The 121896-nt window shown below is 38.0% G+C and overlaps 1 protein-coding gene across 7 annotated transcripts; it reads left to right on the top strand.

Annotated features, from left to right (window-relative positions):
- Positions 1-854: 854 nt before the first annotated feature.
- Positions 855-63419, top strand: TRMT11 (tRNA methyltransferase 11 homolog). 7 transcript variants are annotated; one of them, XM_059941268.1, is made up of 13 exons: positions 855-958; positions 15932-15997; positions 17615-17688; positions 20942-21023; positions 21112-21204; positions 21443-21577; positions 22561-22717; positions 30167-30247; positions 33507-33671; positions 35021-35093; positions 35238-35369; positions 43243-43363; positions 63064-63419. In XM_059941268.1, exons 1-13 carry the CDS (start codon positions 887-889, stop codon positions 63193-63195), a joined length of 1383 nt encoding a protein of 460 aa, XP_059797251.1. In that variant the 5' UTR covers positions 855-886; the 3' UTR covers positions 63196-63419. The 7 variants fall into 7 exon arrangements, with proteins under 7 accessions (XP_059797251.1, XP_059797254.1, XP_059797253.1 ...); XM_059941271.1 differs by lacking the exon at positions 855-958 and adding an exon at positions 7742-7850 and having other exon boundaries at positions 63064-63418; XM_059941270.1 differs by lacking the exon at positions 855-958 and adding an exon at positions 9946-10132 and having other exon boundaries at positions 63064-63418.
- The last annotated feature ends 58477 nt before the right edge of the window (positions 63420-121896 follow it).

Below are 121896 nucleotides of genomic sequence, written 5' to 3'. Positions count from 1 at the left end.
GTCTCAACACTGTAGTGACCTGTTATAACCAGAACTCAAAATTCTCCTTTCCAATTCCTGGTCCTTCCCAGGAATACCTCTGGTTTTTTAATAAGCAGCAGCCTATACCAGAGGCTCCAATGCTTACACAATAGTAATCTCACAAGAGGAGCCAGGTCTCTAAGAGATCTGCCTTGGTGGGCAGATGGAGCTTTGGATCTTTCCAGAAGACAGACTTTGAACCTCTTTGCCCCTTCCAATACAAGTTTTTGAAAAAACTGCAGATGCAAACTAGTATATATAGATTGGATAAACAGCAAGGTCCTACTTAAGAGCACAGGGAACTATATTCAATATCCTGTAATAAACCATAATGGAAAAGAATATGAAAAAGAATATATATATGTATAACTGAATCACTTTGCCGTACCTCAGAAACTAACACAACATTGTAAATCAACTATACTTCAATAAGTATAGCTAAGTCCAGCTAAGTCAGTCCCCAAAGCCTGGAGTGGTTAGAGAAGTCTGCAGGGAAAAAAACAGAAATTTCAGTTCAGTTTCGAAGACCTAGAATTTCAGGAGTTGTAGGGGAAGTTAAAAGTACATTCCAGGTGGAGGATCATTGGAACTACACTGTCTCCTCGCAACCTGCTCTTGAACACAACACAGCTTCTCACACCAGCTCCTGGTACACCGGGACCTCAAACAGAACGCACCCGGCAGCGAAGGAAACTTCTCCCGGAGCTGCGGGGCTCAAACCCCGCAAGCCGGGAACCTCCGGACAGCACCGACTCTCCCCACTTCCGCTTCTGGCTCCGCAGGCTCCGCCTTAGCGGAAGCGGTCTGTAGGGGAAGAAAAGAGTGAGACACCTTCGGTGGCGCAGGCGCGCCGTGGGCTGATGCGATGGCGCTGCCGGGAGCCGTGAACAGGTATCTTCTGCTCATGGCACAGGAGCACCTGGAGTTCCGCCTGCCGGTAAGCGCCGCAGTGACCTCCACCTCTTTCTTCTGGAGAGGACGGCGGGGTGGAGGTTGGTGTGCGGGCGGAAGCGACCCACGCAGTCCGAGCCCGCGGGCATTGGGGGTCTGTGCTTGTCGGGGGGATCACGCGTCCCCCCAGTCCCTCGGCCCCTGGGATTGGTCTGAGCTCTGCGTAGGGTGTGAGAGAGAAGTCCGAGACAGCCTCTCAGCCTTGCTAAGCATTTTCATTCATTCTTCAGCCCATGTGCCAGATAGCGGAGTCAGGCAGGTGAATATGACCGGTCCTCTCCCTCCTGGAGCTCTTCATCTAGAGAATAGAGACAGCAGACAGAAGTACTCAGGGTAGTGTTTTAAGTGTCGAATATGCGGGTCAGGTTTCGTGGGGGTTGGCATAGTGGTGGTGATGGTGGGTGGTAGGGTTAGATGATGGAAAAGTTGGGGAAATTGTTTTATTTATTCATTCAAGAAACATTTTCAGAGTACCTGTAATCGAATATTCTGGACGCTGGGGATATAACGATGACAAAGTTTCTGTCTTCAAGGAGTTTACTGTTTAGGCTAAGGGGTGAGCAGATGCATAAACATAGCACTATGAAATAACGTTGGTAAGTGCAGTGATAGATAGGTAGGGAAATAGCAGCATATAGAAGGGAAATATGATCCACCTGAGGGGCGGGTGATGTTGGCCATTAAGATGGCTTCCAGGACGGCATGACACTTGAACTGTAACCTAAAAGAAGAGTAGGAGTTAGCCAGGCCAAGGAGAGACATAAGTAAATTAGAATTACAAGCTATTCATTATTACTGGATTACCAAATATGTAGCAAAGAATGACAAGAAGAGAGCAGGAGAGGAGGGTAGGGTTCAGAAAATGCAAAGCCTTAAATACTCTGGATCTTAGAAGGGGACTTTATTGAAGAATTTTAAGGAAGTGACAGAATCAGATTTTTTTTTAAAGAAATCACTTTGGCTGCAGTACGGAGGATGGATTTGAGAGGAATAAACAGTTAGGAGTTGAGTCTGTTGGAAAAGTCTTGTTAATAAATTAAGAAGGCCTGAACTAGAGCAGGGGGTAAGAGGATGGAATAGACTGGGGAAATATTTAGGTGATCAAATCATCAGGGCTTGATGATTGATTGAAGGTGGGGGCAAGCGGGACCAATCAAGGATGATTCCTGGGATGGATATAAGGGTGTTTCCACTTAAAATAGACAGCACAGGCAGCTGTATGATTTAAATTTTGGTTATGCTGAATTTGTTATGCTTGTGTAACATCAAATGGAGATGACCAGGAGACAGTGAATATGAGTATGCACAGATGTTAATAGAGCTGCATGTACTGGTAATTAATGTTTGGGAGTCTTCTGTATATGAACTCTAGGAGAGAAAATGAAATTATTCAGAGAAAGCATAGCTTCAAAAGAGTGGTGGGCCAAATGCAGGTACTTGGAAGCATTGATATTAAGGGGAATTGGGAAAAGGAGGTCATGAAGAAGATAGGCAAGTGTCAGAATAGGAAGTATGTGAGACCATAAAAATCAAAAGGGTAAAGTTTTAGGATTTTGCTAGAGTGGTTGTGTAGTTTTAGGTGAAGAAGCCAGATTGCTTGGTTTAGTGGTCACTGGAAAATGAGGAAGGGGAGATAGAATGCTCTTAACATAGAAGGGAAAGTAAGAGATTGGTTAACAGTTTGAGGGGGCCCTAGAATCAAGGGAGGATCCCTATCCCTCTTGGAGAAATTGGCATGTTTGTAGGCTGAAGGGAAGGGGAAAATGGATATAAGGACACAGTGGGAGGTGTTGGCCTTTCAGTAGAAGGGGAGCGTGGGCAGAGGAGGCTTAAGATGGGTGCGGATAGTTGCCTGAGGGCCTGTTTTCTAGGTAATGAATGAGTCAAGGTTATTTCTTGAAAGATGGGGGACCAAGCGATTGAATGGAGAAATTGAGAAAAATAGTAAAATCTGAAATAATCATTGAGAGCAAAGAGGGAGCTGATGAGCTACAACAGTTGAGTAGAGAAGAACTCAGGTGTTAGAGCGAGGCTGAAAACCCAGCTGAGGGTGAAGAGCATGTATTTGTAATTGTGCCAAGATTCTGTGATTTTCTTCAGTTGTGTTCAACTCACTGGCCTTAGGAGTTTTGAAGGAAGATTGTGGCATTGATTCGGGACTAATGTGTTGCTGGGCAGGTGCGTTGATAAGATGGGGTGCAAGGACATAGAGTTTCATAGAAGAAGTAATATTTTAATTAGATCTTAATTGATAAGGGAGATATTCTGGGGATGAAGAGGACCAGAAAGTCTATTTCAGTGAGAAACGAAAGCAAGTGTAGAGGCACAAAGGGATGGTTGATTATGGTGGTTTGTGTGTGAGATGTGAGGGGAAGGAGGATGAAGTAATGGGCACTGAGGCTAGAGAGGTGGGTAGGATCCAGATTTTGGAGTGTTATGAAACCACTGGAAGGAATTTGGATTTTGTTTTAGATTTAATGGAGAGCCATTGACTTTTTTTTTCCTTTTTAAGCCAGAAAGTGACAAACATTTTTTCTTTTTAAATTACTAAGTGACTAGCGATCATTTGTGTTTGTTTTTTTTTAAATTAATTAATTTATTTATTTATATTTATTTTTGGCTGTGTTGGGTCTTCGTTTCTGTGCGAGGGCTTTCTCTAGTTGTGGTGAGCAGGGGCCACTCTTCATCGCGGTGCACAGGCCTCTCACTGTCGCGGCCTCTCTTGCTGTGGAGCACAGGCTCCAGACGCGCAGGCTCAGTACTTGTGGCTCACGGGCCCAGTTGCTCCGCGGCATGTGGGATCTTCCCAGACCAGGGCTCGAACCCGTGTCCCCTGCATTGGCAGGCAGATTCTCAACCACTGCGCTTGTGTTTTACAAAGATAGCTCTGGAGTACAAGAGAAAGGATACCACTTAGAGGATACTGGGGTGGAATTAGAGAGAAACCAAGGAGGGTGAGTGCCTATAGTCAGATAATGCAGGGAGAATGGAGTGGTTAGGCTGCAGTCTTAAAAATAGCATCCCTAGTCTTCGCTGGTTTTACCTGTTTTTTCTTTCTTAAATTCTTCTTAGTATCTTTCCCCTGTGCCAGTTTAATCTTCCAAAAGCTCAGCCCTCTTTTCTTTCTCCATTGTCCCAAGGCTGAAACTCTAGTCTGGCATTCAAGGCCTGCAGTTGCATGGTTTTCTCCTCTGTACCCTTCCACCCCCTCCTCCCAGAAACAGTGCAGCCAAAATATAGACTTCCCCATTATTCCCTGAATGATGCCCTCTTGTTTGGGTCTTTCCTATCCCACTCTTCATTTTACCTATTTTATATAGTCAATATTCATTTAGATTTGCCCACATATTTGTTTATTTTAGGTTTATATTTTTTACTTGATTCTTTTTCAAATATGCTATTTCCTTTTTTTTAATCCTCTACCAAAATTCTAAATTTTGTCTTTTATCCCCTTCAGTATAGAAAGCACAGTTATGTTAAAGTATGTAATTGAAAAAAGGGGTCCTGTGGGTCTGTTTCTTTTATGTATTGTTTCTCTTGGTTCTTTTTCATATGTGTGCTGGATGTTTGTTGAATATATGCCAGATATATTTGAAAATTTATTTGAAAAAATAATTGAGGGCTAGGATGATGTAAATCCTCTTGAAGACTATAGGAGCATTAACACACTAGGATCACTTGAACTCGTTTTCAGCCATTAAGTTCTGTTTCTGTTCTGATTTGCACATACTGCTAGTGTGTGTAGCTTTTGGGGATGCCAATCTAAACTGGGTAGTTTATCAAACTTCCTTTCCTTCTCATTGTTGGCCCTATACTCTTTTTGTTCCTCTAGCTCCATTAAGCTGTCAAAAGGGCTGTCCACCCTCACAGCTGCTTTTGGAATTGGTAAATGTCCCAGGGAGAGAGTGGCTACACCTTGAGATTTCTGTCCTCTCCTGGATCTTGGCTTGGTAATTCTTATAATCTCTTTTTATTATTATTATTATTATTTGTTTATTTTTGGCTGTGTTGGTTCTTTGTTTCTGTGCGAGGGCTTTCTCCAGTTGTGGCGAGCGGGGACCACTTTTCATCGCGGTGCGCGGGCCTCTCACTGTCGCGGCCTCTCTTTGCGGAGCACGGCTCCAGATGCGCAGGCTCAGTAGTTGTGGCGCACGGGCTTAGTTGCTCCGCGGCATGTGGGATCTTCCCGGACCAGGGCTCGAACCCGTGTCCCCTGCATTGGCAGGCAGACTCTCAACCACTGCGCCACCAGGGAAGCCGCCCTCTTGTAATCTCTTGATGCCTTCAAGCAGAAGTCAGGTTTTTTTTTAAATTCTTTTCAGCAGGAGACTTAATCTGAATCACCTAGTTTGCCATCATGGGAAGTGAAAGTCCTCTCTCTGTACAGATTCTCCCTGTGTTTCAGGGCTTAAGTGAGTTTCCATTGAAACTTTTCTTCTAAAACTGAAGTAATCTTTTCTTCCTTTGTACTCTGGTACAATATTTCTTTGCTTCTTTAAGGGCACTCACTGTTGTACACCTCACTTTTCAGTTACTGGATTAAATGTTAGTTCTAGTAGAGCTTAAGCTCCCTCAGGATAAATATATATTTATCTTTACATAGCTTAGTGCCTTGCATATATTAGTTGTTTAATAAATATTGAATTGAGTGAAATAGGATCTCTTCAGGGAAGGCAATCAAAAGGACAGTCTACACTTTTGGACCCATCTACTGTATGAGAACTGCTAGGCAGGAAAGCTATAATGAGTAGCTGCCTTTACGATTTAAAATGAAAGATTGAGTGCAAATGTGGTCTGGTTTTACCTCTATGCAGTTAATCAGGGCCAGTTTTAGTTGGCAGCTGCCTTATTATACTAAAAGTAAAGTTCAGAGCCCTGGGTTTTATTGCTGGTTCTGAAGCAAAGTAAATGGATGAAAGTGGCTAAAGAACTGAAAAGCTCATGTGAATTAATGCATCAGGTATGCATCAGATCGTGCCATATTTTTATATCCAATGTCTAATATAAATTCTTCTGTTCCTGATGTAAAAAGATTCTCAACTGGAAAGTGAATTTGCCATATGATGAATAAAAATCTTGTGTTTTGATTTTTCCAAGTAGGTTGATGTTGTAGTTTAATATGTGTTTTGCTTTTAAATTTGAAACTTGGATTATCATTTACTTTCACTTTTAAATCATTGCTTAGATTTTAGGTAATGGTGCTAATCCTATGCCATAAAATTTCCAATAATCCTCACTTTTTAAAAAAACCTCTTAGAACCTTTGTGCTTTAACCTGTTGCTAATTTCTAACAATGTATTCCAAGAGCAGCAAACTTTCCTGTTTTAAATGTAAAGCTGATTTCATAATATGGTTTAATACAGAATGAACAATAATCATTCTAGGTCAAGAGACAATTTATAACTTCATTTTTTTCTTTTAAGTATTATAACTTTGTCAGTCTCGCTTGATTTCTTGACTCACTGGACTTCAAGGATAGTGTTGGTCATCATCAGCTTGATTCCTTTAATAACAGCCTAGGTTCTTTGCTCCATTCTTTACAGACCTTACCTCGTGAGGTAGCTGATTCCTGTTTTATAGGTTGGGGAACTGAGGGTCAAAGGAGTTAAGCTTCTTGTAAAAAAAAAAAAAAAATCACACAGCTGCTATTTGGAAGAACTGAAGAACAAATTGTGGTCTGACTCTGAGGTCCAGTGATGCCTCCTATTCAAATTTGTGTCACCCATGTTGCAAAATGACTTTTGGACTACCTTCAGTGATTTACTGATAGTCTGTGCTAGTTCTTGGTCTGTCCATGTGATTCAACTGATTTCAGCACCTTCTAATGCCAGGGATTAAAAAAATGATTTGTTGCATAGACAAAAGGGAAAACAGAGAAGGTACTAGTTGTTCAAAGCTCCCATTCTTCTTGGTCATGAGGGAGAGGACTTTCATGGTCTGGGTGTACATTCTCTCATGGTGGCTGTGGCTCATGGTGGGCTTGGTGTTAAACGTTCCTTACCCCAGTTGGGATGAAAGGGGATTGTAGGCACCCCGCAGTGGGGACACTTATCTCTCATTAGGTTTACTCCTCTGTAAGACCTATACAGAGGAGTGGGATTCTACCTGCTTTATGTTATTTGGGGAGGCAAAATTTGTTAGTAGTATAAATCATAAAGTTTGTATAATCATCCTGTGTTTATCAGTACACAGTGATTCCTTCATAGACTATATGTACTATCTGAACAGATTTCAGTTTGCATACCTGATGTTTTAAAGTAGCTTTTGTATTCTCTTTCTAGTTCTGTAATTTTATCCGGAAAGGAGGTTAACATACCATAACTTGTACATAATGAATCCACAGTGATGCTCCCTAGTTCATCACTTTTCTTTTTTTTAATTTAACATATATTTATTCATCTAATTAACTGGACAAGACAGCAGAGTTAATCTCTAAAGGGACTCCTGACATTTGGTAAAATTCTATTATTCATCTTTTAGTCTTTTAATCATAAATTAATACATTACTAATGATTTTAGTTTCTAGAAAAAGAATGGTTCCAAATACAGCTTGTAAACAAATATAGTAAAAATAATTTTCTGTGCTAGTAATCAAAAAATTAAAATAACAAGTTGAAAGTACTATTTTTTAATCTACTTAATTAACAAAAACAGTACAACATCCAACTGAGCAGTAGTGAAGGCAAATTGATACTCTGACCTTATAATTTAGAACAGTCCTTTAAGAAAGTATTTTGGGAGTGGCTTCAAGATGACGGAGGAGTAGACGTGGAGATCACCTTCCTTCCCACAAATACATCAAAATTACATCTACATGTGGAACAACTCCTACAGAACACCTACTGAATGCTGGCAGAAGACCTCAGGCTTCCCCAAAGGCAAGAAACTCCCCACATACCTGGGTAGAGCAAAAGAAAAAAGAAAAAACAGAGAGAAAAGAATAGGGACGGGACCTGCCCCTCTGGGAGGGAGCTGTGAAGGAGGAAAAGTTTCCACACACTAGGAAGCCCCTTCACTGGCAGAGATGGGGGTGGTGAGGGGGAAGCTTCGGAGCCACAGAAGAGAGTGCAGCAACAGGGGTGCAGAGGGTAAAGCGGAGAGATTCCCACACAGAGGGTTGGTGCCGACTAGCACTCACCAGCCCGAGAGGCTTGTCAGCTCACCCCCGGGGTGGGTGGGGGCTGGGAGTTGAGGTTCAGGCTTCGGAGGTCAGACCCCAGGGAGAGGACTGGGGTTGGCTGCCTGAACACACAGCCTGAAGGGGGCTAGTGTGCCACAGCTACCCGGAAGGGAGTCCGGGAAAGAGTGTGGACCTGCTTAAGAGGCAAGAGACCATTGTTTTGGGGTGCGCGAGGAGAGGGGATTCAGAGCACTGCCTAAATGAGCTCCAGAGACGGGCGCGAGCCACGGCTATCAGTGCGGACACGAGAGATGGGCATGAAACACTAAGGCTGCTGCTGCAGCCACCAAGAAGCCTGTGTACAAGCAGGCCTCCCCTCCCGGGAGCTTGTGCAGCCCGCCACTGCCAGGGTCCCATAATCCAGGGACAACTTCCCTGTGAGAACACACGGCACTCCTCAGGCTGGTGCAACGTCATGCTGGCCTCTGCTGCCGCAGGCTCACCCCGCATTCTGTACCCCTCCCTCCCCCCGGCCTGAGTGAGCCAGAGCCCCCAAATCAGCTGCTCCTTTAACCCTGTCCTGTCTGGGCGGAGAACAGATGCCCTCAGGCGACCTACATGCAGACACGGGCCAAATCTAAAGCTGAACCCCAGGAGCTGTGCAAACAAAGAGGAGAAAGGGAAATCTCTCCCAGCAGACTCAGAAGCAGCGGATTAAATCTCCACAATCAATTTGATGTACCCTGCATCTCTGGAATACCTGAATAGACAACGAATCATGCCAAAATTGAGGCGGTGGACTTTGGGAGCAACTGTAGACTTGGGGTTTGCTTTCTGCATCTAATTTGTTTCTGGTTTTATGTTTATCTTAGTTTAGTATTTAGAGCTTATTATCATTGGTAGATTTGTTTATTGATTTGGTTGTTCTCTTCCTTTTTAAATTTTTTATATATATATATTTTTTTCCTTTTTCTCTTTTTGTGAGTGTGTATGTGTATGATTCTTTGTGTGATTTTGACTGTATAGCTTGGCTTTTGCCATTTGTCCTAGGGTTCTGAATGTCTTTTTTTTTTACTGTAGTTTTTAGTGCTTGTTATCATTGGTGGATTTCTTTTTGGTTTGGTTGCTCTCTTCTTTCTTTCTTTTTTTTAAAATTTTATTTATTTATTTATTTATTTAATTTATGGCTGTGTTGGGTCTTCGTTTCTGTGTGAGAGCTTTCTCTAGTTGCGGCAAGTGGGGGCCACTCTTCATCGCGGTGCGCGGGCCTCTCACTATCGTGGCCTCTCCCGTTGCGGAGCACAGGCTCCAGACGCGCAGGCTCAGCAATTGTGGCTCACGGGCTTAGTCACTCTGCGGCATGTGGGATCTTCCCAGACCAGGGCTCGAACCCGTGTCCCCTGCATTGGCAGGCAGATTCTCAACCACTGCGCCACCAGGGAAGCCCTCTTTCTTTTTTTTTTTATTGCTCTTTTATTTTTAATAATTTTTTTCTATTTTAATAACTTTATTTTTTCCTTTCTTTCTTTCTTTTTTTTTCTCCCTTTTCTTCTGAGCCGTGTGGCTGACAGAGTCTTGGTGCTCTGGCCGGGTGTCAGTCCTGAGCCTCGGAAGTGGGAGAGCCAAGTTAGGGACATTGGACCACCAGAGATGTCCCGGCCCCACGTAATATCAAACAGCAGAAGCTCTCCCAGAGATGGCCATCTCAACGCTGAGACCCAGCTCCACTGAACGACCAGCAAGCTACAGTGCTGGACACCCTATGCCAAAAAACTAGCAAGACAAGAACACAAACCCACCTTTAGCAGAGAGGCTGCCTAAAATCATAATAAGTTCACAGACACCTGAAAACACACCACTGGACGTGGTCCCACCCACCAGAAAGAAAAGATCCAGCCTCATCCACCAGAACACAGGCACCACTTCCCTCCACCAGGAAGCCTACACAACCTTCTGAACCAACCTTACCCACTGGGAGCAGACACCAAAAACAACGGGAATTACGAACCTGCAGCTTGTGAAAAGGAGACCCCAAACACAGTAAGTTAAGCAAAATGAGAAGACAAAGAAACACACAGCAGATGAAGGAGCAAGGTAAAAACCCACCAGACCAAACAAATGAAGAGGAAATAGGCAGTCTACCTGAAAAAGAATTCAGAGTAATAATAGTAAAGATGATCCAAAATCTTGGAAATAGAATGGAGAAAATACAAGAAACGTTTAACAAGGACCTAGAAGAACTAAAGAGCAAACAAACAATGATGAACAACACAATAAATAAAATTAGAAGTTCTCTAGAAGGAATCAACAGCAGAATAACTGAGGCAGAAGAACGGGTAAGTGACCTGGAATATAAAACAGTGGAAATAACTACCACAGAGCAGAATAAAGAAAAAAGAATGAAAAGAATTGAGGACAGTCTCAGAAACCTCTGAGACAACATTAAACGCACCAACATTCGAATTATAGGGGTCCCAGAAGAAGAAGAGACAAAAAAATGGACTGAGAAAGTATTTGAAGAGATTATAGTTGAAAACTTCCCTAATATGGGTAAGGAAATAGTCAAGTCCAGGTAGCACAGAGTCCCATACAGGATAAACCCAAGGAGAAACACTCCAAGACACATATTAATCAAACTATCAAAAATTAAATACAAAGAAAAAATATTAAAAGCAGCAAGGGAAAAGCAACAATAAACATACAAGGGAATCCCCATAAGGTTAACAGCTGATCTTTCAGCGGAAACTCTGCAAGCCGGAAGGGAGTTGCAGGACATATTTAAAGTGATGAAAGGGAAAAACCTACAACCAAGATTACTCTACCCAGCAAGGATCTCATTCAGATTCGATGGAGAAATTAAAACTTTTACAGACAAGCAAAAGCTAAGAGAATTCAGCACCACCAAACCAGCTTTACAACAAATGCTAAAGGAACTTCTCTAGGCTGGAAACACAACAGGAGGAAAAGACTTACAATAACAAACCCAAAACAATTAAGAAAATGGTAATAGAAACATATATATTGATAACTACCTTAAATGTAAATGGATTAAATGCTCCAACCAAAAGACATAGACTGGCTGAATGGTTACAAAAACAAGACCTGTACATATGCTGTCTACAAGAGACCCACTTCAGACGTAGGGACACATACAGACTGAAAGTGAGGGGATAGAAAAAGATATTCCATGGGAATGGAAATCAAAAGAAAGCTGGAGTAGCAATTCTCATATCAGACAAAATAGACTTTAAAATAAAGAATGTTACAAGAGACAAAGAAGGACACTACGTAATGATCAAGGGATCAATCCAAGAAGAAGATATAACAATTGTAAATATTTATGCACTCAACATAGGAGCACCTCAATACATAAGGCAAATGCTAAGAGCCATAAAAGAGGAAATCGACAGTAACACAATCACAGAAGGGGACTTTAACACTCCACTTTCACCAATGGACAGATCATCCAAAATGAAAATAAATAAGGAAACAAAAGCTTGAAATGATACATTAAACAAGATGGACTTAATTGATATTTATAGGACATTCCATCTAAAAAACAGCAGATAACACTTTCTTCTCAAGTGCTCATGGAACATTCTCCAGGATAGATCATATGTTGGGTCACAAATCAAGCCTTGGTAAATTTAAGAAAATTGAAATCGTATCAAGTATCTTTTCTGACCACAGCGCTATGAGACTAGATATCAATTACAGGAAAAATCTGTAAAATATACTAACACATGGAGGCTAAACAATACACTACTAAGTAACCAAGAGATTACTGAAGAAATCAAAGAAGAAATCAAAAAATACCTAGAAACAAATGACAATGAAAACACGATGACCCAAAACCTATGGGATGAAGCAAAAGCAGTTCTAAGAGGGAAGTTTATAGCAATACAATCCTACCTCAAGTAACAAGAAACATCTCAAATAAACAACCTAACCTTACACCTAAAGCAATTAGAGAAAGAAGAACAAGAAAACCCCAAAGTTAGCAGAAGGAACGAAATCATAAATATCAGACCAGAAATAGATGAAAAAGAAATGAAGGAAATGATAGCAAAGATAATTAATCCTAAAAGCTGGTTCTTTGAGAAGATAAACAAAATTACTAAACCATTAGCCAGACTCATCAAGAGAAAAAGGGAGAAGACTCAAATCAACAGAATTAGAAATGAAAAAGGAGAAGTAACAACTGACACTACAGAAATTCAAAGGATCATGAGAGATTACTACAGGCAACTATATGGCAATAAAATGGACAACCTGGAAGAAATGGACAAACTCTTAGAAAAGCACAACCTTCTGAAATTGAACCAGGAAGAAATAGAAAATATAAACAGACCAATCACAAACACTGAAATTGAAACTGTGATTAAAAACCTTCCAACAAACAAAAGCCCAGGACCAGATGGCTTCACAGGTGAATTCTATCAAATATTTAGAGAAGAGCTAATACCTATCCTTCTCAAACTCTTCCAAAATATAGCAGAGGGAGGAACACTCCCAAACTCATTCTACGAGGCCACCATCACCCTGATACCAAAACCAGACAGAGATGCCACAAAAAAAGAAAACTACAGGCCAATATCACTGATGGACATAGATGCAAAAACCCTCAACAAAAATACCAGCAAACAGAATCCAACAGCACATTAAAAGGGTCATACACCATGATCAAGTGGGGTTTATCCCAGGAATGCAAGGATTCTTCAATATATGCAAATCAATCAATGTGATACACCATATTAACAAATTGAAGAATAAAAACTATATGATCATCTCAATAGATGCAGAAAAAGCTTTCGAGAAAATTCAACACCCATTTATGATAAAACCCTCCAGAAAGCAGGCAAAGAGGGAACTTACCTCAACATAATAAAGGCCACATATGACAAACCCACAGCCAACATCGTTCTCAATGGTGAAAAACTGAAATTATTTCCACTAAGATCAGGAACAAGGCAAAGTTGCCCACTCTCACCACTATTATTCAACATAGTTTTGGAAGTTTTAGCCACAGCAGTCAGAGAAGAAAAAGAAATAAAAGGAATCCAAATCAGAAAAGAAGAAGTAAAGCTGTCACTGTTTGCAGATGACATGATAGTATACATAGAGAATCCTAAAGATGCTACCAGAAAACTATTAGAGCTAATCAATGAATTTGGTAAAGTAGCAGGATACAAAATTAATGCACAGAAATCTCTTGCATTCCTATACACTATTGATGAAAAATCTGAAAGAGAAATTAAGGGAACACTCCCATTTACCACTGCAACAAAAAGAATAAAATACCTAGGAATAAACCAACCTAAGGAGACAAAAGACTTGTATGCAGAAAACTATAAGACACTGATGAAAGAAATTAAAGATGATACAAACAGATGGAGAGATATACCATGTTCTTGGATTGGAAGAATCAACATTTTGAAAATGACTATACTACCCACAGCAATCTACAGATTCAATGCACTCCCTATCAAACTACCAATGGCATTTTTCACAGAACTAGAACAAAAAATTTCACAATGTGTATGGAAACACAAAAGACCCCAAATAGCCAAGGCAATCTTGAGAAAGAAAAATGGAGCTGGAGGAATCAGGCTCCCTGACTTCAGACTATACTGCAAAGCTACAGTAATCCAGACAATATGGTACTGGCACAAAAACAGAAATATAGATCAATGGAACAGGATAGAAAGCCCAGAGATGAATAAACCCACGCACATATGGTCATCTTATCTTTGATAAAGGAGGCAAGAATATACAATGGAGAAAAGACAGCCTCTTCAATAAGTGGTGCTGGAGAGCTACATGTAAAAGAATGAAATTAGAATGCTCCCTAACAGCATACACAAAAATAAACTCAAAATGGATTAAAGACCTAAATGTAAGGCCAGGCACTATACAACTCTTAGAAGATAACATAGGCAGAGCACTCCATGACGTAGATCACAGCAAGATCCTTTTTGACCCACCTCCTAGAGAAATGGAAATAAAAACAAAAATAAACAAATGGGATCTAATGAAACTTAAAAGCTTCTGCACAGCAAAGGAAACCATAAACAAGACAAGAAGACAACCCTCAGAATGGGAGAAAATATTTGCAAACGAAGCAACTGACAAAGGATTAATCTCCAAAATATACAAGCAGCTCATGCAGCTCAACATCAAAAAAGCAAACAACCCAATCCAAAAATGGGCAGAAGACCTAAATAGACATTTCTCCAAAGAAAATATACAGATTGCCAACAAACACATGAAAGGATGCTCAACATCAGTAATCAGTAGCAAAATGCAAATCAAAAGTACCATGAGGTATCACCCCACACCGGTCAAAATGGCCATCATCAAAAAATCTACAAACAATAAATGCTTTAGAGGGTTTGGAGAAAAGGGAACCCTCTTGCACTGTTGGTGGGAATGTAAATTGATTCAGCCACTATGGAGAACAGTATGGAGGTTCCTTAAAAAACTAAAAATAGAACTACCATACAACCCAGCAATCCCACTACTGGGCATATACCTTGAGAAAACCATAATCCAAAAAGGATCATGTACCACAGCGTTCATTGCAGCTCTATTTACAATAGCGAGGACATGGAAGCAACCTAAGTGTCCATCGACAGATGAATGGATAAAGAAGATGTGACACAATGGAATATTACTCAGCCATAAAAAGAAAGAAAATTGAGTTACTTGTGACATGGATGGACCTAGAGTCTGTCATACAGAGTGAAGTAAGTCAGAAAGAGAAAAAAATACCGTATGCTAACACATATATATGGAATCTAAAAAAAAAAAAAAAGCTTCTGAAGAACCTAGGGGCAGGACAGGAATAAAGACGCAGATGTAGAGAATGGAATTGAGGACATGGGGAGGGGGAGGGGTATGCTGGGACGAAGTGAGAGAGTGGCGTGGACATATATAGACTACCAAATGTAAAATAGATAGCTAGTGGGAAGCAGCTGCATAGCACAGGGAGATCAGCTCTGTGCTTTGTGTCCACCTAGAGGGGTGGGATAGGGAGGGTGGGAGGGAGATGCAAGAAGGAGGGGATATGGGGATATATGTATATGTATAGGTGATTCACTTTGTTACACAGCAGAAACTAACACACCATTGTAAAGCAATTACACTCCAATAAAGATGTTAAAAAAAAAAAAAGTGTTTTTGGCCACATATAAAATTTTTCACATCTCTGAGTATAGTAATGCTACCTTAAAGAAACAATCTCAAATGGAAAAAGCCATATATTTGTGAAAATAAGTATTTACCTTTGTTTTAAACTGATAAAATTGAAAACACCTAAATGTCCAACATAAAGTATATTGTTTCCTACTGAAAAATTTGTAATCCTGATGCCAAGGAAGAAAATGTTTATGATGTTAATATTCAAAGGGAAGACACAGGAATTCTAAACATCATTACAAACATGTTTTTTCTTTTCTGAACATCCTCAAATCATCTAATTTATTTGTATTGATCCATTGTCAGATTTACTAATCTATTGTTTTTATAATCTGCTTTTTCCTTTTAAAAATCAGGGCATTTTCTCAAAGTTTTTTGGCAACGCTTTTTTTTTTTTTTTTTTTTCTAAAATTTCTTAGAAATTACTTACCATGATGGTGACTGTAAAATTTTTTTAGAACCCAGAGTTGTAATTTGTCTGGTATTGACATTTAAATACATTAGGTAGATAATCCGCTCTTTGTGTGTGTGTGTGTGTGTGTGTGTGTGCATGTATGTGTGTGTGTGTGTTATAACTGCATCTTAATAGATTTTAAGTTCCCTGTGTTAAAATGTATTCTCTCTCTGATATTTTCAATATAGGAAATAAAGTCTCTGCTTTCACTTTTTGGAGGTCAGTTCACCAGTAGTCAGGAAACTTATGGAAAGGTAAGTTGAATTTGTATTTTTCATTAGACCATATGTAGTATCCTTATAAATAGAACCTTGGATTTGAAGAGAAGAACTGAAAATCTTAAATTTATATTTTTATGGTTACTTGTGTCTGTTTTTAGGGCATTGAATAAAAAGGATATTTTGGAGAAATTTTGGTTTTGGAAAGTTAGATTTATTTCCAGTATTCACTTATTTTATTAGTTTTAAAATTGTAGTTCAACAGTTATCCCATAATTTATATGTGTCGCTTCATTGGGAAAAGGGCTGTCTTCTATTGATGAGGTATAATTAGAATTTAGAATTTAGCTGAATTTCAGGCTTATATTGGTACTCATTTTAAAATTTGTAATTGTGCATGTGTGAGATTGTGAGTTTATTTATATATTTTGTATTTGACAGTTTATCAGTGTATTAGTGGAGTTTGGAAAATAGAAAAAGGAAAAATCATTCACAATTCTTCTTCCTTGACGTGACTTATAATTTGGGGATACTGCTTTCTAGTCTTTTTTCATATACGTTTTTTCCCCTCAGTGGTAATGCTACCAGTGAACTTCTGCACCTCTTTTTCATTTGATAGCATTAATATAGGCACATATTTCTGCATAGCTTTCATTATTAACAGGGCTGTGTAATATTTTCCATCGATTAGCTCTACTGTAATTTATCTAATGATTTCATTTCATTCAGGTTGCTTTAAAATTTTTCCTAATAAAAATAATACTAAGATGACCATCTTTTTTCCTGTTTGGATTATTTTGAATTTTTCTGTAGGGTAGTGTAAATATTGGAATAAAGGCTGGGTGTGGCAGGGAGGACTTTTCACAAAAGATGAGAGAACTTAAGTTGAAAGTCCCCTGGTGTTGGACTTGTACTCCTGAATGAATTTCACTTATTGAGGGAGGAGGAAAAGAGGGAGAGTATGGATATAATTGGGTGAGGGTGTTAAACTGAGGTTAGGATCCTGCTACATTTTGCTGCATTCTGGCAAGTGGTTATCTGGGTAGAGCACAGAAATGCCTATAATCTTGGGTATTAAAACCCGCTGATGCACTTGGAACTTTTTTCCTTAGATAAAATAATAAAAATAAATGATAATTTAATAATATACTGTATAATTTTCCATCATAGTTATTGCAGAGACAATAACTATGTTTCCCACCCCCTCGGGTGGCCACAACTACCTAGAAAAAAAGGGATCATTCAAAGAAATACATTACTTAGTAGTTAAAAATAAAATAGCTGTGTTATAAGAAATAATTAGCAACAATAAAAAATTCTGAAATTATACTTTGGGGTAAAATATTCATTAATTCTTGATCAAACTATATAAGAGCAAATACAAAATTAACCTGAAGTTTAAATATCCTTAAATTTGCTGATGTTTTCATTTATACAGTCATTTATAAAAGTGTTCTGATATTGTACTGTATTATCTTAACAGGTTACCTATTAAAATAATTCCTTTTTTTTTTACTATTGGAGCAATTTTTATTTTGGTTAGTGTCAAATCAGATATTCTTACATAAAAGTAGCAGATAGGAATCTCTCCTTATTGACTTCTTAAACGAAAGCATATGAGGCCATAAAACCATATATTGTTATTTCTTTCAGTCTCCTTTTTGGATTCTTAGCATCCCCTCTGAAGATATTGCCAGAAACTTAATGAAACGGACAGTGTGTGCCAAGTAAGAAAAACTTATGGTGTCCTCCTGCATGAGTGTAAACCAGACTTCTCGTAACTACTCTGTCCTACTTTTTGCTTATGTTGGCAGAAGGTAGAAAGGGTTGATTGTTGGGGGAGCTCAGCTTAGCTTGTAGTTACATGTATTTCCCACTGGGTGGTGGTAGGAGAACAGAGGAGAGTTATCTGCTGAAACTGAGGGTGAGAGAATTTCAGTGGTGAAATGCAGAAACACTTGATTTAGAATAATTTTTTTAAACTTCTACATTAAGCAAGCATATGGTATAAGATGTAAATGCTATGTTATTACATAGGATAAATGCCACATTTAATTATAACCAAAGTATTGAAAACCTAAAAATGTTTTTCTTATAGATGGTTTTTAGTTAGATGAACAGATTGGTGAAGTGTAAGATGACAAAAAATGAGGACTACCATAAAGTATGTTTTCTGTTTTATTTGTTAGAGGAACTCTGATTATCATATCTTGATATGGATTAATATAATGATGTCATCCTCATTTATCCTGCCTGAGTGTTTTCTAGCTTTTATCATTAGTATCTGTTCTTTTTTCATTTCTTTTCTTTCTTTCATTTTTTTTTATTGTTGGAAAATTCTATCTTTGGGTTTGAAAATTAAACTGCATTTTTAGCTACCATTTTGAAAACTGAACAACTTATGTTATCCTTGAGTTGCTTTTTTTTTTTTACATGCCCCCCTGCCCCCAAACATTTCTGAAAACTTCTTTTTGCTTAGATATTACAATATTTAATAATGCAGTGCAAATAAGAACTTACATATATCTAGTTTTGTTAGCATAGTTAGCAATACTTTATAGCATAGTATATAATTGCTGTATTATTGAATAGACTACAACCCCCATATTAAATTTATCTTATTGAAAACTAGCTGCAGTGCTGAATCTAATCTCATAAATTGAGGCTTGTTGATGGGTCTTACTTAGTCAATAAAAATGACTAGAAAGCGGAAACAGAACTAAGAAACTTATCCTTTGAATAATTATTACTTTACATTAGCGTATTAAAATTTATGGCTCTAAGAAGTGTTTGAATTCCAAAGATAAAGCTTATAGGTTTAAAATAGCTACTTGAGAACCAGAACTTGTATACTTCCTTCAAAACTCATATCTTCTGATGAATGTATTTGAGTAATGGTACAATAAATAGTTGTGTAATAGTTGTATAACATTATGAAATAATGTCCCTGGCTGCTTTTTAGTCTCTGTATATTTTGCATAGCTATGGTTATACCTTAAGTGATAACTAAGTAACAACAGTATTACTGCAGAGGCCTTCTCTCTATAAATTTAATAGAAATGGGGGAATTCATTTTCAGAGGATAAAATTTACAGTTCTAATTGTAGCATTAATTGTTCTGGAACTAATAGACTTTTAGAACTGTGCATTCAAAACTAACTTAAATTCAAATTTTTTTGTGGTAGAATAGGGATTGAAAGTTGATTTTATTTGACTTATTTTTAACATGGACTATTCTGAACATATCACAAGCAGTGATATATAACAAACACCTAGGTACCTACCTTGTTAGATCTCAACATTTTGAGATATTTGCCACAGCTTTTTTTTTTTTTTAAAGAAATAAAACCATGACAGAAACCATTGGTGCTCCTTGTGTATCTTTCCCCATTCTATTACCCTTCTTCCCTCAAAGCATAGTTTCTTAAAGCATTTCTATTTGTCAGAAGGTTTCATTATTACTGCTATAATCAGTGAACTATTTTAGGTCATATTGATGTTATATTAGTAACTTGACATCCATGCTTATTTATATAGCACCCATGAGATGTGGCAATTCATATAAGTTTTATAATCTCTAAAATAGGGATCATAATAGTGCAGTCATATATATGAAAACCATTTACTCTGAAATCTAAATCACAAAAGGTGTTACTCCAGTGTTCCAATTATAACTGAAGCTTATGATGTTATATATCTAATATTTTTATTTTGCCATTTAAATATAAATTTATTAATGTTATATAAATTCTTTCTGAAAAAGAGGGTAGGGAGTATTGTTTCATTTTTACTGATTCTAGGTTATCACTACAAGCATTAGTTCCTATAAATTACTGTGTAATGGTTCATTAGGGATAATTATGATTTATGGAATTGTCTGTGCCTTTCCTGAATGGCCTGGAGTTCCTGTCTTTTTGCATATTTATATCTGAGAAGCAGTGTATGGATTCTGGAGTCAGATGGATTGGGTTTAAATCTTAGCTTCACCAATTGCTGTATGACCTGAGAGAGTTATTTAATCTTTCTGTGCCTCAGTTTCCTCATTGGTTAAATGGATGATGATACTGGCAGCTCCCTAATAGGATTCCTGTGAGGAATATGTGAATTAATATTAAATGGCCTTGGAACAGTCCCTGGTACTTTGAGTTATATTGTTAGCTCTTACTTAGCTAAGTAAGGGTAGTATTACTGTAGAGGCCCTTTTTCTATAATTCATTACAAGGGAAGGGAGGAATTCATTTTCAGAAGATAGTATACTCAGTCCTAACAGCAGCATTACTTACAATCATAAAGTAGTTGAATTCAGATGGACAAAATTGTGCTAATATATAGATCAAGTTCCATTATAACTAATTCTAAGAATTGTTTGATTGATTACAATGAAATTTTGCTTAATTTTTTATGTTCCTTGAAATTGATAGACGCTTGAGATTTTTTCATAGTAAGAATTTTGTTTTTGTAATAGTCATAAAAGTAATTATTACTAAATGTTATTAAATAATGGCTAAATATTAATGGTAACATTTTTATCTGGTCATTTTTCCTTTTGTTTTATTCAGAAGACAATGGAAATGATTGAATTTCCTGCACCTTTATTACTGTTTCACTAAAATCACAAGTCATTTTATGGAATCATTTGTGTTCTAGTTAAAAAATGCTGAAGTGATAGCACAACATTGTAAATCAACTATACTCCAATAAAAATTTTTTTAAAATGATGAAATGATTATGATGAAAACTTCAAAAAATCTTGACTTATAAATTCTCCTTCTTCTGTGTAAAGTTCAACTTCTGTGTTAATTTAGACTTAAGCTATATTTGTTTCCAGGATGCATATTTCTCATTTATAGCTTAGAAAACATAGGCAATAATTGTTTTAGTGGAGCAAGCGTAAAGAACCAGTGAAATAATTGTTACATATTACTATATGAGCCCTTTTTTTTTTTTTACTGAGGTTAATGTCAATCATTTATTTCCTAGGTCTATATTTGAACTATGGGGTCATGGAAAGTCTCCAGAGGAGCTGTATAGTTCTTTGAAAAACTACCCTGTGGATAAGATGGTGCGTAGTGAAATGTGGTTTTCTGTAAGCATATCTGTAGATACTGTAGAATTACTAAGCTTAAAGAATTTATATGCTCTTATTTTAGGTTCCATTTCTGCATTCAGATTCTACATATAAAATAAAGATTCACACATTTAATAAAACGTTGACACAAGAAGAAAAAGTCAAACGGATAGATGTAAGTGAATTTAGCAAAAACCAAAAACCTATGAGATTAATGTAATATAGCCACTGTTGATATATAATATCCGCAATGTCTACTAAGTGCTTCTTTTGTACCACATAATGTGCTAAGTACTTTTCATGTTTTGTCTTATTTAGTGCTGATACCAGACTTACAAGATTGGTTTTATTATATAAGCACTATGTTTTCTTTTAAATTTTTATAGGACATTAGAATTACTTTTATTTTTTAGGCACTTGAATTTCTGCCATTTGAAGGAAAAGTGAATTTAAAGAAGCCACAACATATATTCTCTATTTTGGAGGATTATGGTTTGGACCCAAACTGCATCCCTGAGAATCCACATAATATCTATTTTGGTAGATGGGTAAGCAAGTGTTCTTTTTACCTATTCTATGAAACAGAAACAAAATCAGAGACATAGAGAATAGACTGGTGGTTGCCAAGGGGGAGAGGGGTGGGAGAGGGTAGGAGTGGGAGTTTGGGATTAGCAGATGCAAACTGGTATATATAGAATGGATAAACAACAAGGTCCTACTGTATAGCACAGGGAACTATATTCAATATCCTGTGATAAACTATAATGGAAAAGAATATGAAAAAGAATGTATATATATGTATAACTGAATCACTTCGCTGTACAGCGGTAATTAACATTGTAATTCAACTATACTTCAATAAAAATTGCAAAAAAAGAAAAAATGCTAAGTGGTAGGCCTTTGGATTTGACTCTTTATATGTAAAACTTTAAAGGAGCTGAAGAGTCAGAACTACTGTATGAATTAAAATCAGTGGAAAATATGTGGTTGTGTGTTTTGTTTGTTTTTCCAGAGATTCTGATGAAATGCAAGAGGATTGTTAGATATGGGGCCCAGGTAGCCTTAAGACTCACTGGAAAGTGTGAACTGCTTTTTTAATAAAGCAGAGAAAAGGCAGAGTGCTGTGATAGCAGGATTCTCATTTGTGGAGCTCTCTGATCTAGGTTTCCATTCTGAAGAGAAATGAAATTACTGCAGAGCAGTTCTGCCCACTTCTCTGAGGCAGGAAGCTGTGGCTTATGTTACAGAATATTGTTATTTAGGAGAAAAAAAGAGGTGGCTAGAGCTCACCACCAAGCCCTGGAATAATTGCATTCAAATTCAATTCAAATTTGCTTTGAAAAGCAAAAGTAAATGGGAACACACTAAGAAATAAAGGTATTTGTCCATAACTGCCTAAATCACATATTTATGTGAAGCAGTGGTAAATGGAAAGACGTTCTCATTATCAAGATACTGTGGGTTTATTGTGAATAATTATCTTAAATCTGTTCTGTACATTTACACAAATTGAAAATTATCTCTAATCTAGATTGCAGATGGGCAGAGAGAGCTTATTGAGTCATACAGTGTCAAAAAGAGACACTTTATTGGAAATACAAGCATGGATGCTGGTTTATCATTCATCATGGCCAACCACGGAAAAGTGAAAGAAAATGATATTGTATTTGATCCATTTGTTGGAACAGGTATTTTTATTTAATTATTAAACTAGTATAGAGATATTGCTTGTTTATATTAGTTAAGGTCATAGTAATATTTTTGCTAAAAGATAAAATAATCTTTTATTTATCATTAGATAAGAGACAACCACATATTTGTATAGTAGCCAATATTTAACACTTTTGCCACGTCCAAAGAGGATGCTGAAAGAATTTTGTGGGGTTTTTTTCCCCAAGTAAACCACTAAGGGAAGTATACCATACATTGTAGAAATGTTGTAAAGCTATATAGTTTATTTAAGTAGGAAAACTCTTACTATACTTCAATTAAAAAAAAAAAAGGAAAACTCTTGGGGGGAAGAAAGACTTGAGTGGCAAAATTTTAAAAAGTGTTCATCTTTTAAAATTGATAATTATATACTTACATGGAAAAAAATAATGTGCCTTTGGTTTGTGGAGGTTCATATGTGAAGTTTGAAAATAAGAAAAGTGACTAAGTATCAATGGACTAGAGCTTGGCTGCTGAGGCTATGACCTGGGTTCTGTATGCACTTGATTGGATGTCCTCATAATTAACTTTGTGTGGAAGTCCTAAAAGTCCAAGTTTATTTCATCTGACTCTGAAGACGTTTTCCTGCTTCAACCCATTTTTTTCCATCTTGCCTATACTTAGGGAGTACTCACATTTAGGTTCATCTGGCTAGATTCATTATGATTCAGATCGTTTAGGAACAAATTATGCATGGTTGGAGTTCCTTCCTGTAGTGGTCTTTCCCCATCAGAAACTCATCAGTAACTTTGTAAGCAGTGATGATGCAGTAGCTACTATTTGTTGAATAGTAAACATGTCAGGTACTAGCTATGCACTCTAATGTTACTATCTAATTTAATTCTTACAACTACTGAAATTGAGATACTTAAAAAAATCTTCCTGAGATTATGGCACAGACAGAGGTTAAGTGACTTGGTCAAGGTTACACAGTGTAGAAATCTCATGAGATTCAAACTTAAGCAGTCTAACTCCAGAGCTCGTGCTCTTTACTATCATAATGCTGCCTCTCTCAGCCTTAGGATCTGCCAGCCAGCTATGGTACCATCAACTAACTTGAGGAATACAATCCCATGTCATTAGGAGCACATAGAATCAAGGTCAAGAGATTCTAACTGGTGGGATTATTTCCTGTGTTGTTGAATTAATCTTAGTGAGTCTCTCTTCTGCTATTCCACCATTGTCTTCATATATCCCACCCCCAACATACTATTATACCTATTCCTTTCTTTCCTATCCTCATTATCCTAAGTGCCTCCCCAACTTTTTGAACTTTACAGGAAATAATGCCAAACTTATAGAAAAGTTACAAGATTAAAAATAGAAGAAAGAACACATACATATCCTTGACCCAGAGTAGACTGTTGTTAAAATTTGGCATCATTTGCTTTATCATTTATTTTCTCATTATGTTTATATACAAGGTATTTTTTTTCTGTATCATTTGAAAGTAAGTTGCATCCATTACATCTCTTTACCTCTCAAAGACTTGAATATGTTTCTTAAGAATAAGGATATTCTCTTACATAACCACAGTATAGTTTCCAGTGTTAGTAAATATACTATTAATACAGTACTTTAGTGTTTGTATTCCATTTTTGGTAATTGACCCACTGATGTCCCTTTATACCATCTTTTTTCCTTTCCAGGTATTGTATTTTGTTGTTAACATTTCTTTGATCCCTTGATGTGGAGTATATCCAAAATCTTACTTTTTTTTTTTTTTTTTTTTTTTTTTTTTTATAAATTTATTTATTTATTTTTGGCTGTGTTGGGTCTTCGTTTCTGTGCGAGGGCTTTCTCTAGTTGCGGTGAGCGGGGGCCACTCTTCATCGCGGTGCGCGGGCCTCTCACTATCGGGGCCTCTCTTGTTGGGGAGCACAGGCTCCAGACGCACAGGCTCAGTAGTTGTGGCTCACGGGCCCAGTTGCTCCGTGGCATGTGGGATCTTCCCAGACCAGGGCTCGAACCCGTGTCCCCTGCATTGGCAGGCAGATTCTCAACCACTGCGCCACCAGGGAAGCCCAAAATCTTACTTTTTCTTTTATAAAACTTACAATTTTGAAGAATACTATCCCTCCTCTCTTTATTTTTTATCCAGAATGTTCCTTATTTTGGGTCAACCAAACATATACATATTTTAGAAATTGTGAGTTTTCACATATACTACAAACTCTGGTCTAACCCTACAGATTTCTTTTTTTTTTTTCACTTAACAGTATTTCTTAGAAATCACTTCCTTTAGTTCATAGAGATTATCTTCGTTCTTTTTTATAGTTGTACTCCATGGGTTTATGTACTGTAATTTATTCAAACAATCACCTAAACTTGGATATAGGTAGTTTCCCATATTTCACAGTTACAAATAATGCTTGCAGTGAATAATCTGTACATATATACTTTCATAGTGTTGGAAGTATAGCTCCAGGGTAAATTACTAGAATTAGGATTGCTGGGTTGAAGAATGTAAGCGTATGTAGTTTTGTTAAATGTGGCCAAATTACTCTCCATTATACCATTTTGCCTTCTCGCCAGCGATATACGAGCCCCTGTTCCCTCACAGCCTCACAGCAGAGTATATTGTCAGGCTTTTGAAATTTGCCAGTCTGTTGGGTGAAAACGTTATCTCAGTGAAGTGTTCATTTGTGTTTCTCTTACGAGTGAGATCTAATCACTTTTTCTATTTTAAGGTCTAGTTTTATAACCTTTTTGGAATTATCTTCAAGTCTTTTGCCTATTTTTCTGTAGACTTTTTGATTCCCCCCCCATTTTTAAAAATACTTTATATTTTAGTCACTCTCCCCCTTTTTTCCTGTTTTATGTATATAAATATGTAAAATATTTTCTCCCAGTTTGCCCTTTATGTTCTGACTTTGCATGTAATTGTTTTTTTGCCAGGCAAAAACCTTCCCCCTGTATCGAAGTTATAGAGGAATTCAGCTCTGTTTTCTTCTGGTACTTTAGTAGTTTTGATTATTTTCCTTTTAGATCTCGAATGCATTTGGAGTTTATTTTCTTATATGCCGTGAGGAATGGATTTAATTTATCTTTTTCCAAATGGTAACCCTCTATTAATTCTTAATCTTGTTCTTGGACTTCTAAAACCTTTTCCTGTGAAGTGATTCTTTGAGATACATACATGTACGTGTTTAGTATGCACACATACTCATAGACCAGACCATAAAGTTTAAAAATAGTTACCAGTATGGGTAAAATTTCCTTCCCTTGATGTAGACGAGGCTGGGCATATTATGAAATGCTAACTTCCATAGCAATCAAGGTGTTGACTACTTTCAGTGTGGTAAGGGGTGAGCAGACCTGCCCCTAATTTGCTTTAAGGCTGCTCCTTAGGGTGGGTAGCATATCTTGGTCATTTGACCGTTTATACTCTATAGGACAATTAATGGAAAATTAATTGCAATATGTAGGACAGTTAATGGAAAATTGCAAGAGGAAGATCTTTGCAAAGATGCTGCTAAAATACATTTCATAATCTGTGTTTGTTGTTTAAGCATAGCTTTAAGACTTTAGCTAGTTTTTGGTGCTTTTGTTTTATAACTGGTAATGGCTAATAATTGAGAATAGGCACAGTTCTTAAGCAGTTTGTCCTCTTTCCTGGACCTTTTGTCTCTTCGATGGGTAGTACCTTCTGAAGGATTGGAGAAATAAGTAGCCCTGTGCCCTCCTCCATGGTCGTAGTTTTTCATAAAGTATTGGATGATATTTTTTTCCTTTTTCCTTTTTTAGTATTTTTGTTTTAATTCAAATGTATGATATCCCTTTTCCATTCTAAAGGTACAAAATTGATGTTTATTAGTTTCCTGAAGGCTTTACCCACAGACTACTTATGGCTTGTGATATTCTCAAGGTTATAGAGTAGGTTAGAAAGCTTCTGGGAAATTGAAAGGAGAGATATAATCTTTTCCTGCCTAAATACCTTTCCTTTTTCTTTTAGACAGTCTGTTCTCTTGTCTAGAATGACATTATGAGTTACAGAAACACACTTTCATTTCCATTTTAGCAAATACATTGATTCTCATTATAGTAACATTTATTTTAAGTTGTACATCTCCATTTTCTCAAGGGGGAAGATATATATCATGGGTCAGCTGTCAGTAATTAGGAAGTACTGCTGTTCTAATATGAACATTGCTAAAGGAATGATCAGCATGCATAAGTTGAATACCTGTAATGGCACAGGCCTGCCTGTGATGTGATACGAGACTCGTGAATTGTATACAACTCTTATTAACTGAGTGTGCAGCCTTACTTAACTTAATTTGTTTAATAACAAATTTTACTTCTGTGTATCTAATTAGTAGGCTAATGAATATTTACTTCAATTGCTGCTGACCCTAAAGGAGGCTGTATAGTATAGTGTACCATAAGAGCAAAGAGAGTAAGTTTTAAATCCTTACTCTGTCACTTACTATGTGACTTTGAGCAAGATGCTTTACTTGTCTGGGCCTCAATTCCATCATTTGTGAAATGGTAATAAGTAATATATTGTGAGGTTAAATGAGGTAATATATGTATATGTAATTCTTAGGAAATTGTATGATGGATGGAAGACAGTCAACTAACCATACTCTTTATCATTTTTTAATTATTTTGTTAAGCACTTAGATACCTTTTTGGTGAAAGATGTTAGATATAGCTAATATTGAATGGTGATGATGAACAATTTGGCCATGAATTCATTTTCTAGTTCCTTCTTTGGCTGATTTCCAAGATATTCATAATTTGCAACTATTGGCAAATTATGGCAGCAGGCAAGGTAATTGAAGGTTAAAATTGTAAACTTCTAATTCTATGTCCATAGTGAAAATAATTGGCACAAGTGTGTGCCGATGTCTGTAGGTGCAGTGACATAGCTCTGCAGCCCTAGCTCTGATTGCTTTTCCCTTTCCCCTCTCTCAAATGAGTCTACTCCTTTAGTAGTTGAGAATACACCCAGGAGACTATTGTGTACTCCTTGCCTGTTCTACCTTCAAATGGCTCATAGGTTTAAGGAAAGGAGTAAAACTTTGAAATTTTGTCATTGCAGATGATAGACATGGGAGCAAGGTGTTGAGAAACCCACTGTCCTACCTCTGGGAGGAGACTATGAGGAGGAAAAGAGAAAGTTAGGAGAGAGATAATGGATCTCTGTAGGTCTTTGTGAAAATCTCTGCTTCCCATTTTATCCACAACTCTTTGTAGACCCCTTTTCCTGAGTCGCATAGTTTGGTAGAATTTCTGTTTTCTGGCAATATCCTTTTGCTTAAGCTGCTAGCTTAATTTATGAGTTGTTTTTGTTTGTTTGTTTGTTTGGTTTTTTTAAGGATTACATAGGTGACATAGTATTACAATTTTTCTTCCTTTTCTTTTGGCAAAACCAAAGCCCAGTTCTCGTTTTCACATTTTTATAAGGCTTTCCACTTAAATCTCTACAGATGAAACTCATAAATTTGTTTCTATATCATAAAAGTTCAGTTACTGTGTCCTTTTACCTGTAAGATATTACCCTAACCTTAAACTGGTTACTATTTAGGTAATAAAACATTAAAATACTGATTTGGTAGTCTAGATCACATATGTGGTATTTTTACACTTGATAGCTAATAAGAAATCGGGTGAGTCATGTTATCTGCCCCCTCAACACTTCACCCCCTCTTTTTTTTTTATCACCGCTTCTTCCACCAAAAAGCTTCCAAGGAAACTCCAACTGAGGTATAACTAAACGTGAAAATGCTTCAATTTAATTGAAAAAAAACAACTAAATGATTAACAGTGATTACCCAGTGACCAGTTCAGAGAAGCTAATTTATAGTGATTTTATTTGAAACTTGAAAAGCTTTTAAAGGGCACAAAGTTAACTAACAGATGTAGTCTAACAGATTATTCATCTCCTTTCAGCAGTGTACTCTAAATTGGGTCTTCTCAAAACTCACTCTAACCAAATGGATAAGGTTCTGTTTAAGGAACACAGGAAAGCTTTTCTGTTCCCCTTGACAACTAGTTCTTCTAGGTGAGTATCTGCCTTAATTGGCAGAATTGTAGTAATTCCTCGTAATTTGGGTGAAGTGATTTTTGTATTTCAAGTCATTACTAAATATAGTACCTTTCCTAAATATGGACTCTTCCATTTATAGGCTAAGAACTATGAGGTCTTACTTAACCTTACCTCCTCAAACAAATGCTTTTTGTAGTTAGTATGAGGGAACCTAGGTTTTGGTTTCTGCTGTACTTTTAGTCTTCCATTTCTCTTATTCATGGCTCCATTAGGTAGTAGTCAGTTATAATATTTTTCATTGAGCAAAATATTTATAAGTACGTGTTACCAAACTATGTTTTAAATGGCTATGGAAGGAACACATTAATTTATAGACCTTGACCCTCTGGAGGCACTACCCATCTTAATTTTAGAGATTACATTTCAAAAGGATATAATGGAAAGAGCCCTAGTTATTTCCCCATATCCAAGTTTGTGCACAGGCTTAGAATATTTTTCTGTATATTTCTGATTTCAGTTTGGCTGACAGATCGTTCTGCAGTATAGCTATTAGGACTTACCCAAGTACTAAGAACATTTTTAATTTGGATAATTAAAAAAGTGAAGTTCATTGAAAAGAACAATTATTAAGATATTTAACTTTGTGAATTTTTATTCTTAAACAATTTAAAAATATTATACCTTTTAGTTTAAAGGATTTCATTAATTTTTAATCTTTATAAGGATGTTCCTTCATATGTGAACTGGTCACACCTACCAAATTACTTAGTCTAGTCAAATTGTGTTAGGACATTTGTTCTTTCTTTGTTCACAGCACTAAGTAAACATATTACCTATTTTTGTGTATGTCTGGTAACAGTTATTCAGAAATTTGTATCTACAGTTTAAAATCAGATAATTACCTCACTGATAATAGGAGTAACTATTTGTTGTCCTCATATTTTAATTTTTGTAAGAATTAATCTCTTATATATTAATTATGCCCTCTTTAAATTATTTGAAACTCTGACTTCAGTGAGAATGAAGCCCAATTGTCAGACTTATTTATTGCCAGCTCTTTGTGTAGCAGCCTTGTATGTTCATTGTAAGAAAGGAGCAAGATGCTTTTGTATAGACTTCTCAAAATAAGATGAAAATGTCTAAATACACATTATTTTGACCAAAAAAAGGATAATTTCCCCAAAGTAGTGCTGTTTAAAGTAATAATGCCAGGGCATATATTAATTCCCTGCTTTGTGACCAGTGTGATGAGCACAGCTTAGGGGTTTGTTTTTTCAGTTCTGAAACCTACTAAATATGGCCAGAACCAATGTCATTCTAGGGTACTCTGCCTACAGCTGGTTTGTAAGAATTTGGATCAGATTAAATAGGGGAAGAAATAAGAGTCTGGGACTTGCTGGTTAACAGATCACAATTGTGTGATTTTTTTCAGGTGGCCTTCTGATAGCATCTGCTCATTTTGGTGCATATGTATATGGGACAGACATAGACTACAACACCATTCATGGCTTGGGTGAGTAGTGGTTCTAGACAGGGTTACAGTCTTTGCTCTTGTACCAAATGTGCCTTTAAGATACTTAAATCGTTATATATGGCATTATATGTCTATTTTTAATGTTAAAGAGTTGTGATGTAGTTTTAGTTATTCTTACAACAATAAGACTTCATTGGGTATCTGCTTTTTATGAAGTGATCCAGTGTGAGCAAAATGACCCCCCGGGGAAACACAAAGATGAGTAGGAAAAATCCCTCCTCTCAGAGCTATTTTTGGTCTTAGATTTTTAAAAAGTAGGCAATCAATAAGGTTGTAAAACTTTCGGGTTGGGAAGGAAGTGGGAGAGGGACTAGTCATTTTTAATTAGCATATTCATGTTAGTAAAACATAGAGTTTCTACTTAAAAATTATCACCGTTCTTTTATTCAGCAGTCATATGTGTATACTCTAATTAATTTCTAGTCCTTGAGTACCATACATGTTTTTAATTTCATAACTGACCAAAACATCACTGTGACCAGTTAAGGTGACAGTAATAGTAAAGATTCTGCATTAGACTGAGAGTAATTTGAGATAAGCATCTGCTTGCTTTTGAGGCAGTTTTGGAAAATACTTTAAAATCTAGAAGCTTTGCTAATGAAGTGTGATTGGATGAAATTGAATCAAACTGAAAATATTTCTTCATAGCTGAATAGTATTAAAAATGTAAAGTTTCTTTGATTTTGAAATTGTATTTATGCTGGTATTTCATTGTTGTGACTAGAATCAGCCTATAAAACATGCTTTTCCTTTTACTCACCCAGTGTAAATTATTATATAGGTGAGAATTTATTAGACTTTATTTTCTTTTGCTTAAGTAATTTGATATATTGTATTTGATGAACTGTCTTTTTTCCTACCTTGCTATAAGGAATTTAGTACTATAAGGAGAATGAGTAACATTTTATAAAGTTCGCCTAAATGGGCTAACCAGAAAAAGATAGTCTTTGTCTGCAGTATGTTAGAGTAGACAAAGTGCTAAGAAGAATTATTCCTGTTTGCTTTTGGTAGAAGCAGTATGTTTGCTTTAAGGATATTGTCCTATATAATTCATTTGAATTTTTATTTATTAGAGTTATGTTTAAAAGTTATGTGATAACCTTTCAGTCTACTTGGGTAGAATTCTGACTGAGGTAGAGTTTCCTCAGAGCTTATCCAAGATGCTGTTAGATATGCCCTCTGTTTCCTATGCTTCTAATCTCTTACTATACTCTCAAATACTTCCAAGTTTCTTCTATTTTAAAAATACAAAACTTTTTCTATCAATCCTATAGGGACCCTCCTAGCTACTACTTTGTTTTCCTCTTCCTTTTACCAAAGTGTTTCTTTTTCTTTTTTTTAAGAGATTGAATTTTTAAATTTTTATTTATTTATTTATTTATTTATTTATTTATTTATGGCTGTGTTGCATCTTCGTTGCTGCGTGCAGGCTTTCTCTAGATGTGGCGAGCGGGGGCTGCTCTTCGTTATGGGGCATGGGCTTCTCATTGCAGTGGCTTCTCTGTGGTGGAGCACGGGCTCTAGGCGCACGGGCTTCACTAGTTGTGGCACTTGGGCTCAGTAGTTGTGGCTTGCAGGCTCTAGGGCGCAGGCTCAGTAGTTGTGGTGCACGGGCTTCGTTGCTCCCTGGCATGTGGGATCTTCCTGGACCAGGGCTCGAACCCATGTCCCCTGCATTGGCAGACGGATTCTTAATCACTGCACCACCAGCGAAGTCCCCAAAGTGCTTCTTTCGTTTTTTTAAAATAAATTTATTTATTTATTTATTTTTAGCTGTGTTGGGTCTTCGTTGCTGCATGTTGGCTTTCTCTCTAGCTGTGGCGAGCGGGGGCTACTCCCTGTTGCGGTGCGTGGTCTTCTCACTGCAGTGGCTTCTCTTGTTGCGGAGCACGGGCTCTAGGCGCCAGGGCTTCAGTAGTTGCGGCTCACGGGATCTAGAGGGCAGGCTCAGTAGTTGTGGCACATGGGCTTAGTTTCTCCACAGCATGTGAGATCTTCCTGGACCAGGGCTCAAACCGTGTCCCTTGCATTGGCAGGCGGATTCTTAACCACTGTGCCACCAGGGAAGTCCCCCAAAGTACTTCTTAAAAAGACTAGTTTATTTGCTATTCCTCTTCTTCATCTCTAACTGCCTTCTGCCTGTTATTTTTCAGCTTGCATGCCTACTGAAAAATCTTACTAAGGCCACAGATCTACAGTATTTGGCAGTGTTGACCTTCATAATGCATCCCTTGGTTTCCTAGACAGTGGCTTCATTGGGTGGTACTTTGATTTCTTTGTTTCCACCTCAGTCTCCTGAAGGCCCTGCAGTTTTCTTCAGTGTCTGTTTATATGTTGCTTTTCTCCAGGCATCTCTCGTTGACCCCTTTTATCATATTGTGCAAAGTCATGTCATTCTTCTTCTTTTGATTTTTAAGTTTTGTTTTTATTGTGAAGTAGATCATAATACAGAAGAGTTTATTAAAATAACAAGAGTAATTATCGAACACTTATGTAATTACCACCTAGGTTAATCAGAAATATCATTCATTCTTATAGATTTAACTTAAGTTTATATACTGATATCTCTCAAGTATATATATTCTGGCCTCTAACTACCTGCTGAATATCTCTTTCTGAAGCTTCTGTAGGTACCTCAAGGTATATATCAAGATTGATGTATCTCAAATGAATCTCATCTTTCTTCCTAGGTTTTCTTTTCCTCTTGGTTTCTCAGATCTTAACTGATGGTATCATCATCCACTCATGTCTCCTAAACTAAAACTTCTGAACTTCTTCCTTGAGCCCCCCACTTTAACTTTTCATCTCTTGTGTTCTCGTTTTACCTCCTCTGTCCATGGTCACAGCTCCTGCATTTCCCAAGTTAGCTCTCTTCATTTCTGTTCCATTTATCTAATTCCTCAGTATTTCTACACTGCTAGAGGAAAGGGACCATGTTCTGTTTAACTCTATATCTTTATTAGTATGCTTTGAATGCATTAATTATTGAATGAGTGTTTTAAGGCAGTTTTATGTGAAAGGATAGTTAGACATCAGTACAGTTTACTTTTCAAAATATTTTTTACAATAAGTTAAAATAAAAGTAATTGTTCTTTGTATAAATAAAATTAAGATTTTAAATGAAAGCAAGTTTTATTTGATTAAATATAGGTTTAGATAAGTTAAACGTTACTTTTAGCTAAATGACGAGATGAGAATGTTGTTTGTTAGTTCTGTCTTCCTTTTTCTTTCCCTTCAGGAAAGGCTAGTAGGAAAAACCAGAAATGGAGAGGACCAGATGAAAACATTAGGGCAAATCTTCGTCAGTATGGTTTAGAGAAGTATTACCTTGATGTCCTGGTTTCAGATGCATCTAAACCTTCTTGGAGGAAGGGCACATATTTTGATGCAGTCATCACTGATCGTAAGTTTATTTTTATACAAAAGTAGGAGTAGGATTAGGTTCCTAAAGTCATTTACATTTAAAGTACAAAATTTATCAGTACAACGAAAAAAGCCAACTTGTATTAGTGTTCCCCTCACCCCTGACTTCTTCACATAGTTAGAAGGAAAAAATTATGAATGTAGGGCAGGACACCAATTTAGCTCAGTAGTTTTGATTTTTTAAACTATATGTATTAACTTGTCATCCCTTTTTCTGTTTGGCTTATTTTTTAAGACATAAATTTGTTTTTATATTAGTTTTATATTTGACCGTAATTGGTTATTAGTATAGCAACTGGAGCCAAAATGTCATTTGCAATTATGGTATCAGATTTGAAGAAGAAAGTTTCAGATATCTCCCATTTCTCTATGTGTAAGCTTTTATGTTTTTTTTTTTGTTGTGCCCGTTGTAACTGGCATCTCCTTTATAGAGTTACAAGAAATTTGGGTGTGACCCACTGTGCTTGTGAACCCACTGAGCTTCAAGAATGTGCATGAGAACTTGTTTTCTCATGCCATGTGAGTTCTTGGGCTTTTCAGGCATCCTATCTAAGAATAAATCTGCCTTTTCTATAGTATTTGGCAGTAAATCTGTATATAGTGGCATATAGTATCTCAACCCTTCCATCTCAGACCTTTTCAGTTCTTTGGTAACTTAGATATTTTCAAATCTAACAAAAGAAAAATTAGCAAGTATGAATATCAGTATGAATATACTTTTGAAAATTGAGTGACTTTTTATTAATAATCTGCTTTATTATTTGCTCTCACTCTCTATGTGTATTTATAAAAATACGTAATTTTTTTCCTGATCAATTGAGAGTAAGTTGTATACATCATGGCCCTTCACCCTACCCATACTTCAGTGTATATTTCCTAAGAATAGGGATAGTCTCTTAGATAGCCAAAGTACAGTTACCAATTTCAGTGGATCGCTAATTCTTTAATCTGTAGTTTCTCATCCAGTTTTGTCAATTGACCCAGTAATATCCTTTATAGCATGTTTTTCCCTGAAGTGCAGTATCCAGCCTAGTGTCAGGTATTGCCTTTAGTAGTCATATCTTTTAACCCCCTTTAATTTGTAACATTTTCACGACCTTTCTCTGTCTTTTATGACATTGACATTTTGAAGAATACAGTCACCTGCTTGCCTGCCCTCCCAGTGTTTTAAATAGAATGTCCCTCTTGTTATTCATTCTCAGCTGGAATATTGCATAGGTGATGTGTCCTTCTCAGGGTGTCACATCTGGAGGCACATGATGTCCATCTGCCTCGCAGTGGTGATTAGGTGACTTTTGACTATCCGTGTTACCTCTGTTTTCTGTCTAGCTCCATATGGTATTAGAGAGTCTACAAGAAGAACAGGTTCACAGAAGGAAATACCAAAGGGGATAGAAAAATGGTAAGTAAAAGTTAAATATGGTATGTTACTACTTTGGGAAGAAGCATATTGCTTTTTTTTAATTAGCTTAGTTTAATAGTCTTAAAGTTTTTCACTGGTTTTTAAGTTTTTCACTGATTTTGAAATTTCGTTTTCTTTGTCTAGTCCAGAAAGCCACGTTCCTGTTTCCTTGAGTTATCATCTGAGTGATATGTTTTTTGACCTGTTAAACTTTGCAGCTGAGACCCTCGTATTAGGTGGAAGACTAGTCTATTGGTTACCAGTGTACACACCAGAGTATGTAATATTAAATAATTTTACTTTTAATTATTTAAAATATTAAATAATTTTACTTTTTCTTATGGTATTTGTATATCTAGCATACTTTTTTTCCCTGTCTCTAATCATATTCAGAGTAAATATCTTTGTGTTTAATGTGTATGATGGCCTTCATTTACCAACACGCTGCATAAAACAGGCCCCTTCTTCTTATTGATTGAATTGCTTTGAACTTTTTATTTTACATCAGGGGTTGGCAAACTACAGCCTGTGAGCCTGATATGGTTTTCAGCCTGTTTTTGTAAGGCACTTGAGCTAAGACTGGTTTTTACCTATTTAAAGGGTTGTTAGAAAAGAAAAAAACAACAAAGAAGAATATGTGTCAGAAACACATGTGGTCCACAAAGGCTAAAATATTTACTATCTGGCCTGTAAGAGCAAAAGTTTGCCCCTGTTGTATATCATACTTAGCTCGGGGCCTGTGTGTTCAATAGCTCTTTAGCCAGGCCATAAACTTAGATAAATTTTAACAACTTAGCTGAGTGATTCATCTATCAACTGCTAGTTAGCTTGAATATATATTGGCTCTTATGATCACCGTAAGTGCAGTAAAATCTTTTTTAAAAGCTAAGACCAAACAAACTAAGAGCTATGCATATATTTAAAACCCTGATTATGTTCAACATTATTGGTTTGGGTTTTATTATTCAGTAATTATTAATTATAAACAGAGCTGTGTACACCAACAATGAAAGACAAGATGTGTTGGCAAAACAGGATCTTTAGATTTGAAAGGCAGTGTCAAGCTGAAAATTTGGCTATTTGTTCAATATGCTATAGATATCTTTTTTTAGAAATTATTTTAATTTCTATATTTACTATACATAATTGTACAAAAAGCATTTTAGACCAGTGTTATCTTGTTTGTCTTTTCATAATGGTGGATGGTCCCTCAGCAGTTGGAAGCTATGCTTTTTTGTTGTTTCTTTTATAAATGTTTCATTGGGAGCTACCATGACCTAACTTTATTTTATTATTATTATTATTTTTAAATAAATTTATTTATTTATTTTTTGGCTGCATTGGGTCTTCGTTGCTGCGTGCGGGCTTTTCTCTAGTTGCAGCGAGCAGGGGCTACTCTTCGTTGCGGAGTGCAGGCTTGTCATTGAGGTGGCTTCTTTTGTTGCAGAGCGCAGGCTCTAGGCACACAGGCTTCAGTAGTTGTGGCTCATGGGCTCTAGAGCACAGGCTCAGTAGTTGTGGCGCAGAGGCTTAGTTATTCCACGGCATGTGGGATCTTCCCGGACCAGGGCTCGAACCCATGTCCCCTGCATCGACAGGCGGATTCTTTTTTTTTTTTTTTTTTTAATTTTATAGCTACTTTATTTATTTATTTATTTATTTTTGGCTGTGTTGGGTCTTCGGTTCGTGTGAGGGCTTTCTCCAGTTGCGGCAAGCGGGGGCCACTCTTCATCGCGGTGCGGGGACCGCTCTTCATCGCAGTGCGCGGGCCTTTCACTATCGCGGCCCCTCCCGTTGCGGGGCACAGGCTCCAGACGCGCAAGCTCAGTAGTTGTGGCTCACGGGCCCAGCTGCTCCGTGGCATGTGGGATCTTCCCAGACCAGGGCTCGAACCCGTGTTCCCTGCATTAGCAGGCAGATTCTCAACCACTGCGCCACCAGGGAAGCCCAACAGGCAGATTCTTAACCACTGCACCATCAGGGAAGCCATGACCTAACTTTAGTTTTGCATCTTGTTTATCAGCTAATAAGACTGTACACATTCATACCCATACCCCTTAACACAGGGCTTATGTTCTGTTAAGAAATAAATTATTTCTTAATTCTGGAAATAAGAGAAATTAATTCCAAGGAGTGAAATGACTTGTCTAAAGTTAAAAGCTAGCTAGTTTATTGTTTTCGTTATTCCTAGTGCTGTTCACATAATTCAACATCTTGCCAAGATCTCAGGTGTCTGGTATGTGAAGTGATAGATGGTGTTTTATTAATATTTTCAGAGAAGAGCATATTTATTTTTATTCTAAAGTGGTTTCTGCCTTAGACAAGCTGAACTCCAGCAGCAAACTAACTTGTCTTTTTGTTTTAATTCAAGTTTTCAGAGCTGGAATTTTTAAAAATTTACTTGAAATATATTTCGAATTTACAGACAAGTTTCAAATGCAAAAAACTCCCATCTCTCCCCCATCCAAATTTTCCAACTATTAACATACACCTCCTCTACCCCCCTTTCCTCACCCATTACATTAATCACATGCCCATTATCATTAATCTTTTTTGGAACTATTTGAGAAGTTGCAGATATGATGCCCCATCACCCCTGCATATTTCATTGCATTTCTCAGAAGCAAGAGCATTGTTGTCAAATCACCATCAACCCCTGAAGTCTGGAAATCAGCATTGATAGTGCTGCTGTCCAGATCATGGACCCCAGTCAGATATTACTGATTGCATTCTATCTAGGAAAATGTATTGCATTGACCCATCATGTCGTTCTCCTCCAGTCTAGAATATTTCCTCAATCTTTCCTTATCTTTTGTGTCCTTAACAGTTTTATAGAGTACGGGGCTTATATTGTGAAGGTTGACCCCTAACCCGGTCCATCTGATGTTTCTTCCTTGACCAGACTCAGGCGATGCTCTTGGTAGAAATACCACAAAAATGATACTGTGCTCTTAGTGCACTGCATTGTGGGGCACACAGAGCCAACCTCTACTGGATGTCTTAAACTTGATCATCTGGTCATGTTGTTCTCTGTCAGGTTTCTCTGCTGTGAGTTATCATGTTCTTCTCAATTACTATTTCCCAGGGGGAGGTATCACAAGATTACACCAATATCTTGTTCTTCATCAGGTGACTACTCACATTGACAACTCTATTGTTGACAACCACCATAATGATGACTTTTCTATTCCATCATTCCTTCTGCATTTTAAGTTGGCATTCTTCTATAAGGATTAGTTTTCCCTTCCCTCCCATTAATTTATTAATTTATATTGGTATGGAGTCATAGATTCCTATATTATTCATTGGGTTATAATTTATTACTATCATTATTTTGTTGTTCAAATTGTCCCAGATTTATGATCAGCAGGAGTCCGTCTGAGGTGGCTCCTCTGTCCTTTTGAAATATCCTCATTAGTTTTTGTGTGTTTCTTATATTCTGGCATTTCTGATTTTCTACCATTTTGTAGTTTATTATTTAATTATAATTGAAATTAAATGTGGTTATGAATATCTTGTGTAATTCTTTTATTTATTTCTTTTTTATAAAAAGTCAAACTGGAGGCACTTTCAACTATTTTAGTATTTCTGAAGACCTTAAAAAATGGCCACTGGATATTTCTTCAGTGACTTCTCTTTTAATAATTTTCGACAAGGGGAAATTTCCAAGTCCATATAACCAAAGGGATTTTTTAGAAGTAAAAAAGGGAAGCATGTTTTTGTCACTTTTTTTTTTTTTTTTTACCTTAGATGTTTTATCAAAGGACAAATTTCATCCAGGCTAGGACACACATGGAAAGACTACTATGGCATTTACTTCCCTGACTTATTTGTCAGGTCTTCTGATGTTCACAACTAGACTTCTTTTGTGCCTTCTCCTCCCCTTAACTCAAAGTGATCTTATTAATGAACTTAGTTTGTCTTGAGTTTATATTAGGGAATGAACTATTTACACTTTTGCAGTAAACATAATCCAAAGTATTTACTCTTTTTAAAATAACACAGTATTAGATGAACTTAAAACTAAAGTCATCTGCAAAAGTTTGAAATAATGTTCTTGCTTCTGAATTAAACAATTTAGAATTAGTTTGGTTATGTTGTATTGCAAGTATAGCTTTTTATTAGACTAGGAATAAAGAATTCATTTAAAAATTGTACCTTAGCACAGCTTAATTTGAAAACTTTTGTATTTTTGGTATAGTGAATGTAGGCTTTTAGTCCTACTATTGAATTAATTTACTCAGCCAAATCCTGTTATATGATTGAAGTTTAAAAATAAGACTTGCACATTATAATCAAGTTAAGGTATTATTCATTAAACCCAGAACATTTTTATTTTTTTTAAAACCCAAGACATTTTGAAAGGTATAAGACGATAAAAACAAAATACTACCTAACAGCTTAGTTATTTGTGAAGAATTGTCAGAACTGATGATTGAAAAAGGATTTTCTCACTATTTGGTAATTTAAATTGTGGTGAAGAAACTGCTACTCAACAAACTTCTGCTTCCTCTAGTGCAGATTCTCCCCACTCTAGTATATTGTATTTTGGGCCAGCATCAAGACACTCTGTATATGTTATGTCCTTCAACCTTTATTTATTCTGTACCCATTGCTTGATATACTGTTTCTTCTTTCCTCAGCCCTAAAATTCTAGTCATCTTTCAAGGCCTGGCTTAATTGTTACCACCTCTGTGACACTTTCTGAAACCTTCTAAGCAGAATTCATCAATCCTTCATATGTGCTCTCCTAGTAGTTTACTTATTACTCATAGAGACTTACCACATAAAATTATTCTTGACTTTTGGTATTTGTGAGTTTATTATTCACAATTTCAACTATTTGCAAATGACCCTGAAGATCTGTGTAACATTGATTTGGGCAGGGCATACATTCAACTCGTCTATTTGATATTATAGGAGTTGCTAAGCTGTTGAGTGAGTGTAGCTTTTTGCCCAGGTTCCACATATCCCTATGTGTTGTTTTCTAATTGTCATTTATACACAGATAATGCTCTTGAAGTGATTAGAAAATGTGTTTCTTTGTGAAGGATGTCCTTTACTAGAAATCCAACTGCTAGTGCTTGTGATAAAAATGATGACAAAGTGAAGAAGTCTAATAAAGTACTCCAAAGTAAGATTTGGGGATAAATTTTAATTGTGATAAAATGAATTTTGTGGTGGCTCAGAGCCACACAAAACAGAACATGTTGTTTTTCATCTTTCATACAGGAAACAGAAAAGTGATTCTTTAAATTGTTTTCAGTAAGTGCTCCAATCAGCACAAAATCTGTTTCTCAAATGCGAAGTGAAACTCTAATGACATTTGGGAAGAGTTAGCTTGAGTCATGAAGATTCACAGGAAAATAAATGACTGTCAAAATTGATTGATGGAAAAGCTAGGGACCTATACACTTTTTTTTTTTTTTTTGCTTTTTTAAAAAAGCTTGAAATATAATTTGTATACCATGAAAGTCACCCTTTTAAAGTGTACAACTCTATGGTTTTTAATATAACCTCAAAGTTATGCAACCATCACCACTGTCTAATTCTAGAACATTTTTTTAAATAAGTTTATTTTATTTATTTATTTATTTATTTATTTATTTATTTATTTTTGGCTGTGTCGGGTCTTCGTTGCTGCACGTGGGCTTTCTCTAGTTGCAGCAAGTGGGGGCTACTCTTCGTTGCGGTGCGCAGGCTTCTTTGTTGCGGAGCATGGGCTCTAGGCGTGCGGGCTTCAGTAGTTGTGGTGCACGGGCTCAGTAGTTGTGGCTCATGGGCTCTAGAGCGCAGGCTCAGTAATTGTGGTGCACGGGCTTAGTTGCTCCGCGGCATGTGGGATCTTCCCGGACCAGGGCTTGAACCCGTGTCCCCTGCATTGGCAGGTGGATTCGTAACCACTGCGCCATCAGGGAAGCCCTCTAGAACATTTTTATCATCCCAAAAAGAAACCCTGTATGCATAAGCAGTCACTACTGCTCTTGTCCCTAGCAACCACTTATCTATCTCTGTGGATTTACCTATTCTGGCTGATTTAGATTTTAAATAGACGCTTAGATTATAGGGGAATAGTACTAAAAACAAGGAATTAAGATACCATACTATCATAATAGTCTAGGCATAGTACAGATTTATAGCTTCTACTTAACAGATTGCAAACAGTCCATTAGTATGAAATATGTTAGTAAATATATAGTAAATAATTTTTAACTGCTGTTTTTTATTTTTTAGTGTGATATTTTGGGAGTACACTGTTAAATTGTTTGGCTCATTCATATAATAGAGTAGTGGTTAAAAACAAGTTTGTTAATGATAATGATGACCTAAATGATGTCCTTTCATGCTTAAACTCAAAGATCAAGTCAAAAAATAATCTAGAACGTGTAAATGTTTTTCTGCTGTTAAGCCAAATGCCAGTGACTTAGTTTCACCAGTTTAGCATTATTCATGTCATAAATATTAATTAAAATTGTATTGGTTTTGTACTTTGATTTAATTTATAAATTTGTTTTGGGTTTTATAGTTATATAAATTATATAAGCATGAGGAATTTATGTTTGTATACATTTAAGAAACATTTTAATAAAAATACCTTGTCAATAAAAGGTATATAAATAAAATTTAATAAAAATACCTTTTCCTTTGCCAAGAAATAAGATTTATTTTCTTTAAAAAAGGGTACATTACTAAATTTGACAATTTCAGACATTTATAAACCCTGATGTTTGCAAGCCTAAGGTCAAAACTATATCTTCTCTTTGTTACCATTACTTAAGTCTGTCAACTATGGTATAGAATGTATTCTTTCATATCATAAATGCTTTGTATGAAGACTCCAAATTTGACATCAACTTAATGTTATAGGAGCACAACATTTCTGACTGTATAGTGAACATTAGAGAATTATTAGGTGAGATGAAATCTGAAATGGCCATTATTTGTTGGAAAGCCCTAAGGAGGGAGGCAGAGAATGACTTCAAGAGAATTCCTTCCACTGATAATGAAGTGAAGTGCATTATGAATGTTGCTAGGTAAGTGGGTGCTGAAAGTTTTGAGCATGTGGTCAAGGTAATGAGGGAGAGCTTGTTGAAGGTCACAGGGACCTAGAGAAATCAGTGAACGAGTGGTGGGGAAGACGGTGTTGATGCATTAGAATTGGCTGGTCGGATGGTGGTCCTTTACAGGAAGCACTGATCACCACCTTTCCCGTTTTGGATCAGAGCTTTAAGATTTCCCGTATAAGAAATGTTTGCAGGCTGTTTATCTAGAAACATATGAAGGTTTGCAAAGGAAAAATAAAAACTGGCAGTCACAGTGTTCTTAAAGGTGCCCCTACCTAGTGAGCCCTCTCTCCTGCTGTTCTTCTGAATTCTGCTCCATAACTGTTTTCCCCACATTTGTTACCTGTTTCTTCTACCAAGATTAGTGCCAACAACCTATCAGACATGAAGTTCTGAACTACTGCACCCTGACTGTCCTGCTTTCTAGGTGTCGTCATCTTCATTCACTAAGTACATGTGCTGTAGAGCAGCAGGCACCACTGCTCTTTATCATAACTTTGGTTTTATTTCATGGCAGCGGATTGATGTCATCTGTAGTGTTTAGTTTAGTGGTAGTTTATCTGAATAATCTTATATAACAAGGTTAATAGAGGTCTCAAGATGTCATAAAAAATTTTGCAGGGACATTTCATTTTAAAGGGGTATATGCTGTAGTGGACTTTACTTTGGGAATTTATAAAAATCCCCAGTTGAATCAGTCCCTCATGAATGTTAGGGGGTTGTTGTGGAATGTATTTCTGTCTGTCTTATGTGCTCTTGTGGGATCCTTTAGGTTAGAATTGTCATCTTGTATTTTTGTGGTTTAAATGCTTGGCATTCTTCAATAAAACATACTTGTGTTCTCTCTCATCCTCATTATACAGGTAAAAAAATTAAACTACTTTCTTTGGATGTGGTAATGTTAAATACTTTGCTTTTTAAAAATGCAGATTGTTTATGGATTATATGGACAATTAACGTATGTGAAATAAAATGGTATAGCATGTAGTGGGAGGACGTCCCATACCACCCTGGATAACCCCCATGGTGATCCTTTGCGGGGCGCACATGTGAGTGTTCCTAACAGTCAGCTGTTCTTTCTTCAGATACACTGAAGAGATGGTACCCTGGCACCCTTGCTTGAAACTCATCAGCAACTGTGAGCAGAAGCTTTCCAGTCACACATCAAGGCGCTTGATAACGATGGAAAAGGTGAAGGAATTTGAGGTAAATTATCCTAGTATTTTTCAGATAAATTCTGGAAGAATTAGAAGTAGATTTTTCTAGTTTTCCTCTAATGAAGTTTGGAAATGTTAGTCCTTGATTTTTTTAAAAATTATTGACGAGTTCAGGAAGAGGCAAAAGTTGAACAGGTTTGTGGCCTTTGGTGGAGTTTAGAGGGTAGGAATAGAATATAGAAGTTGAAGACTAGAAATAAAAGTTGACCTTTACTTTTCAGGCTTATTTGACATCCTTGGGCTAACGCAGTTATAAAACAGAGCACTCTTAATTAAACAACCATTGTCTAATTAGCAATGTACTAGTTACCGTTTCTCTCCAAAAGCAGAACCTACTTGATTGCAGACTATACTAAAGAGAAAATGTCACTTTGTATAAAGGAGAAAGTGGGCTTCCCTGGTGGCGCAGTGGTTGAGAATCTGCCTGCCAATGCAGGGGACACGGGTTCGAGCCCTGGTCTGGGAAGATCCCACATGCCACGGAGCAACTGGGCCCGTGAGCCACAATTACTGAGCCTGCGCATCTGGAGCCTGTGCTCCGCAACAAGAGAGGCCGCGATGGTGAGAGGCCCGCGCACCGCGATGAAGAGTGGTCCCCACTTGCCGCAACTAGAGAAAGCCCTCACACAGAAACGAAGACCCAACACAGCCAAAAATAAATAAATAAATAAATAAAAGAACGTGAATTTCTTTAAAAAAAAAAAAGGAGAAAGTAATTTGCCCCCATCTGTTAGGGTCCGACACGTGTTCTCTCTCTCTTTTTCTTTCTCTTTCTCCCCCACACATAATTCATTTAAGCTTGAGAAGAAAGAACAAAACATCTGTTACTTCATATCCAGATCAGAATTGATATGAATAATACCTCATAATGGAGCTTAATTAAATCTACAGAATGCTCCTTGGGCTGTACTTATCTTGATTGACAACCAAAGCTCTTCCATATTCACTAGAAATTTGAGTAAGCCCCATCTTTGTTTTGGATTTGTAGGGCAAGGGGAAAAGAACAGGATGTTACTGCCTGAGGATTTTGTCTTACTCATCCTTACTCTGCATTTGATTTTTTTCATCTACTTCACAGCTTATGGGTTCTTTCACAATAATAAAAACTAATGCTTGTACAGTCCCTTTTGCATATATTATTTTACATATTTCTTGTTTTTGTCCTTTTAATTTCCATTTCCTGTCTGTCTCTAATTTAGACCCTTATTACCATATACCTGGTTTATGCTGATAATCTCCTAAATTACCTTTCTCCTTCCATTTTTCACACCTCTAGTTCTTACATGTTAAATAAATCTTCCTAAAACACTGCATTCATTAAGTCACTTCTTGATGCAAAAATTTTAGTGACTCATTTTTATAACAGAGTAAGGTTCAGAATCTTCAATGTGACAAAATTTCCTCAATAATTGGGCTCCAGTATCAGGGCATTTCTGAAGGCTAAGCTATGTGTATATATACATATACGTATGTGTGTGTGTGGGTGTGTATAAAGTTGATTGGTGTCCACTCTTACGTATATGTGTATGTATGTATTTGTGTACACACATACATACGTATGTAAAGGTATATGTGATGTAATTAAAATGAGTGTCTGATAGTCATTTTAAACAAATACTAGACGTTTATATGCAAATAGCAGATATTCTTGGAGTGGCATCTTGTACTCAGTATACTTATGTCATAATTATTCAGCATGTTCCTAAAACTTTTAGATTTACATTTAAAGAAGAAATATATTAAACAGTTATTTTACTTTATAGTACACCTTGCTTTTCTTCAAATTATATTGCTGGACTTTGCTGCTCACATTTTATACCAGACAGGTCACTTAATGTTTTTTGGAAGTCAAATCTCATTCCAAGGATGACAGTTTACCATTAAACGTTTAAAACATAAGCAGTTTTCAGAAATTCCAAAAGAGGAGTTTTCAGATTGTTTGACACAGTGACAACCTTCCAAAGCGATCATTTAAAATGGCCACCATTTATTTGGATATGTGGTAAGCCCTCCCTATCCGAGGGTTCCACATCCACAGATTCAGCCAAACTGTGCATCCTAAATGTGGTACACGATCCACAGTTGGTTGAAACTGAGCATGCGGAACCCGTGGATGCCGAGACCCGACTCTCAGACTTGAGCATCTGCCAATTTTGGTATCCACAGTGGGTCCTGGAACCAATCTCCTGTGGATGCCAAGGGAGGACTGTACCATAGAAGCCCTCTTAACTAACCTCATTTCTAACTCAGTTGATTAACCAGTACTGGCTATTCCTGCTCTAAAACACAATGCATGATGCCTAGAATAGGTCAGATACTTTGAGCTAGTGAGTTACTTGGTCTCTACTATATCTGTACACTTCTGTACTTACAGATGAATTTTCTATTGTGAGTCACTTGTGTTTTTCCTGTGAGCTGTTTATGCCAGTTATATTTGCTATGGCATTTATATAATCTAATTAAATACTAGTTAGACCAGTGAAATATGAATGGAAGAATAAAGTTGTCATTTCTGTAGAAACAAATATGAATGCTTTAGAAAGATAGGACAAAGTGAATTGCTAAAAAATTTAGAGTCTTGTATTGGAAATGGTTGAGATAACTATAGCAGGTTGGAAAAAAGTTACTGCAATCCAGGTTTCTGTACTGAGGTTGCTTTGTAAGAGTCTAAGTTCTTGCTTCATTTTACAGAAGCCAAAACTGGGCATCTTTGCAGGTCTTAATTCTGTATCAAAAGATTGATAACGCAGCATGTGGAATCTTAGTTCCCCGACCAGGGATTGAACCCATGCCCCCTGCAGTGGAAGCGTAGTCTTAACCACTGGACCACCAGGGAAGTCCCTGAATATACAATTTTTTAAGTTGAAATAAGATGTTTAATATATTAACAAAGCATTTTAATTTTTTCCTGCTTTTACTGACTTTTTAAATTAACTGTAGTCTACTCAGCCTGCCATAACAGAATACTGCAGACAGAGTGGCTTAAATAAAAGAACTTGATTTTCTCACAGTTCTGGAGGCTGGAAGTCCAAAGCCAGCAGGTTTAGTTTCTGATGAGACCTCTCTTCCTAGCTTGTAGACAGCCGTCTTCTCTTTGTGTCCTCTGTACATACACACTGCTGATGTTTCTTCCTCTTATAAAGACATCGGTGCTATTGGATTGCCACCCCACAGTGATGTCCTCATTTAACTTCATTCACCTCCTTTAAGGCCCTATGTCCAAGTACAGAAATATTGGGGGTTAGGACTTCAACATACGAATTTTGAGGCACACAATTCAGTCCATAACACTGATTATCAGTATCTGTCACATTGAATAAAAGCCTTCTGTTGTATGTTAGAGTATGCTTTTTACATACTCTCCCAGTCACTTCTCATGTCTTTTATATTTTGAGGGAAGTAGTAAGACATTTGATAATTCAGATAGTAACGTTACAGCTCTTAGAAATCACAGCACTTAGTGTACTTATTTGAGTTAGTAATAATAATAGCTAACATTTATGTGCCAGCCACATGAGTAATACGTATAAAAAACAAATATTACCTATAGATTTTGTAGTTTTAGTCTTGAAATGAGAAAGTAAAGTGAGTGACATTAGCATTCTTAATGAGGTATAATTGACATATTTCTCATCTGTACATCATGGTTCAATGTTTGTATGCATTATGAAATGATCACCACAGTAAGTCTAGTTAACATCCATCACCATACATAGTTACAAATTTTTTTTTCTCATGATGAGGACTTTCAAGATCTACTCTCTTAGCAACTTTCAGATACGCAATGCACTATTATTAACTAGTTACCATGCTGTACATTACATCCTCATGGCTTATTTATTTTATAGGTGGAAGTTTGTACTTTTTGGCCCCCTCCACTGTCTCCCACCTCTAACCCCCGGACAACTATCAATCTGTTCTCTGTCTTAATAAGCTTCATTTTTTTGTTTGTTTTGTTTTTTAGAATCTACATATAAGTGAGATCATATGGCGTTTGTCTTTTTCTGTCTTATTTCACTTTGCTTAGCACCCTCAGGGTCCATCCATGTTGTTGCAAATGGAAAGATTTCATTCTTTTTTTATGGCTGAGGAGTATTCTATTATACATATCACGTCTGCTTTATCCATTCATCCATCGATGAACATACAACTTGCTCCCATATCTCGGCTGTTGTAAATAATGCTGCACTGAATGTGGGGGTGTATGTATCTTTTCAGATTAGGGTTTTCATTTTCATAAGGTAAATGCCCAGAAGTGGAATTGCTGGGTCATATGTTAGTTCTGTTTTTAATTTGAGGGGTCTTCATATTGTTTTCCATCGTGGCTGCACCAATTTACCTTCCTTCCAAAAATGCACACAGGTTCCCTTTCCTTTTTATCCTCACAAACATTTGTTATTTCCTTTGGATAACAGCCATTTTTTTTTTTTTTACAGATTTTTTTTAACACTATTTTTATTTATTTATTTTATTCATTTATGGCTGTATTGGGTCTTCGTTTCTGTGCGAGGGCTTTCTCCAGTTGTGGCAAGTGGGGGCCACTCTTCATTGCAGTGCACGGGGCCTCTCATTATCGCGGCCTCTCTTGTTGTGGAGCACAGGCTCCAGACGCGCAGGCTCAGTCATTGTGGCTCATGGGCCCAGTTGCTCCGCGGCATGCGGGATCTTCCCAGACCAGGGCTTGAACCCGTGTCCCCTGCATTGGCAGGCAGATTCTCAACCACTGCGCCACCAGGGAAGCCCAACAGCCATTTTAATAGGTGTGAGATGATATCTCATTGTGGTTTTGATTTGCATTTCCGTGATTAGTGATGTTGAGCATCTTTTCAAGTGCCTGTTGACCATCTGTATGTTGTCTTTGGAAAAATGTCTATTCAGATCCTCTGCCCTTTTTTTTATTTTAATTTTTTGCTTTTGAGTTGTATGAGTTCTTTGTATATTTTGGGTATTAACCCTTATCAGATACATGATTTGCAAATGTTTTCTCCCATTCGGTAGGTTGCCTTTTCATTTTGTTGATGGTTTTCTTTGCTGTGCAGAAAGCTTTTAGTTTGATGTAGTCTCACTTGTTTATTTTTGCTTTTGTTGCCTTATTTTTAAAGTCATATCCAAAAGATCATCACCAAGATTGATGTCAAGAAACCACCTGTGTTTTCTTCAAGTCTCTAATCCATTTTAGTTAATTTCTGTGTATGATGTAAGAGGATAGAGTTTCATTCTTTTGCATGTGGCTGTCCAGTCTTCCCAGCACTCTTTATTGAAGAGACTGTCCTTTCCCCATTGTATATTCTTGGCTCTTTTGTCATAAATTAATTAATTGAACATAAAAGTGTGGATTTACTTCTGGGTTCTCTATTCTCATCCATTGATCTATGTGTCTGTTTTTAGGCTAAAACCATACTGCTGTAATTGATATAGCTTTGTAATATAGTTTGAAATCAAGGAGCATAATACCTCCAGCTTTGTTCTTCTTTCTCAAGATTGCTTCAGCTATTTGGGCTTTTTTGCAGTTCCATACACATTTTTATCATAAATGGATGTTGAATTTTGTCAAATGCTTTCTCTGCATCTGTTGAGATGATCATATAATTTTATTCTTCCTTTTGTTAATGTGTTGTATCACGTTTTATTGACTTGTATTGAACTCTTCTGGCATCCCTGGAATAAATTCCACTTGATCATGGTGTATGATTCTTTTAATGTATCGTTGAGTTTGGTTTGCTAATATTTTGTTGAGGAGTTGTATATCTATATCCATCAAGTATATTAGTCTGTAATTTCTTTTCTTGTGGTATCCTTGTCTGGTTGTGGGTAATGCTGGCCTCGTAGAATGAGTTTGGAAGTGTTCCCTCTTCCTGTATATTTTGGAAGAGTTTGAAAAAGATGGTATTAATTCTTCTTTGAATGTTTTGTAGAATTCACAAATGAAGACATCTGGTCCTCTGCTTTTGTTTGTTGGGAAGTTTTTGATTACTGATTCAATTTCTATTAGCAATTGGTCTATTCAGATTTTCTATTTCTTCATGACCCAATCTTAGAAGGTTGTGTGTTTCTAGGAATTTCTTCTAGGTTGTGTAATTTGTTGGCATATAAGTGTTGATAGTAGTCTCTTATGAGCCTTTGTATTTCTGTGGTATCAGTTTAAAGTTTCTTCTTTCAGTTCTGATTTTACTTATTTGAGTCTTTTTTTTTTTTTTTCCAAGTGAGTCTAGCTAAAGGCTTGTCAGCTTTATTTATCTTTTCAAAGAACCAGCTCTTAGTTTCATTCATCTTTTCTATTATGTTTTTAGTCTCTATTTCACTTATTTCTTCTCTGATCTTTATTTCCTTCCTTCTACTGTGAGCTTTGTTTGTTCTTCTTTTTCTAGTTTGTTGAGGTATAAAGTTAGGTTGTTTATTTAATGTTTATTTTAATACATTTAAAAAACAAATATTACCTATAAATTTTGCAGTTTTAAGTCTTGATATTAGAAAGTACAGTGAATGACATCAGCAATCTTTATTTTGTGGCCTCCATAAAAAGTACTTGCACCATATGATGATTATGAGGGCTTGAAGCACTGTTCCAAAGAATTGGAAGGAGAAAAATCTAGAGAAAAGGCTTTAATAATTAATGGAGCCCCATAATAAACCAGTCATTTCTGTTTTAGTGACAAATTTAAGACCCATTGTGGACAATTTCACATTTGCTTTTCCCTGAGTTTAATTTGTTTAAGAAAGTCTAGTATATTTTTTTTGGTAGATTTATAATATTTCCCTAAGCAAATTTGATACACAGAAGAAGAAATAGAGAATGATCTAAGAATGCTTCTGAGAATGCTTTTTCCTATCTAAAAATGATAAATAAGGGCACTCACCTTAGATATTTTTAAACCTATAAAGGCAGTGTTAATTTTTGTTTGGTTGCTTTTTATCATTTTACTTTTGTCCTTTCAAATTAATTTATAAAACAAGGAAAGCCTGTTGCTCAAGTAATATTTTGAAATGGCCTTCACTTTATAAGATCAAATTTAATCAGTGAGTTTTAACTTGTATGGAGTTTATTATAACTGAAATTACTTTGTCATGTTAAATTAGTCGTGTTTGGCTTTTAATTAATTACTTCATTTCTACCTTCTGTTTGTATGGAGAGGAGTGTATGTAATTGCAGCAAGATCCCAGTCCTTTATAATGAAAGTGATGACATAAAATTGTCAAACAGTTCTCATGCACATCTAACAAATTATTCTCGACCTTGTTCAGTGTTGTTGATTTTGGCAGTGGAAGACTATTAATTTTAGATTTTTACACTTTTGTATACTGTGTCTCTTCATTTTTGATTTGTTACTTGTTAGGTTTAACTTCAGTATAACTTTTGACCCACTAGATGTGTTGTTATAAAGTGTTCTCCCTCCCCCTCCCTTTTAAAATGTAAACATAAGTTATAAATGTAAAAAATATCTGAAGAATATAGATATTTCATAAAGCTTTGTATCTTTACATTATTGGCTATAGTTTTCAGACTTACTGAACATTAGTAGTAAAGGAGAAAATTCTTGCTAACCATGTTAAAATTACGAAGATGCCTGATTAAGAAAAGCTAGTTTTCTGTCATTATTCCCTGTTGATATAGTCTGAAAGCTAAGTGAATGACAAATAACACTGTTTTAATGCTTTATTTTTTACAGCGGTTTCACATCCATTTAACCTTATTATTTTGCCTCTGTTAGAGATGAGGAAGTGGCCAAGGCCTAGCCCAGTCCACTTAAATAGGAAGTGGCCAATTTGAGACCAGAACTCCTCTTTGTCCCTGAAATTCTCTATCCTTTTTTCTAGATCATGTTGCCTCTTTACCAAAACACAATTCTACCTTTAGAATATGCTAAGATTAAAAGGCAAATGTTCTTGAGTAGCATGTTACAAGTTTCTTTTAAAGCCAGTTTTTTCTCATCACTCATGGGGCCATGGCAGAATGTGATTTGTTTTTACTAGATCTTATTTTTCCTGTTGACACAACATGTAGTCAATGCTGCTATATATAGTTGTGGTCACAGTGGTTACTCCTATAAAACATTTTTCTCATATAAAATTCTTAGGAGAAAAATGCTGATCTCTAGAGTTGTCCAGAATAGTTCAGAAATCAAGTGTAGTAGTTTGTCTTCAGTGAAGTGCCCAAAATAATACTCTCTCAGTGTTTTATACCAATGTACTTGGATAGACAAACGGGTACCCAAAGCAGCCATTTTCAAGACTTCATTGAAATTTTTTTTTTAAACATTCATGCAACTTTTATATGCTATAGTACTTGGTTAAATATAAGAAAATTATCTTAAATTGTCATTGCACTAAATGGGCCATCATGTGCCCTATTTGTTTTGTAGCTTATTTACTTGACATCCTGCCTTACACTGCTGGTGGTTTGAGAAGTACTGAAGTATAGATAAATTTAATTTTAGATACCATATGGACATTAATTTAGACTAAAGTTATAATATTGTGTAAATCAGTTGTTATTTTTTTTTATAGCTAGCCAGTATAGTTCACATGATTTAAAGTAGAGAATATTGGGAGGTCATAGTAGCAGGTGATGAAAGTTAATGTAATTTTTTATTTTGGACCAAATGAAAGAGTCCAGTAACATGAAGCCTATGAATGCTTCATTAATCAGAATGGAAGGTGGCCAAAACTGAAAGACTTGACTAAAGGACTGAAAGATTTTAAAGCTGTGGAGGGAGAAAAGAACCATTAACATTAAAACAACAACAACAGTGTTTTAAATGAGGAAGAGAGAGAAGAGAAACTGAGGTCACTTGTTTGAGAAAATGACTTATGAATGGCTTGAAGTGGAAGAAATTAGTCTTTGTATAAGTAGTTTCCATATTAGAATGATAGTAGTGTTGCTAATCATAAACTGTGGTGTTTTGCTGACATAATGCTTGTGCCTGTTTCCATCATGCATTATCCTTTCCCAGGATCGATGTTGTCAATTTTTTTTCCTTTGGCAGCCATTTGAATTAAAGGTGGTCTCTTCCTGTTGACCTTTCTTTCTGAAATACTTTGTTTTTTGCCTGTCTCTTGCCAGGATGGTTGGGTATTTTCCTTTTGATTAGAGCTATGAAAGATTAGAGATTAGGTATGAAGTATTTCAATCTTATAACATGCCTGGTGGGAAATAGATGCTACTTCATTTATCAGTGAGAAAAATAAGACAGGGTGACACTAAGTCAGAACATGATAGTTGGATAAGAACTGAGTCTAGGTCGTAGTATAATACAGTATTCATTACCATCAAAATGTGTGTCTGTGTGTGTGTCTCTGTGTGTGTGTGAGAGAGAGAGAGGGCAAGGGAGAGAGATGGAGAAAAAGAGGGTCTTTTAAATTATTTTGCTTTAGAAATCAGAAGGAAGCTATTTGCATTATTTATAAATTATATTTCAACTTGAGATATTTTAAAAAGGCTTATAAAAACAGAAAGAAGCCTGATGCTGCATATCATATTGTATTAAATCAGTTTTAAGGATCATGCCATCTACTTAGTTCTGAATGAATTACTTTTGCTGTTAATGGTACTTTTCCTTGAATTTAAATTTTACAGAGTCATCACTTGACTTTTTCTTTTATACTTCTGCAACTAAATGACTTTGCCAAACTGGATTTTTTGTTAAATTAATGCTATCATAATAGTTTTAAATTACTATTTCTGGTAAACCAAGAAAAAGCAAAAGTCTATCCCCTACTAGCTCCAAGAAGGAATCATTTAAGATACCTGGATCCTTCTACTTATGATGCTCTTTGGATATGACTCCTTTATTTGCAGGAAAAAAACAGTTTTCTGAAGGCAGAGAGAGCATCCATCTTAATGTTCCAGCTCTAATGCTCATATTTTCAAACCATGGCAGTAAAACAGTCTTTAACCACTGTTACAGAATCTTAGGCAGAGGTCAGTTGCAAAATATAAAGTATGATCTAGGAGTCCAAGGCATGAATAGTTTAGGGAAATGGGAAGTTTATGTTCATAGTCAGCATAATCCTCTGGAGCTTTTTTTATAATTCTCAAATGACACATTTTCTATTTTTTGTATTTTTATTTATTTATCATATGGTTATTTAATTTAGAACTATCTTTCTAGTGTTTTTCAAATTCAGACACAAGCTAGTGTCTTCTTCTCACTCCATGACCCACCAAGAACCCAACCCTGAGATTTTAATGTGTATTTTTTTGCCCAAAACCTAAGGGTACAGTTTAATGAATAATTGTAAGGTAAACAACTCTGTAACCACCACCAAGGTCAGAATTATAGAGTATTGGAGCACCCCCTTTTGTGGCTATTTTTGATCATAAACACCTCTTCCTGCAGGTACAACCACTAATCTGACTTTTATGGTAATCACTTCCTTACTTTCCTTTGTAATATTATCACGCTCGAATTTATCCCTAAGCAAAATAATTTTGTTTGGTTTTGATGTTTACATATATAAATGCATGTGTATTTTAATTAATTTTTCTTTTAATGGATTGTTGATGATTTTAAGAAGTCACCTAGGAGATGAATTGTCTCCAAATTAAAGCAAGAGTATGTATGTTCATGTCTATGCATGATTTGGTCTGTTACTCATCCTCTGCTGCTTAGGGTAAGTAAGGTTCTTCTTAACTTTAATTGACTTTTAGATATAGTAACTAATAAGTTGTCATTACATTGTTATCCCCTGTGTTGGCCTGTATTTTAATGTTTGAGGTTAAGTTTTGAATTTTATGGAGTTATAGGTTTTAGTGGCGAGTATGTAGAAAGTATTCATAGTTCTGTATCAACATGATAGCACAAATATCCATGATGGTTTTTTTTAGTTAGAAAGAAATTATGTGTTGAGTGCCAGATGTCAAAGTTCAATCATTAGATGTCACTCATTTTCAGAACTCTAGATATAAAGATTTTTATATATATTAAAATATTTTAACAAAATTTAGGTAAGTTAATATCTTACAGAGTAATTAAACTTTTTACAAGTACAGGTTATATGTAAATACCTAGTTTAGGGGGGAAGATTTCCAACCCTTACCTTGCTCCCATTAAGAATAGTGCTAGAGGTTTTTTTTCCTTAATAGTATTGGATGCCAGACTTTTGACCTGCTTGTCCTTGGTTTGGAAATGGCCTAGTGCTGTTTATAGTTGTATAACTTTAGCACAAGTGGTTTCTATAGCTACTGTCCAGTACCAGATGTAGAACACTGGGAAGCTTTGATAAGGGGAGCAGGATTTTTAAACAAAAGCAGGACATGGATAATTACCCTGAAGCTGAACTGAGGTCCATTATGTTCAGTACTGTCATTTACATTTCATTTTCACTCTCTGCTGATTATAAGAAGGAAAATCTACTCACTGTCTTCCTCTTCCATCTCTTTGCCTTCTTCCTCTCACCTTATTAAAGAATGTGTATTATACCTTTAATCTGTTTCATGAATCCTCGACAGAATTAGGTGAGCATCACCAGTCTGATGGCTTTTACTTACGATGACAGCATCATTGGTTTCCACTTATCATAGAATAAGTTTCGTAAGCCATTTGTATTCAAGTGTTTGCAGTGAAACTGCTGTTTTGTATAAACTGCTGCCACTTTGAGAATATAAATGACTTAAGGTTAATACTAGTGAGGTAGAAGAAATCATTATCTCATTATCAGGAGCTGTCAGTAAGTGAAAGGACAACTTAAACCTGACCTATAATTAAAATAGAAGCCATTTGGTTTTCTTCCAGATGGTTTTCAACTTCATCCCCAAAGTGACACCTTTTCTAGGGGAAAGCTCTTGTTTTTAAACAGTAATTTTTATAAATTGATGATTATTCTTAGGTATATTGTTGGGGGATTCTTTGAAAGTAACTCTTTTGGCAGTAAAGGAATACCGTGAGAGAGAATTTTGGCTTCAGTTAGAATGTGGGTTGGGAGTGATGGGACAGACTGTAGAGTTAAGCAAGGGGATCCGGTTTGTAGTAGAGGGGGGCTGGGGGCAAGGAAGTTGAGAAAATTCATACCTGATGACTCCTTTTTTTTTCTCTGTAAAGAAGGATGTAAGTTTTTGTTGAGAGTGAATGGGAAAGGTAGGATGAGAAATGAGAAGGAAAACTGTCTTTTACTGATTTTTACATTCATGTAGTTTTCATATTTTTGTATGTTTTCTTTTTCTGATTTGACTGCATGTTCCCTGAGGGGAAAGCCATGGCTTTCATCACTCACCATGTGTTTATGGGACCATTTGTGTCATGTGTTGAGACAGAACAGACTGATAAAACAGAGTCCTTATCCTTAGAGAACTTGCATGTGGGAGAAACGATGACCCAACCCATTCCAGCATAACGTGTTTGGTTCTGTAGTGATCAGTGCACGTTGCTCTGTGAACACCAGAGAGCGCCTACCTGAGGAGATGGTGCTTGAGTCAAGAGGCCAGCATTTTCAGCAAAGGTACAGAGACATGAGCGGGGTTATGGTGCATTCAGGGAACCCTAGACATTTAAGCATGACTGAAATACTATGTGGGGAGGAGTGGCTTGAGAAGTGGAAAACCAAAGGCCTGCCTAGTGTTGAAGGTCTTTACATACCAAAGAGTTTCAAGTTTATCCTATGGGTGATGGCAAGCCCTGAGGAATGTGAGTTAGGAGAGTGGCAGAAGTTCTTGTTTTAGGAAGGTCACCCGGGCTTTAACATGCAGGCAAGTTTTTATTATGGAAAGATGCCAGTGATGCCAGCCTGGAGGCTTCTGGCATGGTCATGTGAAGATGATGAGGCTGTCAACTAAGAAAGGTAGAAACTGGAGATTGTGGGCGAGACAGTGGAATTGAGAGCTACCGGCGGGGGGGCGGCGGGGGGGAGTAGATGTGGCAGGACCTAATGACTAATTGAGTAATTGGGGCAAGAGAGACAGGAGTTAAGGATAACTTTTAGAAATCTGGCTTGGGGTAGCTGAGTAGGTGCATGTATTTTTATCCTCCTCCCTACTTCCCAAAGGACATGGTGCAGTGCCGCTTTCCTGGACTACTGCAGTAGTCTTCCAGCTGGTCTCCCTGCCTCTGGAATTTCTCCTACCATTACATTTCCTCTACGGTAGCCAGAATATCTTTCAGAATGTAAATAGATAACGAAACTCCCCTGCGCAAAAGTCATCAATAACTTTCTGTGAAATTTAGACTAAAATTCAAAATCCTTCGCATAACCTTCGAGGCCGGCCTGATCTTAGACTTCTGTCCTGTCTCTCCAGTTTCATTTTGTGCCACCTTCCCTTTAGTTTTGCAAGCCTTCGCCACACTAGCCTGCTTTCAGTTCCCAGAATGTACTTACTTACCTCTTTCTAGTCTGAGTCTTTTCACATTGTGTTTCCTCCCTCATTGTGTTCGCTAGAACACAATGTGTTCCCTAGAATGCTTTCTTCTCGTCTCTTTCTACGAGTAAATTTGATTCATCCTTTAGGTCTCAGATAAATGTCACTTCCTTAGGGAAGCCTTTCTTATCCATTCTCTTCTCCCCCATCTAACTAGGTGTCTCCTTATATTCTTATAGTACCCTTTTCTTCCCAGTGTTTAATCATAGTTTGTAAATATATGTTTGGGTATACATTGTTTAATGTCTGTTCCCGCTAGTATATAACTGTGAATTCACAGAGCTTGACTGTTTTGCTTACCACTCAGTAAATATTTATGGAATGAATAGTAATTGTTCAGTGATTGTTCTGGGCCCCTCTAGAATAAAAACAATCAAATTCAACGGCATTTAAATCATCCATTTGAAAGAAGAGTAGGAATAGATAGTTATGGCTAGCTAAAAGTTTTCTGTTTCAAAATACACTGAATTTTATCATTACCCTGATATCACTCTTCAAAAGTCAGTGGTACAGAAACATTTTAATCCCATCATACCTAGGCCTCATTTCTCATGAGAAGCAAACCAAAAAAGCAGCTGAATCGCCATACTGTGGAAAATCATAACACCTTCCTTCTGTTTAAGGAGGAGATGATAACAAAGAATGGCAGATTTCTGGGAGAAGGCAGTAATTAGAAGGATAGTTTTACCTAAATGGAGTTGTCAACTTTAGTTTCTTTAAAGTCTGAGCAGTTTTATGATGTTCAGGACGCTCTTACATATATGTATTCTCCCAGTGTAATCCAGAGTGTCATTAGTTCCATTCAAAGTGTCAGCTTCAGATGTAACTACACAACATACAGTTTTTTTTCTTTTCTTGAGAATTTGTTCCCCTTTAGATTAACATTTATTAAATTACAAGTGTCTGAAGTACTTTCCTTTTAATGTCTCCTGTGTTCTTTTTGATGCTCTACTTTTGATGTAGAGTTATTTGTAAAAATAAAGATTAACTTGAATAAGGTCTAGTTTATGTACTTTTCCTTTATTTTTCTCGAGAATAATTTGCAAATGGACATAAATGACAATGATACACTTTATAGTCACTAAGGTAAATATGTATTTGTATATTTCCACACTATTCTTCTAAAAATGAAATGGTGTGAATAAATGCCAGTGCCCTCTGAAGGAAAATGGCCATCACGTTGTTGCTCTGTAACTCTAGACGTTTACAACAATCAGGACTTAGAGACAGCGAGGGAGATAGAGTGCTCCTGACTGTCGGATGCATGATGGTCAGCTCTGCTTTAAACTATCTTTATCCATTGCAGGAAATACTATAAAGAAGGATTTATCTGCTTCAGCCAGCAGAGGGCACTGTACACATAAAAGTACACTACCAATTGTAAAGCTTCCTTTGATTTTTTTGGCAAGTGTGTTAAAATTCCTCGAGTGGTTTATGTTTAGAATTAGCAGTACTGATAGGACAGGAAATTGGCTGGGTGGGACAGTGGTTAAAGGGGTTCTGTCTAAAAGTTTAGATCTGAAATATGTGCTACCAAATATGTTGCTGTTCCGTGAAGAACGTCCTCTAAATGTCAAACTCCATTTTGAACGACCCACTAATCTACCATGTGGGAAGTTAACTCTTTAACCATTGTTTTGATGTAATTTCTACTTTAAAAAAAAAAAAGTGTGACGGAAAAAGCATGAGCTTTGAAGGCTGATCTAGTCTACAATTCTGGAAATACTGCTTACTAGATGTGTGACTTGTGGCAGATTATTTAAACTCTTTTAGTCTCTTTCCATATCTGTAAAATTTAGATAATAATCTGCTGTGAAAAGATGCAGAAAATTAAATAATTCACTTATGTAAAACACATAGTTGCAAATACGTATCAGTTGCTTTCTTGAATCAGAACTTGTATGTTTCTCGTCATATTTACAATTGCTGTTTGTCTTACAAAGTTAAGTGATAGGTCCGAAAGCTGTGTATTTCCATTATGTAGCCATCTGTAGCTAGCACAGATTTTCCTACAGAAGTTCTTGATTTCTGGTTATAAAAATGATAAACAGTAGATAGTGTAATCAACAATCTTAATATTTTATTCATATTTCCTTAAGTACTGCCATGTGCCAAAACTTAACCAGTAGTTATGAAATTTGGGAAAGGTGGTCTGTAAGCTTTCATTGCCATAGTTTTCTTTCTTGGCATTTCCTAATTCTTTGTGTATTTTTATTTTCCATGAAGTATTTCTTGCTTACTAAAGATTGGCAGAACTCAGGTTTTATGATACATAGATGATATCATGACTGATAGTGATAGACAGATTTGGAAGTGTTAGAGAAACCAGAAATCAAACACTGGGGCAAGACTGAATTAGTGAGGGACATCAAGGGTTGTGTTGCTTGAGGATACTCTTCTCCTCTTAAGTAAACCCTTGGCCTTTGAGATACTGAGTTGAAAAAAAAAACAATCTGCAGATATTCTTGGTTGAGATGGGCAGGGAATGTGAATAGAGAAGAGTTATCAAAAGGTGATGAAAAATATGTAGAGTTGAATATCATCATCTCAAGTGTGAGCCCTGGCAAACTAAACTAAAGATAGGATGAAAGAGAGAAGGAAAAGAGAGAAAAAAATAGCGAGTTTGCCATTTTATTCAGCATCAAGGTAACATAAGTTCTGAATGCTGCAAATGGTATTTTTCATAAGGACCAGAGTATATGTTAAATGTGTATTGTTCATAGGTAATGATATTTACATATATGATATGTATGTGATAATATGTGGACCATAAATGTACTGAATGTTTTATGTGGAACATTTTATGAACCATGTCTTTTCCACTTAGATGAAAATGGTAGCCAGAGTCTCTGGAGTGTCTGGCTTATCCCGAAGCAGGACTTAACGCTGCTAGTAATAGAACGTCTCTTGCCAGGTCCCTGGCTGCACAAGGGATTTGGAGCTTTTGGGTTCTCCAGGAGTTTTTGTTATGAATGTCTTATTTCACAGTTAGGGGGCAATCAATCTTATAGAAGGAGGCGTTCCAGTATAGGACCCAAACACATACCTCACATTGATTCTTCTCTACTCCCTGGGAGATAAATAGGATTTCCCCCAGCCCCCAGAGGTTGCATTTCGAAGGTTAATAGTCTTTCCCCACTTTTCCCGTAGCATGTATTTCTGTGTCACTGGGTCTCTGTAGCACTGAATATATGGTCTGTTAGGGGCTTATTTTGCTTTTACTACTATATGTTCTGAGGGAATCTTTAAGTCTAAACTAGTTAGATAAAGAATGCCATAGGGAAAAAAAAAAAAAAGAATGCCATAGGTAGTATATGTTTTCTTGATCAACATTAATTGGCATAGGTTTTAATCATTACTTTTGGGTTTTCCAGGTTTCTGCTGTTCATTCTCAGTCACTGCCTCTGGTCTTTATAGTCTCTTCTTCCTCCTCAGTTTGTCCTATGTATATCCTTTAAGTCAAAGACAAGCTATTTGGTTAAGCTCCCACTTTGGTCTATGAGGATACCTACCTTCCATTGTGCTTCGGCTTTTCTCTCCTGCTTCCCCCAGTGAGCTGCATAATTGGCAGTTTAGGTGGGTTAGGCACACAAGTAACTGAGCCCGAGTCAGTCCCTGGCTCATGCTGGTCTTCAGCTGTCTTACCATGTCTCTACCTTTTAAGCTAGCACTCTGGGATCACACATTTCTGTCCTGTCATACCACTGCAGCCCCAGGACATTCACTGAAGTAGTCTGCAGTGCATTTTGAGATGTAGAGGTGCTCTTGCATGGCTTAGAGGAGTCACAGGGAGAAGAGAGGACAGAGGGCAAAGCTGGGAAGGATCTCACTGCCTGACAGTGTTCTGATCCCTCTTGTACAGAAGAGGAAAGTGAGAAGACATTCAGCAAACGGATGTGCAATTGAATCTCACTCCCAAATGTTAAGGGAAAAGCCTCAGAATTGGGGAAAGTTTGAACTCATTTGGATTTTAGCCAGAATGCTGGAATATTAGGTTTGCATTCTAATAAGTTGCATTTGATCCCATTATGGAGAATAGAGAGGGAGCCACAAAGGCAAGGCAACTGGCAGTTTAGAAAAAAAGCAAGGAGAGATGAGGAAGGCTTAAACTATAGTACTGGAGTTATGGATGAAGAGGAGGAGTGGATGTGAGAAATACAGGGTGCAGAATCTAAGATTTTAGATTAATGTGAGAAGAAAAGGGAGAGCGATTTGACCCAGGTTTCTGATTTTGATGACTGGGTGGGGAATGCAGAGCTGTGAGAAGTACTGTAGCAGGAGAGATGTCGCTTCTGGACATAGCTTTACACATAACCAAGTAAAGGTATTTCTGCCAGGATTAAGCTAATGTAGTTCAGAAAGTAGGCAAGTTTTCTAGTGATCTTATTTGATATAAGGACAGAATGTAGAACGCCTGGAAGAGCAGATGATGGCAAGTCCCTTCCTTTCCTATGACTCTTCAGTCAGACTTCTGATAAAAGTTGGCATGCACAAGGCAAGGCTAAATGCTGGACCATTGCCCTGTGTTGCTGCTCTCCCAGGTCCGGCCTGGAGACGTGGGCGTTGAGTCCTCCTGTCCAGTCGACAGTACTGCTAGGGTTATGGTATCCCTCAGGCATCCTGTGGCCCTTATATCTCCTTCTAGTATGAAAATTTTGTGTCATTGAAATAATCCTCTTAGTTGCTAGAACTAAGTTAATAGCATTTCTGATCCAGGTCTCTTCCTTTCTGGGAAGCCTTTGTTCATCACATGTTTATTCCCAGAGATACTCCTGCTTCTTGAGTTGAGGAAAGAGTTAGCTCTTTTGGGGAAAAAAACCTCATTATGTTATAGTCAAAGGGTGTAGTCCCTGGGTCTGGTAGACCTGTGTTCAAATCCTAGCTCTGTCACTTACCAGCTGTATTATCTTGGGCCTGTACTCTTAAATAACTCCTCATCTGTAGATGGTAATAATAGTGTACTTATCTCTTAGAGCTGATGAGTTTATATTAGCTAGTGCATGTAAAGCATTTAGGATGGTTTTTGGCCGATAATAAATACCCCATAAATACGACCTTTCATTTGGTATTCTTTAACTTTTTATCTTTTGGGGATTATATAGCCTGAAGTTAGTAACCATTGGCATGCTTTCACGTGCTTGCAAGAATTTGGAACTGTAGTATACTTAGTGCCATAAAATTTAAATAGCCACTTTTTTTCTTTTTAAATGAATCAGGAAATCTGGGCATGTTTAATAATTTCTTTTTTTGTGTAATTAAAAAAAAACATTCTGGGGCAAAATAGTTTTGGAATAAACAAATCAACCAACATAATTTTATTTTGGCTAAACCTGGGCTTTTATTAATATTAGATATGAGGGAGAGAATGAAAGTATTCATCTCATACAGGAATGAGGAAAAATACAAAAATATTTTGAGGATTGTTATATTGCAGATGTATTTATAGATATCATTTTGATACTGAAACCAGGATAAATAATTAGGGTTCATATTTTCTAATTATGTCTCCTGCCTATTCTCAAAATCACATTAATCCCTGTACATTTGAATATGAATTTACAGAAACGCACGGGAAATGAGATTTTATTTCTAATTAGATTTTTTTTCCACAGCTTAAGGTGGCTAGTGAAATTGGCTGAGAAGCTGATGTCTCAGTGTTGTCTGTCAGTCTTCTTATCCTCAGTTTTCTAAGCTGAAACATGATATTTTATCCCAGGTTAATATTTCCAGTTTCCAATGTCAGTCTAAGCACTAGTCCTCACCTGTCTCTGAAGTCTAAAAGTGTGAAAATCGCTTGTTTATCCTGTGTCTTCATCTACTGAGGTTACTTAAAGTTGCCAGGAATAGTTTATTTCATTAACTGAACGTGCATGTACCCCCAGACAGTTTTACTGATCTGTATGACATCATACAAATGTAATAATTTGTTATTGTACACCATTGGAGTAGAAGCTTCCTTGCTTGATAATTCTTATAGTCAAAGACGGTTTCAGTTTGTGCTGAACTAGGAATCGGAAGATGCAGGTGGTTGTCCCAACTCGAGTTGCCCGGATGATTCTCTTTGCATTCCCTGGGTCTCTGTGTTCCCAGTAAAAGTTTTTGTCTTCTCTGTGCAGAGGACTGTTGTGTGGATCAGATGAGGTGAAGTAAGTGAAAACACTTTGGATACCCAAGCATGATACAGATATAAAGTGGTGGTGTATTTCTTGTTCATGTAATAAAGGAAAACAAATGTGTACCAGAGAGTGAGATTTTCCTTAAAGTAAATGACTGCTTTGGTTGCTGGCTAACGAAAGAAATAACTCAAACACCTTTATTTTCTGTATTTTCCAACCAATCAGAACCGGGACCAGTATTCACATCTGCTGAGTGATCACTTTCTGCCGTACCAAGGTCATAATTCCTTCCGTGAGAAATATTTCAGTGGGGTAACAAAAAGAATTGCCAAGGAAGAAAAATCTAACCAGGAGTGAAAATTAGGATTTTGACAATGGAGAAAGAATAAGGATTTGATAGAAAAGACATCTGGATGTGAACTTTCATGTATGATACAGGAAATGTACTGTTTTAAATAATTTTATATAACAAAATAAATGCTATAAAGTCAACTGAACAATTCTTTTAACGTTAGCTTTGTTTTATAGACTATTTTGTTGGATGTGGTCTTTTGAACTTTATATTTATGCTTTCAAGTATTATGGAAATTGAAAACAGTTATATTTTTGGTAATTAATTTACAAATGGTGTTGACTTTTTAAACAGATATCTGCTGGATATGTTATAGGCATTAATAGTGTTTGAGAATTTATTCATTAGGTAGGCTTGTTTAATTTTGTTTTTGATTGTAATTGTTTTACACTGTCACTAATAAAGCTTACTGAGGATTCCTAAAATCGTGTAGTATACGGAGGGGATGTGATGAAGGAAATGAATTTTTATTTATAAATCCCAGACAAGTAAGTAATCACAATGATAATGGTGATGATGAGAAAGGCTAGGACCTGACAACCTAAAAAGATTCCAAACTCCTTGAGGCCTGTCCACATCTGAAGCTCGTCTGTACCTTGGATTTGCTTCTGCATTCCTAAACCTTGACTGTCGGTCAAGTTAACTACCCACAATTTTTGGTTTAGAAAGTAACTGATAGTTAAAAGCAGTAACAACAACACAAATCCTTGATGGTTCCCTAATGGTATTAAGTCTAATCAGAGCTCTTTGAAATAGAAGCTGTATTTTCTTGAAGGAGAAACTTTGCTGAGTCCACATTGTGTCCATCATGAAAATATCTTGTTTGAGAACCACTCTACCCATTAATTCAGGATGCTAATAGCTTTCCTGCTCTCGGTGATCAGTGTACCTCAGCAGGACGACAGTAAACGAATCCTCTCTCTTTAACCAGAGCCTATTTTTATTTATACTATTATTATTATTTTAGTGTTACTGCTGGCTTTTATGGACTCACAACTTGAACGTGCATAGCTTAGGACCTCCAGAAGACCAGTGCTGCCCAAGCCAAGAGAGAGAGCAGGCCATCCGCTTAGTTCTGCCTCCTTTTCTTGTCCTGCAGCTCTGAATTTCAGCAGCAGATCTCAAACATTTCAGTGATTGTTTTGTTTGGGTTTCTGGATGTGATTTGTGGTACACTGGGGAAAATTCAAAAGTATTCAAGGATGATTTATTTTCAGTATTTCTGTTGTAAACTGACTTATTTAAAATTTTTTGAGGTTATATGGGGGGTGAGTTTGAAACTTTGTAGCTGACTAAATTTGGAATGAGATTTTAGCCTTGCCCCATTTTTTGGTTGTCACAAAAATTAGTCCAAATTAGTTCCAAATTAGATCTGGAAAAGTTGCAACATTAATTTTAGTCACTTTGTTCTTAAAAATTATCCAACATTAAAAAAAAATATTTCAAATTATTTCTTATTACCATTAGTGGAGGCCTTCTAATCTTTAATTCTTCATTGTTGTGAGGTTTATTTTCATATATATCAATAAGTTCAGTCTCCCATTCCTGAAATGTCACTGGACTCAGAGTGTGCATTTGTGCAGTTGTTTTAAGGTTGGTACTCAGAAGTGAAAAAGAAACCTGATCACTTTCAACCGATTTTGATTTTAGTGCAGGTAACACGTCCTCTTATTTTAAAAAAAGAGACTTTATTTTCTGGCATCAGGATCTTACTACTTCTGCATAAGTTGGAGAAGATCATTTCTGGGATTGCTTTAGTTTTATGTGTATTCCTCATGCACTTACCAGCAGGAATATCACCTAGCAAAATGCCTACATCTTAGGTAGTCCTGTAGTATGAATTTACAGTGTAATCTGTGAGTGAACCCTAGGTGGTCTGTGGGCTGGCCTATTTAATGTTTATAATATGACAGACTATAATTTTGTTTCTGGCATATATTAAAACATCCGTAAAATACAGACGGTTACAGATGTAACTGTCTTAGTGGTGTTTCATCATAAGTAACCTCCTTCCCATCCATTCTGGTGGATTTTTTTCTTTTTTCTTTTTTTTTGCTGTGATAGCTGGGAAGGAATAGTGGAATAGGAGGTCTTTGGGGTATTTAGCCAAAGTGGCCAACAGATTTAAAAAAGTTTAAAATCTACAAATTTCTAGCCACTTCCTGCCCAAGGTGACCCAGGTCTAGGCCTGTTCGCCACTAACTTCCTTATGACTAATTCTTTAAGTACAGAGATTGAGCAATGAAACATTTTTAAACTGTTTAAACTCTGGGAGGTTAAGTCAGTGTTACCATTATTTCCTTATGGCGGAAACTCACTTAAAATTTGATATACCCTACATATTTAAGAAGAATGGTGATTACAACTAAAGAACTTTATTTCAAGTTTGGTAGGGAAAAGTAGAGTATGAGTTAACATACCAAATGCATCGTAGTGAATGTGTTTACATTATTGGATGAAAAATGTGCTTTAAAAGTTTGGGACAGAAACAACTTTTAAGGTAATATGTTTTATACTCTTATAATTAGACAATCAGGGATGACTTTTTTTTTTTAACATCAGGAAATTAGATGTTAAGTTTGTGTTATCTAGATGCCAAAATAAGCAAATCTGACTCTTGAATCAAAGGCCTTAGTCCTTTTGGGTTAAGAGAACTAACCCATGCTGGAAATATTATCAAGTATTGCTAATCCAAAGAGATATGTAATAAAACATTATGTGTTGAAAATCAAAGGTGACATTTTTGGGGGGAAATGATCTTTCTACACCATTCTAATCTCCCTCGTAAAACCACAGTGGAACTAAGCTGATGTTCATGGTTCTAATACTAAAGAAGGCACTGGCCCTGCATAAATTCATTAATGGAATATAGGGGTAGAAATGGAGGTTGGTGTTGCTGAGAATATTGATGACCTTATTGTTGATTTGCCTGTTTGACCAAAAGGGAGTAAATTATACCAGAATAAGGACTTTGGCTCTTTTTACAAGAGCATGGGTTTTCTCCATTATAAAGTTATTTAGAAAACTAAACACTTGTAAGAATCTTTCTTTCTTAGAAGGATTGTATTCATAGAATAAGCGAAGTCTACTTTGATTTCCAACTCACCCACTCCCATTTTTCTCAGATATTTATCAAGTAATGTGGTTTGTAATACAAACCAAAAAAAAGAAAAGTGCCTTAATCCAGAACATACACATGGACACAATAACACTAGGCTGATGATGTTTGTACTTTACTAAAACATTGAGATCGTCTCTAAAACAGAGTGGTTTAAGAACATAAGGTCTAGAGTGTAAAGAATTGTAATGGAATGATAAACATATCTGTGATTCTATCTAGCCATAGAATCATGGAGACAGCACATTCCTGGATGTCCTTTGGGCAAACCTGACTCTATTCCCTTAATAGAGGTCTGCCTCAGGATGTTCATATGTTTCACTATGTGGGATAAGCAAGTTGACATTTAGACATAACTGAGGCCAACCTGGAATTTGGCTCTTATCCCTTGCTTTATAAGCCATTGTAGACAGGCTCTTAGGGGGATGGAGGCTAAATTCTCATGGCAGTCTCTTAAGAAGCCTGGGCCATGGAACAAAATAGCCTTAAAAGATGAATGTTAAGATAAGCCAGCTTCACTTTATGTAACTGCTAGCCCTATTTCTTGGGATATTAGGACGTGCTTAGTATATTTTTGTTCTAGAATTTGAATGTTCTTACTAAGATAATTATATCGCCATGATGCCAAACTGAATCACCTAAAAAGGAATCTGCTTTGACCTCTATGACTTTAAAATCTCTCCTTTAATCAAGTCTTCCTGACTTTCTCCTGAGGGCTTATCAGAAGAACTCTATTTTGTCTAACATCCAGCAGTGGAGCTTAGCTGGGCTTATGTGTGAAGTTAGTCAGATTTTTAAAATGGCTGAGGAGAAAATTAAAATTGGAAATGAAATGGTACTTGGGTTGGGCTTTGATGGGCTGCCCACGTATTGTATCTAATGTGTTGTACATTTGTGAAGTGGATCAGGATGGTCAGAGCTGGTATTGGTGAGCTTTAAAAATCTGTAAAACCTCTTTAATATCTGTTTATTTATAAATCATGGACTGGAGTATCTCACCACAAGTCTGAGTGCTTCCAGCACAAACAGCAAAACTTCTTTTTGCATTATTTTTCTATAGTTTTTACCTCTTGGGAGACAGTTCTCCATAGATGCCTTGCGTTTCTGTATACCTTACTAAAGGGGGCACTGACCCCCGGCATCGTAGACTGTCTTTTGGTGGAGTGTGAGCACCCCTGAAAGATAAAGATCGTGTCTCCACCTCCCCTGCCTCCTCCCTCTTCTGACTATTATTCTAGCTAATAGTCTGCTAACTATTAGCTGACTACTGGGGTCTTTTCAAAACTGAACACCTGAGCCATCCAACCTGATACTTCCAAAGTGGAGTGGATCAAACAAACTCACAACTACCAAGACAGAAGGGCCCAACAAGCCTCACTTGTCCAATGGAATTGGTATACTCAAGAATGCAGCTGGCTTAGCCCTTGTTGCATCTTGGATTTAGATGAAAAGGTGGCAGCTATCCGCTGCCAAAGTTAAACTTTGGGGAAAGTTTTACCCCCCATTCCACTGCCTGAAACAAAGGGAGTGGCTCAATGGTGTCCTTGATTCATAAAGGTTACATTTAGGGTGGGTTAAAAATACTTTTAGGTTACAATTAGGAGTTTCCTCTAAATGCCTTCTGCCTCGTTCACTGATGGATTGGCCAAACTGAAACCCAGTGGTGTCCAATGGACTGCTGTGGCTGCTCGAACTCAGCGCCAGGTACACAGACCTGAAAATGGAAGTGGTTGGCCTGGTCCATGGGCAGAAAAAGCTACTCTCATAACTCCAGCCAATACCCTCTTTGCTGAGCCTTGTTACATTTTTACTGACTTTTAGGCTGTTGCTAGTGACTACGGTTTGTTCTGTCACTTGGGAAACTACAGATTAGCTGATTAAAGATACCCTTCCTTAGGGGCTACAAATAATGGAAACAGACTGTGGCTGCTGACAGAGCTGTCTGGGTCATTCTCTGGTGAGACCAACTAGAATAAAGCTGTTGGTTGGGCTGGCACCACCCAGATTGCCATCATTGTTCCCTGGATCCATCATTGTCCCACACATGGTAGCACATCCACCATTATGTAGACAGGACACAAAGTAAAGGACTATGTTTCTGATGCGGAGTTACCATTTGGTGCCAGACTTGTGACTCCTGCCAAAGGTAGACCTGATTGCCTTGTGGTGAAGGAGACCACATTGCATGGAGTATTGTCCAGCCTGCTTCTGGCCGATTGATTATTTTAGATCTTTGCCCCACTCTCAGAGCTGTTGGCACTTTCTCGGGTTACAGTGTTGTTCTTCAGTTGACTCCAGCCACGTCACTTTGGCCCTTGAGACTAATTTGTGTCACATGTTTGGCTTTCTGGACCATTTGGTATGACAGTGGTATTATACCTTTCATTGCAAAAGCCACTCAACCATGGGCTGATAGTCAAGGTATGTGATAGACTTTCCATGCTCCCTACCATCCACAGGCATCTGGAATTTTTGAGCTTTGGAAATTTTCTCTACGTTGTTCTGTGTTTTCTCTGGCAGTCATTTACCAAGCCTTCTCAGAAAGGCTTAGTACATTGCTCCAGAGTGAGCTCTGACTAGTGCAGTGTTTTGTCCTTTGTCAGACACCGATATCTTTTAATTGGTGGGTTTCAACTCAGAGACAATTGTTGATTAATAGCTTGAGTCTCAGGCTGGGAAAGTTTCCAAAACCAGCACCAAAGAGGGAGCTGTGACAGTCCAGTCCAAAAGGACTCCTCTACCTAGTATGCTTTATTCTTGATGTTGAAGCCGGGAAATCAATATTTCAGCTGATTTATTATCTTTAATTTTCTTCTCTTTATATTTTCCTCTAGATCCCAAAAAATGTAAACAAAAATTGTTTTCTATTTTATTTTAGTGGTAACTGCTTTTCCCTGTAGCAGTTATATGTGCTACTCTATTTTCCCTATTATACGTGTTCTAAGGCTTGCCTGCTGGTGATTGGTTGATGCCAAGGCATAGAAAGAGCATGGTGTGTAGGGGAGCTACATGTGGTTTAGAATCACTGAAGGGTGATGTGTGACCTGGGAATCAACAAAGTAAGGCTAGAGATTATGGCAGGAGGGGTTTCTACCTTGCCTCCCTCTGCTCTGGGGGAGGAAGGGAAGCTACCTCAGGATTTTTAGTGGGAAGGAGATATTATCAGGCTTGGTCTATCACCATCACTCCAGTGGTAGTAGTTCGGAGTGAAGGGAGATACACTAGAAGCTGGGATGTTTGTCAGAAGGTTGTTGCAGTCATCCATCCAGGTTAGAGATGTAAGGATCTCAACTAGAGCAGTGGTAGTAAAGATTGAATGGAGAATATTAAGAAGATGAAATGAGCATGTCCTGGTGATTGACTGGGCACAGGGATGAGTAATGGATGATGTCCAGGGTTCCTACTGGGTGACTGCATGGTTGGCATGACACAAACTGATATAGAAAATAGTGGAAAGAGGATGTGTTTGGGATCGGACAGACATCCTGAACTTGAGAAGCCTATCGAACAGGCACAGAGACCTGCACAGCAGGCTGTTGAGTATTCAAGGCCGAAGCTGGATAGTGATTGCAAACGTGAGGAGCAGAAGATCCCTGCATGAGACAAAGAACTACTGAGTGAAGATACCCCATACAGCGCTAAGGTTCGTTCTGTTGCATTGTCCCCCTGCATGATATGTATGTTTAACAAAGAGAATTGGCACGACCCAATACCCATGAGACTGGATCAGGCAATTCCAAAGTTATTACAAGAAATTTATATTCGAGTTACTAATGAGATGAAATTACTACGTTGTGCTACTAGAAGCTGCAGAGAGCAACACGGGCTTTGGGGTGATGTGCTTCTGTACGACTGGATGGGTGCATGCACTCCATTTGTTGTATACATTAGTGAGCCTCATCGTAGAATTAGAACTTTGAAAACTGATAGGCTGTTGTTAGTTGCCTGTAAGACAAACCTGCTAAAGAAACACAGGCCACTGCTGTTTGAACTCTGGATGTAGAAAAAGAAAAACTCAAGAGTTTTTTTCCTCTTATCCTTTAAAATTAAAAATACTTCCCCTTTCTCTTTTTTAACTAACTATGTAATAACTTTTGGGTAGCAACATAAAAATTAAAGGGTAGGCCAGAATGGGGAAATTTTTAATTAAACTGGGGATTTTGTTTGTTTCTTCGTTATTAAAAAAAGTTGGGCCAAAATCCCAATTTCCCTCTACTCCCTTTTTATATATACTTATGCATTTGGCAGAGTTCATGACAAAACCTCTTCCCAGCTGAGGATGGACCAAAAGCCTTTTCTGAAGCTCCTACTAATTTGGATTAAACTAACTGGTCGAAAGCTTCACACAAATTCTGCCAGGAAATGTCATAAGATCCCTTGACATTTAATTCTACAAACAGTCTTATCTTTTGGAGCAAAATAGAGAAAAAAATTTATTTTTTGATTTATGCCTTTGTTAGTTTGTTTTCTTTCTTAGTTTTCGAAAAACAGATCAAGAACCTGAAAACAACAGAACTTTGTTTTTGACTCCAGTCTGGCTTCTAAACCCGAAGAGAGGAACTTGCATGATGCTAAGTGGGTTCCTGAGGAAAGAAGGGCAAGATGAGTGCTGTGTAATGAGCAACGCTTCTCGGAGAAGACGTGACACGTTTCCACGAGCTGTGAATGGTCCAGGAGACTCAGTCCTGCAGCAGGTGATGTCACCTAGTGCACCAGAACCAAGGGTTAGACCTCGAAGCCTATCAAGTTGATCTCTGTATACTTTGTTGCCATTCTTAGCAATGAAAAAGACACAGCCCCTGTCCTCAATAAGCTTATAGTCGTGGGGCTACAAGTGGTAGTAAACAAGGAGGTAAGTAGTCAATTCAAATAGTCGCCAGTCTTACCAGAGGGTTAGTCCATGGTGAATGTAAGAGGAGCATTTAACTACTTCGAATAGTGTAGGGTGTATTAACCATGTGTTTCTGATATTTTGACATGTGGGACCTTGCTGATCTTGGAGAGACTACTCCTTCCAGGGCCAGCCAATTCCTAGAGGCGGTAAAGGACTTGCCTGCTAGTGTGTCTCTCATATGCAGACTAAGCAGCTCAGAGCCCATATACCCCTACGTCCTCTCTCAGCCCCTTACACTCTGGGCCACTATTCCCATGTCATAATCACTCAAGGGCCAGATACAGACAATTAGGGACAGACCCTACACCCCAGAGCCCACTGAAACTATTCAAACTAGCCAATCCCAAGCCTGCTTACCCTACTTCACAGTTTGTTCCTGTGGGAACCCCAGCAAAGGCCCTTGCCCACCTTTTCCCCTCACTCCCCTCTGCCTTCTGACCAACCCGTGTGCCCCTGCATGGCAAGACATGCTCTCTTTTGGGAACTTTGAGGAACAAACTATCTTTTCAATGGCAATCATATTCTAATCTGTTGGTCTCAGCTTACTTGAATAATCATAAAATCTACATTTTAAAATATAAGGGGTGGGAGAGGATAACATCTAAGTAGACTCCTGAAGAAGAAGCAGTGCAAGTTGCCAGCTGACGTCAGGTTGTGTGAGGGCGAGAGGGGGATTCCAGGCAGAGGGAAAAGCACATTTGGATAACAATTCAAGTCGTTCGGATACTTGGAGTTAAACTAAAAGTGTTGGGTGAAGAGAAGAAATGAAGCTGGAGAGGAAATGAGGGCCAGATCATAAAGGACTTACATGCCTTTCTACAGAGTCTGGGCTTGAACGACTGGGAGAAGTTCCTTCCCTACCATGATCGTTCCCTTTATACTGTTGTCAAGGCTCTTTAGGAAGTTTTAGCTTCTTGCAAAATGGCACCCTGTGGCTGAGATGCTTGACTTCCTTGACAAAAGTCCTATGGTGGTGGAGTTTGTGGCTTTGCCACTGCTCTAGGGTCTGTTCCTTTCTTGGTTCTGGGTCTCAGTTAATGACCGCTTAGTGGGGCAAGCCACATACTTAAGGCGGCCTGAAGCAAAGCATTACTACCTGGGAGCCTCAGTTTCTTCATCTTAGGCTCCCAGTTACACTGTGTGAAAGATTTCCCAGCTAAATGCAGCAGAAACCTCCCTGACCCTGACTGACAGACCCTTGCTTCAGAGCCAAGAAACAGTCTTGAGTTGGCCTCCTGCATTGAGGGAGATGCTTTTTATTGGTTTCACTCTTCACGCGGTGCTGATGGTGTAAGCCTGCAGAAGAGCAAGCTGACGAAAATAAAGACTCTTGAGTTGCCGGCTCTTGTTTGTCCTTATTTCCAAGGACAAACACAAACCCTGTCTCCGGGAGCTGCTTCTTCACTCCAAGACAAATGAGCTGTTGAAGTGTCATGATTTTGAAATCCTAGCAATAGACATAAAGGATATTTTATTGATCAGCCTCAAGGAATCTTTCATAAATAAAAAACGGTTTGTGATTCAGACACTGTTCCTTGTTTCAGAGCTTTGCCTTGGGGTCCGTTGTTCTGATGTCTAAGACCTGGAGTGTTCCCTGAAGGAAAATGGTTCGGAACCCCGAGCACTTGTCTTTCCCATCTCCTTGAAGTAGCCTACCCAGTGCATACAGTGTTTTGTTTTGTTTTTTTTTTGAGTCACCGAATTCTGATGACCCTTTAAAAACCCGTCGATAACGAGGATGAGAGGGAGGGCATTTGTTTGTCATCCTTCTTTCCTCTCCAGTCCCCTCCATCATTCCCTTCTTGCTTCTCCTTCAACATTTACTGAATGCCTGATGTATACCAACCATCTTGGACAAAAAGATGATAAAAAGCCTGTTTCTTGGGCTGAGAAGCTATATACATAGTCTTTGGTTAAGCTAATTTTTGTTGCACTGTTAAAAATCATATTCTGAGTTCCAAACTCTGGTACTTTAAAAAAAAACAAGCAAAAATATCAAACACAAAGCTAGACTGTGCCACTTTCAATATAATACTGTTCTCTTGCTGAGGAACTAGTGAGGTTAGGAATGGTGGGGAGATAGGCTGGGAGATAGAGTCAGTCTTAAAAGAATTGAAAATTTTTCTCCTTTAGTGTATATTTCTTTTTTTGGGCTGCACCGTGGGGCATGTGGGACCTTAGTTCCCCGATCAAGGATCAAACCCATACCGCCTGCATTGGGAGCGCGGAGTCTTAACCACTGGACTGCCAGGGAAGTCCCTTAGTGTATATTTCTTTTTATCCCTTAACCATTTTCTTTAAATGTTCATGTTTCCGCCTATAAAGCTCTACAATTATCTTTTGCATGCTTCCTCTGTGTTCTATAAAGTTCCACAGTCCTTTAAACATTTTTTTTAATTTGGTGAATAGGCAATAAGTTTACATGGCTTAAAATTCAAAACAGTTTAAAAGGATATACCCGGTGAAAAGTTTCCCTCTCCCCTCTTTCCCTCCCCGTGGGTGCCTCAGCCACCCAGCTCCCTGCCCTGGAGACAACCACTGTCACAGATGGCTTAGCTCAATGTCAAACAACATAGGATAGTCCAAATGTGAAGCCATCATTGCAACACACATGTGGAACATGGGAAGAACAAAGTGTGACCGACCCTTTCCAGTTGGGCCCCAACAAGCGTCTTCCTGCCCGGTGTCGTTTGAGCTAATAGAAAGAGACCGAGTTCGGTTCAGAAGCAAAGGACAGTTTTATTCTTTGATCAGAGACTGGAGAGGTGAGAGCTCGCGCTCTAGAGTCTACACCCTCCCTGACAGGCCGTGATCAGGGCTGCTTTAGAGGGTTCTCCTGGCCGGGGGAGGGGCTGGAGCAGAGCTCTCACGGGTCAGGCCCTGGCGCAGGCGCCGCTGTGCTGCTGGGGCTCCGGGTCACGGGGCGGGGTCGGGGGATGGGGTGGGCGGGGAGGGCAGCGTCTCTGCACACGCCCGCCGCCATCTTGAATTGCGGTGTCGAGCGCAGCGCTTCTGCGCAAGGTCGCCGAATGAGGTGTCTGCAAAGCCTTTTGTCACCGGGACCTCTGGTCTGAAGGGCCGGGGCAAGGCCTCTGCACGCGGCACCCTGTGAGCAAGTGAAACTAGACCAAGCACAAAGGAAAAGGAAAAACAAAAGGTTAGACTTTATTACCTGGATTCTATTTTTATTTCCCAGGAATTGTTGATGGGCTTTGCCGGTAACAAAAGAACCAGAAGTGAGAGGGTCCTTCCCAGCACCATCAGGACAGCTCTGACTTAATCTGTGTCTACTTCTCACTGTTAACCTAAAAATAATAATAATGTTTCCTTAGCTATCTCCCTTGGAATGAGAGTCTATTGAGATGATGTGTATAAATGCGTTTTAAAAGATTGTTCTGTAAGGGAAGAGAAAACCCAGAGCCTAAAGCTAAACCCATCAGGCATATTTGTCATGGGAAAGAGTCAAATCCTCCAGGCTATCGTCCAAGAAAGTCTTTCACTTGATTTCAAAACTTCCAATGAGGAGACGTGTAGGGGCTATTGGGCTCAGTAGGGAAAGGTAAAGGATGGATTTATTTCCTGTCAATTTTCAGATTCTTTCTTGAGTCCTCCCATGACCTAGTGGAGGCAGTGCCCTTTCTTAGGTGCATAACTAACCAAAGAATGCGACTCCTTTTGTAGCTGCCTGATCGGCCACCTTTGGGATCAGCTGAGGCTTATTTCCTGGGCTGCTTAATTCCTTTCTGGTTCGTGGAGTGGTTTCCAATCGAGAAAAGATCTGGTCAGGGTTACTTTGAAAAACATGTGGGTTTGGGAGAAAAGATAGATTGCTGGAGGACTGTTTCTTCAGGGTGGATGTCACCATCCTCCCTGAGGCAAGGCGTGCCCTTTACTTGGGAGGAAGTTGTACTTCTGGAAGGAATGCGGACCCGGTGTGCCGTTGAATATGCATGTGTGAAGGGGACTTGGCCTGAGAGCCCGGGCTGGAGCCCTTGTTTATCCGCAGAAGATAAGAAGCAGGGACGGAGATAAGGCGGGCTTTGATGTGTGTGTGCCTGCACCTGGCCCCGGAAAGGCTGTGTCTAGTGCAGATAGCAGCTTGGGTAGGCAGCCCACTGAGTCTTGTGTAGTGACAAATAGCCCTGCAGTTATGTGGACGAGACCGGTGTCCTCTGGTCAGTGAATTCTGGTGCCATTTTATCAAAGGATCCCTCATCTTATGCCCTTCATAGACTTTTTTTTTAAAAGAGAATTATTAATATGTACATACTCAATAAATGATAAACTTGTTTTGAGCATTAATTTTCCTTTACAAAGCAGCCTAAGCAAAGCCCCTGGATGCCTGGGAGAGTGTCCGAGGTTGCAAGACTTTACTGCCCCCTATCTCCCTCTTTACCCTTCTCCGTCCCTCTGTGGCGGGAAATAAAGTTTATTCCACAGGTAACTGTCTGATGGTGTCTGTGGTTTATGTCTTGACTTTCGGGTGCTGGGAATTAAGTCTTATGTGTTAAGTTTTCTTTGAAGTTATTTATCTTCCATATATTAGGGAAAAGTCAGATACTTTTCAAGGAGAGTCTTTTGGTGAATCATTTTGGGATATCTGGGTGGACATACTGTTTCTATTCCTTGCTCTGTTAGGGGATCTCTGGAGAAGTTTAGAGTCCCCACTGATTGGAAGGGATTGGTGGCTTTTTTGGTCAGTGTTGAATATAAATCAGAGCTCTGAACACTGTAATTCTAGGAGAAATCATAGTGACCAGTGAACAAAACAAGCTTGGTTAAAGTTGCTTTAAATGCACAGACACCAGGAGTTTTGTAATGGGTTTGGTGATAATTAAAATAGTTAAAATGCTTCTGTGCAGGGAGCAATTAGTCTTCAGGAAAAACACAGAGAATGTGTCATTTACACCACTGTCTTCAGGCAATCAAACCTGCCATCTGTATGTGAGATGGTTTTAGCTTTTTCACAGCAATGGAACTCAAGGCACATAGGTCAAGCCCTAGTGGCCTAAGAGATTACCTCCTTATGGCCCTGGTTGTCTTCAAAGTCTTTCTACTAGAGCATCTTTGCTAAAGGGCAGGTGAGGATTGAGAGGCTTAGCTGGGCAGCTCCATCTCCCCAGTAGTATTTCAAAAGGATATGGCCAATGCAGATGATGGAGCTGGCTGGATTTTTGTTATCGTGCCTCAGATGGGTCTAGGAGCCTACCTTGGGTATTGAGGTTATTCCCTTCTATGCCTCTGGATGTATTGAGTCCTTGCATCTCTGCTGTCTATCAGCACCACTCTATCTCCCTGTTGATGGCCAAAGATGTGGCAGGTAACAGCTCTACTATAAACAGGGTTAGCTACTAGATTTCTAAGTTTCTCTTCACTTTTAAGATTCTGGGCCCAGAAAGATCCCAGAGGTGGTACAAGCCAATCATACATCACACAATTCAGGGTGTTCCTCCCTATTCTCTCAATGTATTTTGGACCAGGGATTGTGTGACTAAAATGAGTGTCTGTGACAGCTTTTATAAACAGACCAAAAACATGAGTAGTAGGAGAAACAGGGGATAGAAGGTAGAGGCCAAGCATGAGGAAATTCAGTGAGCTGCAATGCTAATGATAATAATTACTCGAATATACCAAATATTTAATAGGCTGACATTGTAATAAGTGCTTTTTATGGAATATTTCATCTTCATGGCCATTCTATGCCATTTTACAGATGAGGAAACTGAAATTCATGGAGACTAAATGAAGTAAGTGGTTTAATGGTGAATAATGTTAGATTTGAACCTGCATTTGACTGATGACGTCTGTACTTTTGACCATTATGGTCTACCAATAGCTATTAACTCTTTTCTCCTATGGACTGTAGGTTTCTCCAGGATAAGGCCTCTGGCCCATTTATTTTGGTGTTCTCAATACATAATTATATTGTCTGGTTGTATGGAATTAAATCCTGTTCTCAAGAAACTTTTCTCCATTGACATAGAACTGCACATTGTCATGTCCAGAGACAGCTCTGAGAATATATTCAGAAAATTTATCTGGAGGAAAGGAAGGAAAAAAATCATGGTCAATGGAAATGTGAGTGAGAACTGTTTCTGCTGGCCATGATGTTTTCACGAGCCCTCTGCTCACCAGCATTCTAGTGAGAATGAATGGACAAGGACCATCAAGACTCAGAGAAAAATTATATAAACCCTATGGATTTACTTCAAATGCATTGTCACTTTTTACTTTTTGTGAGCAGGTTGTTATTTTCTTCCTTTCTTCATGCTGTAGACCCAACCTAGACCTGGTTGCAAGATTTTTATCATATTTCTTAAATTCAAAACCTTAGGTCAAGAACTCAAATTTTAAAATTGAGGAATTGTTTTCCCCTTAGGGTTAGCTCCTCTGTTACCTACAAGCTCTAAAAATAATGCTTCGCCTCAGAACCTGACATCCGCTGTCTCTGTTTTACTTTTATCTTATCACTGGCTCTCCAGCTCAAGCTGTCCACTGAGGGAAGTGAAATGCCAGAGGGGGTGTGTGTGGTGCCCTCACTCTCCTTCAGGCAAGTAAGGCCAAGTGTGCTACAAGAACACTGTTGACTCTGTCTCTACAGAGAGAATAGACCATTCACTCCATGTTCTGTCACTCAGTGCATCTGTGACAAGGTACAGATAAAAGCACCTCACAACATCCGGAGGGTCTGGGTTGGCCCTGCTCACAGGATGTGGCCAGTCACTGCCAGAGGTGAGGACAAGGCCTGGGCTCTGTCCAGCAAGCACACAATAGATTTGTTTCAAAGTTTCCCTTTTTTCTTTTGATCCAGAAATGAATCCCCCAACTCTGATGACAGACAATGCCCCATTTTAAGGGCTGATATAAGTCAGTATATTAGATTTCTGAGTTGAGCAGCATTTTGAGAATGCAACGTAAACCACTGTGGTCTGCTTTTAGATCAGAGGACAAATGGATTGTAGTTTCTGTGCTCAGGGAAAGGGAATCACTTGGTGTCTTAGTCTGTTTGGGCTCCTATAACAGGATAACATAGACTGGGTAGCTTATAAACAACAGAAATTTATTTCTCACAGTTCTGGAGGCTGAGAAGTTCAAGATCAAAGTGCCAGCAGATTCGGTGTCTGGTGAGAGCCCACTTCCTGTTCATAGATTGTTATATTCTCGCTGTGTCCTCACACGGCAGAAGGGGCAAGGGAGCTCTCTAGGGTCTCTTTCATAAGGGCACTAATCTCATTCGTGAGGCTCCATCCTCGTGACCTAAGCACCTCCCCAAAGCCCCACCTCCTAGTACCCTCACATTTAGGATTAGGATTTCAAAGAATGAATTTGGAAGGGACACAAACATTCAGTCCATTGCACTTATATAAATGAAATCCATAAGACTCACATTCATGGGTAGTTTCAATCTTCTTCCTCACCATATCTTTCTAAAAGTTGCCAAAAGGTAAGTAGCCTCTTGTTACTTGGAAGTGCTGGTGAGTAGTGCAGGGGCTTAATGAAGGACCGCATGATGTGAGAGGAGAATCACGGCCACGGCCATGGGGGAGCCGCAAGGTAGGGGGAGGCTCAGCCCTCTGGTGCTTTGCTGTTATCACCCCAGAGCTTGTTAGAAATGCCTGATCACAGGCCCCACGCCAGACCTGCCAAATCAGAATCTGCATCTTAACAAAATCCCCAAGTGATTTATATGGACATTAAAATTTGATAAGCACTGCTCCAAACTCAAAACAAGTTTCCATTAATACCACATATGTAACAACTATTGTCTAATAGCAGAGAAGAAAGATGACTAAAGTCATTAACATAGTTCGTAAACTTTTGTTATCAAGGTTAATTATTTGTTTATTTAAACTAAAATGGCCTACTCTCTCCAAAACCATTTATTATACATCAGTAAATCACAGGCTTCTTTTCTTTTCCCTACATGCTTCACAATCCTCAGAATGAACCAAGGATCAGTCAGTTCTTTCAGTTGCTGATGCCTGTAACCAGTTCAGTCTGATACTCGAATTTGTTGGTGTCCTTCTTTGCCACCAATAGCCAGTGTGTAGTCATTACACTGTTAGAAGATAATGGCTGTTGTGAACAGCTGTTGGTCTTGCCTGCCCAGAGGCCCATTTCCCTTTTATTTCATAATAACGTCTTCCTCATCAGAGGCCTCCAGATTGGTGGGGCTGTCAATCAAGGTCCTCTCCCCTCCAGTGACCAAGAGAGTTGGTGTGTGACCAAAGCAGGGCCAATCAGGCACTCTCTGATTGTGAGACTGAAGCTCATTTATTCTATCATAAGAGCTGAGAGGACCATTGCTGCCTAGATCCCGGAGTTTCTGGATTACCATCCTGTCTGAGGCTTGACTGTTCAACTTTTTCTTCTGTTGCTATTCCATGTTCTTACAATATAGTCCATTTTTATTTGCCTAAGATAGCCAGAGTTCCTTTCTGTTGATACAAACCAAAGAACTCTGGCTGAGCAAAGGAGTCTAAATATGTTTCATGTTGTGGAAAACCAATTTTGTTTTTAATGAGGAGGGATGGCGCTTATGAATCACCACAACTTTCCACTTTGTTTCATTGACTGGGTTGTGTTCTGTAGCCAGGTGTAAAAGATTTTAAGGTTGTTTAAATGTTATTTATAACTTTTATCCTGTACCTTGTTGTAGTTTTTTATATATATGTATGTCTTTGCAAAGGCTAATATTGATCAGTAATCACCAGGATACAGGTAGGTGATACTTCCATGGCAACTTCAACCTTAACCTCAGTGTGTTTGTTAGTTTTTAAACTTATGACTTTGGTTTTCATGTGCTCTTAGTACATCCTAAGTGAGTTCAAAATTAACCCCAGGGAAAGAAAGAACACATGTATAGCTTATCAATCTATTGTACAGAAAACAATACTGTTAGTATAGGCCATCCACTTAACGACCGTCAAAGGATGTTACTTAGTGGACAGATTTTGGTTTTATCTATTCATAGAGCTGCATAAAAACTCACACAGTTTTCCCACAGATGTATTTCTTAATTGTATTAGTGAACACAAAGGACTGAAGGTGATACAAATTAATCAAATGAATAAATGATACTGCTATATAAACATTCAATTGAATCAAGCCCAGAGGATAGCTAACATGTAGTTACTTATTTTTTAAATGCCTTTGGAAGAAAATAGAAATGGATCCTGGTGAAACATTGGTTGTTTTAATGTCCTAAATAAATAATCAATACTCTTCAGCCATTTAAAAAATATTGTAGATTAATATTTGTTGGACATGTGTTATCCATGATAGATAAATGAAAAAAGGGTATGTACCATGTGATTGCATTTTATCATCTGTTATTTGTAATGATGTTACATATACACAGAAATATTGCAGTCTCTTACAGTGGTTATCTCTGCATAGTTTTATTTTATCTTATTTTATTGATTTGTTTTATTTCCTTCCAATTATGTGTTTTTCTGATTTTTCTATAAAAACATGTTTTGCTTTTATAACATGAAAACAAGAAAAGCTTATTTTTAGTTAAAAATAAATGAGAGACTCAGTGAACTTTGTGTGTAAATTAATATGGGGAGATATGTCAAGGATTAGATATCTAGACTAAACCTTATTATACAATGTAGAAATTATATACAAAAATACTAAATTTTCCTGAGAATGTGGAAAGTCTTATTAGCTTTTATTTTTAATTAACCGCATTCAGTGGAACTTAAATTAAGAAAATATTTCTGCAACAGTTCTGATTTTGTAAAAACATCCTGCAATTGGGGATTAAAAAAAAGAATAAATTAAACTTGTGTTAGAACAGAGGTTTCTGTTTTCTAGACCAGAGCTTCTCAAATCCTAATGTGAATCCCCTAGGGATCTTGTGAAAATGCAGATGGTCTGTGGTGAGGCCTGAGATTCTGTATTTCCATCCTGCTTCCAGGTGGAGCCCGATGCTGCTGGTCTGTGGCCACACTTTGAGTGGCAAGGGTCTCTAGACCGAAGTTGTCATTCTTAATGACATTGGAAGTCATTCCAAGCCAAGGAAAAATAAACAATCACTGAGCAAAAGCTTTTAGAGTCCAGGCCAGAAAGCTGGGAGGATTTGAGCCTTCTGGGTCTGGGACTTGAAGGTTTCATCAGAGTGGAACTGAGGTCAGAGTTCTAGGAGTAGGAGTGAGGGATGAGATGGTGGATCAGAACATGGGGAGGTGGGTCGAGGGGGGACCGTGCAAGGAGGGAGACCATCCTACTGATGTTGCTGAACCCTAGTTTGTGTGCCGGATGCACAGTAAGGCCAAACAAACCAAAACATCGGGGTTTGGAGCAGATAAATTTTTATTTCAGGGCCAAAGAAGGAGAATGGTGATTTGTGCTCAAAAGGCCTGAACTCCCCACTGATTTTGAGGGAAGAGTTTTTATAGGCAAAATTTGGGAAGAGGAAGGCAGTGTGTGTGACCTTGCTCTGATTGGACGGTAGTGAGGTAACAGGGTGGTGTTGCAGGAACCAGACTTCTGGGTCCACGCGCTTATGCTCAGCCTGAAGCTATCATCCTCCACCTGGATAGGAGCCTTACTTCCTGTAGAAGAACTCAGAAATATCGCTCCCCTAATTAGTAATTATTTGAATCTGCCCTTTAGAACTCAGGGAGGGTTTAGGAGGCCGAAGCCTTTTCCCTACTAACAAGAAATGGGGAACATGGAAAGGCTTTTGTTCCCAGGAGAGCCCCACAGGGTCCTGCTTGGTTTCACTGACATGGCTCTTCCTGCAATATTATTTGATATAACATTCCTGAAGATGCCACTGATGGTCTCCTTCAGCCAGTGGATTAGAAAGAGCTAGAGGTTGGCCACATTTGGAGAGGATACTTTGGGAGAAGTGGCAGCTTGTAAGCATGGGAGGAGGGGAGGGAGGAGGTGATGGTGACGGCTGATGTTGGTGCTGACTCCTGAGCAAAGGTGGGCCTGCAGTGGAGGGACAGAGGGACCAGGCAACAATTTGGGACCCTTGACCTGTGGGGTATCTGAGGACAGCCCAAGGCACCTCTAAATGTCTGCCTATGTGCCAGCTGACACCCTGGGTTAAACCAGAGCTCTGCGGACCCCTTTTAAGAACATGGGAACGGTTCCAGAAGGATTAGTATCTTCTCTTCTCAGAATGGGAATTAGAGTACATTAACTACACTGCTGCCAGAGTCACCCAGAGCCGTGGGCTCCTGGATTGAGGTTGTGTAGGGGAAATAGAGGCAAGAGCTATTAGACTGCATTTCCCAATCAGCTTGCCTCCTGAAGCTGAAAGGCAGTGTTATAAGAAAAAATTAATTTGCCTCCACTATACAAAGAAAGTCACAAAGATTGGAGACAATCTTTTAAAACTTTGTGTTTAATAAACTGTGACAATTTCTGACAAGATAATAATGGTCAGTAAACCATAAGGGGCAAATTCTATTTTGAGAGCAAACACCAGGTCAAAAACATGGCTTCTGCAGGCCAAAGAATCATGTAAGTTAGGAGGCCCAGTGGTTTTCATTCTGTCTCTTAATTGTTTGTTTCAAAGCCTTGTTTTATGTTTGCTTACTACCTTTGATGCAGAGCAGGGATAGTTACAAAGGATAATTAACTTGATACTAGAACAGAACTTGCATTTACTTTGGAGGTGAAGACTGATCCCCTGGGCGGGGGTGGGGCCCCTGCTTTGAGTCTAGGAGCATCTAGATTCAGCTGAGACCCTCATCTGCGGATAAGTACAGAGTCACCACTTACACTCACTAGGGGACAGAGATGACAGAAGGAGAAAGTGAAAGGGTAGAAACTAGTTCCCAAAGCTAGAAACCACTGACCATAGTTCACTCACAAAAAGACGTGAACTATTTGCCTATGAAAAGGAGCTCTAAAAACCCAAATAATTGAATCTGAAGCTTCTTTTTTTTTACTGTTAAGTAAATAGCTTGACAAGACCACCTACTATAAAGGGAATCTATTAACTAGAGTACTGTAAAGGAGAGATGATACTTGGTCCAGTCATCTGTTTCTTCTGTCATGATGTCCACTGAGCCTGGGCCTGGAGAAGCTACAGGGCTCCTGTAAGATGCAGGCAGGACTGAGCTGAATCCCACCAGCCTGAGTCCTCAAGTAGCCCTGCTACCCAGCAGTGTAAAGGATGCCCCCTTTGTGTTTTATCCACTGACAGTGACCTTCTCGTGGTACATTGGAAGACTCCAAACCAGAAAACAAAATAATCTCTCCTTTAATTCTGGACAACCACTGGCTAAATTGTGATTAAGTAGGCTTGGTTTAATTCCTGATGCCTCTGTTCACTACTATCAGCACCTTACTTAGTCCTCTCTGGGCTTCAGTGTTCTTTTTTTTTTTTTTTTTTTATGTTTGCTGTGGTTTTGTCATATATGGCCTTTATTATGTTGAGGTAGGTTCCCTCTATGCCCACTTTCTGGAGAGTTTTTATCAGAAATGGGTGTTGAATTTTGTCAAAAGCTTTTTCTGCATCTATTGAGATGATCATATGGTTTTTATTCTTCAATTTGTTAATATGGTGTATCACATTGATTGATTTGCGTATATTGAAGAATCCTTGCATCCCTGGGATAAATCCCACTTGATCGTGGTGTATGATCCTTTTAATGTGTTGTTGGATTCTGTTTGCTAGTATTTTGTTGAGGATTTTTGCATCTATATTCATCAGTGATATTGGTCTGTAATTTTCTTTTTTTGTAGTGTCTTTGTCTGGTTTTGGTATCAGGGTGATGGTGGCCTCATAGAATGAGTTTGGGAGTGTTCCTTCCTCTGCAATTTTTTGGAAGAGTTTGAGAAGGATGGGTGTTAGCTCTTCTCTAAATGTTTGATAGAATTCACCTGTGAAGCCATCTGGTCCTGGACTTTTGTTTGTTGGAAGATTTTTAATCACAGTTTCAATTTCATTACTTGTGATTGGTCTGTTCATATTTTCTATTTCTTCCTGGTTCAGTCTTGGAAGGTTATACCTTTCTAAGAATTTGTCCATTTCTTCCAGGTTGTCCATTTTATTGGCATAAAGTTGCTTGTAGTAGTCTCTTAGGATGCTTTGTATTTCTGCAGTGTCTGTTGTAACTTCTCCTTTTTCATTTCTGATTTTATTGATTTGAGTCCTTTCCCTCTTTTTCTTGATGAGTCTGGCTAATGGCTTATCAATTTTGTTTATCTTCTCAAAGAACCAACTTTTAGTTTTATTGATCTTTGCTATTGTTTTCTTTGTTTCTATTTCATTTATTTCTGCTCTGATCTTTATGATTTCTTTCCTTCTGCTAACTTTGGGTTTTGTTTGTTCTTCTTTCTCTAGTTTCTTTAGGTGTAAGGTTAGATTGTTTACTTGAGCTTTTTCTTGTTTCTTTAGGTAGGCTTGTATAGCTATAAACTTCCCTCTTAGAACTGCTTTTGCTGCATCCCATAGGTTTTGGGTCGTCGTGTTTTCATTGTCATTTGTCTCTAGGTATTTTTTGATTTCCTCTTTGATTTCTTCAGTGATCTCTTGGTTATTTAGTAACGTATTGTTTAGCCTCCATGTGTTTGTCCTTTTTACGTTTTTTTCCCTGTAATTCATTTCTAATCTCATAGCGTTGTGGTCAGAAAAGATGCTTGATATGATTTCAATTTTCTTAAATTTACTGAGGCTTGATTTGTGACCCAAGATGTGATCTATCTTGGAGAATGTTCCGTGCGCACTTGAGAAGAACGTGTAATCTGCTGTTTTTGGATGGAATGTCCGATATATATCAATGAAATCTATCTGGTCTATTGTGTCATTTAAAGCTTCTGTTTCCTTATTTATTTTCATTTTGGATGATCTGTCCATTGGTGTAAGTGAGGTGTTAAAGTCCCCCACTATTATTGTGTTACTGTCGATTTCCTCTTTTATAGCTGTTAGCAGTTGCCTTATGTATTGAGGTGCTCCTATGTTGGGTGCATATATATTTATAATTGTTATATCTTCTTCTTGGATTGATCCCTGGATCATTATGTAGTGTCCTTCCTTGTCTCTTGTAACATTCTTTATTTTAAAGTCTATTTTATCTGATATGAGTATAGCTACTCCAGCTTTCTTTTGATTTCCATTTGCATGGAATATCTTTTTCCATCCCCTCACTTTCAGTCTGTATGTGTCCCTAGGTCTAAAGTGGGTCTCTTGTAGACAGCATATATATGGGTCTTGTTTTTGTATCCATTCAGCCAGTCTATGTCTTTTGGTTGGGGCATTTAATCCATTCACGTTTAAGGTAATAATCGATATGTATGTTCCTATGACCATTTTCTTAATTGTTTTGGGTTTGTTTTTGTAGGTCCTTTTCTTCTCTTGTGTTTCCCACTTAGAGAAGTTCCTTTAGCATTTGTTGTAGAGCTGGTTTGGTGGTGCTGAATTCTCATAGCTTTTGCTTGTCTGTAAAGCTTTTGATTTCTCCATCAAATCTAAATGAGATCCTTGCTGGGTAGAGTAATCTTGGTTGTAGGTTCTTCCCTTTCATCACTTTAAGTATATCATGCCACTCCCTTCTGGCTTGCAGAGTTTCTGCTGAGAAATCAGCTGTTAACCTTATGGGAGTTCCCTTGTATGTTATTTGTCGTTTTTCCCTTGCTGCTTTCAATAATTTTTCTTTGTCTTTAATTCTTGCCACTTTGATTACTATGTGTCTCGGCGTGTTTCTCCTTGGGTTTATCCTGCATGGGACTCTCTGCGCTTCCTGGACTTGGGTGGCTATTTCCTTTCCCAGGTTAGGGAAGTTTTCGACTATAATCTCTTCAAATATTTTCTCTGGTCCTTTCTCTCTCTCTTCTCCTTCTGGGACCCCTATAATGCGAATGTTGTTGCGTTTAATGTTGTCCCAGAGGTCTCTTAGGCTGTCTTCATTTCTTTTCATTCTTTTTTCTTTAGTCTGTTCCGCAGCAGTGAATTCCATCATTCTGTCTTCCAGGTCACTTATCCGTTCTTCTGCCTCAGTTATTCTGCTATTGATTCCTTCTAGTGTAGTTTTCATTTCAGTTATTGTATTGGTCATCTCTGTTTGTTTGTTCTTTAATTCTTCTAGGTCTTTGTTAATCATTTCTTGCATCTTCTCAATCTTTGCCTCCATTCTTATTCCAAGGTCCTGGATCATCTTCACTATCATTATTCCGAATTCTTTTTCTGGAAGGTTGCCTATCTCCACTTCATTTAGTTGTTTTTCTGGGGTTTTTTCTTGTTCCTTCATCTGGTACATAGCCCTCTGCCTTTTCATCTTCTCTATCTTTCTGTAACTGTCGGCTTCAGTGTTCTTAACTGTGAAATGGGAATAATCATAGTACCTATCTCATAGGGCTGTTGTGAGGATTATAAATTTAACACATGTAAAGTGCTTAGGAGAGTGCCCACACACAGTAAGTACTCAAAAGATAATACTTTATCATCAAAATTGTATTATTATTACTCTTTAGCTCTGCAATCAAAGGCAGATTGTCCTGTTTCTCTGAAGCTGTTCCTTATGTGTACAATGAGGATAGTAGTACCTATTTCATGAGCTTATTGTGGGTAAAAAAGGATGGATGCTGAGGCAGATGCTCAGACTATGGGCAGGTGGAACTCAGATGGTATTGGGCAGAGTTGCCTGCACATTTACGTTTACACAGGAGTGGAGACTCCTTAGAGAAATGGACTAGGATTCAGACCTCCTCCCTTATTGGATGGCTCCAGGGACCAAGATTAAGGCCAGACTGTAAAAGTAGGTGAGCAAGGAAGCCCTCTGGAAGAAACACATTTTGCAGGCCAGTATCAAGGCTGGCCTCTGCCGGCTGGCCAGGGTGAGCCAGGGGTGCCCTGGGGGCCAGAATTCATCCTCTCCTGCCTTGTAGTGAGTGAATCACAGGCCCATGCTGTTTGGCGTGACTCTCTGTGGACTGAATATACTCCTCAATCGGAATACTACATTCTCTTGCCTAGAGATGATGGAAACCCCGGGTGAATTGTCAGACCTACCCTGAGGGTGAGACAAAGGGCAAACTACATGGTGCAGTAGAGGTGAGGCTTGAAGTGCCCTCTACCTGAACAGCCAGAACATTGGCTCCACTAGCCAAGGTGAAAACAAGGTGCATTACTTAATGGCTGGAATGTTGGGGGGCCTGAGCAACTCCCTTCAAAACTTTATTTTTAAAATAATTGCTGTTTTGTAAAATATACATAGTAAAATGTGTACAACGTAAGTATATTGTTAAATAATTATCACAAAGTAAACGCACATGACTCATGTAACCATCACTTAAATCAAGAAATAGAATATTGCCCAAACAGGAAGCCATCCATGTGCCACTTTCCCAACACAGTTGCCCTGGTGCCTGTTAAATGGAATCAATACCCTGACTTTCAGGTAAGCGCTTCATTGCTTACCTTAGAGATTTACCACCTAAGAGTGCATCTTCAAACACCATGGTTTGGTAGCTTGTTTTGCTCAACACTTTTGTAAGATTCATGTATATTGTTGCATCTAACCAAAGTTTGTTCATGTTCTTTGCTGTGTGAATATACTATAGTTTACAGTATTTATCAATTCTAGCAATGATGGACATTTGGGTTATTTACAGATTTTGGCATTCATGAATAATGCGGCTGCCAACATTTTTTTATGTGTCTGCTGATAGACGCATACATTCGTTTAGTCGGGTTTATACCTTGGAGTTGACTTGCTAGGTTATACTGTATGCGTATTTTCAACTTTAACAGGTTATGCCAGATTATTTTCCAAAGTGGTTGTACCAATATACCTTCCCACCAGAAGTGATTAAGAACTTAATTGCCCCACATTCTCACCAATACAATCTTTTTAATTTTAGTCATTTTGGTAAGTGTGTGCTAAGTGTGCTGTGTTTCAACAATTTTTTTTAATAATAGTTTTATTGAAATAGAATTCACATACCACACAATTCACTCATTTCTTGAATGGACAGTTCAATGATTTTTAGTATATTCACAGAATTGTGTAACCATTACTTATTGTTTGTAATTTTTATTTTCCTGATTTCTAGTAGATGATCACCTCTTCACATGTTTATAGATCGTTTGGATTTCATCTGTGATGTGTCTAAGTCTCTGCCTCATTTTTGGCGGTGTGTTGTCCATCTTTTTTTAATTGTTTCATGGGAGTTATTAAAAAATTCTGAGTCTGAACCTTTCTTCAATTTGTGGCTTTTTACTTGTTTAACATTACTATCTGATAAACAGCTGTTTTCATTTTTGTTACATATAAATTCAACAATTTTTTTCTTCATTGTGAGAACTTTATGTGTCCTGTTTTAGAAATACTGTATTTTCCTAAGTCAGGTCATGAAGTTAGCCTCCTATATTATCTTCTAGAAAATCTGTTGTTTTGCCTTTCACATTTAGAGCTCTGATTCACTCAGAAATAATTTTAGTGTATGGTGTGAGTTAAGGAGATCAAATTTTATTTTCTTTCTGTTAAAATATCCAGTTTTCCTAGCACTGTTTATTTAAAACATCATCCATTCCCCACTGCTCTGCAGGGCAACATTTGACATAAACCAAGTATCCATTTATGCACAGGTCTGTTTAAGGCTTTTTCTATTCCATAGATAGAATTGTGCATGTTTGGGCCAGTACCTCACTGTCTCAATCACTGTAACTTTAGAATATGATTTGATATTTGATATCTGGAAAAGCAGGTCATCTTCTCTTTTCTTTTTTGTTTTTATTCAAAACAGCATTTTGACTATTTCTAACTCTTTGCATTTTCCTATGAATTTAAAAATCATCTCATCAAGTCCCACAAAAGCGTCTGTTAGAATTTTGACTGAAAGACTTTCTTCATTCCCTCTTTTTTTCATTTTTGTGGGTTTTTTTTTCCAGTTTCACAAAGTGGATCCCAAAAGAATTGTTTCTTCTCACTTTGTGAGTGACCATATTCCAGGCACTACAGCTATGATGGTGGTGACTGCGGTCTGGCATTGGCTTTTGTAGGAACCAACCTCCAGACCAGCAGTTGTGGAGTTATCCAGAATTGAGGGCTGTTGGAGTTCCTGACCTATGGGAAGAGCCAGGACTCATTTAGGAGATGAGTCAGCATATCTGGGGATTCTTGGACACATGAGAAGAGGACCACAGGAAAAGGAGAGAGTCTGCCAGTTTGGGAAGGGAGAACCTGGAGTCACTGTAATTTAAGGTATCAAGGTGTGTGCCTGGAAGCTGGTGAAATCCAATCATTCTGATTCCTTGATAACTGAAAGAGTGAAGGGCCTCTGTCAGCACCAAACAATGCCAAGTCACAGAAGATGTTCAGTAAATGAGTTACCTTCCTCCCTTCTCTTGCTTTGCCCCAACTACCTGAAAGGCTGTGCTTGACTGAACACATAGCAGGACTAGGATACAAATGTTAGGCAGCCGTAAACCAATGGCTTGGTAGTTTGTGATCAGATATAGGAAATTCCTTTGAGCAGATGTGTTGTCTGTGATGCCAAAGAGAGAAAGCTGTGAGCAACCACTAAAATGCCAAACTTTTACTGACTGTACCTTTACTGTTTCTGGGAGAATTCCAGGAGAATTGGAATTCTGGGAAAACATCCCTAAAGCAATAATCATTTGGGTTTCTCTGATTTCTACATAGTTTCTTTTTCTTAAAAGAAGCAAACTTCTTAAGAAACAATAAAACTTCAACATTGAATTGTACCTAAGCGATCTTGCTGTTTTAGTTGCTTTGGACCTGTCTGAGCCCTGCAATTGGAGACAGCTGGCAAGCTGCGAAGCTGCATGTTATCCCAGCTCCCCTTTGTTAACAGCTTCATGCTGGGAGCTCTCCATCTGCTGCTGCCAGCAGGGTGTCTCTGTTTCCGGAACCTGTCATCTAGGACCTGCCAGCATTCAAAGGCATCGTCTTCTCTGGTTATTGGAAACTTCTAAGGAACAGTTTTTCTTTTGTTTTTGAAGGCCGTAACTGTGGACATGAGGGAGAGATTGACAATAGTGATACCTTTGGTTTCTGTAAATGAAGCAGGTTTCTTCCTAGTTTCATTGAAACAGAAAAGGATCTGTCATAAATGCCCTGTTAAAGTTACCTCTGTTTTTGAAGAGTCAAATAGAGGAGTTAAGGTATGGCTACTTCCCAATGGATCGCTCTGGGAGGGCTTGGGGGCAATTAGGGAGTCCTACAAAAGTAGAACCACATGGATCAAAATACAAGCAAACACAACAGATGACACAATAAATAGTAGCCATGGGTCCCTTTCCTTTTCTGAATTCTGGATGGAAACTCAGTCAGGAGAGGGGGTCTAATCTCTGGAGACAGTGATGGAGATGTGCTGCCCATCAGAGAACGAAGGAACTTTCACTTCTCTTGCTTTCTGTCTAGGATTCCCATATCAGAATCAAGAGACATGTTGGCTTCCATAGCAGTTTCCAGTTTGCTGCTTGTGGTTAGGGTCCAGAGAACTTTGGAAGCTGCAAGGCTTATCCTTGCTGCACAGACACCCTCTTCCCTTGTTTTTTGGCCCAATATCACGTACCTGGTATTCTCACATGTTCTCTTTCTCCAAAATTTGAATAAAATTGACTTTCAGATCTTATATTCATCCTAAGGGAGAGATGTTTGCAAAACCAGATGGACTCGTGAGATCAAAAACCAAAAATAAAGGAATGAAGCTCTGAAGGTAGAATTCCAGGAATCATCCAATTGGTGGGAAAGTTTGTATGGTTTTTCTCTCCTTCCTCCCTTTCCCCCTTTCTTTTCCACGCCTCCCTTTTTTCCTACAGGAATCATAGACCTAGTGCTTTTCTTCCAGGAACTTAACATTCTAGTTGGTTACATCATCACGCATAAACCAAATTTGAACAATAATGGCAATATAACAGCACCACTTATTCAGCATTTATATAAACAATGTGCTAAGCATCTTATATGTTTTACTACATTTAATTCTTACAACAGTTCTGTGATGTTAGTAGTATTATTTCCCACATTTTTACAGATGGGGAAGCTGAGGCCGAGAGAGGCTAAGCTTGCCTAATAACCATACACCTACTAAGTGGAGGATCCAAACTGGTCTGACTTCCAACTACTTTGATAATTCAGCCCTACACTCTGACTTATAGGCTACAATAATTCGGTCTGTAAAAGAAGGAAATAAAATGCCAGTGAGTGAAGCTTTGTGGAGTTGATGGGACTTGAGTTGGTGAAGAATATATGGAGGAAGTAGGCAAGTGAGTGTCATTTATGGCCTTATTATGCCCTCAATTCTGATCAGTTCTTTCCCTTCAGAAAAAATAGTCATTCTCATTGACAGACATGAGTGTTTGGAGTGTAGTAGTTTTCCACTTTAAGTAAAAACTGGTTATCATTAATCAATGCGTGCAGCCCTGTTTCCTCTGGGGGGCTTCCTTTGGATGCCCATAAATTTTTCTAATTAGCTGTAAAAATCATGTAAAGTAGACGTCATGGTTTTTTTTTTTTTTTTTTTGGTTGTGCTGGGTCTTAATTGCAGCAGGCAGGCTCTTTAGTTGCAGCTTGCCTGCTCCTTAGTTGTGGCACGTGTGCTCCTTAGTTATGGCTGGTGGGCCCTTAGTTGCGTCATGCAGGCTCCTTAGTTGCGGCAGATGGGCTCCTTAGTTGTGGCATGCAAACTCTCAGTTGTGGCATGCATGTGGGATCTAGTTCCCTGAACAGGGATCGAACCCAGGCCCACTGCGTTGGGAGCTCGGAGTCTTAACCACTGCGCCACCAGGGAAGTCCCAATGTCATGTTTTAATCATAAGCCACTTGGGCCATTGGTATTCGTGTGATAACTTGAATTCTTATTTTCCTTTACCAAATTGCTTTGAATTTATGACATTTTTAGTAGATCTTCTGTAAGTCCACAGACCTCAGGATTGCAAAAGCTATGCATTGTTTTCAGTAACTCAATCACAGAAAAGCAAAGCAAAAAAAAAGCAAAAGAAAACATTGACACATTGTCAGTAGTTTATTTTCCCATATGTTGGTGGGCTATTAAAGATCTTTGAAATCTCTGCAGATAATTCAATGCAGGCCTGGTTCTAAGAATAAAAGCTGGCATACTGATCAGTGAAGGAGAATTTTTTTTCTCAGAAGCTAAAATGAACTCTTCCAAGAGTTGGGGAGAAGAATATGGGATTAGAAGTCACATTACAATTGGCCTTTAGTGTTAAGATGTAACATCAGATCAGGTTCAGAACATAATGGCCACAGCTGGAAAAATCAAGTGTCAGCTAAAGTTTTTTCCACATCTTGGCATATCAGTGGTTCTCAAATTTCAGCATGTATCAGAATCATTTGGAGGGTTTGTCACAGCACAGATTGCTGGGCCCCAGGCCAGAGTTTCTGACTCAGTAGGTCTTTGATGGGGCCTGAGATTTGCACTGCTGATGTTCTCAGGTGATGCTGATGCTGCTGGGGCAGGTACCAAATTTCAAGGGTCTAATTTACAGTCCCAGCTCCGTGCTATCCAGCTGTGTGATCTGAACACTTCTTAGTGTCTTGTGTCTTTTTCCTTGAATCACTTGCACCTAGTCTAGTGCCGGTTTAGGAACCACTGTAAAAACCACTGTGATATATCTAATAGCATCTGCTGGGATCCCAGCTGATAAAAATATTTATTTCATTGTTCCTGGGGAGTTCTAAGGATTAACTAATGCTGTTCTTCAGTATAAGGTCATGTAGCAATGTTGAACTTAGCGCATGAAGCCTGATAATTACTTTCAGCACTTATATTCTGAAAAGAAAACACTATTATTTCTGAAAGTCACATACTTGTGTTCTTGTCTTTTTTTTTTTTTAAATTTTATTTATTTATTTATTTTATGGCTGTGTTGGGTCTTCGTTTCTGTGCGAGGGCTTTCTCTAGTTGCGGCGAGCGGGGGCCACTCTTCATCGCGGTGCGTGGGCCTCTCACTATCGCGGCCTCTCTTGTTGCGGAGCACAGGCTCCAGACGCGCAGGCTCAGTAGTTGTGGCTCACGGGCCTAGTTGCTCCGCAGCATGTGGGATCTTCCCAGACCAGGGCTCGAACCCGTGTCCCCTGCATTGGCGGGCAGATTCTCAACCACTGCGCCACCAGGGAAGCCCTGTGTTCTTGTCTTTGTGTATGCCACAGCACCTAATAGAATGTGTTAAGTTTAATAGGTGTTCAATAAATGCTATTAAGTTGAAACATTGGATTTTAAATTTAAACTAGGTGCCAAGAACTCATCTGTTAAATTATAGCCTTTGTGTAGATAGAAATAATCTGAATTTTGTACACTTTATATGTGAATTAGAATTTATACAGAATTGGGAGAAGAAATTATCTGTCTTCCTCAATCTTTATAAAAGTTGAATGTAATGATTGAGCATTTGGGGCTCAGATCATAGAGGATCCTATTTGAGGGGTATTAGTGTTCCCCTTACCAGGATTTCTAGGAGTAACCTTCTGGCTCTGTGCCTCTTTGGGAGGCTTTTCCCTGTAGCCATTGATGGCTGGATCCTGAACATTGTTGGAAATGCAGATTTGTGTCATAGTAGAAACGCTGTGTGCCCCAGTTGAGTACCACCTCAGAAGGATTTTTGCTCACTCTGAACCCAGGAGAATGAGCACTCTCCCTGAGTCTTCACTCGTGAGGACTCAACGAGAGATTACTGAAACCACTCTCTTATAAAATATAGTCTGAATCACTGCACCTTGCCACCAAATACACGTGGATAATTCCATTTTCTATTTTTAAATGTTAGGGCAAGTTCCTTCATTTCTCTAGTTAATAAATGAAGTCCTCTAATGAGACATTATGTGCGACCCACTCTTGTTATCCATTCTCAAATGGAAACATGAATTGCAAAGTTACAACATAAACCCACTTTGGAAATAGTTCCTTGCCTCATACTCAATTCATGTGACATGAATATAAAATAATTCCTATTCTATTATCCTGTATACAGTTAGTGAGTATCAAAAAGTTGACTGGTTAAGTAATAAACTGATACTTTTTAATTATGAGTATGTTATTATATTCTTTTTTAGTGTCTTAGGGAGATATTTTTCTTGGATATAAATATCAGGAATATCAGTGTTTTTCCTGAACAACTGGTTTCTTTTAAACAATGTGAAATTGTTGCTAACCAAGTTTCCATGCTCACAGTAGCTATTAGACAGTTTGGGCCCTATTTGTGACTAGTCAATCAGGTAACTTACAGGATATGTGCTTTTGCCTGTGTGTGTGTGTGTGTGTGTGTGTGTGTGTGTGTATGTGTGTGTGTGTGCGTGTGTTTCCTATTCCTTTCTCATGTACTTTATAAAAAAGACTATAATTGTAAAACTGTTCTTGTTTATCTTAGACTAATTGGAAAATATGGAAAAGCAAAAACAACAAATCCAGAATATTTTATAGTCTTTTTCTATACATATATACAAATTTCTATTCTAATAAATTGGCACATTAGTATGTAACTGTGTTATAAGCCACTTTTTTCTTTATACAGCACGTCTCTCATCGCTTACTCTTAATGTATGCTATCCTTCTGTGTTTATATATCTTTTAAACTACCTAAAATCCTTCCAGAACAAGGAAGGGTAAATGTGAATTAATCACACTTAAAAAAACAAACCTGTATCTGGTGACTAGATACAGATTGATAAGGAATGATCGTGATCAAACGAAAGGTGAAAAATACAATGAAATCCCCTGTAGTTTCCCTAAGCAATGATGTTTGTGATGGAGAAATGAATAAAATATATATCCTTCATATATAGGCCACCCTTCATATCAAAATACATTACCGACCTATCCACAAGAAAATATGGTCTCTAAGTGGTGTTTTCATAAGGGTGGCAGATCTGTACCACACTTAGGTCTTGACACAGCTGGGACAAAGGTCCACTCCACAGTCAGAGGTCCCACAGTTGGGGATCAGCAGAAAGCTCACTGGTCCGCACAGTGTTGAGGCCCAGTTTCATTCTTATTAGTTGCATGCTAACCCGTGGAGCCAATCAGCTTAGCCTGCGGAATTTCCACCTGCCCTCTGGCTAGCTCTCTTGGGGATCCTAACAGTCCTTGCAGGGGTAACAATGCCATATCTCAGCTTCCTGGGATCAATTTGTGCACAACGAGTTTTCAAACCAAGGATTCATGCAACATGCTGTGAATTGTCCTTCCAAGAGAAAAGGCACAACTTGTGCCTTAAAATCATCTTTTGTAAAGATGCCCATGGTTGCAAATGTATTCCTGAATATTCCAAGGCTGATTACATTAATAAGTAAAACCAGCCAATGCTTCTTCCTCTCTCTACTTCTCTGCCTGTGCTCTTTGCCTCAGTGCCCTAAATTTGCATTTTTACCAGGCTAGTCCCGAGGACAAGCTGAGGTATCTCTTCTGCCAGAAGGTCTTGTCTACGCTTCTGCTGCATGTACTCCTGTGCATATGGCTTACACAGCACTTAGCACTTATTACACCATAATTGCTCATAATCCTGTGCCCCACTGGCACAGACTACTTATTATAGCAGCACACTATTTGTTGAATGGATAAATGATGTGTAGGTTTTTCTCAGCAAAATGGACTTCTTGGGGGTGGGGATAAGTATATATAAGCTAAAATAGTTTGAATAGTACCTATAGCTAAAAGAAATTATCAGAAGGGCCATTGCAATGGAGAGAAAAGGCATTAGGGTCTAGCGGTTATCCCATTTTTTTTTTACTATTAGATCCCTGGAACAATGTCTGTTTTTCTACACTGCATCCAAAATAACAACTTCTTAATTTCTTATTTCAGTGAAACCCAGATAAATAGGAACTTAAATAGGCAGAATCCTTAATTAACTGGATCCTACCTGAACCAGAATTTGGGGAAAAATACAAAGAGCAAGTAATTAAAGAATTATTTTCAAGACAGGCTGCCAGAAAAAGTCTGAAGGTCAGTGCTCATTCAATCCATTTCTTCATTTATTGAAGTAAATACAAATAATCAATTTTCATGGTGATGTTATATCATCAAAATTTTCTTAATTTTTGGAAAATAATGGCTGATAAGAGGAATAATACATTTTAGAAAGGTTCTCAATAAAAACTCAAAAAATCATTTAAATGTAAACAGAACATCGTATTTTGGGAATCAAGTTTCCTAAGTTAAGTGCTAAATGCCAATTAAATGCTCTGTATAAAGAAAACACTGTCAATAAATTAATCATGGAGACATATGCAGGACACCTTAAAACAATTGCTTTTAACTCTCTTATTAAAGGAAACTTTCAAGTTTCCATTTTCAAGAAGTCAGAGAGTAAATGACTATGTGAGATCCATAAGTAAGGCTTTATTTAAATGGTACCTCTCATCTCTCTACTGCTAGGAAATAGTAATATATTAGGTAATTAACCCTAGGTGCTGCAACATGCAAATTTCCAAATCTCAGTAACTTAATGCGATAAAGTTTGTTTCTTGCTCACACGGAGTCCAGTTTGGGTCGGGGAGAGCTTCTCCGTCTGGTCCCATCCCATCTGGACCACAGAGTCTCCAAGGTCACTCTTGCAAAGACGGAGGAAGATGGAGAAGACACATGAGTCTTAGTTGTCTCAGCCTAGATTTCATTCATCCCCTTTTTCTGCCTGCTTAATATGCTACTAAAGTTGATGAGGTAGGAGTAGGAGGTGGGGAAAAACTGAGGAAAAGAAGACACAGGTTGTAGATATTTATTATCTCATCTGGTAGCAGAACCCACGTTTCCTTATGAGAACGAGCTGTCTTCCAATTTTGGTTCATATAGCTCTGGCTTGACCTTTCCTTTCCCTCCAGGGCTGAGCATGTGCCCTACACCTGACCAAGCAGAGACAGCATGAGACAGGAGAGCCCTTCTTTCAGGCCTCCCTAGCTTTAAGTGCTCTATACGCCTATAATGCCAATAACTGTGCCAATACAGTGCCATCATTGGATGTGTCTGCTTGAAAATGAAGCCAAAGAAACTGTAGAGCAAGAGCAAAGAGACAGGATTTGGATGACATTGATAGAACCCCTGGAACGAGCAGTGCCAATTCATGCCTTGGCTTTACCAGTTATGTAAGCCACGTATTCCCTTAGTTTGAGCTAGGATGAGTTGGGTTTCTGTAACTTGCAACTAAAAGAGAAGAGCTAGTTATTATCACTCTACAAAACTCCAAAATAGCATCCTTATACCCCTTTGTCTTTAAACCCAAATAACTAGCAGTTGCCTAAGAAAGTACTGATAATTATAACCCATACATTTATATCACAGAAGTGTTGCTTTTGTAATATAGATAACCATATAAATGAAGAGTGACTAATTGTCCTGTATGTGTTTCTTCTAATCCTAGTTCAACTATTAGTTGTTATAATTACTAGCTGGCTGATTACTATCTGAGTCAAAATGGATTTAATTCTGTTAGTTAATTATTTCCACTTGTGACAAGTCAAATATTTAAATCAGCTTTAAGAATATTAAGGGAGAAACTCCCCTCCATCCCTATCACCGCCACAAAAATCAGACTGTTAGTTAATAGAATGTTTTGCAAATATCTAAAGTAAATCTGAGTAATGTTTTCTCTGGCCATAATACCACAAAGGTATAGATCCCATAGCCAGAACCAAACTTTGCAGACTGTGTCGGGGGATTTGGCCCAGGTGTCTGTCCTATTTAACCCAACACTTCTGCAGAAAAGTCTGAAAGAAGATACGCAGTAACTTTCTGGTGACCCAAACTATTGTAACCTCAGTCTCTAAATCACATGACATTTGCTTACTTTCTTTCCAATAGGCTGATTAATTATTTATCTTTATTTAGTGTTCTCAGTCAGGAGCCAAAAGAAGTTGAAGCAGCTGGGGCCAATTTTTAAATTTAAAACTAACAGAGCAATTTGGCTGTCTGATGTGGAACCGAAGAGTGACTTTCCTTTAACATTGTCATCACCACAGTGTCCAACATACTCTGTTTCAGATGTGCAACATCTGGGCTTTGAAGAGTATGATTAGGAAATCAAACAAGACACGTGGACAACCAAAATGAGATAAGAGGCTCCAACAGATCACTTTCCTTTCTTATGTAGTTTCTTTCATCTGATCTGTTAAAGTTTGCTGGAAACCTCTACCTGGAAAACAGAATTCCTCCTCTTTTACAAGCAAGGCAGCAAATGTAAAGAAAGTTTTATTGTCCAAGATAGTTAAATGAACTGAATAAGAATCCACATGAAAAAATCCCCTAAATCCCTCCCCATAGATTTTCCTCAGGTAATAAGTTGAATTAAACCAAAATCCTCTTATTGGCTGGACAGAAAGTGTTACTGGCCCTAGAGGGGTGAGTGGGAGGAATCAAGTTTCCTCTTAGAAGACATTTCTTTTCTTCCCAGATTGGGGCTGTTTTTCCTTCAACGTATATAAAGTAAACATTATTTTCTTCCCTATGTTAGAGTGGAGACTTAACTCAGCTGAAAACTTCAAATGACAATACTTGATCTATAGCAACTTCAACTGGGAAAGGCTAATGTTAAACTTTAAGTGGGATTCTCTAGGGGTAGAGAGAGTGTTAATCATTTGACTATTAGCCTGTTCTTCATTACAACTCTGCTTCTTATGTGGTTAACATAATCTCCTCATGTCTAAAAAATCCTGAAGTTACATAAACCAAGTCTGGGTTGAATCTAGTCGTCTCAGTTGAGTATTAGCATATATATGGACATATGGGATGGAGCACACATCCTTTGAGTATTTGTTGAGGATACCCTTCATGCTCACATGGTACTAAGTGGATGGGGGCAGTGGATCAAGTCCCTACCTTATCGTAATCTAGTTGCTGAGATAATACTAGCACAGATTAATGGTTACTAGTAAAAGGCAGCATACCACTAAAACTGTGTTATGTGATATAGACTAAAACTCTTTAGGAGCTCAGAAAACAAACTATGGTCATGATATATTGACAGTGAGAGTGAGGGATTGTTCTGGGATTTAAGAAAGGTTTAATCACAGACCGTGCACCTCACCCCCTATGTGTGCCTGAACAATATACACCCTTAGTCACAAGGTAGACTGGTTTGGGAATATGGGAAGCCTCATGCTAATGTGTCATCCCCACCAAGGAAACAGCATTTGTATCCTACTTATTGTGGCTTCGTTGCGTACATTTTATGCTCATTGGAGAGAATATTTATGCATAGTCTATCCTATTCTTTCTTATTCTTATAAAAGAGATCTTGGAAAGGTAAGATAGTCACTTTCCTGAGGGAAGTATAGGACTCAGTGATGGAGGGCACTTTGGGATTGGGAGAATTGCCTGTGAAATCAAATTTAGGTAAAAAGATATCCCAGCAGCCATATGTAAATTGTTCCCTCATGTAGAAACAATAGTGTGCACCGGATAATTCAATAGAAAACATTAGTCATTTATCATCCTTAATTATCAGTCATCTCTAACTGCATCTGGTTTGCATTTTTTATTAGAAACTTTTTTTTTTTGAGTTGGATCCGGGCATTTTTTTCTTCCGTTCATGATTTCATTTTGTTATTCTTTTAAAAATTCCATCACTAATTCCCATGATGTGAGGAGGGTTCTATTTCATAAGGCACAATAAATCAAGCAGCTCCTCTGTCGTAATGTCGTCCTTACTGTGCATTTGTCATAGGCCCTGGATCGCTGAGTTTACTTAAGGTTAGAGAGTCAAGCTGCTTTGAGGACAAACTCGGCCAGCACTGAGGGGTATGCACGTAGCCCTGCCAGAGGAGCCAAAGGTATACAACTTCAGTCAGCTTGAGGGGGAACAGCTGCTTCAGAAAAGACAAGTGGCAAAAACTGACCCGGGGACATCTGGAAGTTTGCATGCTTTTGTCCTGCTACTCTGGACAGTGTATGGTGGCTGAGGTGCACTTTTGTGTGTAGAATTGATGCATAATATTCTTCTCTTATAGAGTAATGGTAATAGCTAATATTCCTCAAATTTTTTCTATATACTCTGCATCATGAAATGTATTACTTTTATACATTATCACATTTAATCCTTACAACTACCATTTGAGGGAGGTAAATATTATTTACATCTTTCAGATGAGCAAACTATGACCCTAAAAAGGTATAGTTGCTTGTTAATTTTTTGACTGGGGAGTTCCTGGACCATAAAGGTAGAATAAATCAGAATCTCAGACCTGCATGAGGTAGCCAAAGAGAGAATCATTTTTACTGTGAAAATCCCAGGACACGATAGGACAGTTCCTTCTTTTTTCTCCCCATGATATGGGGTTTCTTTTTACTGAAGGTGTAGGCAGCAGGGACATAGTAATCATCAGAGTGCATTGGACTGCAGAGATCTTTGGTGATGGCTAATTGATCATGGTGTCCCTAGGAATGAAATAGGAATGAGCAGTATACTAGAGTATTGCTTGATCTATATAATAGAAAAACTCTAGTTCGGGTAGCCAAAAGCCTGACTGAGTTGCCACAGTGGAGAGTAAAGGCCACTCACCAAGTTTTCTAACCTAATCCAGTTCACAGATTCAGAGTCCCTTGATTGAAGGAAAGGCCAGGCCCCCTTGAGCAAGGACACCTCATTATTGCTTCTAGTAAATACCATAGACTTCCTGCAAGTCTTTTCCCAAAGGGACCTGCAGCCATTTGATAGAATGAAGGTGCATTGTGGAAAAGGAAAAAGAAATACCTAGGTCTTTCAGGAATTACTAGATACTGGCTCTTAATTATGTTAATTCCTATGACCTAAACTACCCACCATAGCCCACCAGTTAAAATAGGGGTTTTCAGTGGTCAGGAGACAGATGAAATCTGAGCCCAAGCTTAACTCACTGTGAGCTCAGTTGTTCAATTGACCAATTTTGTGGTTATTTCCCCTGAACGTATAGTTGTAGAAATTGGAATGTATAATTGGCAGCAGTCAGAATCCCTGCTTAGGCTCTCTGACCCATGGAAAAAGGGTCATTACAATAGGAGGAGAAAAGTAGAAGCCCCTGGAATTTCCCACCCCTACAACTATAGTAAACCAAAAGCAATATCACATCCCTGGGGGAAATTGCAGAGATTAGTGCCACTATCAAAGGCTTGAAAGGTGCATAGTGCCCATTCTCGTGCCCATTTAACTCACCTGTTTAGCCTATGCAGACATTGACTGGATCTTGGAGAATGACTGTGAATCATAAATTTAAACAGGTGGTAACTCCAACTGCAGCTGCTGTCCCAAAATGTCTAGAACAAATAAACACAGGCCCTGGAGCTTGGAATATAGCTATTGACCTGAATAATACCTTTCCCTCCAAACTATTTTGCAAGGATCACCAGAGGCAGTTTGCTTTTATCTGGCACAGCCAGCAGTGGACCTTCACACTCTTGAGTCAGGGCTATGTCAATTCTGCTCTCTGCTGTAAGATAGTTTGCAGAGAAATAGATTGTCATGACATTGAACAAAACGTTACACTGGTGTTCTACATAATATCATGTTGATTGTATCTAAGGAGCAGAAAGTAGAAATCAGATGCCTTAGTAAAAAAAATGTGTAAACGAGAGAGTGGGACGTAAATCCCACAAAAATTCAGAGGCCCAACATTTCAGTGAAATTTCTGGGGGCTTAATGGTCTAGAGTAAGGTGAAAGATAAGTTGCTGCACCTTGCACCATCCGCCATGAAAAAAAGAGGTACAGTGCTTGGTGTGTGGTTTCTGAAAAAAAAAATTGAGGTCCCATATACCACATTTGAGCATGCTCCTAGCTATGTGCAGAGTTACGCCGTAAGGCTGCCAGTTTTGAATGTGAACCAGAGCACGAGAAGGCTCTGCAGCGATTCCAGCCTCAGGGCCTGCTCCACCACCTGAGCCTTGTGATCCAGGAGATCCAGTGACGATGTGTACATAGCACATAGGGATGCTGTATGGAGTTCTGGCAGGTAGGTCTCTAGGCTTTTGATGCAGATCTGTGCCTTCCTCTACAAGTAATTATTCTTTTGAAAAAGCTACTGATTTGCTACTGCACCATGTAAAGACTGAAAGTTCAACCACGGGACACCAAATGAGTATGTGGCTTGAGCTTCCCATCATGAACTGGATGTTGTCTGACCCACGAAGTTGGGTGTGTACAGCGCAGTCTATCATCATGTGAAAATGATATATAAGAAACCAAGCTCGGGCAGGTCTAGAAGGTACTGGTAAGTTGCTCTAGCATGTTGTTCAGACTCTCAAAATTGAGTCCTCATCCTCGATTCACGCCTGTGACCTCCAGTGGAGTTCTTTAAAGCCAGCTGAACAAAGAAGAAAAATCTTGAGCATAGTTTACAGACGGTTCTGCATGTTATGCCAATACCACCGAAGTTGGACAGCTGCATCATTATACCCCTACTTAGGGGTGACTCTGACATATAAATATGTCAGCAGGTTTCTGTTTCTCTGAAACCTGGATAATACAATAGATGATATTATTGTGATATATTATATTGTAATATATTGTCAATATGTTATTGGGTATTTATTGTATTTTCAATATTAGGAATTGTAACATCAATTGTATATTGTTAATATAAATGTAATAATGTAATATCAGTTAACCATTCGCTCTGTGTTCTTTTCTTTGAAGACTTGGTTACCACACTGTGGAATCTTGCACCAAATTATGATCATGTTTATTTTTTATAATTTGCTTTTCATTTTGAAACTTGGTCTTTAGGCATGTCCTGTATTCTCTGACATTCTTTAACTACTATCAATTTTGATCTACTTTATATCAGGTTTCCCAGTGTTCTAGAAATGAACCAAGAGACTCTTATTTCATTTTATTTTTTAACATTTTGGAATTTCATATCCTCATATTTAAATTATTCTCTAGGTTTCAATTCAGAGATCACTGTTTTCAATGCATAATGCAGAAGCAGGTGAAAGATTCACTCTCATCCACTGATCTTGTTTTTAACCATGATTTCTGCTGATCATTCTTTTTGGAAGCCTCAGCTTATTTAGAGAGCTTCACTTATCTGATATGCTTTCAGACCTTGACAAACTGATATCCCATCATCATCTCTCTCTATGAGGCTCTCCGAGGCACATTATTGAGTTTATCAGTGGTAGTTTCTAGCCCTTCCTTGTTCCTGGAGTACTCTTCCTTTTCCCTGATCCCAGTTTACCTGAGTCTGAGCATGAATATGCTCACAGAGATTTTGCTCTGAGAGATTTCTATGACCCTTTGCACTAGATTTGATCCCTTAAATGAGGTCCTCCACTGTTTACTTCCATTGTCCTCGGTACCATTTTCCAAATTTTCAGCAGATTTTCATCATTGGTTAAACGTCTGTCTTTTTCACTAGCCTATACTTTCCACTAGAGCAGGAATCTGACTTGGTTCCTGACACATAGTACTGATTAACATATGCCAGGAAGTGGTTTAGTTAGTCATTAGTTATTCATGCATTAGTGTATTAGTTATTCATGCAATAGGTAGTTACCCATTCTTATTTCATAGGAGACCAGGCCCATTTACCATTTTCCTTCAGTCTCTTGCCATTTCAATTTCCTTTATTTTCTAAGCATATCAAACATTAGAAAAATTTTGATATGTGAGGTAGCATAACATATTTAATATGAGGAAGGCTGCTCCTTGTGGCCCTGAATGTGTCTCCATGTCTTCTTTGTACTCATGAAGGCCTATAGCATCAGTAAGCTACAATAGGCCAATCCTTGACACAGTGGATTTCTTCAGTCAGTTGACATCCTGGCTGTGTTCAAGGTGATGCCTGCCTGTTGTCCCTTTTCTGGTCTCAGAGGTTAAACAAATGGTTTCAGAGGTCTATGGTTTTCACAATTGGAGGAAAATGTCCTTAGATTACTCACATGAGAAGGGTACATTTTCTAGTCTCTAATTCCTGTGGTGATTTATTGAAAAGTAATGGATTCAAATTAAGAAATACTCAATACAAATATCATCCAAATAGAATCACAAATGAAATTTTTCCCATTTTATTCATTGAATCATGAGTGAATTACTTAAATTCCCATTATTACTTAAACACATTTGCTTAGCTTAGTTCTGGGCAAAATTTCCTTAAGCCACAATGAGTGTAAGAGAGGAATGTTTAGTTAGTGGTGCCACAGTGGGCAGTTGCTCAAGCTGGAAACCTAGACATCATCCTTGACTGCCTTTTTTCCATTCCCATATCTATCCTCATCGAATCATTCCATGTATTCTGTCAATTCTATCTTCTACTGCCTCTCAAATTCATCCCTTTTTCTACGTATGAATTTCTACTCTTTTGGTTCATAGTCTCTTTATTTCTCACTCAGATCACTGCATCTGTTTCATCTGTTCTTCTCCTTGTCCTCAGTCTGTTCTCCAAATCACAGACATATTAAGCCAGATCATGCATCTTCCTACTTAAACTTCTTCAGTGATTCCTCATTGTCTGTAGAGTTAAGTTCATGCTTTTTTGGTACCACATACTTCCATACTTGGTTCTTGTTCATCTCTTCAGTTTTATCTTGGGTTACTTCTTCCATGCTTTGAGCTTCATGATCTCTTGTGATGTTAGGCCGTTGTACAAACCGCTTCCTCTGCCTGAGGTGACTTTTCTCTCTTATTTGTGCAGCTAAAACCCTTTGCTTTTACTACAGTTGAGGCACCACTCAGGGATGGGATTATCCTCCCTCTGGGCTTCCCTGTGCTTACCTAAGCATAGCTCCCTGTGCTTACCTTTGTCATGCCATTATTCACATTGTGTTTGCACTCTCTATTTTTCTGTCTCCTCCCGACCCCAAAAAGAATCATAAGTTTTCTGGAGGCAGGAGCTGAGCCTTATTTGTGCCTAACCTGGTGCCTGATGCAGAGAGGGTGTCTCAGTAAACATTTGTTGAGTAAATAAATTAATGAATAAAAGGAATAGAGTGTACATCCAAAAATTTCCTATTCTATATTAGTTCACAAACCTAGTTGTTAGTAGTTTTCCAATTATAAACCATCACAAGCTCAATGCAAGAACTCGCTTTTGTTCTAACTGAATACACTGTTCTTCAAAGACACAAATGACATTAAATATTTTGTAAACGGACCCACTGAAGTGCAAGAAGGAATATTATATTGGAAAATATTAAACAGATCATTTCCCAACCACAAATTGCAAATTAAAGAAGAAAAATCCTCAACCAATATTAAAACCTTTAAAGTAAATACTGCTAGCATTTTAAAGGCAGGACACAACCAAATCCAGTGAGCAAGACTGTAGACTGAAGACAAATGGTAAACTAAAGAACATTAGCCAAGAAAATAAAATGTCAGGAAACCCACTTGGGAGTGAGTGAAAATGGAATAAACTCAAGAGTGTTAAAAATGTCTTGATTTCTACAGGGTTGTTCCATTGTTTTTGGTTTTGCTTTTCCCTATGAACTGATCTCAGAGACTTTTTCTTTGCAGAAAGAGGCCATGGCTGTCATTTTATCATGGTGTGTGTCTGTTCATATCCTACACGGGCACCAAACTGTGAAGAAAGGAGAGCCTTGTTGGAGGCCAAGGGCAGGCTGGGTATGCCTTTAAACTAGACAATGATAAATAAGCCCAGCTAGAAAGATGACTTGAAAACTGGATTCTTCCCAATGTACATCCCCCAAAAGAAATGCTGAACAACTTCTCCTTTTCTCTCTGCTTTTACAATTCTTACCTTTTAAAGATCTATGTCAGTTTCCCCCAGTGTCCTTGAAGCGTTCCCTAGAAATTTAGCCACTTTGGTCATTTCTCCTGACCTTCCTGAGACTCTAGAATCAGACCATTCAATTACTCATATTATTATGTTATAGCTATCACTAATTATGTTTTTGTGTGTGAATGTTGCCTTCCCAATCAGATTATTTCCTCTGCCAAGAACAGTGTCACTGACTTTAAAAAAATATTCCTGACAGTTATTAGCACAATGTACAGTGCACATAGCAAGCACTCAGTAAACATTGCCATTAAACTGAATTAAATTAAACAAAAGACATTTTATGACATTATTTTTCCCTTGCAAAATTATTAACGGAACCAAAAATCAGAACATGACCATCTTCAAGTGTCCCTGTATATAACAAATAGTTTCTTTTCTCTCTTTCTTGTTTTCAGTATTATAAGAGGGCATTATGCCACACCAGTGGTTTTAAATCTTGGATGCACATTTGAATTGAGTGGGGAATTTTTGAGATGCAGACACCAAGGCTGCTATCTAGACCAATTCAACCAGAAGGCACAAGGGAGCATAAAGGGATCCCCAGGTGATTTTAATACAGCCAGATTAAAAAACACTGTGCAATTGCATCAGTTGAAGAGTCAGTCAATTGACAGTGCTAATTATTAAGGTGTTCTTGGAAACTGCTCTTGTGAGCTTCTACTGGTTGCCTTTTTTAAGTGTGCCATGCTGTTCATGAGTTTTTAGGCTTCTCAAATATCTCAATATCCCCTTCTTTGGTGTATAGGTACTTTTTCTTTCACTCATCTATTTATAATAAACAATACAAGCAACGTTTAACTAAAGAGTAATTTGGTACAACCAAAATTCAAAAGTTTAGGGAGTTTAGTGAGAACAGAAGTTTAGGTTGGTTCTATACACTTAGAAGAAAAAAGAGAATTGACTTACTTTGCTAGAAAAACCAAACCCCAAACCATTTTCATCTGAAACCCACATCCTTTTAAATATCTAAAATAGCTGTTTTCTCAAAAATGAGAATTAGTTCACAATTACTTGGATGCTTACATAAACTCCTAATCTTGCTTGCAGTTACAGACCAGTATTGTATTGTCTTGTTTTGTTCTTAGTTTTAAATCATTTATTGAAATCTTACTACATGCCAGACTCTCTGCAATGCTCTTTACATATAATCTCATTTAATTATCAGACTATCCATTTGAGGCGTGTGTTGGTATAACACAAGGAAACGGAGGCTCAAAAAGGTAAGAAACTTAGGGTCACATACTTACTGAGAAACAAAGGCAAGATTCAAACCCAGGTGGGAACAGGTCCAGAGTTCTTAATCTTTGCACTGTGCTTCAGGAATAACTTCTACCATATGGTGCTTCTGAGCAAAGAATTGAATTAAATGCTTAACCTGAAATCCAAGGGTGATGGAAAAGAAATAAAGGAGGAGGAGTTTCTTCCTATTGAAGTTCAACTGTAAGTCATTTGTGAATTTATATCTACTGTAATTGTGTTTGTAACTTTCCCCTAGAATGTGTTTTGGATGATCTTGTAAAATTTCAAAGAAAATTCATGGGATTTTTTTTCTCAGTATTAAAAGATGGGGAAAAACCACAATGTGGCTTTAATGTATGGTTTATTTATAAGGAAATTACAGAATATATTAACACAACTGTTCTGTATTTAAATCCAATGACAGTTCAACTACTGGTTCTTGAACATGCTGTGCTGTTTCTTGCCTCTGTGAATGTGCACATGCTGTTTGCACTACCAGGCCCTATGCCCTGCTATCCTTGGTCATGTCTACTTGTCAAATTCCAGCTAATCCTCCAAGATGCTCAAGCATCTTTCCCCTTGTTGAACTCTTTTCACTACTACCTGCCAGGGAACTAAATAACATTTTTTCTTTGTTTCCCTAATTCAGCCTAGACCTCATGACTTTCTCTGTTAGTTTCTACAGTTCTCATGACAGCCCTTTCTCACTTGTCTCTCCTGGGAAACTTCTTTGAGGCAGAACTGTTTCTTGATTGTCTATCCACAGTGCCTAGCACAGGGTATGTGCTCAGGAGATGGATGGTTGAATTTTTGAATGAATTGCGATTTAGACAAATTGGAATTGACCAAAAAGACCATGCTGTGCAAGGAGAGCAAAGCTTCCATCCATTTCTGATTAGAATTCTGTTCTGCTTGAAAACCTGTTGCCTCCCCAAAAAAATTTTTTAAGGGAAATATAGGTATACATATACAAATAAACACATTTACTGTTGATCAAAGATAAAGCCTTCTCTGAAAGCAATTAGTTGATTTACAGTGCCATTGGTAGCAATGCTTATGTACGTGGGTGTGTATGAATGTAAGTCTTTATCTCATGTCATCTGTTTATCTCTTGATATTTAATTTAATTTAGTAAACCAAGACATCCTTATATCACTGTTTGCTCTAGTACATAAGACTGGTTCATCCTGACATTCATCTGTGCAATTTCTGTGACTAAAATAACAACTTTGAGAGAGACTCCATATATGTGGGGTGTGGGTGTTAGTTTGTTAATATGGGAAACAGCATCTGAATCCATCTTCTTCAAAGTTTTCCTTTGAAACAGATGTGCTCTCTCACACTGAGGAGAGATATTTGGGGCAATGTCTCTTGGGTACACTGGGTCAGGTCCCATCTGCCTGGCACTGTGAGGGTCCTCAACCTCAAAGGGCATGGTAATCTAGTGTGGCAACTTGATTGTTTACATAGAAGCCTAAGGAGCACTGGTTACCTTCTTTGGGGTTGAAATGTTAAAACTCAAACAGTTATCTCAGTCTACAGAATATTGTGCATTTTGATGACACATTAATTGCTTTCCATCAGTATATTCTGGCCTTAAAATGACTGTATGGAAATTCATTCAATATCTTGAGATTTTTTCAGTTTGCTCAAATTCTGGCTTCTTAACTTATTAATTCGTATTCCATGTTTTTAAATTACTCAGAAGAGAGAAGTTAAAAATAACTCATCACTGTGTTTACAAGTCCTAAGAAGCATTTAAGTTATATACAATCATATGATCTCAAAATTTAAGAAGCTGTGCAAGAAACAAATAGCCAGTTAAGGTAGTTATTCAGATGATTCAAGTTTAGTCTTATAAAAACTTTATTTGGTGTGATTAATCATAATTACTTGCTCATAGTGGTTGAATTCTCTGTGCAGATTTAGTTTTCATTTTCATTTAAGTACCACACCTGGTTTTCTAACTGTTAGAGGAAATGAAGCACACAGTGAATACAATCTGAGGCCTTTTGCTCTTCGCTGTGGCTGGTCCATATGTTTGTTTATTTCTTTATTTTTGTTATGAAATTTTTAAAATTTAATTTTTTTTTATACAGCAGGTTCTTATTAGTCATCCATTTTATACACATCAGTGTATACATGTCAATCCCAATCTCCCAATTCATCACACCACCATCCCCCTTCCCGCCACTTTCCCCCCTTGGTGTCCATACGTTTTTTCTCTACTTCTGTGTCTCAGTTTCTGCCCTGCAAACGGGTTCATCTGTACCATTTTGTTATGATATTTTGAGTCTGTGGTGACTGTGAAATTCTGCATTTGTCTTGGTGATTTCTAGAAGTTTCAGGGACTTTGACCAATTCAGTGTTTCTACTTCCAAAGATTTATTTGTTAGCTGATCAACTGGATACCGGAATTCTCACAAATAAGTAAAAATGACACATTCTTAATTTGTGACTCAAAGTATGTGAGCTCTGCCAATCTTGGTGGAGCCAAATGATACAGTTCTAGAAACTGTACAAGAGTTCTAAGTTTACCCCAATGTACTCTGGACCCCTCACTCAAATCTCATATGCGCTAGAGTTTGTGTGAAAAGGAATCTTACATTTTAATCTGCTCCATAAGCTGTTTCTTACTTATGAAATACTTTCCACATTGCTTATTTAATTGAGGTGGAAAGAGGGAGATATGTTCCCAGAAAGGTGTTAAATTATCTTTTTAAAAGTCCAAGTATAATTTTGAGAGTTTTATGAGTTATCCTCACATTTGTTTGATCACAAATCTGAGTTATGTGGGTAAGATAAAAACACATAACAAATTAGTGATTTTTCCTAACATGTCAACTCCATCACATTGCCTACTTTGAACTTCAGACACCTGAGAGGAAGATGTAAACGCCATTGGCTCTGGTTTTCTACACTATAAGATTTCTTTCCTTGTTGCACACTCTCTGTATGTTATATATTTGGAATGTCAAGATAAATTAACTATAAAGATAATTCCAATGTAAGTATGTAGGATGAGAAGTTTGGAGACCAGTAGAAAGGACTTATAACTCCTTTCTTCTGAGTGTAACTGGGTTCCAGACACACTAGGGGTAATGCTGCTTCAGGCTTCAGTACACTGGCCAAGATTGTTTCATTTGGTACCCTAGTACAGAAAATAGGACATATTTTTTTTTCCCCCTAGTACTGGATGATCAGTTGGGTGCTGCAACTTTCTCAAGAACTTAGAAACAGAAAATAAGAGGAACTCTGTTAGAGAGTTAAATTACAGAATTTACACAGGTTAGTGGGAGAGTACAGTTAATCAGGTACTTGAGTAGCTTGAGGCCTACAAAACATATATATCTCCTACAACTAAGTTAATTTAGCAAGTTCATAGGACATAAAGTCAATATATAAAAATAAATTACATTTCTAAATACTAGCAATGAATAATTGCAAATTTTCTGAGTTAGTAGACTTATCCAGGATGCTTCATCTAGCTCTAGAGTTTTTTCCAAAGTGTGATGTAAGCAGCAGGAGCACTGAATGCTTTCTGGAACTGTTTTTGAGCTGACTTTCGGGGTGGTATGTTCTTGAACAGTTTTTCCTTGATTCATGGTTATTTAAGTGGTGGAATGGAAAAAGTGATGGTATACATGGGACATCACTAAGCAAACTAGTAGAGCTGTCTGTTGAGTTTTCTTTGACTACTATGTTTTTGTGAAGTATGCCTGGGGAGGTGGTATTCTCATATTCATAGTCATTTAATTTTGTTTGTGCTTCTCAGAGTAATAAACTCTCATGTGTCATTTTGAGCATGGTTGTATCCTTTAATCCTGTGTGGAGGTAGAAACTCTGTCAAAGAAGAGCATACATCTAGTAGGATGGAGAGGGATGTTCCTTTAGAAGGGAAATTTTCTCATTTAAAATTATTGCAATGTTATATATTTTATATATTTATATGTCAGTGTTGACATAGTCTCAAGGAGCTTTAAAATTACTGCCCTGGTTGCCGGGATTCAATACTTGTGATTTTGTCATGGAGAAATAGAAAACCCTTGGTCTGTTGTGTCTTCCAAAGGCTTTATGCCCAAACCTTGGGACACAGTAGACATGTCATAGGAAAGGTTATTCCCTGGCTGATGGGCATGGAGAACGCCAGGGATCTCATAGGCCTGACCTGGGTTTGAATATAGAATGAAAAAAGACGATGGTTCTTTTTTGTGCCTTTTAATTACTATGTGTGAGCTGAATGTTCAAGAACAGGCTTGGGGTGAACACTGTAGGTCACATTAACTGTGGTCTATTTTCTACTTAATTAATAACAAGTACATTATGTAGAGTCTTTTCAAAGAACTCTCACGTATGTTTATTCCACCAACACATTCTGCCTTATTTTACCCTCACAATGAATTTGTGAGGCAGGTGGAGATCTGCCTTTTGAGGTAGCTAAAGAAGCTTGGATTGAGAATCAGATCTAGATTCTAGTAATTAATTTTATGGCCTAAATCTCCTCATGTTTAAGATACTTCAAAAACTCTCATTATAATATTTCCACTCTCTAAAGATAAACTCATAAAACACAGAGAGTTAAGTTATTTCTTCAAGATCATGCTTTTCCATGCGGTTTGGGCTGTCTCTGAGCTTATAGCATTCACCTATAGAATTTAAAAACAGCATGCTAGGAATGTCGATACTAGCAGTGTTGGTAAACAGATACTAGTGGTAATCAATGTGTAATGGATGAGACTGGCCCTCCTATGTGATTATTTAAGCATGAAGCCTTCACTGAGAAGTACAGACCTGGAAAGTAATCTCTTCAGTTGTATTGCCTACTGAAGACTGATGAAGAGTTGCGTTATTTGCAGTAATCTATCAAGGTTTTAAACATACTGTAAGGGAGAGGAAGCTGTGGTCACCCTGGTCCTTGTGTGAGGTAATGGTCTAGAATGGAGTTGACTGCATAATGCTAGAATGGCTGGATGACCTCCTGTTCATTAAGAATATTTAATTCCCTTGCTTTTTTTCTTTGTTTGCCATATAACTTTTCAATGCCAACTTGGCTTTTCATGTAGAGTCACTTATTCAGTCAGCAAAAAATTTTTTGAGTCTGCCAAATGCTAGGTCCATATATTCAGAGTTGAGCAATGTGGTCTCTGTCCTTGTCCTTGTTCATGACCTATTTGAGGTGGGGGAGGGGGTAATAAATCAAACGTAAAAAATAATTATTTTAGCATGGGATACCTGCTATAACAGAGATATGAACAGATTGTAATGGGAGCAATTAACTCTTCTGGGCCCAGGTTTAAGTGGGAAAGAAGGAATAAGAAAAATTTTCACATGGGAGGTAATACTTAATCCAAGTCTTACAGTATGAGAAGGGGAGAAGAACTTTCTAAATAGAACCATTTGTTAAGGGATGGAGGCATGAGAAAGCATGGCTTATTAAGGAAAGAATGACAGATTTCGTGTGATTGGAGCTTGGTTTTTGGGGGGTTATGGCCAGGTGTGGGAGAAAAGAAGAGATAAAACTGGAGTCAAGGTGACATCAGACATCGAGTGACTGATTCCCAGGCCAAGGTTTTTCTGCATCAAATGATGAGCCAACAAAGGGAGAAGAGTTTGCTATATTTAACCAGTAGGGGAATTCTGGTTGTCTTGGAAATTAACTCTTGACTACAGAGTAGAGTATTTTGGTTTTTAGTGTAGTTTTTCTCTTGGTCCAGTACACCCATAGAATTCCAGGTTCATTGGCAAGTAACCTGATCAGTGCAAATAGGTAAAGTAGTGTTCTAGTTTACAATTCAGTCTGTTCTAAGTCTTGATACTTTCAGTCTCCTTTGGGCCTGATCAGTTCTGGGTAATTCCACAAAACTGTATTTTTTGGATCTGCACAATGGAATACCCTCCTGGTGATCCCTTTGTGATGTTTCCTATGTCCTTAATCAGCTTATCTCCAACTCTCAATTGGTAGCAGATTGAGGTTAGACTCTAGAACCTCTTAATCCTAACTAATTATTTATAGACGTCATGCTGTCTCTAATTTCAAAAGCCCATGTGAATTAGATTTCAGTCTCTTTCTCATGAGAATCAAATACTTTAGCTAGCATGGTGATCATGACCATGAGGGCATTGTTGCTGTTTGTTGCCTTGTCTTTAAACCTCTGTAAATGGAAATGGGATTTATTAAACTTTGTATTTCCCCCCCTCACCCCCCATCATGCCTAGTCTTGTGCATGTAGTAGGAGCTCAGTAACTATTCACCAAATGATGACTTCACAATCATATTTCTTCTATAAATAATTTTTGGGTTGCATCTGGAATCTGTCTCTTGCTATTTTGCGTTACCTATTAATATGAAATTGATTTAAATTGATCCAACTCTCTTGGAGAATTTCCTTAAGAAGAGGCTTGTTATATCAGAGCTATGAAAGGCTAAAATTTGGAGAACAGAACACAAGGCAGTGAGTCACTGCTACAGATACAAGCTTGGGGTTTATAACCACAGTCAATGGCTGGAACCATTTGTAATTACAGGGAATGTTATTTGTTTCATCAGACTATTCCGACTTGCAGGCTTTTCTTCCTCTCAAACAGCTTAACTTTTATTTGACATTAATGTATCAAAACTAAAGATGACTAGATACATAAATGAGTGGGTTTATGTTTTCCCCAAACTGTGTGATTTGACGGTGATGGCTATGAAACAGAGGAACCTTCTGATGGTATTGTTAGAAGAAAAGTTATTAAATTCAGAGTTCTAATAGAGTATCTAGATTGGAAAATAACTTTCTCTCTTGGGAAGGTAATCTTCCTGACTCACCCTCTGTTTGTTAGCACTGACGGTGTCTCATTAGCTGCTAAAAAGCAGCAGCAATAAATAATGTTTACATCACGGGACCTCCATTCTGTATTAAAAAGACCATATAGTAATAAATGATAATTATTTTAAATACTACTCAAGGGAAAGCAAAATTCCAGAGAATACGTTTTTAATGTGCCAAGCTGATGAATAAAAGGAGCATTTTACATCATTTTAACTTTCCTTTCCTTAGGGCAATAGTATATTATGGTACTTGTCTGAGAAATATGACATAATCTTTATTTTATTGCATGCATATTGAGTGTGAAACATTCCCATATTTTTAATGGTTTCTGAAGCATGGTTCATGAATTTTTTTGTAATATCCTGGGTGTTCTCAAACTTTTTAATCAATTGAAATTTTAAAAAAATCTGAACTTGAGCCAAGATTTCTTCATCTCATCTTCTTTTGCCTCTAGAGATTTAGTTGGCTTATGAAGACTAAAATTTGTTTAAGCTCTTTATTTCTGAACACTTTAATTTCTTTACATTTCAATATGTGTGTGTTCTTGGGGCAAGGGCTGAGGAGTGTGGGCAGTAAGGAGAGGAAGTGGAGGGAAGCACTTAAAAATGCCTCTTATCCTTTTAAAGAAACATCTCCAAGCTCTCTTTGTTTATTCTTATGGTAAGTGGTTTTACAAAGTGCTGGGTAGGATAATTTCCCTGAAATTTTCCCTGGATTTTAATGACCTGAGAATTATTCAGAATTTCTTCCAGAACACTAAATGGAAGGGCATGTGGTCTAGTCTGGAGTTTCTGCACTGTTTTTCTGGACAGATCACACCTCTAGACTCAGCAGGCCACCCCAGAGGAGATGTCCTTCCTTCCTCTCATTGAAGAACCCTTCTGCCTCCCCTGCCCTCTAGGCTATTATTTGGGGTAATTACGTATTGCATTTGGTGTCCACTCACTCTTGTCTCTGCTCCCCTCCATGTCCTCTTTGCTGCTGCCCTCATTTCCCTAGTCAGGTGCGGCACAGCCTCTGCACAGGTGTTCCTTACTGCACTATGGAAACTTTCTCTATAAGGCCTCCTCTCAGTCTTGCCCACTCTGAACTTCCCATTACGTACGACTTGTCTTCTCTTTGTCTTGGGTGCTATTTAAATTTAAAAGAATTATTCAATTATTCATATATATTCCTCTTAGATATACTTGCCTTTTAATTAAGAGTACGCGTCAGATGCATTATTGGAATGCAAAGAAATGAATGGTGGTTACTTTGGGTTCCATAAAAGTCTGAGCTTTTTATAAGTGTGCCTGTATCACTCCATATAGGCCACAGGTGCCATACAACCCGTTTGCATTCCTGCCTCAACCTGCTTCTCTCTTCTGCAGCAATTCTATCTTTCCACCAACATAGTTGCAATCATCTCCTTTCTTTAGCCTTCCTGTAGAGATCTGAGAAACAAGATTGAGAGAGAGGAGGGGGCAGGGCAGGACAAGCTGGAGAACAGTATAGTTAGTAGAAGCCCAGTAAGGAATATTAATATGTACCAGTCCCTCACTTTAGTGATCAGTTTCCCTCTTGATCAAATGGGCCTACATAAACAGATGCCTACACTGTTTTGCTCTTTCATGTTTCAGCAGCTTAAGAAATGTCCAAAAAGGGGATTTTTTTTTTTAAAGGGATGGGTAAAAAATTTATGGGTTTAAACTACTAATTAATTTAGAAAGTGTAGGTGTTCAACATTCATTAACTCTACAAGTATGTATTGAGTACCAGTTATGTGCCAGACACAGCTGGCAGATAATTAAATTAGGCAGCTGCTCACGTAGCATTAAATCTACCGAGGAGTTGCTTCCCAACCTCCCTCTTCTGGGAGTTACTTCTCACTGCTAGGAACTTGGTAGCACCCTTAAATTATCTGTAGTCAATGCGCATCATTTTGTTGCCTTTTAAGAATATATTGCATTTGTGTATTCTGCTTCGAATGTGTTGTGTTTTGAATTCAGGAGGGCAAATTTCCCCATATTTCAGTAAAGCCCTACTCTTTGGTGTAATATTAATACCATACCTCTTAGCCTTTACTTTCACATTCTCTATATCCAGTCACACCACCTGTTCAGCAAAATTCTCTGTCTAGATGTCTTGTTCCACATATCTCTGTCAAAATGAAAATAAATTTTATTCATTACTCAAAATTTGTCCACATGCTTGTGAGTTGATATAAGAACTAATAGACTATACATAATTGACTTTCTATGTGTTGCTAAACGAGACTTAATGCTGAGTGAGATCTGCCAGGTAATTCTGATCAACTTCGTGCATGGGAAGTTGGATCCCTGTACTTTTCCTGATAATAATAGCAGTTAAAATTTATTGACGTCAACTAGGCTGGGCTTATGTGCAGTATCTCATTTAACCTATGCTAGTCCTGTGAGGATGGGTCCATTTTCTTCCCAATTTTACATTTGATGAAATGAAAACTTAGGTTAAGTCATAATGATAGCAAGTCAAATTTAGTGGATGTATTTGGGAGTGTTAGAAAAATCAGATTCTTCTTTAACATCTGAGATGTAATAAAGGTAAAGTAAGATAATTTTTTTCTCAATATATTTTGAGAAGGAAAAAGAAAACGAAATACTTTAAGGATTTTGAAATCCTTCCCACATCTTTGCAACACTGAGTGCAAAAACAAGGAGGGCAGGGTTTCGATCTTAGTTAAAAAAAATCTGTAGATATTATTAAATCTCTCTTCATTTTGATATATTGTATAAGTCTGATTATTACACAATGCCAAGTATTAGGCCATTTTTCATTTCTCCAATGAAAAGATAATAAAATCAGTTTTGTGGCCAATTTGAACACATAGCTCTTTTAGGGATAGATAAAATAGATAATTTGTGCCTATAATAATGATTGATTAATTAGTTGTTCATGCATATTTGAAATAAAATAATATATTGATTTTAGAGTCAATATGTTGATATGAAATAATACATGAACTAGTATATTGATTTAGAAATGATTTTTTCCACACTTACTTTTCATGAACCAATTTCACTTAAATGCTTCACATACATCTTCAACATCACTTTTTTATCACTAGAAGAACCTTTGAATCACCTATCAGAGTTTTCCCAACAACTTCATATTTACCTGCACCTAACTATTGAGTTATAACATTGTTCGATTTAGTATATGATGCCGATATTGGAAATTTTACGCTATTTGTAATTTCTGTATTATAATAACTTACTTTCAAAAAGCCTACTTACAATGTTAAATCTGTATTAAGTTTCTTTGCCTCCTACCTAATTTTTAAAAATCAGTTCTTTCAGGTGGCCTCTATAAGCGTTGTCTGATACAATTTCAGCCAACATTACTTTTGTTCAAACTAAAACAATTGAGAAAGTGCCCTGCAGTATGAGAGATATTGTAAGGTCTTCAGTATATGATGATTCTCTCATTTCTGAAGTATAGTTTTTGAGGGAAAACAAAAGCTAGATTTATATTCATGAATATGTTGTTGTTCCAGAAATTTCGCTTCTGAAGCACAACCATAGTAATTTATGGATGTAAAATGATGTGGAAACTGTGTATCAGGTCCAAAGGACTCTATAATGTCTATACGATCCAACCTTTTATTTTAAGCTCTTTGCTTACAGTGAAGACACCAAGACCAAAGATAAGATGTTTACAAAGTTTCTTGGGTAAGAGTAGAGGATAAAATAGTACATGGAGAGTCAAACTTGAATGCAAAATGTATTATCAAAAAGGAGGCACAGAAGCTGTCTTTTCTAATTCTGCTTGAAAATCATGATGAAAATAGGCATTGCCCTTCATGTGAGTACACCTTATACCCTCCATTTCATGCTTCTTTGTTCTCATCTGATGCCAAAAACAAAAATGCAAGGGGAGGCAGCATAACTTACCTCTCTGAGGTCAACAAGAAGACTGACCCCTGCCCATGAAGAGTGAGCCACACCTCGATATGATCGAGGAAGTAGCTGGAGGAGTATCAGGACAAACCAACTCTCTTTTTTGGTAAAGATCTTGCAGTTTCATATTAGGCACTTTTAAGAGCTGAGTATGTGCCTGGCACTTGGCTAGGTTTTGGTCGCTGGTGGTGTTGGGTATGGTTTGACCCAAAGAAAAATAAAAATGCTCTCCCAGTTTTCAAGGAGCTCATGGTCTTAGAAGGGGAACAAGCCTCAAGATCTGAGCTATGAGAGGAATTCCAAATTCCTGGTCTCCAGGAAGAGGGTAGGGAGGATAATTTGGTTAATGCTTAAAGTGGAGGTACTTCAACAAGGGAAGACAGACCAGGTAGCTACTCTGGGAAAGAGGTTTAATGAAGGAGGGTGGTACATGGGTAGCTCCAGAATCAAGGGAAGAAATGGCCTAAGACTTTTTTGTTGTTGTTGTTTTTAATTACAGAGATTGAAAAGGAAATCAATGAGACTTCTGAGGTGATATTTGGGATTGGAAAGAAACATGTGGTTGTGGGTCTGGAAAAGATGGGCCTCTGTACCAGTCTGGGCATGGAGCCTTTAGAGCAGCAGGGACTTTGGAAGGGCCTAGCTGAGCATGTGCCTGGCAGGTCTGGCAGCCTGGGTGGAGTGCGGTGCCGAGAGGGTAGTGCTGCTGACAGTTTTCCCTTTTTTCCAGAGGCCATTGCAACCTATGGCACTTTTTGCATGCTTTGGATTGGAAGTTAGGTGACCCTCCTAATTGGTTTTTGTAAACCTGGGGTTCTCAGATAATGCAGGGGAAGGAGAAGAAGGTGAAGTAGAAGATGAAGCCAGTATAAGATTCTTGAGTTCGTTTTAATCCTATCTGGTGAAATAAGAGAAAGGATCTCATTTGTACCCAAAATTTTATAAGCATTTCAAACTAGTTCCATTTTATAGATTAGGATTAAAATTGTGATTAGCTCAATGTCACATAACTAGTAAGTCACAATGCTGAGATTTCAACAGCTGTAGCCAGATACTCTAGGCAGTCTCATTTCTTATCTGTTAACATTCCTTCTTTTTGATAGTCTTCCCATTTTGAAATTCTCCCCTTTTCTTTGTATCCTTATCTCATTATTGTCTCCCTTATGGTTTTAGAAACCTTTCTTGTTGCAGGTGACAGAAACCCAACTTAAACAAGCTTGAGCAAAACAAAATTTGCTAATGGAATCTACTGTATAGATGTGGGGGTGACTTAACATACTCTGAGGGTAAGAATGGGACTGAGCCTCAGGAACATTGTCCCAATCGTCTGTGGCCGGGAGGACTCATCCTATACCAACATGGTGGCTTCCACACTACAGATGAAGTCTGGGCTAGGGGAGGGGCAGGGGGGATCTGAGGCAGAAGTTCCCAGAAGAAGGTATTCTCTTTGACCGACAAATGTTTATTACAGTTAATAATAATTTTGTATTTATTATAATGTATTCCCCACTTACAAAATGATTCCATGAAGCTAATAATAATAATAATATTTTATGAGGCTATACAGATCTTCCTCAACTTCCAAAGAGATTTGTCCCAATAAATCCATCAGGAGTTGAAAATATATAAGTTGAAATGCGTTTAATGCACCTAAACTACTGAACGTCGTAGCCTGGCCTACCTTAAATGTGCTCAGAACGCTTACATTAGCCTACAGTTGGGCAAAATCATTGAACACAAAGCCTATTGTATAATAAAGTGTTGAATAGCTCACGTAATTTATTGAATATTTACTGAAAGTGAAAAACAGGATGGTTGTGTGGGAACAGAATGGTTGTAAGTCTATCAGTTGTTTACCCTCCTGATCATGTGGATGACTGGGAGCTTCAGCTCACTGCCACTGCCCAGCATCATGAGAGTATCATACTGCACATCACTAGTCCAGGAAAAGATCAAAATTCAAAATTTGAAGTACAGTTTCTACTGAGTGTGTATTGCTTTGGCACCATCATAAAATAAAAAAGGAGTCCAATCATCATAAGTCAGGAACCGTCTGTATACGTTACATGATCTAATTCCAAATCACAACTACTTGATGCAGTCAAGTGGCAGGTGTGCCTGTTCCCATTTTATAGATGAGGAAACCGACGTGCAGAGAGGTTACAGTTTGCCCAAGGACACACAGCTGGTACGTTACAGAGATGGAACTCATGCATTCACCACCACATCCTCCTCCTGGAGGCTTTAATTCTCAAAATAAATCAACTCTGTTGTTTAGGTCTTTTTCATTTATTTGAAGGAAACAACATTCTGGATTAATTTTAAGTAAAAGTACCCCAGAGGTACACTGAATTTTCAGACGTGGACAGCTGATTATCTGATGGAGCTATAGTGTTTCCATTTCTCTTTTGGTTGGGAGAAAGGCCATTCTCCATGCTTCTCTTTTCATTTGATTTCCTATTGGCATCTCTATTTCCCTCTATACTCTTCAACAGTCAAGCCAGATGCCAATTGTCTGTGTGAAGACACACTGCTTCTCAAATACACCAGGATGCCAAATGTATGCGTAATATTTGACCATATGTAACTTTCCCAAGTAAACTCCTGGGTACTTATGTTCCAGTGTCAGCACCGAACAACAGGAAGACTGTAAATTCCATCACCTAACCAGAAGACTCACATATACCTCATATTTATAAATTTTCAATAGCTGTAATGCAGTCTAAATTTGACTTTTTAGTATGATAGAGATGTTGTATGCTTTCTCCATGGAGGCAGTGAGAGCTTGCAAAAATACAAATCGTTGGGACCTCAACAGGTTATTGCTGTCATTATTGATTATAGCAATTGATTATTGTGGAGAAACTTGCAAGCAGGGAACATTTCTCAAGACGGATCCTGAAAGAAAAGAAGAGAAGAATGTGTAAGTGGTAGACAATAGATATGCTACAAAAAAATAAAAGGTTGAACTACGTATACTAACTGGGCCAGGAAAATTCCTTGCGGCTGGACAGGGTAGGCTTAAATTCTGGAACTTCAAGCAAAGTATTTCAAAGGACCTAGGATAGAGGCTAGAATTTTAAGAAATGTCTTTACCACCTCCCACGCCCTCCCAGCTCCTGAGATGCTGCCCTAATCATCATTGAAAAAACAAAAACACAAAACAAAACCCCTTTAGGAGAATTTACTACATGCACAGCTTTGTTTGGGACCTGGTGCGAGTTAAGATGAAATAGGCCTTTGTCCACAAGTCACTCGTGGTTTAGTACAGGGAAACTTCATTGCCATCAAAGTGCCTAACAACACAAGGCAGGAAGCCAGAGTGGAAAGCAACATTTATTTGAAATGGCCCCAGTATTGGGAGAGAGGCTGAGACTCTTAGTTTGCCTCTGAGCTGGCTAAAAGATCTGGTGAAAAGAGAGCTATCTGTTGAACTGCAGTCTCTTCTTCTAGCAGGTATTAACAGTCCTACTGGTAATAAAAGAGCAAGTATTTATCAGGCACTTACATATGCTAAGCACTTTAATTCTTTTTTTTTCATTTGACTTTCAAAACAACTTAATGGAGAGATACCATTCTTATACCTGAATTACAGTGAAGTGAACTGAGGTTTCGAGGATAAAATAACTTGTCAAGGTCATATAATTGTAGGATCATAAAATTGTTGATCCCATAGAAAATCGCATTTTCATTCTACAGAGATGGGGATGTGTTAACCATTCTCTAAAGGAGGTGTACTTCGAGTCACAAATGTGTTACTTTTCACCTCTGCCAAGGCAAACCCTATTCATCCTGCAAGAATTGTGGGACTGGCTCAATTTCCATCAGAAACTCTTCCTGGGACCCAGTGACCTGTCTTTCCAAATAACACCTAGAACACTTGTCCCTGCCTCATTTATATGGCAATTAATTATGAACTGCCCTAAGCTCTCACTTATCACACAATACTGTTTAACTTCATTTAATCTTTCCATCTGGCTTGTAAACGCCTCCAAAGTTGGAGGCTTTGTCTTAGGAATCATAAAAATAAGGCTTCTATAGCATCCACCACACTGTCATTGTAATCA

This window comes from Balaenoptera ricei, chromosome 12, assembly GCF_028023285.1.
Source record: "Balaenoptera ricei isolate mBalRic1 chromosome 12, mBalRic1.hap2, whole genome shotgun sequence".
Taxonomy (NCBI): Eukaryota; Metazoa; Chordata; class Mammalia; order Artiodactyla; family Balaenopteridae; genus Balaenoptera; species Balaenoptera ricei.
The sequence above is the reverse complement of the archived record's forward strand: the minus strand, read 5'-3'. Positions and strand labels throughout refer to the sequence as shown.

Excerpts from the sequence above, each read along its gene's own strand:
- TRMT11 (XM_059941266.1), top strand. The coding sequence starts at position 10,174 with ATGAAGGAGCAAGGTAAAAACCCACCAGACCAAACAAATGAAGAGGAA. Across the intron at positions 21,205-21,442 it reads AAAAAGTCAAACGGATAGAT|GCACTTGAATTTCTGCCATT; the intron begins GTAAGTGAATTT and ends TTTATTTTTTAG. Across the intron at positions 33,672-35,020 it reads TGATGCAGTCATCACTGATC|CTCCATATGGTATTAGAGAG; the intron begins GTAAGTTTATTT and ends TTTTCTGTCTAG.